General features: G+C 44.6%; 5 protein-coding genes across 5 annotated transcripts; all 5 read right to left on the reverse strand.

Moving 5' to 3' along the window:
* Positions 1-1398: 1398 nt before the first annotated feature.
* LOC147619608 (putative serine/threonine protein kinase IREH1) lies at positions 1399-120836 on the reverse strand. Its single transcript, XM_086773279.1, has 18 exons — positions 120318-120836; positions 118353-120221; positions 101469-101548; positions 101161-101352; positions 99631-101004; positions 74448-74620; positions 70062-70311; positions 69782-69874; positions 68938-69078; positions 68716-68808; positions 57402-57606; positions 57165-57250; positions 42583-42671; positions 13311-13362; positions 13164-13220; positions 12579-12740; positions 1999-2076; positions 1399-1874 (listed from the first exon to the last, which is right to left on the reverse strand). Exons 2-18 carry the CDS (start codon positions 119455-119457, stop codon positions 1797-1799), a joined length of 4308 nt encoding a protein of 1435 aa, XP_086629405.1. The 5' UTR covers positions 119458-120221; positions 120318-120836; the 3' UTR covers positions 1399-1796.
* Positions 60593-61917, reverse strand: LOC147619609 (uncharacterized). Its single transcript, XM_086773281.1, has 3 exons — positions 61511-61917; positions 61243-61404; positions 60593-61119 (listed from the first exon to the last, which is right to left on the reverse strand). The coding sequence occupies exons 1-3, from the start codon at positions 61811-61813 to the stop codon at positions 60673-60675; spliced, it is 912 nt and encodes a 303-aa protein (XP_086629407.1). The 5' UTR covers positions 61814-61917; the 3' UTR covers positions 60593-60672.
* On the reverse strand, positions 61926-62954 carry LOC147619610 (uncharacterized). The gene has a single exon (XM_086773280.1). The coding sequence runs from the start codon at positions 62928-62930 to the stop codon at positions 61941-61943; it is 990 nt and encodes a 329-aa protein (XP_086629406.1). The 5' UTR covers positions 62931-62954; the 3' UTR covers positions 61926-61940.
* LOC147619611 (uncharacterized) lies at positions 62933-63437 on the reverse strand. Its single transcript, XM_086773282.1, has one exon. The coding sequence runs from the start codon at positions 63435-63437 to the stop codon at positions 62964-62966; it is 474 nt and encodes a 157-aa protein (XP_086629408.1). The 3' UTR covers positions 62933-62963.
* On the reverse strand, positions 114700-115470 carry LOC147619612 (uncharacterized). Its single transcript, XM_086773399.1, has one exon. It carries the CDS (start codon positions 115453-115455, stop codon positions 114700-114702), a length of 756 nt encoding a protein of 251 aa, XP_086629525.1. The 5' UTR covers positions 115456-115470.
* Positions 120837-144179: the final 23343 nt, after the last annotated feature.

A 144179-nucleotide genomic window follows, 5' to 3' on the forward strand; every position in this document is an offset into this window, starting at 1 on the left:
GACACCTAGCACACTTTGACCATGAATAACTATAAAGGCTATTTAGATAGTATGCATCCTTTGTCTCAACAATTATAAACCGTGCATTTTTGTCTATAAAGATGCACATGGGTGTGGAGCTTACCACCACTTATTGTATAAAATGTCAATCATGCATCAATTTTCTCCATTCATATTATGTTGAATTTTTCTTTTGACATGTATGATGGTAAGATCTTACATTTTGCAAGTGTTATTTTGCACACATCATGCTCCATAGTATTACAAAAATTTCAAAGAAAATGAGTTTTACTGATAGGCATGGTCATAACAAGACATGCAAGGTCCAAGTTGAAATTTCAGCTCCACTCAATCCTAGCTTTTATAAGTGATAATGACAAAGGAAAGTCTAAATGCCAACACTGTGCATGAAATTATTGGAAGGTTGAGTAAAGCAATACCATTAACATTTGTCATTTTTTATAATGAGTCATACAAATTCACTTTTTAAGGAGTTGAATGTGCATGCACCTTGCAAGTTCCCATCCATGGCAAGCCCTTGAAACCTTCCAAGTAATGCTCTGTTTTACTCGTATACAATATATAGTTAGATAAAATACTCATAAAAAGAGAATCATATGTATAACATGGGAGCCAAAGAGAGAATTCCCCCATGGCACAAGGTCTTGAACAATTTCCTCTAGCAAGGTGTCCCAATGTAAGTTTCACACTAGATTAAGTTGATCTGGTACATGCTTTGAAACCTTCCAAGTAATGCTCTGTTTGACTCATGTACAGTATATAGTTAGATAAAATACTGATAAAAAGAGAATCATGTGTATAACATGGGAGCCAAAGACAGAATTCCTCCATGGCACTAGGTCTTGAACAATTTTCTCTAGCAAGGTGTCCCAATGTAAGTTTCACACTAGATTAAGTTGATCTGGTACATGCTTGGAGTGAAATTTGATTAAGCTTTGAGAGAACCAATCATGTTTTGTGTTATAAATTTCTTACAATCTACAGCCTGAAAAAGCAATATGAAAGAGATCTAGTCAAGGCTGGCCTTCAAAATTGGGAATTTGGATTACCCATAAAGCTTGTGCTTTTGGCCTTGAAAGGGCTGTTGAGGAGGGTTGTTTGCATTTCCTTCATTACTTTCCTACTCTATTTACGTCTCCATGTAACCCCTCCCCCTTACTTTGCATCTCCCTTGCTGACATGGTGTTTGTCCTTCAAACATGCCATTTTATCTTCTGTTTTTGTTTCCCATTTTGCATGACTATGACTAATAATCCACCCCTAATTTCTAACCAGAAATCCCAAAGTGAGCTGAACCACTAACACTCTATCTTATTAACACTGGATGTTACTAAGACTATGATGTCACATAAGAAACCACATTTTACAAGGCGAGGCTTTTAAGAGAATAAGAACACCTCGCACTTCCTCCCAAGGAAGAAGTCAAGCTCTTCATTATATTTCGAGATATATACACTCACTGAATATTATGTACATTCCAAAAAGGACTTGCCCTAGGTTTCCACTTGTGCTGTTCATTCCTGGACAATGTACATCCCAAATGTACATCCCAAGCACAAAGCCACCAACTCATGCCCACCATCATAAGGACATTGAAGTCAAAATTTGGTAATTAGAGCTAAGATACACCCTCATCGACAGCTTCACCGTCTTGCTTAAAACGGTATATTACTCAGAGCAAACTCGAGTGACATCTTTTCTTTTTTGGTAAATGCTACATAATTTACAGAAGTCCAAGTGTACATTGGAACGAATGTTTACGATGCTGATTGATGTCATGAATGCCCTTTCAAAGCATCCCTTCCGGTTTGTGAAAGGATATCATAATTCATGTAGGCAAGTTGTGATGCATTCTATGAAAATAAAGAGAGCGTTCAGTTAAAACTCCATAGACTCACAAGCAAGCATAGCTAGTATAGTACAGTCCTATGAGAAAATACTGTTCTTCAAAAAAACGCTCAGCCCAAGATCATGTACCTTGAAAGAAAAGTTGTTGAAAGTGCGTTCAACTGATGGGCTTCTTTGGAAGTCAGCAAGATCCCCACATTCATCCTCCTGTTAAATTAGCATAGCGCAAGACCTTTCTGCATTACTTTTTCTTTTCTGGGGTGGGAGACCATAAACAACATAAAAAAAAGTGAAGAACTCCTGCTGAAATGCAAATAAGTGCCTCGAAAGAAGCACCGAGCTCCCAAGATCTGCTGAAAACATAGTGCTCCTAACACACTGAAGTGCAATTATGCTAAAAAGTAATCTCATCTCCACCATGAGACTGGAACCACCTTTGCTCAGCATTTGTGAATTTTACTCCTCAAATCCTAGTACGTACACCAGCATGAGACAAACAAGTAGAACAAGAAACCCTACTGTCATACTCTGTCATGTTGTGTCCCCCACAAAACCGTGGACCCACCCAGTATTTGAGTTACTGATATAGACGAAGTAATATAGCTCTGCTTAGTTTGCTGGGAAGATTACAAGTCTAGCACGCCAGAGTTGCAAGAGCTTGTGACTAGGCTGCCTAGTAGTGGATGCCGTTCATTGCCATGTCAGCCATTACAGATTTGCAAACATATCAACAAAGAATAAATTGTCTTGGCTCAGAGAACGCCATTGATCTTGTTGAGGTCAATGCACACTTCTGTGTTTACTAGAAAATGTTAAGGACTTACGGTAGACGGATGGGAAGAGACCAGAGATGAAATGAAATTAGCATGTGCTTCAAAGCTTGATTACACAGCATGGATTAATTAACTTGGTCACCACTGTACTGACAATTACATGTTTACTTTAATTGGTTTTCTTTTAGTTTGTTTACTTTCTACACTCAGACCTGCTTATTGCTGAAGTGGAACGTTTTCTTTTTTGGGAAAAAGATCTTTCTATTAGTTAAAAACAGCAGCCATAGGCTAAGTGTACATGCTCAAAACGCTCATAAGAGGAAAAAGGTGGTTCTCTCCATGGCTGGCCGCCTCAGGAGGGAAACTACCTCATATAGGGTCAGGGCGGGGTGTGTGCGGGGAGGGGGGGTGGGGGGGGGGGGGGAAGAGTGCCCTCAATAGCCTCACTGCAATGAGCCTGCCATATATGCCATGCAGCTATGCTGCTGATGATCTCCTATCTCTGACTGGTCCCAGGAGACTAGGGCTGCAACGATATGTCAGGGGTGGGTATTGTATCAATCTGCAGTAAGAGAGTCGGAGAGCATGTCCTCTTGCTGCCACCTCATAGGAAAGCGCGGGGCTGACCCAGGTGATGGTACGCGGTGCAGACTGTACCGTCATGTAGAGGCAAAGGATCCTTAGCCAAACTAGTTGCACTTTGGGACAGTCCCAAAGGTAGTGCCGCCAACTCCGTGGGATGGCTGCAACACGCACACTGTGCCGGCCACCATCGTCCGATGGCCAAGCAAGTGCCGATAGCAAGGCTGCGGTGGGCTAGCTGCCAATGGAATAGTGTGATCTTCCTTGGCTCATAGCTGTCCCACAGGTGCTTCCAAAAATCTGAGGAAAAGATGCCCTGGGAGGTCCCATGCGCTGCCGCTGCCGGGATACCATTGATCTCATGCATCTAGATCCTGCGACCCATCCTCGCCCTGTAATGAAAAAGGGGGTGGTTGGGATCTCCGGGCTCAAAGGGTCCTGCCCACTCCCACTTGCCAAGCTCCCATTGGACACGCACAAAAGTTGCCTCTCCCAGAGCCAAAGTTGCCAAGATATGTCCTGGGCCACCTTGGCCGGAGGAGGGTCAATGTGCCACTGGTGAACATGGAAACCAATAATCCTCCCCTGCTAATAAAGCAATCTGCCGCTAAAGTCCTCAATGGGGGAGAGGGTCAGCGGGCCGCGAGAGCCTACTAAAAAAATTGAGTGCGAGGCCCCCGTCTGAACCGAGGACTACTAGGGGGATAACATGGTGATTGAAAGAGCTTAACCACTCTTTGGGGGAGAGGAGGGGGGGGGGGGGGTGTTGTAGTTTCCTCTGTCTCTACCTCTGTAGCATAATCTGCATACTCTGTCCTCTCTAGGGGTCTGTGCTGCTCTCCCTGCCCCAATCTGAGGAAACTCTGATCTGGCCAATAGTCACCCTCATAGCGTGAGACATGTGTACATCCATATAGCCTGGGCGTCTGACAAATCCATCCTTTGTGAATCTAAGGAAATGATCTCTGTAGTACTGCATCTTGGTGGGAAGGGGACCCAACCAAGTCTCCCTAGTGTGCATCTGGATCAAATCCTGTGTCAGAACTCTATTCCTCTCCTCTTGGGAGAGTGTAAAGTATGGGGAGTCATCTTCATACTGGAAGGGCGGTAATCCATCCATGTCGAGCCCATGTGCTGAGAACCACTCATCTACTGCAGCATACCATGATGGGTGAAGGCCCTCTGTGGCAGTACTCTGGATGAGGACTCCATGGCCAAGTGAGGTAGTCTCTCTGGACCCATGCCTCTGATGTGTCTGACGTAGGCTATGGTCTGAAATAGAGCCTCTACCATCATGGGGGGGCACCGCAAGCTCTGCTCTGACGATCTCATGTGGTATTGATGGTTCACTCTGCGAATCATCCTAGAGATCATGAGGATCTGCGGTCTCTCCATCCGATGCCAATCATATGTGGAGAGGTTAGGGGCCCATACTGGTGCTGCATACATCATAGCTGGGGTGACTAAGGTGTACCTCGGACTGAGCCTCTGCACTCCAGAATGCCCGACGCCCTCGACCCCCCCCCCCCCCACAATCACCTCATTAGGTCCAGATCCAGGACATGCTCCACCGCCATCGAGCTACCTTTCCACGTGACATAGCTGAGGGAGACCTCTCGGCCATACTCGTCAACCCCATGCTTGACATTTTGGAGAGTGGTATACCATCTACTTGGAGCTGATGTTGCTCCCATGTTTTTATGTTCTTAGTTTTCCATGACGAGTTTCCATGGACAGTTTTGTATCACCCCAATGAGATACCTATATTTATGTTTTCATTCTGTTTTATTTTCCATTCCATGATGAGATATGCCATGGATATTATTGTACCTCTCTGGTCTCATAGGCCAACTCCTCTCGGGCGAGATAGGTCCAGGGTAGCTCGTGGAGGGTCCACAAGATCCACTATGTCGGTTTCCTCCACCTTTTGGGTCCGGAGAAACTGGTGATGGTTGGCTGGGGCCTGTGTCTCAAGAAGGTGTCCCTGTGTCAGCGGAGCTCAAGTAGGAAGAGGCCCAAGCAACGCTGGTCCTGGAAATCAATGATCCTAGAGAGTGGACCGAATCCCTCACGAAATAGACAGTGAAACCTCCCGTGGATCTCATAGTATACTGGGCAGTGGCATATGTAATGCTCCTCCGTCTCAACCTCTGTGTGGCATAGATGGCAAATCCTCTCCTCTCTGGGTGTCCGTACGAGCTTCCCGGCTCTGAAGATGCGCTCAGCTCTACCTATCTCCACTCTGGAAATGTGCCTGGAAGCACTGCCGCTCAACTAAGCTCAAGGCTGCATATCCCCGCATCACTCTGGCATGTGCTGCGGGAAGCATGGTAAAGCGTGGGCCACTGAAAGTGACACCAAGGTAGACATAGGATGAGACAATCTCCACATGATCCCCTCTATATGTGAAGCTCAATCTGGATGTGACGGGGCAGGAGGTATTGAAGACCATTACCTTGGTTTTACCAAGGTTAACAGAGAGGTCCCGCTGAGTGCAAAAGTCATGTAAGGCATCCAACTGTCTCTGAAGCCCTTCGGCTGAGTCTGAGAGGAGGACGATGTCATCTGCATAAAGTAGTAGTATGGGGATCAATATGCCTGCCAGTGTGGGACCAGCCCCACCTAATCCATCAATTAAGCTCGAGATCTCGTCAATGTAGAGGCCGAAAAGAGTGGGTGATAGAGGGCAGCCCTGTTTCACCCCGATGGTGCTAGAAATCTCCTATGATGTACCTCCTGGGGCTCTCACTCGTCCGATGACGGACTCATAGAGGGCGATGATGCTCCAAACCATGCCAGATGGGACTCCGATCTCCTGTAGACGGTGTAAGAGGCGGGCTCGGGGTACAGTATGAAAAGCTTTACGGAAATCCACAAAGCAGTAGTAAACCCTCTGGTGTCGAGCTGTACCCTCCTCGATGATGGCACGGAGGGTGAAGATGTGGTCAAGGGTAGAGTAGCTCCTCTAAAAGCCAGCCTGTCCTGAGGCTCTACAGCCCTGGCTCTCTGCAAATGAATTGAGCTCCGCCTCTAGCACTGATCCATAGAGCTTGGCCAATGTGTGGCCAATCATGATCATCCTGTGGTTATTAGGATCAAGTGGATCTCCGGCTTTGAGGATGGGGGTGATGGTGTTGGTGGACCAAGAGGGTGGAAATCCTTCACAAAGGGCTCTATTGAACATGTAGGCTAGTAGGGGCGCTAGGGTATCATGGGCATCCGAGATGGACTCGGTAGTGAGTCCCTCATGATCTTGGGCTCGCCCATTGCGTAGTCTACGAATGGCCTTGAGGACCATGCCCTTTGTGAAGAAGGTGGAGGTGGTGGGGCAGGGGTCTGGTGGTGGGAATAGGGGTGGCTAATGGGGGATATGATGGGAGCATGCATAGGAGTGCCATGTGTCTGGGCAGGTGATAGGTGTGGGAGGGCGATGTTCTCAGAGTTTCCTCCATGCCTCTTTACAGTTCGGCCCTAAGAAAAGTCAGTATAACTCATCCTCTTTCCGAGCATAGAACTCCCGTTTCTTGAGTCGGGTGAGCCGTTGAGAAATCCGTTGCGCTTGGCGCTTCGTGATTTGCCCAATCCGTACCTCGTGCTTAAGACGGGAGCGTGTGGCCCGACATTCGTCATCATACCAACAGTTCTGGGGCATGGAACCGCAAGGTGGCTTGGCGGTAGACCGCCGCGTGCATATGAAAGAAGTTGTGGCGGATGTGTGGAGTATGGTGGTGAGTTGTGTTGTGGAAGTACAAGATGTAGTGGAAAGCATAAATTTGTTATAAACATAGGTCTTTTTATAGGACAGATCCCATTACATATTCTAAAGCATATGCTAGAAATGATGCCACCACATACGCCAAATATGATGCCTTTTAAGAGGCTGTTCCCACACAAGAGACTTGTACATACAAGCGGTTGTTCACACACATTGGAACCGCTTTATTTAAGGCCTACATTCAGTGCTAGTTTACTCAACCACCTAGCACTTGTTTATTCCCACATTAATCACTATTAATATTTAATATCCCCCCCATAATGATAATGTGGCTAGAAAGCCCAGTCATTCTGGACTAGGTTTACTTTTTCTTCTGGCTGCTGCTTCTTGTCGTCGAAGGTAGAAGAAGCGGAGTTTGTAGAGTCTTCATCAGCTTTCAGCTTTTTGCAAGCCTCTTTCAACACTCTTCGATGTAGTGCCCTGGCTTGTGCCAATAATGACACTTTGTCCTTGTCCTTGTCCTTGGAGAAGTAGGCTTGGTCTCCTCTGCTTGCATCACCCCTGGATCTATTCTTCCTTGGCTGCTCCTCATGGAGAAGTAATCCAACCAACTCCTCAAAGGATATAGGATTGCCTTCTCCTCTCATAGAGAGATTCAGAGAAGTATGGAAACTCTAATAGGACTCAGGTAAGGAGTTAAGAATGGTGGTGACCAATTTTCTGTTATCAACTACCTCATCTATTCGTTTAGGTCTGTCACCTTGGTAAGATGATCTGCAATGGAGTCATCTTCGTTCATCGTCAAGTTATCCAGCTCTCGCATCAGGTACATGACTCGTGCTTCATTACGGGACTAGAACATAGTCTCAAGGACCACCCAGGCAGCCCTTGCAAAAGGGTAGAATCACATGTGAGGTACAATTGATCGCTTTACTGAAAGAGCAATCATGGCCATTGCTTGAGCATCAGGGGCATCCCATCGTCTTTGATCTTGAGTGGGTCTAGGAAACTATGCTGAAATTCCTGACACAGCTTGTGCCATAGTTTCAATTGCCCTTGATGCCAAGGAGGTGCCAGGAGTTGGTGCTGCAGGATGAGGCTCTTGCCCTATGATAATCTCCCATAGCCCCTTGGCAATCAATAGACTTTTCACCATGAAGCTCCATAATGAGTAGTTGGGACCATCAAGCCGATTTTCAGTTGTCATGAATGCACCAAACCCAGAAAGTTAGTGGAAGCAACTCTTTGCGACAACCTCACAGTAGTACGGGATTTCCCAAAGCTGGAGAGAGAACTTAGGAACATGAAATCCCCCCCTTGATGTGCGCTCTTGGGAAAAAGAGAGTTACACGAGTGCGCACACAAGGCACTAGGTTATGACGGGATTGAAGGTGTGATCGCCGAAGTATACCAAAAACAAGGTGTATGCTTGAATGAGCTAACACAAGACTCCGGGAGTATTGCACAGGAGCAAGAGTGCCTATGGATGCTTCCACTTTTCCCTTATGAACAAGAATCCCCAAATATGCAACACTAAGGCTTTGAATTTTGACAAAAAATGTATGAGAAAGAAAGTCCCCAAAAAATGTGTGTTCCTTTGTGACCAAAATGCTGATGTGAGTTTAGCTTCTTCTTCCCTCTTCCCCTTATGATGCACAAGGCTGAGCTAGAGTTGGAGTTGAGTATAGGGCTGGAGGAGCAGTTGTAGGTGAGGCATTGGCAACGATCTTAGAGGACAAAGATGGTCTCAAGCCGGCTGAACAGAGGGGGAACTGGGCACAGGTGCCAAATAAGCGGAGGTGATGCCGCGCGCAAGACTGGCCGATAGCGGTGGCTCACTGGGCAGCAATGCCGCCTCTAAGGTTGGCGGATCCAAGGCTGACCACTGGCGGCGGTTGGCTGCACACTAGCGCCACCCCTATGGCCGGTGGCAGCAGGCTCTGGAGCACGGTGGACGGCTCTGAGACAGCAGCAGGCTCTGAAGCAGCGCCGAGATCTGTACGTGAAGCTCCACGGGCTGCAACAGCACAAGCTCTGATACCAAATGTTGGCTAGTGCCTAGAGTGCAACCACACACTAGTGAGGAGAAGAGAGAAATGGAATGAAATGAAATGCTATATTAACATCTTCAAAGGCCAAAGTGACCTATGAGACCAAAGTTACAACCATGTGACATCTGATACACTGTCTGGAAATGAAAAGAAAGAACTGAAGGTAAGTATCTAGCTCTACAATACATCAGTAGGGAGCATCCGGAAGCAGCAACTAGGGAGAGTGGGAAGCTAATGCTACTAGTCAAAATGGGGTACATGAGTACATGGATACATGAATACATGAATATGGGGGAGTACAAAAGTGACAGTGAGTACAACAGTATATGGCTAGAGTGGTAATCATCCTAGGAGCTCTAGCATGGGTCTCTGCAGGATGGCCTGGATATCTGCCATAGTGAGATGCCTGGTCGGACGAGCTCGATGCCTCGCAATTATGCTCTGAATCCTCCGGTGTAGGCACCGTCTCCGATGTGAGGATCCGCGAACCCTTGGGCATCTGGATCTACCCAACTGGATAGCTCTCTCAACTAGAGTCCCACGGGGTGCCTGTTGCTGGGCTGTCGGCTGTGTGTCCTCCCGGGTAGTCCCTCTAAAGAAGTCAGTAATCTGCCTCTGTGTGGACTCCCTGCCAGTTGGGCGTCTTCTCCTGATAATGGACTCTCTGAGCCTGCGGATCTCCAGGAGATAAAAACCCAAGCATCTCTAATCACAATAGTCCATGACTCTAGCCAGTGGTCTAAATCCCTCTCTGAAAAGGCAATGGTAGCACCCTCGAATCTCATAGTATGTTGTGCAGCGACAGATGTAGTGCTCCTGCGTCTTTGGCTCTGTCCGACAAATCTGACAAATCCTGTCCCCTGGAGGTATGCCTCTAAATCTGCCTGTCTCTATCTCTAAATGATGTGAAGAGGTGCGGATCTGCCCAATGGCGCACCTCAATCCATGAGACAGATGGGTATCCATGTAGCTCGGTCTAAGTGCAAAGCCATCCTCAGTGGTGCGGAGAAGATGGTCTCTATGGAAAGCCATTTTTGTTCCCAACTCCTGTGAGGGCTCTAGCCATGTCCTCCTAGTGTCCAACTGAATGAGGTTCTGTCTGATGACTCTACTAATCTCAGAATGTGTCAAGGTGAGAGAGGGTGCCTCCAAAGAGTACTGGAAGGGTGGAAGTCTATCTAAACTGAATCCATGGAGCTCAAACCAGGATGCTATCTGCGCAAACCAACATGAAGTGTCTCCCTCCATGGCTAGCTGATGAGAGGACTCTAAAGCAAGTCGTGCATGCCGATGTCAGGGAAGCTCCTAGGTGCTATGAATGAAGGACACTGATCTGGCAAGAGCCTTGACTACGATCGGTGGTGCTCCCATCTTGGCTTGCAATACTGTATTTATATACATCGATATGGAAATCTAGTCAGCAATGCCCATCACACGATGTACTTGATTCTCCCAAGATCAATATATATTATTTGAGGTAGGGACTTGCCGTTCCGGTCATTGTGCGTCTCTTGTCGATTCAGCAAATTACATTTTGTATTGTGCTTGTTGTCCATTAAATCTTAATGTATTTACGTGTATTGATTAGAATTATGTTCAACCAAACATTCTACACCAACCGGTGGAATTACATACGTACTCGCCAGTCTCTGATTTCTCCTACAAACCTTCTCCTTTAAGTAATTCAACATGATCTTCTATCCATGTTAAATTAAGCATAACAGACTTCTCCATATGTCTTCCAATCTACAAGGAAAATTATATAAAATCAAAATAGAAATATGAGGCAACAACTCATAGTAATTTAGTTAATGTGTAGACAAGAAGCAACTAGCCTTTCGTTCTGAAATTTTTAAACTTCCATCTCTTGTATCTTTTATACCCATGATGATCAAGTGCTCTCGAACATCAGCTAAGCTCCAACATATTTTTGCAAGTACAATTTCAATGGAGCCATCTCCTAAAAATTTTACCTTTAACTCTAAAGGAGTATCAACCTCTTCACTTGACTGAATGGGGATCCACTCTCCTTTCTTCTATGTGCGTGGCATGAGCATGTTTGCTCTCTTGGTCCAAGGTAGATCTTTAGTGGTGCATCCCCACAACTGTGTCTCACAATAACCCAAGCTCTCACTATAGTGATAACTACGTCATAAATAGCTAACTTGCTATAAAAGGCCATTAAGCTTGTTTTATCAATCCAAGAACCCTAGCCAAGTATCTGCCTGCTAATCCCTAATCCCAGGGTCCCCTAACCCCGCTAGCTAGATTAGATCCCTAATCAGTAGATTAGTGTCCAGTACATAACAAGGTGTCCCATTTGTCTGCAAATGAAGCACTGCCTTGGGAGACCTGAATACTCCACGCATTGCGAAATCGTCCCTTCCTGGAGGAGGTTGGCCAGCACGATGACATGTGGAAGAGCCTTCATAGAGGCAATGCATATTCTGATGGAGGGAATTCAAGTTGCCTTGGCCACCACTGAGGCCGCCGTCTGGGGGGATTCCAAGACCTGTCCAATCAATCGACCAATCAACTGCACGAGGGAGATATACTCCTTTATGAGGCCTAGGAAGCCAACTGTCATAGGGAAGCCAGACAATCCAAGAGTCAAACTCCACCTGCATGTAGCCATGCCCAAGAAAATGAATATCAGTGATTTTGCTGGGCTTGCCAGCGAGGGCTGCCTACAGCAAATCCACATCTGACCAATGTGTGAGCGGCTCCCCACGAGCTTGCAAACCAATGAAGAGGCCACGGGGGAGGAAATTGTTGATGCCAAGAGCTGAAGGTCCACTTCTGAAAATGGGCAAGGGATGACGGCCTCGGCCAGGGATGACGAAGCCGCTGCCATGGAGTCCTCCTGAAGGGGTGAAGACAAGAGGAAGCTAACATTCTCCGAAATAGCAGCAACCCAAGCGCAGGAACTAACGGGAGGGGCGAAAGAGGATAGGGCTTGTGAAAAAGGGGGGGGGGGGTGAAGGAAAAGGGGGCAGCGAGAGGACCAGCCTGGGCAGAAGGATTAAAAAAAAAAAAAAAGCTGGCAACAGAGGGCAGAAGGCAAAGGAAGGAATGTGGGCAGTGGTGTGAAGACGGACAGCAAAAAGAGAGAGGAAAGCATGCGGGGGCTTAAGAAGAGGTGGAAGGGACAGAGAAGGGCCAAATGGCGGGAGAGGGGGGCTGGCAGCAAGGGTAAAGGACAGAAGGGAGGACAGAACAGCGGGGGTCTCAGGAGAAGGCAGACTGGAGGCTGAAGGAAAGCAAGGCAGGGGCGGGAGGTAGGCGACAAGATGGCAAAGGGGGTCGACAGGGAGGAGCTCCAGCTTGCGTTTTTCGCACTTGCTGTAGTGGAAATTCCAGGCTGGGTAGTGTGTAAAAGCACATTTGAACAACGGAGCAGTATGCAGATGTATAAGCAGTCAAGACCTTAGCAACAATACTTGCAAAGATTTTACATAAAGCTTCCTGCCCAGGATTCCTAAGATCCCACTGTTTAACACTACCATCCCTAAGCATCGCATACTTAGGAAGAAAATATCAAGGTAGTTTCTTCAAAGCAGACTTAATATCAAGCTGCAGTTAACATACCCCTTCATTTAGTATTGCCTTCATAGAATTAGAGCTTGAACAACTGGTTGAGCAATCACTTGAATCTCCAAATTGTGGTGATGAGTTCGCATAACCTTCAAGGTGTCTAGATGTGAAATAACTCGTATCATCCACACTTTCAGGACTTGGAACAAAGGCAGCCTGCAAAAACAGGGAAAAAAAAGACTAGCCATTAACCACTTTATTATCAAAATGAGAACCGCATTTTTGATAGGGCTGAAATGAAGAAACACAACATCAGGGGGGAAAAGAGAGGGAGAAGAGAAACACAGAGAGATGTAAGAGCATGGGAGAGTAAATGTAGGTAGAGTGGGGGAAAGGAGATAGGTGAGAATAAAGAAGAAAGAAAAGCTAACATCAATCTCAAATTAGGGGGTTGAACGGCTGAAATGTGCGGTTTGGGATATGGAAACCCCTGAAACAAGATGTTTACTCAGAAGCCCTGCATTTCACCGTATCCTGTAACTATGGTACAAATTGATGCACTGCTCTCTCAAAAATCAGTTTAACAGGCTAAATTGGCAACCAAAAAACAAAAACAAAATACTAAAGCTTAATGCCCACCTTTTGTCTAGCTAGATTGTCCCAGCTTATGTCCTTAAAGAAAGGATGACCTTTTACCTACACACAAAAAACAGCAGCTTAAGTATAATCTGAAGTTTGAACTCTTATTACAACCGCCTTTCAATTTTTATCAAGCCAAGATAATACCTCTGGGGCACCTTTAGCTCCCAATCTCTGATTTGGATCTTCAGTAAGAAGTCTGCCACAAAAACAACATAATTATAGCCATTAATCCTGACAGGCATGCGTTTTTTTGCAGAAATTGTGGCAGTCAAACCTGGAGAGAGAAGACAACCTGGTTCACTTCTTTCAAGGAAAAACAAGGGAAGGATTTCTCCGTAAGGGATTATTTTGTTGACTAGAAAGAAAGAATGAAGTAACGAAATAAAGATAAGTTAACATCTACAAAAGACCCAAAGGGTCTATGAGACCCAAAAAGTGTTACAAAAAATCCATAAATTGACAAGGTCATAGACAAGAAACCAAATTGCTACTTATACAAAGAAATGATAATGTGACTAGAGAGTACAAGGTAGCCATGTGGCTGTAATACTAGAGAGAGAAAGTCTATCTACGAAAGACCCCAAGGGTCTATGAGACCAACAGTGATACAGTGATACTATGGATATACCAAGCCAAGGAAAAGTGAAAGAAGTAAAAAGAAAACCTCTAACACAAGTGTATGTGCATGTAATCAGCAGATGATTATGTGTCGACTGAGATATGCCATGATGAGCTAATGATGATACCCACCTTGGCTAGAACTGTTCTAACAGCGGAGGGAATAAAAAACCACTATGATGGAAGCATATCATGTAGAATCTCCTGGATCTGCCTTCGTCACATGGAGGGTCATGGTGCTCTAGATCGAGGGCGTCTCACTGCAGGATAGATTGGGCTTGCTCACTAAGAACAACTCTGGGGTGCGGAGCCAAAGTGCGGGTATGAGAGAGAGAGAGAGAGAGAGAGAGAGAGAGAGGGAGAGGGAGAGAGAGAGTTAAATTAACGTCTACAGAAAACGCCAAGGTTCTATGAGACCATAAGTAATACAATGGTACCATGGATATCCTAAGCCACAGAAGAACTGGAAAGGAAATGCAAAAATGGAAAAAAAACCAATGTGTGTATACTCCAAAGAAGAGATGATGATCCTATGATCCCTTCTCAACCAGTACCAGCCTCAAGGCAGAAAGAGGGTCAGGCCTCAGTGATGGGAGCAAGTCATGTCGGCAGAGAACCTCCCAGATCTCTATGTATGGTGGAGGGTCCTGATGCTCTAAGTCGGGGGCATCTTCCTAGAATGGATCAAGCTCTTGTGCTAAGAACTCCTCTAGCGCACGGATACGGATCATGGGTATGAGTCATAGTAACAGGGGACAGAAGGGACGGACTGTTGGAACGGAGGGACACCGAGTCCGGACGGTTCAGCAACGGGGACGGCAGGGGACAGTCGGACATCCCCCTGGAGGCGTCCCTCACAAGGGACGAGGAAGGGGATGGCAGCAGGAATGGGGACGGCTGTGGGAGATGGCAGGGAGCCACTGCGCACAGTCCGACTGGTTTTTTTTGCCCGTTTCTAGTCGTTTGCGGGGCCGTTTCTAGCCGTTTGGGGAGGCCTTGAGCCTTTGAGGCTTGGGCCTTGAGGCTTGGCCCTTGAGGCTTGGTCCTTGGGCCCTTGCCTCTCTTGCCTTGAGCCTTGGCCTTTAGGCTTGAGCCTTGGGGCCTTGGGCCTTGAGGCTTGGCCCTTGCCTCTCTCTGCTCATCTCTTTAATAGGGCACTAGTGGAGGGCCTACCAGCTGAATGGACTATGCACACCATCGTGCCTCTCCACAAAGCGGGAGACATGCTAGACCCTAGCAACTACAGGACTATCATAATTGGTCATACATTGGCCAAACTTTATGACGCAACGCTCGAGGCAAAGTTGAGCTCATATGCAAAGGAGGAGGGACTGCGAGCACCAGGGCAGGCTGGATTCCGACGAGCTTTCTCCACTATTGACCATATATTCACTCTTAGATGTTTCATTGATCAGGCTAGAGCGCGGGAGAGGAGATTATACTACTGCTTTGTGGATTTCCGCAAAGCATTTGACACGGTACCACGGGAGAGACTCTTCCAGTGCCTCCAGTCATTGGGGATCCCATCAGAGATGGTCTGGGGCATCTATGCTTTATATGAGCAGGTCATCGGGCGCATACGATGTCCCGGGGGGCTATCTGATGTTATTGCTAGCACCATAGGTGTGAAGCAAGGATGGCCACTCTCTCCTACACTATTTGGGCTATACATTGATGAGGTGGCTGACTTCATTGTTCACAGTGGTGGGGACGGGGTAGACATCTCAGGTACCACAGTCCACATTATGCTATATGCAGATGATATCATTTTGGTCTCTGAGTCGCAGATGGGACTACAACATCATCTCCATGCACTCGATGACTTCTACACACAGAGGGGACTTACAGTGACCCTTGGGAAAACCAAGGTCATGATTTCCACACCTCAGGGCCGGTTAGACGACAGGCCATCTTCAAACTAGTAGGAGGACAGGTAGAGGTGGTAGACTCATATGTGTACTTGGGGATTACATTCGCGACTCCGCCAGGAAGATTTACTATGGCACAGGCAGTCAGGGATAGACTCACACGAGGGTATGCAGCTCTGGCCATGTCACTAGGCACATTTCTAGGAGCCCCGCACGAAGGGGTGGTTGTTTGACGCACCAGTCAACCCTGCTTTGATGTATGCTACAACAGTATGGGCATCTGGGCTCGCCACCTCCACATGGTCTCAGATAGAGAGGCCTCAGATTCTCATGCTCTCATGGATGATCCGCAGCAAACCCTCCGTCCCACATGACATTTTCCGAGCGGAGTTTGTTGCACCTCCTATGCTAGTAGAGGCCCTCTTCTAGACGATTTGTTTCATACAAAGGATCAGAGATATGCCATCATATTGACTCTCACATAGAGCTTTTGAGGCGTCCAGGCAGCTCACAGAGAGTGGAGATAGAAGATCATGGTATTCACAGATGATACAGTGGCTCACTCAGCATGGTCTCCACATAGATCACCTGCCACCTTTCTAGTATGATATACATGCACCACACATCCAGCTCTCTCACAGTGAGAGGAACAAAGTCCTTCGGCAGGATTTATGGCAGCGATACACCCATGAGACTTGGATTACACCTAGTCAGCCTCTACCGCCAAAGATGCTATACTACAAAGATCAGTTTATGCGTATCTCAGCGGATGGATTCGTTCAGCGACCCGGATATATGGATGTGTACATGCCTCACAGTGCCCAAGTGGCGATTGGCCAACTCAGACTGTCATCACACCAGCTTGAGATTGAGGCAGGTAGGGCAGCACGGATCCCCAGAGCAGAGAGGATATGCAGACTATGCCAGGAGGAGGTTGAGAGTGAGGAGCATTATGTATGCAGATGCAGAGCATATAGTGTCATTAGAGAGAGATACACCACCATCATCAGTGGACATCCCTCACTCCACCAGTTCTTGCTAGAGAGCGCCACAGAGAGACACTGCTACAGACTCATACCACAAGGTGGTGTGGGCGATAGCTCCAGCTCACTGATTTCTTCCAGAGATCTATCCCAGTGCCTACCATGACACAAGAGGGGGTTACATTTCAGCGCGCTGCGGACCTCCGAGCCAGACGGAGGCCGAGAGCACCAGGCTACTAAACTCCCAAACTACATCAGAGGGAGATCACAGAGATACGGGCTCGACATCAGCGCACCATATCCAGGAGCACCTAGCTCACTTACACTCACACCCGGAGATCATGCTCCGAGGTATTTTTGCCTCGCCATCGCCTATGTATCACATATTACACCCCCATTATGGTATTGGTTGGAGCTAGACAGATCTGCATTGCATTCTTGTATACCCTACGCATATAGGTTGCATACTAAGCCTCTAGCAGTAGTGCTCCATCCATCACACCCCCCCACTAGCTCAGCACTTTCATAGTTTCTTTCATGTTCATTTTGTCCTTTTTTTTCTGGACATCCAGAGGACATTGATAGTTGTACATTGATTTGTCTCATAGGTCGAGTTCGGCCTCTAGTAGACGTTAATACAGCTTTCTTTCTTTCTGTCTTTCTCTCTTGCCCTTGCCTCTCTCTAGGCTACAAGCACACACACCCCTTCAAGTTTTCAAAGTTCAAGCAACTCTCTCTCTCAACTTTCAAGCCTCAAGCCTCAAGCTATACTCTATGAGTGTATCTACTCTCTCTAGTCTCTCTCCCTCAAGCTTCTTCTAACTTAATAACTTCCAAGCCTCTCACACAAGGCCCTGTTGGGGTAAAGGCGTTATGCCCACCCTTATAGTGTGTACAAGCCCATAAGTTATAGTACATAGTACACTTAGTACTTTTAATGTACTAAGTGCACTATGTGTACTAGTGCAATATACATGTGTGATAGGGGAGTCACACACTCATGCTTTTCATGAGTTGACTTATCCCCACAACTCACTCTCTCTCTCTCCCTTGCTTCTCTGTGTATGTCTCCCATGAATGAACTCTAAACCCTAATTCAGGTTTCTCCCCATCAACTGGTATCAGAGCCTGGCTACTGTGACCTTGATACAAGCTGCTCACACTAAAGGGCTTTGCTGCGAGTGTTGATGCCCTGCAGGCCTTGCTGCGAGTGTTGAACCAGTTGGCGAAGGCAGCAGCCCTAGGCGACCTGTAGCGTGGCTGAGGCAGCACACGTCCATACTCAGGCGCACAGCAACTGGCTGAGGACCAGAACCATAGCCACGCGTCATCGCTTGCAGCAAGTCGCCTAGCTGGCGCAGCCAATTAAACTCGTAGCGCGTAAGTGCGCTAGGCGAGCGAAGCGCTACCAGGCGGGCGTTGCATCACAACGCAGGTGACAAGCGCATTTGATCGGCTGGTCCACAAAGCGGGCGAAGGCAGTCGAGCGTGGAATGAACCACTGAAGGTAGCGAGCGAAGGCACGCAGGCGAAGGCTAGTAGCAACCGTCGATCGTGGAGGCAGCAGCCGTAGGCTGGGCGTCGAAGGCTACTAAGCGTATGAACGTGTGCGCTAGGCGAAGGAGACAGCGAAGGCGTAAATCAGGAGGCAACGTTTCTCCACTGCGCTCCAAGGATGGTGCGAACCTACACTTTTGCTGCCATGGTAGGGGTTGCTTACTTCGCCGTTTCCTTGCTACACCGTGTTTTCGAATGTATGTCTGATCGCAAGGAGAAGAAGTAGCGAAGCTGGTATCTCTTGAAGCCCTTCAGCAGAGGTGAAACCAGCCGTCCTCCCTACCTGCACAGCTGCAGGATACGATCAGCATGTGACATCTCTGCAGCAGCATCACCACCCTCTTTTCCTGCAACAGCCTGCAAATCGAACAGAAATCAGAAATCAGAGGTATTTTCTTCAATTTTTTTTTGGGATTTGCAATTGAGCAAGTACAATCAACAATTGAGCAGATACAGGTGCCCAATTGCTCAATTTTTGAGCAAAATTGGCAAAATTGGGTGACATTGGTCACAATCAGGCTAAATTCGCAGGAAATTGGTCAAATCAGGATCAATTTGCAGGAAATTGGATGTCGAAATTTGGGACTTTTGATGTAATTGTGCAATTAAGCACTCATACATGCTGTATGATGTAAAAAATCGCACATTTGGGCAAAATTGCAGCAAATTGCAGTGCAAATCAAGGGGCTTTTGTGCCGATTTGGTTGATTTGCATGCAGGCAATCGCATTTGATGCTGTGAATAATGTGCTGATGCCTTACAAGCACTCAATGTGCCTGTAAATCAAGGGGCTTTCATGTATTTGATGTATATGTGGCCAGGGGGAAGCATCGTGAACACTCTGGATGCCTTCATGTGCGCCAATGTACCATGCATGATCAGAAATTGATCTCAAATCAAGGGGCTTTTCAAGTTTGTATGCTTGTTGAGCTTGGCAAAGCAGCAGGCAAGACATTTATGCCTTGAATCCTCAAAAATCAGCTTGCAGTCAAGGGGCTTTTGCCCAATTTCTGTTCGGAACTGTTGTATGCAGTGTACAGGACTGTAAAAGTCTGATTTTCACTCATTTGGACAGCCAGGAGAGCATTTATTGCTATTGTACCTGCTGGTACAGATTTTGCACAGCTTTGTGCATGTTTTGGCATGGCTGTACACTGTTTTGAGTGATCAAAAGGTTCAAATTCAGCTGCTGAAATTGCCGATACAGGTTTGGTACATCATTGGTGAGCACTTGGTACTGCTGTACAGTACTTTGGAGAGGCAAAAGAGCACATTTAAGGTGCTGTCCAAAATCTGCAGCAACCAGATTTTGGTGTTTTCATCACAAAAAGTGGGAGAAAAGTTGCATTCTTGCTTCCGCAGTGGGAGATAAAGCTTGGGAGAACATTTGTGAGCACTTTGTGTGCTTTGGGTGCAGTGTTTGCACATTTTGGGTGCAGTGTTTGCACATTTGCAGGGAGTCAGGCATTAAAGGTTGCATTTTGCTATGGCAACCACAGGTGAGAGCTCTTCATTGCTTCACATCAAGAAGCTTGAAGGCTCGCATAATTATGATATTTGGCAAACCCAGTGCTACAATGTGTTGCTCCAGAAAAAGCAGCATAAGCCTATCAAAGAAAGGGGTGTGATGCCCGCTTCTCTTACAGCTGAAGAGTGGGAAGATATGGATGAGCTGGCAAGATCTACTATCATGTTGTCTGTGTCAGACTCATTACTTTTCAGCATTCGTGAAGAGAAGACAGCTTGGGGAATGTGGCAGAGATTGCAGGACTTGTATGCCCAACAAACTGCCTCAAGCAAAGTGTATTGGTTGAAGAAACTCATAGGTCTTCAGATGAAGGAAGGGGCATCTATGACAGCCCATTTAAATGAGTTTAATGGCATTGTCAGCCAGGTCATTAATCAAAAGTTGGCAATGGACGATGAGTTCAAAGCCACTTTTTTGTTATGCACTTTGCCAGAGAGTTGGGACACATTCAGGACAGCCACTAGCAATTCGAATGCTATGCTGTCATATGCAGATGTTGAGGGTGCTCTTCTTCAAGAAGAGATGAACAGGAAAAACAACTCTGTTGGAAAGTCAAATGCAATGAATGCACGTGGGAGATCCCAGCAAAGGGGTAAAAGCCAAGAAAGGGGAAGGAGCAAGTCTCGCTCCAAAAAGGATTTGGAATGCCATTATTGTGGCAAGAAGGGACACATCAAAAAGCAATGCTATAAATGGAAAAATGATCAAAAGGAAAAGGGAAAAGGCAAAGACAAAGAGAAGGATGAAGCCAAAGATGTAAAGCCAAAGGGCAAAAGTGGAGTCAAGATCGAAGAAATCAACGTGTCACATGCAGGTGGCAGTGAGGATGAGGTCCTCTTTACGTCTTCACTTGATGCCCATTCACTTCTTACAGGTGGTCATGGTATGCACTCATGGATCATTGATTCAGGTGCCTCCTTTCATGTCACAGGTTGCAGAGACTTGTTTGTCAGATACACTACTGGCAATGAAGGAGTGGTTTATTTGGGTGATAACCATGCATGCAAAATTCTTGGCAGAGGTGATGTGAGGCTTGTATTTTCAGATGGCTCACAGCTTATGCTCCATGATGTCAGGCATGTGCCTGAGATCAAGAAGAATCTGCTTTCTACTGGACAGCTTGATGATGCTGATTATGTTACCACATTTGGTAGTGGAAAGTGGAAAATTAGCAAGGGCTCACTGGTTGTTGCCAGAAACTCTAAGGTGGACACTCTTTATTTCATGCATGCAGGTGTTTGTCACCATGCTAATGTAAATGCAACCGAGCTGCCGGAAATTTCTATGTGGCATAGCCGGTTGGGACACATGAGTGTCAAGGGAATGGAGCAATTGTCTCGTTTGGGTTACTTGCCTTCTCTAAAGTTTTCAAGTTTTCAGTTTTGTGAGCATTGTATATATGGTAGGCAACTACAGTGCCCCCACAAGAAAGCTCTTGGACAGAAAGATGCTCAGTTAGAGCTTGTGCATACAGATGTATGTGAGATGCCTCAGCTTTCTTTGGGAGGGGCAAAATATTTTGTGTCTTTTATAGATGATGCCACACGCAAGGTGTGGGTCTATCCTCTTCGATTGAAGAGTGATACATTCTCAGTGTTTCAGAAGTTTGTTGCTCTTGTTGAGAATCAAACTGGCAAAACACTGAAGGCTTTGCGTTCCGACAATGGTGGAGAGTATACGTCCAAACAGTTTCAGGACTTTTGTGATGCTAAAGGCATCAAGAGGGAGCTCTCTACTCCTTATGATCCTCCACAAAACGGGACAGCAGAGAGGATGAACAGGACCATACAGGAGAAGGTCCGTTCTATGTTGTCACATGCTGCATTACCTCATGGTTTTTGGGCTGAAGCTGTTATGACAGCCGTTCACCTTATAAACAGGTCACCTAACACGAGGCTTGGTGGGAAAGTGCCAGAAGAAGTATGGACAGGGAAGCCTCCGTCATACAAGCACTTGAGAGTGTTTGGTTGCGTTGCGTACGTGCACATACGCAGGGAAATGCGCACCAAACTTGATCCCAAGTCTCACAAATGCATATTCCTAGGATATGGTGACAGAGGTGAAATGGGGTATAGACTTTGGGATCCCATGAATAGAAAGATCATACGCAGCAATGATGTCATTTTTGATGAAACATGCATGTATAAGGAGCCTGCAAGGCAACAGGAGCCTGGCAGAGTCATCTTTGATGATGATGGACATCATGGACAACAACAAAGGGCTGTAAATCAGCCATTACAGCAGGAAAACCAGCCCTTAAATGGTGCTGAAAATGGTCCAAATGGACAGCCAGAGATGGCAGAAGATATCCCTATGGATATACCACAGTTGGAGGAGATACCGGGCATGATTTTTCAGCCTTATGGCATGGAACAGGAGCCACCAATGGGTGATATGCAGGCTGGACAGCAACCTGCAAATGATGGTCATTGGGTACGGAGGTCCACAAGACCCTCCAGAGCCCCTGACAGGTTTGTTCCAGGGGTTGACTATCTGATGCTTACTGACTGTGGGGAGCCCTCATGTTATAAAGAGGCTTTACAGAGGGCAGACAAAGCTCTATGGGAGCGTGCCATGAAGTCAGAGATGGATTCTCTGCATAAAAATGGAACTTGGAAGTTGGTGCCTTTGCCTGCAGGCAAGAAGGTTTTGCCATGCAAGTGGGTTTACAGGCTCAAAGTTGCACCAGATGCAAAGCCAAGATACAAAGCCAGGTTAGTGGCTAAGGGCTTTAAGCAGGAATATGGTGTGGACTTTGATGAGATCTTCTCTCCAGTGGTCAAAATGACCACACTTAGAGCTGTGTTGGCTTTGGTTGCGCATGATGATCTGGACTTGATTCAGATGGATGTGAAGACTGCTTTTCTTCACGGTGATCTCCATGAGGAGATATATATGCAGCAGCCAGAGGGTTATGCAGTGAGTGGAAAGGAGAAGCTTGTATGCAAGCTGAAAAAGAGTCTTTATGGGCTCAAACAGGCACCAAGAGAATGGTATCATAAATTTGATACATTCATGAAATCACAGAAATTCAGGAGAACTGACATAGATCACTGCTTGTACACCAAGAAAGCTTTGGATGGCAGTCTCTTGATTCTCATTTTGTATGTTGATGATATGTTGATTGCCGGGAAATCTCGTAAAGAGATGGATGCATTGAAAAAGAGGCTGCATGAAACCTTTGATATGAAGGATTTGGGTGATGCAAATCACATCTTGGGTATGCGGATACTTCGGGACAGAAATCAGCATGTGTTGTATTTGTCTCAGAAGGAATACATTGGCAAAGTCTTGCAGAGGTTCAATATGGACGGGGGGAAGAAAGCTAGTACTCCTTTGCCTCCATATGTGAAACTCAGTGCTATGGACAGCCCACAGTCAGATACAGACAGGGCTGATATGGCCAAGATTCCGTATGCTTCAGCTTGTGGCAGTCTCATGTATGCCATGGTTGCTACTAGGCCGGACATTGCATTTGCAGTGGGAGTGGTTTCTAGATACATGGCCAACCCTGGCAAGAAGCATTGGGAAGCAGTGAAAGGTGTCATGAGATACCTGAAGGGCACACAGGATTTGTGCATTTGCTTTGGCAAACAGGATGCATTAGTGCATGGTTACACGGATTCGGATTATGCCGGTCATCCAGATAACCGGAAGTCTACTACCGGTTATGTATTTACATTCACAGGAGGTGCTGTGTCATGGATATCCAGGATGCAGAAGTGCACTGCCTTATCTACTACAGAGGCCGAGTATATTGCAGCCACAGAGGCTTGCAAGGAGGCATTATGGCTATCTCGGTTAGTGGTTGATTTGGGCTATACAGGGGATATTCCATTGTTGCATTGTGATAGTCAGAGTGCCATCCAGTTGGCAAAGAACCCTGTCTTTCATGCAAAGACGAAGCATGTGGATGTGAAGTATCACTTCATCAGAGAGGTGATAGAGAACAAGCAAATTCAGCTTGTTAAGATTCATACGGATGACAACCCGGCTAATCTGTTGACGAAGAGTTTGCCTCCGGAGCGGTTTGCTCATTGCAGACACTTGATGGGCATTGGATGAGGCCATTTTCAGCCTTGATATGGCCTTGTATATTATCATGTACATGCTGATTTTTTTTTTTCCTTTACTTAAGGGCACTTTGCCTTTAAGTGGGAGGTTGTTGGGGTAAAGGCGTTATGCCCACCCTTATAGTGTGTACAAGCCCATAAGTTATAGTACATAGTACACTTAGTACTTTTAATGTACTAAGTGCACTATGTGTACTAGTGCAATATACATGTGTGATAGGGGAGTCACACACTCATGCTTTTCATGAGTTGACTTATCCCCACAACTCACTCTCTCTCTCTCCCTTGCTTCTCTGTGTATGTCTCCCATGAATGAACTCTAAACCCTAATTCAGGTTTCTCCCCATCAGGCCCTACTCTCTACTATCTAGACTCTCTCTCTCTCTCTCTCTCTCTCTCTCTCTCTCTCTCAAGCATCTTGAGTCTTCCAACTTCCAAGCCTCTAGGCCTCTCTCTCTCTCTCTCTCTCTCTCTCTCTCTCCCTCTCCCTTTCTCATTGCTCAAGGCTCAAGCCATCTTCAACCATGGCATCCTCCTCACGTTCCGGGGCTTCCCGTAGAAGGACAACCATTTTAGTGTAAATTTGTGCTCATTTTGATGTACTTCCAAAGTAGAATAAGTGTAGTAGAAAAATGAAACCGGCCTTCAGAAATCTGACGGGCGGTGAAACAAACACTCGCACACAAAACACTTCAACACCCATGGGGACTTGGAAAAGGAAAACAAACAGGGGAGCTAGAATGCTCCTGCAAATAGTACAAGGACACCAATTGGCCCCAAAACGCAATGGCGCCCCTTGCGGTATTTCTTTACTTGATCAAATATGAGTAAAAAGTACAATTTGTTGAATCCTTTACCAATAGGATCCCTTTCAGCTTTTCACCCAAGACTTTTCCCAATAAAAACTCTCCTTACTACAGCAAGGCATTCCATAGGGAAGGCACACATGTACAACACCTCCCTGCTTGAAAAGGTCTTCTCCATCTCTACCATGGATCCCTCAAACCCTTTCCCAAACAGCAGCAGGGCTATACCAAACCATATGTCCTTGCTATAGTCACAGCCTGCGTGTAACCTTGAGAAAACGAGAACCTGTTCACATGAATCCAGAGACATGCTTTCCACACGAAACCAAAGACCTGTATCCGATAAACCATAGACCTGTATCTATAAACCACAGTCCTGTATCCTCGATACCAAAGTCCTATTTCTTCTCGAACGACCAATGTCATGTTTCCATGACAGATATATCATCCAAGCACGGTTGCCAAAACCTAGAGAAAGAAAGATAGAGGACGTGTCAAGCAATCCCTGAATACACATAGGTCCAAGACGAAGAGCAACACACATCTCTTCCAAGAATATCATCCTGTGCATCTTAACTTGATCCTCTCTATCCAAATCTCGTAAACAAGGCTTGCAATCCACGATGAGAGAGAGAGAGAGAGAGAGAGAGAGAGAGAAAGCCTATCTCTATTCTCCTGTATCAAAAAGGTTTGGGGAAAAAGGCCACCACCACCGGCCCCCCCCCCCATGGTTTGTAAACAACATCACCGTCGTATAACAGCAACAGGAACTTCAACAGCAGTCCTCTGTGACCGTACAGTCCATACACAGCCACAACAACTGAGAACAGCCTCATCTCTTCCAGCAACCCACACGCATGTGTGAGCGCCCACCGGCACACACACACACATGCGAGCGTGCGCCCATTTTCCGTAGCAGCCTCCTGCGACTCTATACGCCACTTGTGCGTTTCTCATCCTGCAGGTGTACGCGAATCTGCTCAGCCCACGTCCATCAAGTTGCGCCTGAATGTGACTCCTGCAGCCCAGCGCACACTGCCGAAGGTTGCACACCTGACACCCGCTGGCCACTTCCACAAACGCAGCCCGCCGCCTAGTTGCTTCCATACATGCAGCCCGCCTGGCGCCCATCCCCTGCACCAAACCTGTGAGCATCGCCCAGCCTGCATCAGCGCCACCATCTGTGGTCATTGCCCCATCCACCACCTGCAGCAACGCAGCCATAGCCAAAGGAAAACGACGATCCCTGTTCTCTCTCTGTCCAGTGCTGCCCGCAATGAGGTTCTTCGTGTAGTTTGTGCTCTATGGCGACCAACCATGCGCCCGCATACACCACACGACACCTTCTCCCCTGGACTCCGCCACCCTTCGCTTAAATAACTAGGATGTGATTCGCTTTCTCCAAAACGCCAAAAGTGATTAGCAAAAACGTATCATTCAAATAATAATTATTTTTAAGCCTTCCAAGGTTATTAAACCTTATAACTTTAAAATCCCTTTTGTCCCCTTTCACACTTGGGCTGGCCACCATATGAGTTTTCCTTTTCATATCCAAATTGATGCCGTTCCCACTGTCCATCCCGTGCCCGTGCCCACTTGCTTGTTGTCCAGAGGGAAAAACACAGGGTCGTAACAAAAAACTTTAAAAAAAAGTATTTTTTGAGTGCCGTTCCCTCCCCCTTCCCCGTTCCCTACTTATGGCCGTCCCCCGTCCCGTTCCGTCCCGTCCCCGTCCCCCGTCCCTTGTGATTATGGTATGAGTGGTGGGCTTCAATGTCGGAGCACAGGCATTGGTATGGGTGGTGGACTGTGATGTGGATGTGTGCACCACAAAGAAACCCGTGATGGCTCTCTAGGAGGTGTCCTGTCGAGGTTGGGCATGTCTTTGAGCATGTTGCCTCAAAGCTACATCCGCGTCGTATGAGCTCCATCAAGCATATGCCTTGGCATCTCTGATGCTCATACTGTATCACCCGTGGAGTGGCCAAAATCCCTCTCAAAAGAGGCAACGGAGTCTCCCAAGTATCCGCAGTAAGCCGGGTGGCTATAGATATAATGCGCATCATCCTCTACGGTTCCCATGGTGCATACTATGCATATCCTCTCCTCTTGTGGGATATCCTCGGCTTGCTAGTCTCTACTATGAGGCAGCGGGATGATACCCTGAGCTGGAGAATCACAATACGCATAGCATGTGACATGTGTATTCATATGTATCCCAGGATCTCAATGGATCCATCCTCCTAAGGTCTCAAGAAGTGATCTTTGTAGAACTCAAACTCCTTACCAATCTCTGACAGTGACGCCCATATCTGATGTATGTGTAGTCCAAGTAGATGAAACCGGATGATCCAGTTGATATGTGAGAGAGCTAGGGGGAAACTAGGTTGTACTAGGAAGACGATCAATCTGTATGCCATGTGCATGAAACCACTCAACTTCCTCTGGATACCATGCTTGTGTCCGTAATGGTGGTGGAAATGTCAACGAGGAGGGGGGTTTGCGTCTTCTTTCTTTCGTCTTCCTATAAAGAACTAATGATTCCCTCCAAGGTAGGATTAGGAATGTTCTTCAAGGTGTGTGTGTGCATTCCTGCAACCCTGTCTCCAAAAATGATAAATATAATACATAAGATAATTTTTTGTATATTTTATACAAAGAAAGATTAGATTTTATGTACCTCCCAACATGGTAATAGTAGATAAAATCCACTTAGTCTTTTCCAACCATTCTACTAGAATCTTTTTGTTTCACATGCTTTGGATTTGCAATTTGCAAGCCTTCGCAATTTCTCTCTTTCTAAACAAGCCTCACATCTAATGGTGTTGCATACAAAGTGAAAGAAGCTTGTTGTCATTTACATGATTTTTTTTCATACAAAGGTACAGGAAGCATGTTATCTGTGTAATCATTAAATGCCTTTTTTTATCTTTTAAAAATTTAGTTGTAGATCGAGCTTAGCCCCACCAAAAGGGCCCAACAAAGCATTGCTAGGCCCCCACTAAGGGAGCCTAAGCTCCATTTAGAAGCTTGCCCTATTTAGGGCGACATTACGTTTAGGAGGTTTCAGTTGAGTAGGTTTATGCATAGCCCAGGCTCCAAGGCTGTCAAGCAGGTTTTCTCCTACTTACAGTGCACTCAACACCTCAGATTGTTCTATCCTGGAGGAGTGATCCACAGCTTCAAGCCTTTACAGATTCGGATTGGGCTGGATGTTACAACACGCGAATGTCCACTAGTGGCTTTTGCTTTCGTCTTGTTGATTCATTTATATCTTGGCTCACCAAGAAGCCAACAGTGGCCACTTCCAACTGAGAAGCTAAGTACAGGGCAGCTTTTATAGCTACAGTTGAGTGTGTATGACTTAGAAGCCTTATGGCTTATTTGGGTGTTGGACAATCGTCCTCCACTTCCAGCTGTGAAGCTGAGTATAGGGCAGCTTTTATAGCTACAGTTGAGTGTGTCTAACTTAGATGCCTTATGGCTGATATGGGTGTTGGATAGTCATCCTCCACTACCATTTTCACTGATAGTCAAAGCACATTGGTAGTTGTGAAAAACCCAATGTTTCATGCTCGCCCTAAGCACACTGAGGTGCATTATTACTATGTCAAGACAAGACTCTCAACAGAAGAGATCAGCTTGGTATATGTGCCTACACACAATAACCCTTTTGAGGATTGATCTGCCTATCCCTATACATACTCAAATCATCACTCCAGGGGGGTTTGTTGGCATCTATGTCATACGCAGTGGTGTGTGAATACCGTAGGATAGCTAGGACACTTTTTACTCTCCTTAGGAGGGTTTTTTTTCCCATGCACAGGAAGCCATTAGTGAGTTGAAATGCAAGCAAAGTGATGAGCTATGGTGGATCAAATGCAAGGATCAACATCATTAGCATGTAATTAAGATGATGATTAAGACGAGATTAGTGAGCAATTAGGCTAATAGGATATTGTAGGCATGGATACTCAAAAACCAGTAATTTCTCATTAGGCCAATGCCTCAATTTATAGGTTGTACATCCACAAGATGCCACGCATCTAATCCCACTGATTTCTCCTTGATTTGTGCCACCTCCCCTATATCTGGGGACACCTTTTCCTAGAATCTTTCCACACCCCTATATTCACTCATGCTACCCTTGATTCTCTCATCAATAGATACCTCACCTTTTCACTACTACCCACTTAATTACAGGCTCCCTTTTACAGTCTCTTGCTAAGGGCTTGTTCCCGCAAACACCCATTCACTTGCATATTTCAACACCTCCCCTCAAGTGAATCACTCTAGCACACCTAGACCCTATACCAAGTTTCCCTCTTACTTGGTAGCCCGCGACCAGTGTCTCAAGTCCCTAACTCATAGTCCTTGACACTCTCTCTCTATGTGTCCAAGGCTACTACAAGTGTCCATGATCTTGACTAGAGTGCTCACACATACATCTACCACATGGCCTACATCATCGGTAGCTCAGAGGTGGTTTTACTCTATTGGGGCAGGTTACACTGGGTTGTGGGGTTTCTCTCTCTTTCTCTCTCGGAACAGATGTCCTGACTCCTCTTCCTTAGGAGTCTTCATGAAGTTTGCCGATGTCGATCCCTCTTCATTTGGTTTGCTGTAGCAGTCTCTAGCCAAGTGTCCTGGCTTTCCACAATAGTGGCAAGTGAAGGTCCTTCCTCCTCCCCTACCTCTTCCTCGTCCTCGTCCTCATGAGAGTCCTCCTCGAGTGTAGAATGCTTTCTCCTCTTTGTTCTTCCACTCATTCTCTCCATTCTCCACTGGACATTCATCTCTTTCCTCAACTAAATTCCACAGATCAAAAACCGTCTTCACCAGCTTGTAAAGCATGCTTGAACACCCCTGGGGCTGAGAGGAATTAGACCAATTTGAAGCGAGCTAGTCCTATGAAGCTGTTTCTCCAAATCTGTTGGCGCCTAATAAACACGCTGCTGCCACTGACTTGCGCTGAAAAACGCCGATTCCTTCCGGCTACGTGGAGAGCCTTGAGTCTAGTTTATGCCTCTAAAAGGGCTTGGACAATGGGTGTGTGTGAAGGGAGAGGGGATTCCTCCACTAGCTGGGGGTATAGCTTGGCTATGGAGAGGAGAAAAGATTACTGCTTATAATTATGATTATGGGCTAATGAGGTGAATAAAACACTTGATGATGGGCTAAGACATGTTGGGCATGGATCTGTGGCTCTGATACCAAGTTGAAATGCAAGCACAGTGATGAGCTATGGTGGATCAAATGCAAGGATCAACATCATTAGCATGTAATTAAGATGATGATTAAGACGAGATTAGTGAGCAATTAGGCTAATAGGATATTGTAGGCATGGATACTCAAAAACAAGCAATTTCTCATTAGACCAATGACTCAATTTATAGGTTGTACATCCACAAGATGCCAAGCATCTAATCCCACTGATTTCTCCTTGATTTGTGCCACCTCCTCTACATCTGGGGACACCTTTTCCTCGAATCTTTCCACACCCCTATATTCACTTATGCTACCCTTGATTCTCTCATCAGTAGATACCTCTCACCTTTTCTCTGCTACCCACTTAATTATAGGCTCCCTTTTACAGTCTCTTGCTAAGGGCTTGTTCCCGCACATACCCATTCACTTGCATATTTCAACATAGTGTGTTACCTTATCATTTCATTGTACTTTTCATTTTTGGTACTGTTAACCCTTGCTTGGCGTCGATGCCGGCTACCGTATTATTTCACTTCTTTTGGGCCACAAGCGTCGAAATGGCCAGAATTCATAGCAAAACCAAGTATTGTACATTTTACCTGTGTGCTTGCTGCGGTGCTAGCTTTAGAATAGGTGTTTACACTAGCTGGATAGGCCAAATGAGCTCAAGGACTAAACTTTTAACTTTGGCCGTCCAAGAGTGTGAACCCTAGAGATCACTTACAAAACCTAAAATGTAACTCTCATGACTCATTCCCTTATGCAACTAATAGAGTGCTCTTCTTCTCTACTCTCTTGCTCTCTTGTATCTTACTTGTCTAATTTAATTAGAGCTGTTATATGCTCCTTGTGCATGCGTGAGTGTATGTGTGTGAGAGAGAGAGAGATTGAATGAGAGGAGGGTCGAGCTTCCTTTGAAGTGCGACGGCGGTGGCAACAGAGTGGAGCTTTGGAGTGTGGCTGCGCAGCAACATCGTCTCCTACAAGAATTTGAGCACAAGAATTCACGAGGTGAGTGACACACCTTGCCCATGCAATTGTGAGCTAGGTCATGGCATATTGACTTCTCGATTGAGCTGTTTATAATCCCGAGTGTGGTTGGGCAAAACCCCACCACATTGGTTTGTTCCTACACTCTTCCTATGGTGCAAGGGCTTCCCGTAAGTGGCGTCATTGTCGAGGAGCAGTCCCACCGCATAGCCACAATATATTTTGAATGCGTGTGTGTGTATGATTGATTTCTGTTATATTTCTATTGTGTTTTTTGAAGAATGGTAGAAACGAAATTGGGATAAAGATTCAAGAGTATGACGCACTTTTGGATTTTCAAGTGATGTGTTTGTCGACCACCACAGATGTAATTCTTGGGAGAGATTATATTTTCATTGGGGGAAAACACTTTCAACAAGCTATTTGCATAATACACTAACATTTGAGCATAAAGAAAAATTTATTACATTGCAAATAAGAATTAGAATTGAAGATGTGCCAAAAATAGCATTTAGGACATCTTTTAGGCACTATGAGTTTTTAGTTATGTCTTTTGGTCTAACTAGACCATGATGAACACTATACATCATCCTTATTTAGGGAAGTTTGTGGTGGTTTTAATTGATGATATATTAGTCTTTAGTCAAAATGAACAAGAACATATTGAGCACCTTGGAAAAGTATTTCAATTATTGAGAAAAAACAAACTATTTGTGCAAAAAATCTAAATGTGATTTCTTCAAAAAAGAAGTACAATATCTTGGACACAGTGTGTCTAAGGAAGTGATTTATATAAATCCTAATAAAGTTCAAGCTATAGACCCTATCTAATAGACATGTGTTACAAACCTTTTTAGGACTTGCTGGGTTTTATCGAAAGTTTATAAGGCACTATGCTACGGTAACTATTCCAATGACAAGCCAGCTTAAAGGAAAAGAAAAACATTTTAGTTGGACTCATAATCAACAAACTAGTTTTGAAAAGTTAAAAGTAGCAATAGCTATTGCTCCTATTTTGCAAATAGTGAATCCAAATGAACCATTTGTATTGGAAACAGATGCTAGTAATTTTGTTGTAGGAGCAGTATTATTGCAGAAGGGAAGGCCAGGTGTATTTGAAAGTAAAAAGTTGGACAAAGCTCAAGGTAACTATTCAACTTATGAGAAAGAACTATTTGCAACTGTGTATGCTCTTAAAAAGTGGCGTCATTATTTGTATGGTGTCAATTTTGAAGTATTATCTGACCATAAAAGTCTTAAATGGTTAAGTACTCAAAAGGAGTTAAAAGGTAGGAAGGCTAAATGGACCAAAATCCTACAAGAGTTTGATTTTCAAATCAGATATAGAAAAGAAAAATTTAATGTCGTGGCAGATGCTCTAAGTCGAGCACCCATGATAAATGAGTTTAGTTTTACTTAACTACAAAGTGAGTTGCTGGCTCACTTAAAAGGAAAATACGTTGATGACCCTAGTTATCAAGTAGTTTGGAATTACTTGATTAAAAAAGATAACTCTCAAATAGAGAGTAAAGAAAATGCAGCTGCTATTGATAAAAGAGTGTTACTTAAAAAAGATAGTGGTTCAAAGGCATCACTTAAAGAAGGGTCATAAAGTGAAAAAGATCGTTGGAAAAATTTTGCCATTGATAATGGGTACTTGTTATATAAAGGTCGCATTTGTGTTCCCAAAGAAGAAAATATTTATGAGAATATTTTACTAGAAGGTCATGACAATCCGAGTGTGGGGCACTTGGGAATTTCTAAGACCTATGCACTTGTTAAAAGACACTTTTATTAGGCAGGTTTAAAGAAGGAAGTCCAAAATTGTGTTATAAAATGTCCTGAGTGCCAAGTCAATAAAGCTGAGCGTCTAAAAGTAGGTGGAATATTACGACTACTATAAATACTAGAGGGTAAGTAGAAAAGTATTTCTATGGATTTCATAGTAGGACTACCTCAAACAAGTAGAGTGTGCATGATTCAGTGTGGGTAGAGTAGTGGATTGGTTAACCAAGTTGGTACAATTTATCCCAACTAAAAAAGAAGTAAAAACACCAAAATTGACTAGAATGTTTATCCATCATCTATACAGATTGTATGGATTGCCAGCAAATATAGTAAGCGACCAAGATACAAAATTTACAAGCCATTTTTGGAAAGAAGTCAGACACCAAAATTAGTATAAGTACGTTTGAACATCCACAAAGTGATGGACAAACAGAAAGGGTTACTCAAGTCCTATAAGATATGCTTTGAGCATATGTTAATCATAAGCAAAACAATTGGGATGAATATCTTCCATTATTAGAATTTGCTTATAATAGTGCTAGACATTCTACTACCAGTTATGCTAATATATGGATTTCAACCTAAAGCACCCATAGTTGTTGCGTGAATTACAAAAAGAAAAATTACAGAGTGGAAAAGACTTTCTCAAACACATGCAAGACGTATTAAACGTTGCAAGAAGCAATGTTAAAAGAGCGCACGATCGTTATATTAGTTATGAGAAAGGTAAAAGAAGGACAATTAATTTTGAGGAAGGTGATTTAGTCTATGTAAAAGTTTTCGAAAAGTTAGAAAGTTTAAAAACTAGAAAAATTCCAAAGTTAAGTCCAAGGTATTGTGGTCCTTATACAATACTTAAAAAAATTGGAAGTGTAGCTTACAAGGTAGCTTTACCTGAAGGATAAAGAATGTTTAGTAAAGTGGAAAGATAGACCAGAAGAAGGCTCAACTTGGGAAAGAGTGGCTACACTGAAGAAAAGGTTTCCTAAGTTTGTTTTCGAGGACGAAAACTTTCCTTTCAAGGGGGAGGACATGTTATGAGACTGATAGGAAACAGTATAAAGCAAGACTAGAAAAGATTATTTATATGTAAAAGGTTTGCATATAAATAAGGTTCGAGGGATTTCAAATTGAAAATACTTAAAGCAATAGTTAATAGGCATTCAAGTTAAAGTAAAAGGAATGTAGATGGTGCACAAGGGAAGCCCAAAGGCCACAAAAGTAGGCGCCCCCTTCCAAGGGAAGTTGAGGAGGCATTGAAGAGTGAAAAGGCCATGCCTAGCCAATGAAAGGTCAAGGGACTAAAGTTGGAAGGTCATGCATCACTTATGCCTATATAACCATGTGTTTAGGATCCATTTGGGATATGGTCAGGTGGAGAATCAAAGTTCGAGTCTTACAAGTTCTCAAGCTTATAATGCAAGGAGCATTACAAGGATGCTACAAGATTTAAAGATCAAGGTTCTTAAACATCGGGTTAAACATATCTTCATTGTTATGGACTTTTGCAAACAACCCGAATCATATGAAATGATCTTAGGACGCCCATTCATGAGAGAGGCAAAGATGGTACATGACTCGTCTAAGAACCATGTACACCTCCAATTCGATGATTGTGACTGGCCACGTACATCCTATGGGTAGTTACTAGTGGAGGACTTTTTAAAAACCGTTCAGGCACCACCACTTATTCAGCCCCATTGCAATACTACTATACTTATAGAGAAGAGACTGATGCAGGAAAGAATCCAGCCCACAAGGATGCTGACAAGCAAGCTATTGAGCTCGAGGATGATCTAAATTGGATACATATGATGGCCACAATCGATAGTTGGGAAACTAGAGGATCTACATGGGTTACACCTAATGGTGAGGAGCTCCCTAAGGTTGTGCCCCTACGAACGATTCCCGCTCTACCTTCTCATGTCGAGGGGATTGGTTATAGTGAACTTGAGTCCACATGGGATGACTCAAGCTCAAGCACCAATAGTGGTGAGGAATCAGAAACAGAGACTGAAAGCGACCCAAGCTACCATTCGCAAAACAGAGCTAATAATATTAAAAGAAACAGCAAGGAGTGTTTGATATCATCCCCTACTTGCTGGCTTCCTATTTGGAATTTTGGTGTCCTATTTTAGCCTCTAGGACTGACCATGTTAGTCTGAGGGGCTGGTCACCCCTCACATGTATTTTACCCATATTTATTCCCCATTTATGGTCCTTGGTATTTTTCCCAGTCGTGGAGATATTTATCACCAATCGGCTGCCTTCATGTAGAGGTATATATAGCCAGCATGCCTCCCTCATATTTCATTGCTTGCCTAGCTTGTCTAGCTGCAGTCCCTCACTTATGAGGTTCTCCCCTCTTGCTCGGGTCATGTATTCCTTTTGGTGATGATATTGAGAGCAAGTTCTCACCTGTGTTTCCTCTCCATCTTTCTCTCCCACTCTCTCTCTCCTGTGTTTCCACTTTCCCTTCTTTCGCTCCACATTCTATAAAGGAGTAGCTTTGAATCTGATACTGATGAGTCCCAATCTGAAGAAAGGGACGAAGTTCGTCAAGACGCCAAGGAGCATCTCCGAAGATGACGGAGACATAAACACTATGCAGCCAATCATCATAGAAGACTGCAAGAGAGGACAACTAGCACATAATGGCTGCAATACATTCTATCAAGGAGCATCTCCGAAGATGACGGAGACATAAACACTATGCAGCCAATCATCATAGAAGACTCCAAGAGAGGACAACTAGCACATAACTCCACATTCTATCAAGGAGCATCTCCGAAGATGACGGAGACATAAACACTATGCAGCCAATCATCATAGAAGACTGCAAGAGAGGACAACTAGCACATAATGGCTGCAATACATTGGTGCATTCGATGCACATTGCAAGTTATTGCATAGTCACAAGGAATGGGCATTTTTAGACTCCGGAATGTTGGGGATGGCAGCATCTTCCCATTCCCATTCCCGTCCCATGTCACTCTATAGTCACAGGGAATAGGCATTCTCAATCTTTTCCATCCCCATTCCCCATCCCGCATCCCATGTGACTATGGCTTATTGACAATTGGGGAGAGGAATTACAAAAAGTTATGTACAACAAATCTCCTTTCACTCAATTGATAGCCAAAATCGATTTCGCAAATGAACCAAAACTTAATCGTTCCCCGAGGCGGAAGAAGAACAAACAATTGGCCCAAAAAGAGAGGGAAGCGGAAGCTGTAGCTAAGTCAGCTAAAGAAAATCAAGAACCAATACCTAACTTGTGCCCTGCACTTGAGCATTATAAATCATACACCATAGGGGAGCGCAAGTTAGTGTTTGTCAACCTATCACCCTAGATGTACTGCTCGTATCTGTGCAAGGACGGTCCCTTAGTCATAAACACTACATTGGGAGACCTTTGGTATTGCATTACCCATGCAAGCAGGCTCCTTTTCAGAGACAATTGGGAGATCCAACGGGAAGAGACACATCTCCATGTTCTCGTTCTTGAAGCATTGTGGACTCCTCTCACCCCCCCCCCCCTCCCCCAAAATCTTCCCTCACATTCAAGCTTGAAGCTCCATAACTTGTAAGTGCTATTAAAAAAAAACGTATTTTATCGTACAGTATCCCAAAATTTCATATCGTACTAGAAATTCTCATACGGTATTGTATTTTCGTACCGTGACAACTATGCTCTCCTCAAGGAGTATAGGGATTGCTTTGCATGGACATACCATGATATAAAGAGAGTTTCCGCAGAGCTGGTACAACACACCATCCCCATGATGCCCAATGCTAAACCAATCCAACAGCGACCCTAACCAATGAATCCCAAATATGCAAGCATTGTTAAGGAAGAGATCAATAAACTCATTGAGTGTGGATTCATCTATGAGATTGAACACTCAGAATGGGTCTCACCCATTGTGGTTGTGTCCAAGGAGACGGAAAACTTGGAGTGTGTTGATCTTAAGAAAGTGAATGCTACCACGAGCAGGGATCACTACCCCTTGCCATATTCAGAACATGTGCTCGAACGAGTTGCGGGGCAAGGAGGCTTATAGCTTTTTGGATGAATATTCAGGCTATAATCAAATTTCGATTGCACCTAAGGACCAAGCCAAAATGGATTTTGTCATTGAGCATGGTGTGTATGCTTACAGAATTATGCCATTCGGTCTAACCAACGCACCAACCACATTACAAAGACTTATGAATATTGCTTTTAAGGGCTTCTTAAGAAAGTTTCTCGAAGCTTTCTTGGATGATTTGTGCATTCATTCATCTTTGAAAGAGCACCTAGCATGCCTAAAAAGGGTGTTTGACAGATGTCGATTTTATCGCATATCCTTAAACCCTTACAAATGTCAATTTTGGGTGAAACATGGAGTTACTCTTGGGCATATAGTGTCCAAAAATGGGATTTCTGCTAATGAAAGAAAAATCAAAGTCGTATTGGAATTACCTCCACCAACCAACTACAAGGGAGTCCAGAGATTCATGGGCCATGTCAGCTACTAGAGTCAGTTTATTCTTTTCTATGCAGATATTTGTGTGTACTATAACATAAGCAAGGGTGTCGGGAAATAAACCTTTGTAACCTATAAAGGTACTTGTACTTCATTGAATCAATCAAGCAACAGTCACAATATTCAATCGTGTACTTTATTCTCTCTAAGAGCATTTTCCTCTCTCTTCTCTCTCTATCCTTCTGCACACACACCTATGACATGAAGATCTTCCAGCCACCATAGTTGAGCTACTATACTTGCAAACCCTAACCCAAGCTACTATCAACAATAAACTATAACATGAGTACTATACAATAGTGTGGTTTATGACAATTAACGCTAAGCTATAGAGATTAACGTTGATCACATACGCAATGATGACACAAAGAAGTAAAGAGAAGTAGAAGAGAGAGACTCTTTACGTAATCTACTCCCACTATATATTACCAAAATGAATATATACAATACTAAAAATTCAGTTCTGACACTATAACTGAAATCCCTGACATGCCCTAATGCTAACACCAACTGTACTTTCTTCTACTTGCTACTCCAAAGTTTTACATGACTGGAACTTGTTGTGTTGGGAGTGCTTATTGCCCATCCATGTTTGGGCTTGCCTTCTCATGCTTGAATGCTGAATTATGACCCTTGACCTCCCCTTATATAGGGATTTTGAAGATAGGTTGTATGCTCGTCGGCCAGCCCTTTCCATGTCCCAAAGTATCATAAAAAATGTCATTCAATGCCAATGAGGTGATAGCTCAAGTGGTAAAGGTGTTTGCCTAAGGCCAAGAGGTCCTGGGTTCAAAACCCCCCTTGGTGCTTCCTCGATGGCATCACCTACAGGCGGATAAATAAGTGCCTACGGGCAGTGAAAAATTGGTAACTATGGGAGGATCTTGGGCCAAAGACCAGTTGGGAAAAAAAAAAAGGTCATTAAACGGTGGAGCTACAAGCTCCCCCTGCGAACTTCTGTGGTGCCTATGCCTCGGGAGCATGTGCTTCTTGCGATCTGATAGAAGGAGCATCGGTCCTAACCTCTCTCGACTTGATAGAATCTATGTGGATGAGTGGGCTTGCGGTCACGGGGGCATGATTTGTATCTTGATGGGCACCACTTCCTCTGAACACGCTCCGGTTATTCTGTCCTAGGAGGACCCTTGGAGGCAGGATAGGCATGGGAGCACTAGGATTCCGAAGAGCCTCATTTATGACCCTGAGATTTGCAACAAGATAGCAGATATGGGAGGGACTGGATTTTATCTCAGGTTCTACAGCGCGCACCTTGGATGCGGGCCTCGACGAGATCCGTAGCTTTTTGCAGGAGGCAGCACAGAGCACATTGGAGGGATTTCGTGAGCAAAAGAGGAGCATTCGGAGGGGTCTTGCTTCTCTCCAACGTCTTCAAGAGAGTTCCCCTAATAGTCCGTGGATTGAGAGTCAGCTTGCTGCCACCCATAGCGAGATCAAATCCATCAAGAAGAGGAGGGTGGAGTACAGATACCATGCCAGAGCTTCCTTCTGGACCAAGGCCGAAGATAGAGTCACTAGGGACTTCTTTGAGATTGCAAGCCCTCACAAGCGAAGAGATGGGACTTCTTTGAGATTGCAAGCCCTCACAGGCGAAGAGTTGGGTGGCCAGGATGTAGCTTTCTTTTGACCCCCCATGTGAGAGCCATTGCCACGGGTTTTTTCAAACGGGTGCCCCATTATCCTCATAGGTGGTGGACACATGAGAAAGGATCTGGCGGCACATGAGAGAGGTGGTCCCCCCGCTCTTCAGACCTTCTTATCAACTCCCTTCACAGCAGAGAAGCTAGCGGAGGCCTTAATGGCTCTTCCTAGGGACAAATGCTCGAGGGCACATGGGCTTCCAGTTTCCTTCTTTCTTCACCATTGGGATCTCATGGAAGGCGTCCCTCGAGCAGCCTTCAATGAGATTATGACTACAGGTGCCATGCCAGACAGGCTCTCTGAGGGGTTGATTCACTTGATTCCTAAGGAGGGTGGTGACAGATAGGAGATCTAGCAATAGAGACCCATCAACCTCCTTGAGACCCCCTACAAGATTTTGGCCAAGGCCATCAGCCGGAGACTTGAGCCTTTCCTCAACTTGATCCATGACACTCAAAGAGGTTTTGTTCAAGATTGGAGCATTCTCTACAACATCTACACTTTCTAGGAGGTGACAGCTTTGGCCAAGATGCGACAGCACGACCTCATCGTGCTCCTTCTAGATTTTGAGAAAGCTTATGATAGAGTTGACTAGAGCTTTCTGGAGGGCACAATGTACCGGATAGGGTTCCCAATGGAGTGGATCTGCGGTGTTTCATGCCTCTGTACTCAACCTCTCATAGTCACGTTCTCATTCAAAGAGCCCGAGGTGACAAATTTCCCCTTTCTCGCTCGGTCTGGCAGGGCTATCCTCTAGCACAATACCCTTTCCTATTTGTCGCCGAGGCCATGTCTCAGCTCAGGAGACGCGGCTCCAGGGATTGCGTCTCCCCATCCGTACTCAGGAGGAGGAGCTGGATTCAGAGTTTGTAGATGACACAGTAGCATACTTATCCGGAGATGTGGGAAATCTGGACAGATTCACAGAGGCGATTGAGATCTTTTGACGTGCATTAGGAGTGCAGATCAACTGGCACAAGTCGTGTGGTTTTTGGGTAGGCTCTACACTCGCCTCGACATGGCGTCCAGTAAATCCCGAGGGCACTCCAGTCCGCTATCTTGGATGCCAAGTGGGCATCAATACCTCCTCAAAGCAACAACTCGCCCCTCTTCTTCTGAGCATATGGAAGAAGCTCTTGTCCTGGAGTTCTGCGAGGCTTTCCCTAGCCGGCCGAGTGGCAGTGGTGAACTAGGTCCTTCTTGCCACCATGTGGTACATTACTTCTTGTTGGGCTTCTCCCGAGCCTGCATTGGTCAGGTACACCAATCTGGAACTTCTTGTGGGCCAACAGTGACAGGAGGCCTGCCCGGGCCAAGGTGGCCCGGAGAGTGATCATTCAATCACGACGCAGAGGGGGCCTAGGCATCATTGACCCCGCCATTCAGAGTCGCGCCCTGTTGGGAAAGTTGATTGTTACAGGACTTCTTTCGGGTGGTGAGCCTTGGAAGGACTTCCTCTTGGCCTAGATTTCAGCCCATACTCTGAGCCTGGGGGGCCCTGGCTCTGCAGAGCACTCTGGCTGCAAATCTGTCCTCAAAAGCTAGGTTAAAGCCGCGGGCCCACATGTTTGTGGAGATCCATCTGGTGCTCTGCGGCCCGAGCCCCCCCCCCCAAAAAAAAAAGCCTGAGGTGATCCCAAGCTCAGAGCATGATGGTTGCAAATTTGTCCTCAAAAGCTAGGGTAAAGCCGCGGGCCCGCATCTTTGTGGAGATCCATCTCCTACTCCGAGCTTCGGATCACCTCAAACCAGCCCTCTAGCAATTATCCCTGATAGCCTTGAAGGAGCATCTTCGACAGCCCCTAATTTGGAACCTCCTGATCCACTTACCCAGTGGCCACATGTTGGGGGCTCGACTTCATGTTCGGGAGCGTTGAGGCATAGGACCTGCCAGGTCGCTTGGAGATTGGCTTGCATTAGACAGCTTCCCCCGGACACTCGGGGGAGAGGCCTGGCTGGGATCCACGGTAGAGACAGACTTAGCCCCGCCGACATCAACTCTGCTACTCCCCAGGAGTGGCTAACCACCCCCCCCCCCCCTAGTGGCTAGGCGTGTTTACTAGGCATGATATTCTCTTGGCAATTCATGGCACGGATGAGAGCTGTGTTTGCTAGCTTTTTTTATTGGACCCCATGACGGATCAGAGAGATCAAAGCCCCCTCTGGATGACTTCAATGGCTGCACCTTATAGAGGCTAAGGGTGATTGGATTTCAAGCAAATGAGTGGCACATTAACCCCCCACCAGCCAAGGTGGCCACGGAGAGATTCTGGCAGTTATGGATTTGGGACAGCCGGCCCCTCACGCGCCTCTAGTGGGACCCGGGAGAGTGGACTTGGAGTGATCTTGTTGACCAAGAGGAGACACTGGATACCCCTTTCTTCGCATACATCGCGCGGCTAGGCCACAAGATTTAGATGCCCAAGGTTGAGGGCACCCCGGCAGCACCAACACATTGGCAGTCACAAGGGCTTTCACAATGTTTTCTCTCTCATTTTTGAGAGAGGCTCTGGGACAGTTTTCAGCCTCGAAAGATCACCCTCTTTCTTTACACGGGAGTTTGGCAATCGGCACGTGGTTGGCCATTGGCGGTCCACTAGCAACTGCTTATCCGAGGTGCGGCCACCCTCAGGAGTCTCAGCGACATTGTCTTTGGGATTGTCCAAAGGCTCAACAGGTTAGACAAGGTTTTCTTCGCATTTTCACAATGGACAGGACCTCAACCCGTATCATTTCATGGGGCACTAACGCTTGGGCCACTTAGGTTGAGCTTGCCATGGCCTACGAAGAGGAAAGTGGGGGGCTAGCCTTTCGGGTCTCTCACCTTTGCATTTCGGCACTATCAGTCCCAGCCCCATCTACTGATCATTGGACTCCGGGTTCGTGCCAAAGATGGGAGATCTTTAGTGGCATTGGAGCTTGGCACATCTAGCAAGCTAGATGCAATGAAGCCATCGAAGGCACCCACACTCCACCTGCGGAGTCCATCACGAGCATTTGCTTGATATCATTCATACCCTCCACGGTTAGTGGGGGAAGTTGCAGGGTGGCTCTGATCGCATGCGGAACCGGAAGGAACCCTTCTTAAGGCTCTAGCGGCTTGGCCCTTTTCTCACAAATAGAGGTGGTGAGCCCACTTGGCACTACAGACCACTTGTGTGGTTATTCCCTCCCCCTCCCCTGTATGAGATAGTCTTCTCCTCATAAAGCGGCCAGCCAGAGGAGAAGAGCATCTTTCTACACCCCTTGTTTTCTTGATCCTCACCCCGCACATGGAGGTGAGTTTGTATCTAGCCCTTCGTGGTTGTATTTAACCCTCGAGGCTGTTTTCTGTCCACTAATAGAAGGATCTTTTTCCCATAAAAAAAATGTCATTGAACATGTTCATATTATGCCCAACATATGTCCCAACCATTGGTACATGTCCTAGGCACTTCACCTATTGTGCCACCAAAACCACTTGCTCATATGTAAGCTCACAGTCTCACGCAGGAAGCTTTTCTCAATTAGCCGTCTCCACCTGATGATGTTCAATCGTACTTATAAGTATGCTAGTATCCAATCTCTCAAAGACAACCCTCCAAGAGCGACTGATATTCTAATTAATAACAATACCCACTGTTAGCTCATAATAATTGAGCATGCTGCAGTTCTCATTGGAATTGAATGAGTTATTTTTGTCAACAAGGAAGAGTCAGTGAATAATAAAGTGATTACGTTTTAATTTTCCAATTATAAGCACTACATGAACAAATCAATCTCAAATTAAAGTTGAATAATCTAAATGTGGAAGTAAAGTAACAGCTTACTTGTCAATCAAGTCTTTCGCATCATAAGACATGTCCTCTGGAATGTGAGGCCATGGTATTTTTCGATTCAATATATTGTCGAAAATTATCTGTCATTTATGTGTCAAAAGGTTACTGGATGCTAAAACAGAGGACAGAATAAACTTGGGTTTTTCTTTTAGTAAAACAGGAACATTTGTAGTTGTAAAATGTAAGCAACACAATCTACGAAGCTTCAACAAGGAGAGAGGAGAGATGATCTAGCCTTAGTTCTGACTGGCTTTAACATTAGGGTTCGGTTCTCGTCAGGCTCCTTTGGCCCTTGTCCTGGGGCTCAAAGAGAGGACGAGGACTATGCATTGTATGCAACTCCAAATTGCACAAGGTTGCAGACAAAGAGAATGAATGGCTGGCTGGCAAGAGTGCCTTACAAGATAAAAGTATGCAGTCTGTCCTTAAAAGTACGGAGCAGACTAGCAGGCAAGATGCCATCCTCAAGGGCAAAGCCTAAAGGCCTCGAGAAAGGTAAAGGCCCGAATCTCAAAACTGTGGGCGCACCAAAGCCCCATCATACTTCAAAGTTTGCAATTGCCAAAGAACCCTTGAATTGAATCTCGAGGGAGGCACAAATGAGAAGAGAGGTCAAAGAGCTCCGAAGAGATAATCTTATAATCTAATAAGTTTGCAGCCCTTACGGAAATCTCCCAAGATCAATTCACACAAAGGCTGTCGGCCATGGTAGAGCAAAGAGGGGGCTATGGAGGAGAGAGGAGTATGTCCCTCTCTGCAAGTCAGATGAACAATTTGTGTACGGCACCAATGGGATGCTGATCGGAAAAAAAGAAAGCGATCAGTCAATAAATGAAGTTAGTCTTTTTGAATATCAGACGACTCTCCAACCCGACCAAATCATGGGGAGTTAGAAATTAGATTTACGACCAACACAGTCCACTTGATGTTTTGTGTTTGTAGGAAGTTAAGGTTGCTGATTGGTGCCTATCAGCCAATGAATGGGTGCTAAGCAAGGAGCACACTTGGCTCGGCAGAGGCGGGGCCGATGGAAAAGGAGGTGTGATTGTGGCCGCTGGGCAGTCTTGGAAAGATGACCGAGGTGGGTGATTCTGGGTGCATGTAAGAAAAGAGCAAGAAGAGTGGCGCATCTTGGAGACACGGCTGAGTTTGTTAGGCGAGGTTCGCCATCATCCACGAGAAGGACCAAATGAGTAGTTTTGGAACAACCCTTTGAAAAATGGGGTTTAGATTTTATTGCGTCCCATTAGCCTTGCTGCTAAGGGAACCCAAGAATGTTTTATCATCGTCGCCACATACTACTTCACAAAATGGGCCAAGGCCAAAGTAGACCAAAAAGCTGACGCGAGAGCTATCACCAAGTTCCTCTTTGAGAATGTGATTACCCGTTTCGATTGCCCACTAGAAATAGTGAGCAATCGTGGTACACATTTTATCAATGAAGTGTTGGAGCTCTTGCTAAAGGAATTCCTTGTGGTGCTTCGAAAGTCGACACCTTACTACCCACAAGCAAACGGCCAAGCCGAAAGCACAAACAAGACTTTGTGCACTATTCTCACCAAGACGGTAGAAGCATCGCGGAGCAATTGGGAGCACAAGCTACAGTCGGCTCTATGGGCCTACCGCACAGCATACAAGGTGGCTATCAACAACACACCTTTTTAGATTGCATTCAGGCTTTACACAGTCATGCCAATGGAACACTTGGTTCCAAGCCTCCGAATCGCGGCCAGGCATAACCATAAGGGAAACCCTGTCACGGAGAGGTTAGTTGCCTTTTCAATTACGAGGTCATGCCAATGGAACACTTGGTTCCAAGCCTCCAAATCGCGGTCAGACATAACCTTAAGGGAAACCCTCTCATGGAGAGGTTAGTTGCCTTAAAGCAACTTTCCAAGCAAAGATTGTGATCCCCTTATGGATTGATGTTTGAAAAATGAAGGCGCAACCACTGGTTTGACAGCCAACTCAATAATAAGTGTATGGAGGTAGGAGACATGGTGCTAATGTACAGTAAGAATACCAAAGGGAAACTAAAGTACAGAGGCCATCCCTACCGCAGTAGGTAAACCCTAACACTACACCTCATTCTTGCCTTGCCGAGTCGGCTACCTCCAAAGCCTCGCCGACGAAGACGAAGATAAAGACTACCTCCCAAACCTCAGCCTCAACAACCCTTGAAGGAGGTCACCGAGAAAGCATTTGTACCCAAGAGAACCCTAGCTAGCCAAGGAAAGTACAACACCCATGCAAGGACCTAGCAGCCACCATTTGGCCCAAAGCCCGACTGTGAGCGAAGATCTACCAAGCTAGCGCGCCAAGCAATAAAGTTTTACACAAACCCAAAGCCCCGTTGAATCCCCGTCAAGCTATTAGAAGCCCAAGGCTTCTATAAAGGGAACCGTTCTCCAAAAACCTTGCCGTCTGCACGACCCAGGGAGCCAAAAAAATCCAAGTGACAGCCTCAATACCCAGTACTGCCCTAGAAGTCTACGCTTCATTGGATCCCGACAAAATTACCAAATGCACAAGGATTCTACGAAGGAAACCTGCACATCTAGGTGGCAAGATCAAAGAAAACCGTACCCTAGACTCCCTCAAACGCACCCTCAACCGTCACCTCCAAGTGGGTGTGAAGACGCAAGGTCCTACGTCCGACACCACCCCGAAGTCTCAGCAGGAATAGAGAACAATGGCAGCACCCTTGATGTGCATGCCAGACCCACCAATGAATTTGGTGGAAGAACCCTTGGTCATGCCACCAAGCCCGTGTGTTGCGGTTGCATCAAGATAGTTCCGAGTCCTAGTGAGGCACCCGAGGTACTATGTGCAGCTGTCCAGTAGCATTAAATGCTATAAATGCCTTAAAAATGGTTTTAAAATACCTAAATAATATCTGCTAAATATGCCAATGGAGGGTCTCATAAAATGACCAGTACAAGCATGAAAAGGTGATGTAGACCATCTAGAGATGATATATTCCAACACCTCCTCTTCAGCGCCAGAGGGGTGGTCCAATACCAGCACACTGAAGTAACACATCCAAAGTAGCTCTCAGAAGTGGTTTGGTGAAGAGATCAGCCACATTGTCCTTGGTAGAGCAGTAGGCCAACCAAAGAAGTCCCAACTCGATCCAATCACGTACAAAATGATAATGCACCTCAATATGCTTGGATCGTCCCCGTATCACAAGATTCTGAGCTAGAGCAATAGCACTCTGAGAATCTAAGAAGATGGTAACTGGGGAAGTGTCGGCACAACACAAATGCTCTAGAATCTGATGAATCCAAAGCGCCTCAGTGGAGGAGAGAAGGTCGGATTTGTACTAAGCCCCGGTGGAAGAAGCAGAAACAGTCCTCTGCTTTTGAGACTTCCAACTGCTTTTGAGACTTCCAAGAAACCAATCCAGTACCAAGCATGAAGCAATATCCAGATGTAGACCTCCGAGTATCAATTCACCCTGTCCAATCAGAATCTGTGAAACCAACCAAATCACCACTACTAGAATAGGTGATGCCATAATCTGAAGTACCTCGAAGATAACGAAGAACTCTCAAGGCGGCCTACCAAAGAGACCTTCGAGCAGCTAATGAGAACTGGCTGAGAACACTCATAGCATAGGAGATATTTGGACGGGTGTTGGCTAGGTAAAGCAATGAGCCCACAATCTGGCGGTTCTTTGTGGAATCCACCAAGGGTGTATCATCCTCCTTGAATAACTTGGCATTGGGATCCATGGCACAAGAGAGAGGTGTACACTCTGACAACCCATAAAGTGAGAGCAGCTTCTTCACATACTTCTGCCGTGAAATGAAGATACAGTCATCTTTCTGCCAAACCTCCAGCCCAAGAAAATAATAAAGAAGGCCAAGATCAATCATCTAAAATGTCGCTGAAAGCTTGGACTGAACTTGTGTGGCCAACTCAGTATCTGAGCCAGAAAGGATGAGGTCATCAACATACAAAACAATGACACAAATATCCCCATCAGAAAGAAGCACATAGAGATTGTTGTCAGGATATGCCCTCTCAAAGCCAAGAGATAACAAGAAGGCATCAATCTTCTCATACCAGGCACGGGGTGCCTGTTTGAGACCATAAAGAGCCTTCTGCAAAAGATACACATGGGTGTCTTGTCCCTGAATCTGCTCAACATAAACTTCCTCCTCTAAATCTCCATTCAAAAAAGCGGATTTGACATCCATCTGGAAAACGGGCCATCTCAAGTGTGCAGCCAGAGCCAAAACAATCCTGATGGTGGTATACATGGCTGTAGGAGCAAATGTCTCATCAAAGTCTTCACCTGCCTTCTGAGCATATCCTCAAGAAACAAGGCGGGCTTTGTACTTATCCAAAGTACCATCTGCATGAAACTTGAATTTGAAAATCCATTTCACACCAATCACACGATGATGTAAAGGCCATGGCACCAAAGACCAAGTGTGATTCCTCTCACTAGAGGACATTTCACACCAATCACACGATTGGTGTGAAATCACTAGAGGACATTTCACACCAATCCATTTCACACCAATCACACGATGATGTAAAGGCCATGGCACCAAAGACCAAGTGTGATTCCTCTCACTAGAGGACATCTCTGCTTCCATGGCTTGCCGCCACTGTGATTGTGAAAGAGCCTCCCCTGGACTCTTAGGCTCATCGATTTCCTCGACAGAACTCATGAGAGAATAATTCACTGTGTGATGAGATGTGGAAGCCCGAGATGAACGGCGAGCTCCAAGGGTGGTGGTAGAGATCTGGTTATGGAGTTGTGCATCAGTGAGACCAGAATCTCTAAAGAGTTGCTGAACCCACTGAGATAGGCTAGCCTTCCTCTCAAAGCCTTAAGAAGAAGAAGATCCAGCTACAATAGAGGACTCATCCGATGCTACTGGGAGAGGTGATGAAGTAAGCACTGGTGGGGGTAATCTCGGAGTCAAAGCAGAACTCGTAGAGGGACTAGGAGTTGCATAAGCTGGTGCAACACGAACTGCTGGCTGTAAAGTAGCACCGGGCACCGGAGTCGTAGCAAGATAAGGAGGAGGAGGAGGTCGATGTGAAAGAGGTATAAGATCACTAACATCCGCCAAGAATGGATCATCCAGAAAATCTGTAGATGCATCAAGTGGAGAGGAGTCAATGCCAAACAAGCTCTCATCAAGCCGAGCATCCCGGGAAATGATGATGTCATCAACCTTCGGATCCTAGAAGCAGAAGCCTTTGCATCTCAGACTGTAGCCTGTGAAGATCATCCTCTTTGACTGTGGTGCGAGTGTAGTCCTCTTCTGATCTAGGACATGCACATAAGCAACAAAACCGAAAACACAGATTAGAAACAGAAGGCTTGTGTCCTGTAAAAGCCTCCTCCGCAGTCATCCCCACAACTACTTTTGTGAGGAAGCGGTTAATGAGATAAACTTGAGGTAGCCACAGCTTCACCCGAAAAAACAAGAGGGAGACATGCATGATGCAACAAAGAATGAGCCATCTCTTTTACGGTCCGATTCTTCTATTCCACAACTTCATTCTGCTGAGGAGTGTAAGGATCAGAGGTCTGTCGGTGAATGCCCTTTGACGCAAGGAAGTTATCAAACGGTATAAACTCACCACCATTATCAGTCCAGAGAAAAGAAATTGTACCGTCAGACTGATTTTCCACCATCGCGATCCAAGTTCGGAAACTGGCAAAAGCATCTAACTTGCGAGCCAAAAAACATACCCAGACTTTGCGAGTGAAATCATCCACAAGAAGAAGAAAATATCGAGCCCCGCCAAGAGACAACCTTCATGGGTCCAACAAGATCTGCATGTATAAGCTCCAGTCTTCGGGTTGCTCGATTAGTGGCCTCCTCTAGAAATGCATCTCAATGATGCTTGCCCATCATGCAGGATGAGCAAATGTGTGAAAGAGACCTGAGCTGAGAAAGTCCGCTGACAACCCCTGCTGAGAATGAAACTTATGTAAGGCAGCAATGGGTACATGACTAAAGCGAGAATGCCAGAGAGAAGTATCTGCCTTAGAAACCAAAGCCATCAAGGGAGAGAAAAGCTGATGAATATGTGAGTCAGTGCAAGAGATCTAGGAAGAAAATTTGGTGATCGTGTAGAGACCCCCTTCATGGACTCCATTGGCAACAACCGAGAGAGTCTTCCTATTGATCACTTCAATGACCTTATCATCAAAGTACACACCAAGTCCCTTCTGAGTAGCTTTGTATACAGAAAATAGATTTTTGGAAATCCGTGGAACATGTAAAACATCATGTAAGGTGGTAGAGGAACCCAAAGAAACATTACCAACACCGGTGACAAGAAGCGAAGAGTTGTCGCCGATACGAACTGAAAAAGAGAGTCTGGTAGTCCTCCAAGATATGGGCTTGATTGGTCATGTGGGAGAAGCACCACTATCACCAACCCATTCCACCGCTTCAGGTGTGCCACTGACCTCTTCTAGAGAAGTCATCGTTGTGATCACGAGGAGTGAATCCTGTGAAGAAGTAGATGAATCTATGACTGCCATGTATGCAACTTTGGCAAATCCCTCCTCTGAAACTTTGTCCTTGCCCTTGTATTTCGTGTTGTCCTTGTCAGATGCTTTGGAAGCATCCTGGGCTTTATACTTGGCTTTGGCTTCTCAAGAGTCATCACAACGAGCAAAGCAGCGAGCCTCAATATGACCTCTCTTGCTACAGTAATCACATTCATTGCTTTTGTCCTTGGACTCCTTTAAATCCTGTTTACCCTTGCCTTTGCCTTTGTTTTTGTTGTTGTTGTTGTTGTTGTTGGAGGTCCCTTTTCCGCCTTTGCCTTTGCCCTTGTCAGAGGTAACAAAAGCAAACTCCAACTTGCCTTTTCCGCGAAGCATGCACTTGTCGTGGAGATAGCTCGTGACTTCTTCAAAGGGGGGGAGAGGATCACGGAAATAAATATTATCCTTAAAAGAATCAAAGGAAGCAAGCAATTTACCAACTTTATGGATGGGATTGTTGATGGTGCTCCCGTACTCCTCAAGCTACAGCTTCATACCGGTGAAATCTCCAATCTTCTCAATCAAATTATCTGACTCATTGATTGTAAGCTTCTCCAGATTTGACTCCAATTTGGCAATCTTCACAGTCAAAACTCTCCCATACCTCCTTTGGATCTCTGTCCACATTTGACGGGCATTACTCTGGGTAGGGACAAATTGTGCCTGTATAGATGAAGTCATGCAATGGATGATGATAAGACGAGCCCGAGCATCCAATATGCTTTCTCAAAGCAGGGTCCACCAAGTGAGGTGTGGAGATAGCCATCCACACACCGGCTCCTTCCAGCAATAACTGAGTTGTAGAAAGACATGTATGATAATTGGTTGCTGAAAGCTTCATGGAGTCACTAACTTGGGGAGGATTGTAGGATGGGATATGGGCAAGGCTAGGAGCAAGACCTGGATGAGAGAAACTCAAAGAAGAAAGATTGGGAAGAGGAACCACCTGTAGAGCAGAAGCAAGGGATCCAGGCAATGAAGGAGCTAGAGTAGCAACGGCGGGAGAAGTAGTAGCACTAGAGAAATCTTCTGAAGCCATGTCCTCTGACAAGAAACCTTCTCAAAAGAAAGAGGCTGTAAAAAAAACAGCAAATAGCCTCCTCTGAAGCTGTGCACAACAAGAGGAGAGAAAGAAGAGGGAGGGAGGGTGGGAAAAGACAAATAGAGAAAGCAAATGTCTCAAGAACCCTGTCCTCAGCACCTAGAAGAGAGCTTCAGCCTCCGACAGCAAAAAAAACGCAGCAGTCCAACAGTACAGATGCAGAAAAAAAGCAGCAATGATGAAGCCTCTGCTCCAATTAGAAAAACGCAGCAAGTCCTTACTTGTAGATCAGCGTTTGGCTCTGATACCATGAAAAAAACAACATCACACGTTGTAGGCCCAAAGCACAAACTGTAGAAGGCTGGAAAGAGTTGATTATTGCTGAAAATCAGCACGAAGGAAGCCCGTAGGTGCTTACACGCATAAGAGACTGTTGCTACAGCCAATGACCTCCAGCAGATATGCAAGAATGAGATGAAAAAGTGAGGGGAAGGGTGAGCACCCTTATATATCCCGCCAGAGAGCTCTGTAGCAGGCTGATAGCTGTCCAATAGCATAAAATGCCTTTAAAAAGAAGAGAGGGTGGGTGGGAAATCCAGGCACTAGAGAAGAAACTGTAGAAGGAGCAGCAGGAGAGAAATCTCCTGAAGCCATGTCCTCTGACAAGAAACCTTCTCTTAAGAAAAGGGTTGAATTTTAAAAAAAAATCAGCAAATCCTCCTCTTAAGCTATGCACAGCAAGAAGAAAGGAAGGGAGGGTGGGAAACTGAAAGGAGAGGAAGAAGGAAGATCTCTCCAAGCTGTAGATCCCTGTCCTCAGCACCTAGAAGAGGGCTTCAGCAATCCAATCAGCAGAAAAATCAGCAATCTTTGCTGAAAATTCAGAAATACAACAGTCCCAAGCGTTAGATGAAGAAAACGCAGCAATCTTAAGGAAGCCTATGCTCCCGGAAGAAAACACAGCATCTTGCACACTGAAATCTGCAAAAAACACAGCAAATTGTCAAAGCCTCTGCTCCAAAACAGAAAACGCAGCTCTCTTCTATTCACAGGTCAGCGTTTTGCTCTGATACTATGAAAGAAAGTGAAGCAAATAGAAAACACAGGTGTAGGCCCAGGTACGAGACCTGTAAATGCTGGAAACTGATGTTTATTGCTGAAAACTCAGCACGAGGGAAGCCCGTAGGTGCTGTACAATGATAAGAAGCAGGTCAGCATTTTGCTCTGATACCATGAAAGAAAGTGAAGCAAATAGAAAACACAGGTGTAGGCCCAGGTACAAGACCTGTAAATGCTGGAAACTGATGTTTATTGCTGAAAACTCAGCACGAGGGAAGCCCGTAGGTGCTATGCAATGATAAGAAGTAGCAGCAGCTGCTAATGACCTCAAGTGGATGCAAAATAATGAGATGGAATGAGGGGAAGGGGGGACAACCCTTATATACTCCTCATGAGAGTTGGTCGGCCAGCTGTAGGAAGCCGACAGCACCATAATAGCATAAAAATGCTATAAAAGGCATAAAAAGCTGGGAAAAATACCTAAATAAATATGCATATGCAGGGCCTCATAAATGGCCAGTACAAGCATGAAAAATGATGCAGTAGATCCTCTGGATATGATATATAATCCAACATGTGCTGCACTAAAGGGGAAGGAAAAGATCATCGCTCCACTCTCTGGGGTGGACAGCCTGGAGTGATATAACACAGTATAGATGCGGATGGGCGCCGTGGTCTCCTCAAACATGCCAGCTCCATCAACGGGGAAGCGCTGGAAAAAACTATAGTCAACTGGGTGTCCCAACACCCTCCCCAGTCTAGGCTCTCTCTCCAGAGTCGCCAGGTGGCCCCGCTGGGCAGCGATGGTAATCGTTACCAGGTCCAAAAAATGATGAATCAATCGGTGGACGGAACTAGCCGGCTGCTATCAACGGGGAAGCACGGGAAAAAACTATAGTCGATTGGGTGTCCCAACACCCTCCCCGGTCTAGGCTCTCTCTCCAGAGTCGCCAGGTGGCCCCGCCAAGCAGCAATGGTAATTGTTACCGGTTCCAAAAAATGATGAATCAATCGGTGGACGGAACTAGCCGACTGTCACCGCTCCAAATCCAGTGTAGCCGAAGGGCAGCGGGAGTGCTCTAGAGAAGCTAAGGAAGGGGGGGAGGAGAAAGGGGGGGGGGGGGGGGGGGGCGGCGGGGGGGGTCGCTTGTGGCAAGGGGGGAGGAAAAGGCCGGGTTCACTACAAGCAGGGAAAAGGTCAACGATCTCCATTGGCTAAAAACCTCGAGGGGGCTCTCGACGAGGTAACACTCTCCAGAAGAGAGGGGGCCGGAGGCACGTTCCTCGAGGGAATCGCCGGGGGCCCATCACCGTCAGGGGACTAGTGACATAAATGCTGAAAACGGTTTTCTGACAGAACCGTTTCCTCTTGTATCCTGCTAGCCTAGCGCGCCTGCCAACGCCGCTCGGCTCTCGACGTCGGCCGGCAATCCCACCTCGGGCCAGCAGTCTGCCACTTTCCTACAACAGTCTCAGCTCGGGCCTGAGTCCCGCCCATCCCCTGAGGAGAGTCTAGAACGTGGCCGGAAAGGGAGGACAACTGGAGGCGGCCTCGTGGACTGACAGCAAGGGCAGGCTCACACGAGATGTCGCATCTGGCGACAAATGAAACATTGGCTTGGGAGGGCAAAGTACTCCACTCTCCGCAAAATCCGGTCCCCCCACAGACTAGGAAGCGAAATGATGTGAGGCACTAAGTCTGGGAAGGCGATGCAGATACGAAGGGATGGAATCCCAGCCGTCCGCGCAAGAACCAACGCAGCCGCCAAGCCGGGGGGGGTGTTGGGGGGGGGGGGTTCCATCACCCTCCCAATACCACCACCTATCACCAGGAGGAGAGGAAGGTATTCCTTCCTAAGGCTTGGGAAGCAAACTGTCACAGGAAAGCTTGAAACACCAGTCAGAGGATCAGACGCTAGGTCGAAGCCGTGCTACCACCTCACAAAGAAGGCTTGGGCCATACGCAATGCGACAAGGCTCCGCTACATGACTCTGTCCAAAGCTGTAGGCGAGTCAAACTCGGTCTGGTAGTAGCCACACCCCAGCGGATGAATGTCAATGATCTTGCCGAGTGCGCCGAGGAGGCTTGCCTGTAATAGATCTCTAAACTGTCCGCACATTTTTCTGGTACTCTTTCTTGGTTAGAAATGAACTTCAACCTCAATTGGCATACAATGATCCCAGTGGCAGATTGATTGTTGTGCAATGTATGATTGCTAGTGAGCTGTATAAATTTGCGAGTGTCTATGCCTCCCAAACTTTAGCAAGGAGGATAGCAATGTGGCAATCTTTTCAAACATATCGATGGCTATCAAATACTTTTACTATAGGGGATTTTAACAATTCACCTGCTTATATTGACAATTCATCTCATCATTCTCATATGATGCGCATTGAGAAACAAGTGTGGGATCAAACCCTGACTCTTTTGGATGCATGCGATTTGTGGACACATCTCATGCCTCAACAGTTGGGCTTTACTTTCCATCATAATGTACTTACAGACTACTGGGCACGTTTGGACAGATGGTATCTTCTCCATGCTGCCCAATATGATGCATATACCTGCAAAATGTGGATTGATTATACATTGAGGCTTTCGGATCATGCACCTGTAAGGCTTGGGTTATATTCATAGTTACCACGGAACGTCGTTCCGCCTTCCTAGAACGCCGGAACGCCGTTCCGGGCGAAGGCACGTTCCCGGAACGTCCCGAAACGTTCCGAAAAATATATATATCTATATATATATTTTTTAAAGTTTTGCTTGCAGAAATGTATTTTCATGTCTTGGGGGAGCAAATATTATGAAGCATATTTGGCCATCCGTATACAAAAAGTTACATTTTTTTGTGTCATATGCTGACATGTCATATGACGTGGCGTTCCGCGACGTTCCCGATCCGCTCCCGTTCCCGTTCCCGCTCCCGTTCTAGCATCCGACGTTCCCGGAACGTTCCCGTTCCGCGGTAACTATGGTTATATTTTGGTATGTCAATCCATGACCATGCTTTGCATGACAGAAGGTTGCTGATGGTAAATAATAGTTATCTATCACATGCTCACTTCATACAAATGGTACGTGCTAATTTGGATGTTGCTTGTTATGGTTTTGTGATGTGCATGCAGGCTGTCATTCAGGATTATAATAGATGGTATATCGGGAAAACTAGGATGTGGGTGGCTCATGCAAAATCAGCCCTGCAAGAATACACTAAAATTTGCCAATTGTGACCTTTGATAGCTGATGAGCACTAGAATATGGCCAAAGGCCAAACATTGTGTTGACCAAAATGATGCTCACAAGTTGAACAAGTGGCAAACTCGAGCTCGACAAAAGCCGCTTCTTGACAAAGGTTGTTCTTCCAAATCCTTTTTTAAAAATTTGCACACATCCAAACAAAAGCACTCTATTGCAAGAGTGAAACTATATGATGGAACTTAGATATGTAACAAAGCACAACTTGCTAATGTTTGTCATCACTATTTTGCAGACATGTTTGCTACTCCACAACCCCCTTCTAAGGAAGTATTCCATGCACATCATGAACTCTTGCAGTATGCTCAGCCTATAGTTACACCGCATTAGGTAGTTAGTATGGATGCATCTTTTACTAAGGAAGAACTGGATGATACTCTCAAAAATCTGGGTAAATGGAAATCCCCAGGATGGAATGGACTTACGGTGGAGTTCTTTCACGCATTTTGGGATGTTCTAAAACAGCCCATCCTCTTAATGGTCAATTACTGTTGGTCTATTGGACAGTTGCCATATTCTTGGAAAGAAGGCTTACTTAAATTGCTGCCCAAAAAAAAGCTTTGTGAAGGTTTAGCCGATTGGCATCCCATCTCTCTGGTGCTTGTGGTGTACAAGCTTGTGAATAAGATCAAAGGTATACTGCATGCTAGCCTTCATCCCAATCAGTATGGCTTCGTTCCAAGAAGGAAAATTATGGACAATTAAGCCAATGCTTGTATAGGCATTGAATATACCAAATACACGCACCAAGATGTCCTCATTCTGCAGGTGGACATAGCTAAAGCCTTTGATATTGTCCAGTGGGATTTTATAGCACACGTAATGAATAGAATGGGATTTGGGTGCAAATGAAAAATGTTGTTTTCTAGCTATATCAAGAAGGTACAGCGAAATGCATTTTGGAAGGAGAACTTTCAGCTCCCTGGAAGTTAGGCAAATCTGTCAAACAGGGTAGTCCTCTCAGTGCCTTGCTATATGCCATTGCTACGCATCGGATGCTCCTTAACATGGATAAGCTGTCACATGATGGCCTCCTACATGAAATTTCCATGGGGGATGGAACAGTTTGTGGCTCAAGCCTATGCCAATGATTCTTTCTTTTTTCCTCCGAACACAGAGCCTGATGTGAGGGTTCTCATGCAAGCTTTGTCACTTTATGGGTTGGCTGTTGGGCTGAATGTCAACTTCGTAAAATTAAAGCTATTGCCGCTAAAAAATTATGACTGGCATAGATTACTCTAGCCAGAACAAATTGTGCCACTTGATCATATAGTCAGACTTCTTGGATATCCCATTGGATGGGAGATCTCCCTCAAAGAAGAGACTGAATGGGTGATGCAGAAGCTACATCACAAAATTGAATATTGGAAGCTATCTACATGGCCATTGCATGTACGTCTGCGAATAGTTTAGTCTATAATCATGGCATACGTGCAATTTTATCTCCCTTTGCTGCCTTGGTCTCCCAGACAGATTGACCTTTTTATGTCTAAAGCCCTGGGATGCCTATGGGAAAACAAAAGTGAACAGAAAAGCCCTTTATCTAATGAAGCAAGAATTGGTTTGCTCGCTTAAGATGCATGGTGGACTTAATATTCTCAATATCCATTATCATGTCCTCGCGAGGAAGGCGATGCTTCTACCAAATTTTGTGGCACAAACAAAGCCATGGGCTCTCAGGTTGGGAAGTATGTGTGTCTCGATGCGTACAGAAGCATATGGACATTGGGTATATAGTTTTTGGACATTTTAATGGCAAAATCACGGGTTCTCCCTATGCTCCTGCTCTCATTCAAGACTGGAAAGCTTTGTTACACCACCTACATTGGTCGGGCCAGCCCCAAAACCAAGGAAACTCTTTGAATATGGAGAGCATTCATTGGAGTAGGGTGTTTGAAGTGCCTCTTGCATTATCCCAACCAAGGAAGGCCTGTGACCTTTTCGTGCTTGGAATTCACCACATACAAGATCTTCTTGATGATGAGCATGGTATTGTGGCTTTGTCATTTCCTCAAGCAGTTAGACATTGTCAGTTAGGATTGCATCATAGATCAATTTGGAGGGTCATTATGGAGATGATGCAACCATTGCAGCCAGTGCCTGAGCTTCAAGATGAAGGCCGACTCAAAGACTAGCTTTTTGACAGGCAACTCCCTAGATATACACCTCTTCCTTTCCATCAGCTCTCAATTTCAAGGGCGTACAAGCTCCTTTTGCCCCCCCTTGGATTCATGAGCATGCAAATCATCCATGGAGGATGTCTAAATCCTTGCCTTGGTGCAAAGCCGCATCGCCTCGTGTAGGCGATGCTCTCACCCACATGAGACAGTGCCCCATCCTTTGTGGTACTACTCCCACTCTCGAGCCCTCCTAGACATATTGTCATGGTCTAAGCAATGTCCCCCCAACTGTCTCCTTAGCAAAGATAATCAAAACCGTATCTCAAACAACTCATAGACACAATTTCTTCATTGCATGAGGTGGCCCCATGGCAGCTATGCATGAAATGGTAAGGCACACATATATATATATGCAGTTTTGATCGCCATTGCTGGGGAGACATAGCTTCGACCACTTTGTAGACACGTAGATGAGATAGTTTGAAGAAAGTACAGCACTAATTAAGCTGCCATATTATCTTGATAATATTTCTATGCTTCAATTTTCAGAAGTCGTTACACCTGGGGATGCTCTGCATTGAAAGGTGGTAAACCCGTAACACATTCAAAAAGGATCACACCAACTGACCACCAATCTGCAGTGTAACCTGTCACAATCGCAAACACAACTGAAAGTAAGCTATGTGAAATACGTCCAACTAAAAGAACTGAGTAATGTGCTACTAAAATTCCAAGTATTGCAATTAAACAAAGAACTTGTTTCTATGGAACTAAATGGGAAATATTCCTACACCATACCATGCTCAGTCCCTAGAAGAATTTCTGGTGCCAAATAGTCGGGTGTCCCTACAGCAGACCGCTCTTTGGGACGTTCTCTCTGCATGACATGTTCTCCACAGTTCTTGAAGATGTTTTCGTCCATCAACACAGCACCGTCTGCGGGACTAGACAAGTCATCTGTACTGTTGATGAGACCCACTTTTGAAAGTCCAAAATCTGTCAACTGTAGAAAACCCAATCCATTCTGTTACAAGGTCTAAAATAAGCCAGCCAACACCTTAAAAAGCTACAAATACAAAACAAGTCCTCTTAGATGTAAAAATCAAGACCAGTCAACTCCCCCATATTTACGAGCATGACCGTAGACACACATGCATACAATAAAAAGCTTTCTTTTTCAATGGGTGTCAACGCTTGAACTCACGACCTCCTGGATAGGGTGGATCATGAGCTACTAAGGCAAAAGTCAGCCAACAAACAAACAGGATGTGTATTTCCAATGGGTGTGTAGCCTGATGGTGTGGGTTTGTGACCGGAAAGGGGGAGGTCCCCAGTTCAAATCCCAGCAGGCACCCCGGTGGCATTGTAGACCAAGCACTCAAGTTGCTACTACAGAAGGATCCAATCAAGGGGGGAAAAAGTTAAATACTTCTCTCTTGTACAGTTGAGAGCATAGCATCAGCACTTGCATGTCTAAAAATATTTTTATGTCCTGACTTGAAGGTCAGCCTCCGGAAAGCAATGGTCGAATTTCAATATGGAATGTGGCATGGTTGATTGGAACATGGTGAGGTTGTCAACCTTCTTGGAAGTTGTATGGGGAAGCTTTTTCCCTCAGCATGTCTTCTTCTCAGTGCAGGAGAGGAGCTTGCGCAGCAACCTTTCCTCCCTTCAACGTCTCCAGAAGTAGAGCACGGGAGTAGGGGCAAGACCATAGAAGATGACAAATTGTCTCACGTGAATGTGAACCCTACAAGATGCAGGAGCAATACATCTTTTGGCCAAAAAATTGTCCACCGGTAAAGCACCAATGAGGCATCTCCAAAAGAAGACTTTCTGTTTGAGGGGTTATTTACTCTTCCAGATCTTCGAAAGAGACACCCTCCACCAGCCAAAAGGCTTGTTAATGTGTGCCATAGTGAATTTTCATGAGCTTGTATCCAAGATGGAGGTAGAAGCAATTTGTATGCACTGGCTGCAGTCACATTGTGAAAGGGCACTGCATAGCACCCTGCATTTTGACCCACCAATATCCAATCTTTCAGGCTATGACTCATTTCTAAAGGAGATAAAGGCTGAAAATCATGCAATAAAGAAGCTATGGTTCACCATATTAGTCTGTGATGTAGATCTAGATTGTAAAGTGTCATAGCTTGTGGAAAAGAAAGTACAAAGCCCCTACCATTCACCACATCGTCAACATATCTAACTGCTTTGGTAGAAAGGAAATAAGCCTTTCTCGGCTGTAAAAGAGTAAGAGGCTGCTAAAATGCATGACTACAATGAATGCTCTCTCTGCGAACGGGGTTGCCTTGATCAAGCGGCGGTCAACCAAACCATTTAATTTGAGCCATCAGAATCTACCAATCTTGAATCAATTTTGTGGAAAACGAGCATTCAGGAATGTGCCCCTCTAAGCATCCAAATATAACCTCAACATGAATAATCACCCAATGCCCAAAGGTTGGAGTTTTCATTGCTACAACAAGACTTGATAACATTAAAGTTTAGGGTTGTTTTCGCTCCAAGAAACTTAAAAGAAGAGAAGCTTTCCTGGCAATAACATGAAAGTGTAAATTAAGTATATTTAGACCACCATGCATTCTTGGAGTACAAACCAAATGCTGTTTTAGTAGCATGATCAGTTTTTTGTCCACCTTAGTACGTCACAAGCCAAGTGAAACTGAATATGAGCCATTAAAATGGATTGCACTATTCTCAATCTAACATGCAACGGCTAGATAGATAATTTCCAATATTGAAGTTTGAAATTCAGCTTGTCCAACACCCTCTGTCGTTCTCGCTTCAGAGAGATTCCAACCCAAAGGATATCCAAGATCTCTAACCATCTATTATGGTGAGATTATCTACCCCGGCCAAAGAATAGAGTGCCAATCACAATGCTTAAGTGGTAGAAGCTTGGACTTAGCAAAATTAATTTTCAAGCCTGCCGCAAGACCATTCAGATCTAGAGCATCCATAGTTATTTTAAGATCATCTTGTTAGAAGTCATCTCCTGTCTAGTTTTATACACCAGGGCCTTTGTTGTGGGTGTGCCCGCCCTTATCAGGTGTTTTATCATTTTTTCTCACTCCCCGTATTTTTTCCCATTTTTCCGTAGTGTGGATGGATGCCAGATGGTTGGCAGGAGCGCATGGGGCTGGCCGACTGCACCCCATGGCTGGCTGACCTGTTTTACACAGTCGTGTAGGTGCTGGTGGCTGGCCGACTTGGTTTTTCAGTCGTGGAGGCTACTACTGCTGGCCGACTGCCTTGTGTAGTCGTGGAGGGCCTCTAGCACAGGCCGACTGCATCTATGGGGCATATAAATATGCCCCATGCTCCCCACTACGCTTTGTATCATTTCTCGGGATCTTCTTGTGTATATAGAGCAGAGTTACACGCCTACATCTCTCTCTCTCTTGTGCTGTTTTTCTGCTTGCGTTTTTGCTCTTGTGTTCCCAAATCTGGTCATCATCTCCGCTGCGTATTCTGACATGGTATCAGAGCCCTAGGCTCTAGATAGGTCTTGGGATTTGTGTGAGCAAGAGGGGGACTGTTTTGTGGCTGATTGGTGGACTGTTCTGGGCTGATCGGGAAGAGAAGGTGCAAGAGGAACAAGGTGGTTCCAAACGTTATGTACTGTACGGATCCGTACGTACTGTACGTTGTTTGGTACAGAAAACAATTTTAAGGTACGTAAAAATACGTACCATTGGTAAAAATACATAAAAATACATAAAATCTCAGAAATTTCAGCCACCTACATTAAATTTCAGTCCATGTCCACATTGACATATAAAACTTTCGAAATAGAGACACAACAAGGTCAAAAACCTACTAATTCAAAAGTGAGAAATTAGAATCACAAAGTCGTCAATCATACTTAATAAGTTAATCGTACTTAATACTTAATACTTATTACTTAAGACAAGTAACATTGTCACAAGTGAGTCGTGACAACTCACAATTCACATCAAGAAATGATGAAATTTGAAAATGAGTCTATGAATAATGACAAAATGTGCCATGTCCATACAACACCAAATCAAAACTAAGGTAATCCAAATCAAAACTCATCATCCGATGAGGATGATGACCCTGGAGAATCAAGCATATAACCCTCCGTGATGACATTGCCCTCGTCATCATACTCAGGCCCTGTCATCATGGGCACATGTGGGTGGGCTGCCTCAGATGTCCCTGTCCCTGTCTCTGCATCATCCTGCTGGGTAGTGTGAATGAGGCGAACGGCCTCATTCGCACGTGCTCGAGGAGTCTGAATAGGCAGCTTCCCTCTCCGGGCGCCTCTCTGGCCAGAACTCTCTGCATCTGCAGGTCCCTCATGTAGCTGAATTTTATAAGCTCGGGCTCTTGATCTCGTCACCCACCTGTCTACACTCTCCAGCTCTCTATGCAGGAGGCAAAGAATCTCGTCCTGCTCATCTCTCAACCGTTGCTCTGCCTCATCAATGGTGGTAGGATCTGGGACTAGCTTGACACGTGTTGGATCCACCTATTCAACGTAAAACAAAAGAGAACGCGGAGTGTCAACGACTCAACTTTTTGTATACTATAGTATAAAAGCTATGTAAATGGGAGGCCAATCCCCATAAGAGAATGAATAGGATAAACTCACCTGTTTTGGGGTGCCCAAAGCATGATAAGCTCGTACGAGCTTCATGTTGGCCCTACAATAGACCAGTCTCTCTAGTTGAGAGGTGCTCAAACGATTGCGTATCTTTGTATGTATGAGCGAGTAAGCGCTCCAGTTGCGCTCACAAGCACCTGCTGAACAATCCTGCACTCCAATTCAAAAAAAGTGCTTCATTCATGTGAGCTCAGCAATTCCCAATAAGCTTCACAAGACTAGTTCATAGTCCATAGTACATACATGATATACATACCTGAGATAGCACTCGCAGAGCTATATCTGTAAGCTGTGGAAGACCCTGTCTTCCATAGTTTTGCCACCAAGTAAGAGGAAGCTTGGTGGCCTCTGGTCTAAGAGCAACAACTCTAGCAAATGAGGGTCCCAAGTTGTTGACCCAGCTACAGAGCTCCGCATCAATCTCCAATTGCTGCTCCACATCATACATACTATTAATGTACCTATCTCGCAAGGTGAGCAGCTCCCTATCATGAAAGAGAAGTGGCGTCTCGTAGAAAGGATGGAGGAATGCAGCCATCCCATGAATGGGGCGACTCATATACCCCCATCGATAATCCACAATAGCCAATATATCATCTCGGCTGCAAGAGTAAAATAAACAGAGAAGTAGAGCAATTAGTAAGTCAAGACTCAAGAATCAAGATTCTATAATCGGCCATCAAGAATCAAGATTTTACTTTCCAATTCTGTGTCAGGGACGTACAGGCTGCAATATGACTCTTCATCTGCATGAAGAGGTGGTACACTAAGCCCAAAGTGGAGCCCTCCATGTCTGTGACTCGCAGAAGTACAAATACTGGCTGCAAAGCCACTAAGAGAGTTTGCACATCCGTCCAGAGGGTCTCATCCAGTATCCGTCTCTGTATGTATTTGGTGGGCTCTGTTTGTGAATGATACATATCTCTCCACTTTGGATCCACAACTGTCTGTAATAGTGGATCTCTCAATTTGAAAAGCCTGTGTAGCACCAAATACATATAGGCAAATCTTGTCTTGGATGGCCGCACCATATCTAGGTTGCTGTGGCTCCTAAAGATAGCCAATGCCTGCTGCTTCTTTCTGAAGAATGTAGTGATCTTCGTGGCATCAGAAACTGTGGGTTGCACCCAACTCAGCTTGCCTATGTCCTCCATAAGCAAATCAAGGCAATGGGCTGCACAGGGAGTCCACACAATGCGAGGAAACTCCGCCTCCACCATGTCTCCCATTGCCTTGCAATTAGCAGCATTGTCTGTTACAACCTGCACCACATTCTCTGGACCAACTTCAACAATTGCCTGGCGAATATGCTCATAGATACTCTCAGCAATGATGCGTTCGCCTGCCTTCCCAGCATCCACAGCGCGTAAGACATACGTACCAAGACATGAAGAGACAAGAATATTGATGATGTGTCGTCGCCGTGTGTCACTCCAGCCATCTGAAATGATAGTGCAACCAAATTGTTGCCAACCTGCTTTCACTGGCACCAATGCCTTGTCTATCAAGGCCTTTTGCTCATCAAGCATCGTGGTGCGCATCTTTTTGTACTCAAGCCCTGACCATGACTCCGTGTGTCCAACCTGGGCTATAGCTCTGACCATCCTCTTCCATTGGTCAGTCCTCAAAACATTGAAGGAGATATTGCACTCTATGAGAGTGCGAGCAATCTCCATCTCAGCCACCTTTTGTCTTTCTTTGACCCAAGACTATGCATGCACACGAGAAGGCAAGGTGGTTTGCCTTTCCGTATATGTATCACCCTCATTCTCATCTTGCATGACAGAAGGCCTCTTTCTGGCACACGATGCCTGCTCAGAAGAGGCAGGCTGAGATTCATCAACCTGCGTGGATGGACCAGCCAAGTCCCCAAGAAGAGCATCATGAAGCGCATCCTGTGTCTCTTGTGTGCCTCTTCCTCTTCCAGCTGCCCCCATTGCAAGGAAATTTTCAGCAATCAACTGGTCTCTCAATGCTTGTGGCACTCTCTTGCACCCTGCACAATTGTTGGTGGTGCCAATGCCTGTGAGGTGCTTGATGACACCAGTAATTGTACTCGTGAGAGTAAAATTGCAGTACTTGCACTGCCATTGTCGAGTGCCACTACCTGCCTGCCCTGGAGTAGTCACAATGCGAATGACGTTTGTGTGCTCCTTCCAGTATGGGTTCTCTCGCTTCGGCATGATTGCTCTGACAAATTCAATGCACAATGCCAGCAGCCATACAATTTCAATCAGGATTCAGCAATCATGCAATGCATAATATTTAGTGTGCAGCTCAGGTGAGAGTGAGTGTGGGAGAGAGAGAGAGAGAGAGAGAGAGAGAGAGTTATGTTGCTGCCTTGGGGGCCTGAGCAAGGGTGGGTGGGGAAAGGGACGCGGGATGCTTACCAGTATCGTCGGCGACCACAGAAGGGAGGGCGACAGAGTCCAGGCGGCGACCACCACACGCTGTACGGACGGGGAGGCGAACCCAAGGAGGCGAAGAGGCGAACAGCTTACAATATCGTCGGCGACCACAGAAGGGAGGGCGACGGAGTCCAGGCGGCGGCGAACACACAGACGGAGTCCAGGCAGTATCGGCGAACCCAAAAAAAAAAGATAACGAGACGCTATCGCTGGCAAAACCCGAAACGACCACCCAAAAAAAAAAACGTACGGATCGATCCGTACGTACAGATCCCCGTACTGTACGGATGTACGGTACGGAATGCATCCGTACGTACGTTTTGATCCAACCTTGAAGAGGAAGGCGGGCTGATTTGCTGGACAGCCACTTGCAGGTTTTAGTTCTTCTTTGTTCCCACCCACCCACCCTTTTCAGAGTACATCCCTGCTATGGCAGATCTGTTTGAGATGGCCGAGAGACATGTGAAGATCCCGACACTCCCCACGTTCCCGGTGGACCGTCAGTTGGACGGGAGCAACTACGGCATATGGAAGGTGATGATGGAATCTGTTCTGGAGTCGTACGACCTCGCCGATTTCGTCGTTGTTGGTGTTCCACGGCCGGAAGTAGAGGAAGGGGAGTTACCGTCAACCCGAAAGGACCGGGAGGCTCAGACACAGATGTGGGATCGTGTCAACGCCAGGGTCCGTTCGTTTATCTTTCTCAACTGCACACCACAGGTAATTATTCATGTAAAGCACATGACGCTGGCTAGAGGTATATGGCAGCATTTGGCCTCACTTTACAACAGGGTATCGCCCATGAAGAGGATTTCCTTGGAAGTACAGATGCGGGTCATGAACCCTGCAAAGTCGTCGACGATGCGGGAGCATATTAACAAGCTGCAGGCTCTTCAGCAGGAGGTTCTTCAGGCTGGGAAGGAGATATCGTCAGAGGACATGGCCATAACGTTGTTGTCACATTTGCCCTCTTCGTACTCAGCATTCTACTCGTCGTTGATTACCAGTGGCAGGCTCAGCACCATCACGTGGGAGGAGCTTGTGCCCATGGTCCTGGACCAAGAGGAACGATTCACGAACCCTCCTCAGGGTGGAGGTTCGGAGGCCTTAACTGGCCAACGGTAGAAAGGCCGTAACTCGGGCAAAGATAAGGCTTCATCGGAGAAGTCTTCTGAGAAGAAGTCCGACGCTGACCGCAAGAAACTGAAGGCAGAGAGAGCCTGTAATGATTGTGGCGAGAAAGGCCACAATCATTACAAAGAGAACCTGTAATGATTGTGGCGAGAAAGGCCACTATTGGAGGCAGTGTCCCAAGCGGAAGACCGAGAAGGGTGAAGACTCCTCAGCAACAATCATGAAGACTCCGGCTTTTGTGCACCTAGAGGTGATGGACACCGATGTTTCATTTTCTTCAGGCAAGGAGGAGATTGGAGGACTCTCCGCAACGGATACTCGGGAGTGGATTCTCGATAGTGGTGTTTCCAGGCACATGACTCCTTCCTGTTCCGGTTTACAGGATCTCTGCAGGCTTTCTGGTCATATTCTTACTGGGGATACGTCCACTATCCCAGTTCACAGTGAGGGCAGGATGGAGATAGTTCCCAATGGCAGAGGGGGGAAGCATTCCTCCCAGGTGTTGTATGTTCCGGCACTTGGTTTTCATCTGTTGTCAGTGCATCAGGTTTGCAAGACTGGCGTACGGGTGGAGTTTGATGAGCATTTTGTTGCTCTCCGGGACAAAACAACAGGCCAAGTGGTTTGGGAAGGCGGAGTGGAGAATGGCGTTTACAAGCTTTCAGCACTCTCTCTCCCAGGTCCTCAGGTTTGTGATGAGTGGCAGTCTGGTAATGGCCACTTAAGTGTGGATACGCTGCAGGTGTGGGCTTTCCGAGACCAGGTGGTGGATAGATGGCAGCAGTTGGCAGGAACTTTCCAGTACTGATGTTGGTAGTTCTTGTGTTCGTGAGTCAGAGGAAGCTGAACAGGTCACTTATGCTCTGATGTCTCGTAATGTTCGGGACATAGAACTTCCAGTAGTTGAGGATGTTCTTTCCACGGGGACCTTTCGGAAAGCCAGGCAGGTGGCAGGTGCTTACTTGCAGAAGGAGGTGGTTTCTCCAGGCTTTGTGGTTCCGGATTCAGAGGGGGTGGTTGACAGGTTTCATCAGGTTTCCAGGACTTGTTTGTGCACCGTAACAGGTGTTGATCCTTGTGAGCAGTGTGATGTCTCTGTGATTCAGAAGCTGTATGGTTCATTGATCTGGTTGATGGACACCAGATTGGACGGGAGCTTCCTGATGAGGCGGTTGAGCTCATGGTTGCAGATGTCTCTTTGGGAGGCAGGGTTGCGTTTCCTGTGGTTTCTGCGGCATGCGAAGGATCATGGACTCTTGTACACAGGAGGGGGATTGTTGGATGGAGTTCGACTCCACAGTTGGAGTGACTCGGTTTGGGGAGGAGATCCGGACACGAGGAGATCTACTTATGGCCCAGGAGCAGTTTTAGGGTGCAGCAGGAGGTTACATTGCAGGTTTGGGCTTCCACTGGAGGAACCCATGGTCATCCAGAGGCACTTTGTTCGTGAACAGATCGTTGCTGATGACATCTTGCTAGAGTTCTGTTCGACGGAGGACAGTACGGTGGACCTCTTCACGAAGTCGCTCTCTCAGGATTTGCTCAAGCGGCACCCCAGCTCCCAGTGGTTGGTTACACAGCCAGGAGCTGAGAGGGGGTGTTAGAAGTCATCTCCTGTCTAGTTTTATACACCAGGGCCTTTGTTGTGGGTGTGCCCGCCGCCATTATCAGGTGTTTTATCATTTTTTCTCACTCCCCGTATTTTTCCCCTATTTTTTCCCATTTTTCCGTAGTGTGGATGGATGCCAGATGGTTGGCAGGAGCCCATGGGGCTGGCCAACTGCACCCTATGGCTGGCCGACCTGTTTTACACAGTCGTGTAGGTGCTAGTGGCTGGCCGACTTGGTTCTTCAGTCGTGGAGGCTACTACTGCTGGCCGACTGCCTTGTGCAGTCGTGGAGGGCCTCTAGCACAGGCCGACTGCATCTATGGGGCATATAAATATGCCCCATGCTCCCCACTACTCTTTGTATCATTTCTCGGGATCTTCTTGTGTAGATAGAGCAGAGTTACACGCCTACATCTCTCTCTCTCTTGTGCTGTTTTTCTGCCTGCGTTTTTGCTCTTGTGTTCCCAGATCTGGTCATCATCTCCGCTGCGTATTCTGACACATCTTGAGTATTCCTTGGAAAGAAAAATGAGTCATTCGCATAAGCTTGGCTAACAAAGTGGTTTACATCCGAAATCTGTATGCCATGTAGCTTATTCTCTGCACGCAATTTGTCCATTAATAAGAGCATGGGATGAGTGGCTATTGCATAGAGCAATGCACTAAGAGGGCAACCTTGTCGCACTGATTTGCCTAGAGACCAAATATCTGAAAGACCCTTGTGTAATATACATCGAGGAGTGCCTCCTTCATAAAGCCAATAAAGACACACAGTACACACACACATATGAGACTCTGAATACCACATCTCACTCTCTTCTATTGTGGCTAGGGCTGGAAAGGAAGAAGTGTGGGCCTTTCATAGATGGAGGTAGTTTGCTCTAATATCATTGTCAAGACTAACAATTAGGCATGTCTAAGACTTCATAACAAGTGTAGGGTTGAAAGTATTTTGTTTGTTGTGCGTAAGGCTCTATTAAATAGAAAGGAAAAGGCTACAATCGAGGGGTCATGCCTATTGGAAGAGGTGTAAATCTTCACTTTTAATGGTGAAGAGTTATATCCCATCAATTGAGGTACAACTCTTCATAAAGAAATGTCTCTCTCTCAATAGTCACATGTCCCTTCATGGAAGATCATGAGCTTTTGTCGTATCTCTTCATGAAAAGGTGTGTTTCTGCATCAAAGGGTTTGACTTTTGGTGAAAAGGCTCCGCTGTTCATGAAAGTATGTGGCCTTCAGGAGGTCACGTCTCTTGGATGATGTCTTTTTAAGTGTATAAAGTTTAATGGTTAACAAATTTGATTAATTCACAAATCATGACACTTACCTCAATGGATGATCATGGAGCTGCTACAGAAGATGCAGTCATAAGGTGTCATCATGAGTATTCTGGAGCTTCCTTGCCAACTAAGGGGTAGAAGAACCTATTTCCATGCTCAGCTTTTTACAGCAAATGACCTCTTCAGAGGCAAGGTAGGGCACTATGCTAAGTCACATCACCCATAGAGTGTTGCAGTCTACAGAAGCTGCATACATAATCTTATTTCTTCAAGGAAATAAAATAACAGAAGAAGAAACAAAATGTAGTCCCTTTATCATTTGCTTCTATCATTAAAGTGAATATCCTACACAGAAAGGACATCGGCAGGTTTCAGGGGTGGGAGGGTTATGTTAAAATCTTTGGGAATTTAAGGTGCCCTGTGCATGCACTTCTCATTCTGATCTTGGAGCAGCCTGAGCCTGTTGAACACTAAAGTTTGAACAAGGCCAATTGAGACCTGATGGCGCTTGAAACTTTCAAGGGTCTAATACATTCACAGACAGGCTAGAGACACATATTGACCAATGCGTTCATGCTTGGACATTGCCAACAGGCTAGAGACACATATTGACCAATGTGCCATGCTTGGGCATGTCCATGCTTCTCTAAACACCCTGCCACCAATTCAAGAACCCAAGCAAGGGCCTAAAAGGTTAAAGCTTCCCCAATTTTCTGTTGTATGACTACTATTATTAGTTGTATATGACACTGTAGACTGATTTAGCCCGTCAACTATCGATGAGGCCTAAACGAGGGGTTACTCTTGACCCCATTTTATACACACTTGTCTCTCCTCTTTCATCTTGATACAGTTGGTTGTCCTCTTTCACACCCTTGTCTATTAAACTCATTGAAATGAAAAAACAGACACCTCCCGTTACCTAACTGGCAAATTTTTATAGATCCTTTCTCCTTTTTGTAGTTTTTTTTTCATCGGAGGAGGGAGCAAGTAAATTTTAGAGGGATCAAAAGCTTTAAAAATGTACCTTTATATGCCCATCATGGGCGATGAGAATGTTATCTGGCTTAAGGTCTCGATGTACAACCCCCAAAGAATGCAAATACTCCAGAGCTAAAACCTGAAGGGACATTAGGACCATGCCTGAGTGAAGAAAAAATATATATGCTGAAACCAAAATGCTTATAGACTTCTCAAAAGCAAAGGTATAAAGCACAGCATGCACGACAGTTGAAAGTAGCACCCTTACTAGTTCTGCTATATACACTCGAGCCATGTCCTCATCAAGACAGCCCATGTGTCTCAGCAATGAGTAAAGATCACCTCCATTCAGATACTCCATGACCAGATAAAGATTATCTCTACAAGTGAACGAGTAGAAAAACCTAACCTACATAAACCACAAGTAAGAAAAAGGATCAGTTAATATAACAGGAATAATAAATACAATAATTTTCCATTTAAGTTTCGATTGTTCTTTTGAAAGCTTTCTATAAACATAAAACCCATTGACCTTGAATTTTAGCAGTGACCTTGTGGAAAGCACAGTTAAGGAAAACGGGAACCAGAGACGGGAACAGAAATGGAGCAGAAATGGAAACAGAAACACCACTGTTGTGGGGCTGCAATCTGAAACTTATGTCAGCAAGGGTAAGTACAAGCTGAGGAGAAGTGGAGACATTAGTGCGCATGCACACAGGGGAGGGGATTTGGCAGGAAATGTAAGAGATAACGGAGAGGAGAAGAAAAAAGGGGGTGTAAGAAAAGGGATTGTTCTATTCAAGAATGTAAGTCATTTGATCAGCACCTGACCCCAAAAGGAGGGTGCAGGAGGGAAACGCCAGCTGTTGTCTGGGAAATGGCCAAAATGGCAGAGGCAAACCAGCTGAAGCATGCCGTTTCAGAAATGGGAAATAGCTGAAACACGTGTCCGAAAAGGACACCCCCCGCCCTCCCAAAAAAAAAAAACAGGTGGTTTCAACCTGGAGACAGTGCGTTTCCACATTTCCCATATCTATGGTGCAAACTGCAAGCAACAATTAAAGACAAAGCCACACACAAGGTGTGCTGAAAGAAAATCATTCTGAACTAACCACAAAAGGATTGCACACTGTAATTAGAATGTCCCGCTCAGCTAAGATGTTTTCCACTGCATTCTTCCGTATCATATCGATCTTCCTCAGGACCTGCAGTAGCATACACAATCACAAAAAAGATGGGACTCTTTTTTTGAGAGTTATATATTGTATTTAGGTGTCTGGGTTCAAACACACAACCCTTCCTGAGCAGCGTCCTGCAATAGGGCACTCAGGCAAGGGCTTGGCCCACACTTTTTTCTTTAATATTTATAGCCATTTAGAGCAATTTACTCACTTTGATTGCAAAAAGATCTCCAGTCGCCCGCTTCTTTGCCAAAAATACTCGGCCAAAAGCACCCCGACTGATCAGCTTCAAGATATCAAAGTCTTCAATTGTGATCCGATCATTGTAAGAAGAATGAGTTGGTGTCGACTTAGAGCTTTGCCCTCCGTCATCTGTTGACATGCCATCATCCTCAAAGGAGCCACTTAACAAGTCAAACTTCCGCAAGTCTCCAGCCCCACTAAAGAGGTAAATCTTTTCCCTACAGTACAACAGCGAATTTCAAAAATTCAACAAATTGCTTACACCCAAAAATTACGTCATTATAGCCTTGCCAGTTGCCACAGGCCATGATCCTTAGACATCCCATTTCGTACGCAGTGTTGTGCATCTTGCACATGACAAGATCAAACACATCTCTACCAATGTCGCCATAAGTCCACTGACTCGTTGACTCCACAAGCTTGGCTCAAGGGCACCTCCCATAGAGCTATGGCTAGGTGGTGAGATTATCAACTCTCCTTCTAAGGTCCTTTGGACTCACTTGAATTAAATTTGTACGCATAGCTCACTGAGAGATCGTTATACTGCAATCTATGTATGGAACTGCAACCCTGATCATGAAGGAAGCGGTGTAACGCGCACAAGCTTTTTAATTTATGCCCAAAAACTCCTAATTGCCAATGTGCCAAAAATGTCTTAAGCCCTGTAGCCTGTTTTTTAGCTTAATGCCACACATGGTAACGCAATGAAAATGGGCTCTAATGGGCAGCCAAAAGTGGGAACAGGAAAAAGAGCCAACTATGATGCAACTAAGTTTAGTGTTCATGAAATAACGGGCTGCAAGTAAAGGAAACAACGAGTGCTTGTTATATTGCACAAGGAGAAGTGGTACCTTATCTGGTTTACGCAAAGAGAGTAAAGACAGATCACTAGTGGCTTCATATTACTACAAATGGGAAAGGCATCCTGGTGACCACCTAAAAGTGCCCAACTGCCATTTATGGCACTCATGGACAGCAAGAGAGCTATCTGCTGTATGCACACCTGTAACAAGTCCCTTTCACTGCATCATCCTCACATCCCATTTCCACCAGCCATCGTGAATTGCTGCTGCCACCTCTCCCCCTTCATCTACTATGTTGCGCTTAGTCTTGTATGTGCAAGAAAGTAAGTGTACTTTTCTTACAACAAGGGCCAAAGCAGCAACGAACGAAAGGAGATTCCTACAAATAAAGCCAGCACGTCCTATATACTTCCTCTAGTAAGTTGCTTTCCTACAGGATGAGCAAAGAGATCTATGACTTGTTCTAATGTGTAGTCATAGTCGCATAAACTTTACTGTCCTAATGGCACAAAAATCAGACTCTTAAAATTTGAGAGCAGGGAGGCTGCTTTGCCAACAGCACCTTGAAAGAGTCCACAGAGCGGAAGCAAAGTGGCACTAGAATGTGCTGAACAGAGAGTGCAAGAGAGAGAGAGGTATGGAGAAAACTATGCTGAATATACTGAAGCAAAATAGTCCCAAGCAAGAGACACTACAAGTCTCATAAGTGAGGGAGCAAAATATGTACAAGACTGAAAGAATGATAAGAGGCCAGCCCCAACTATTTATAGGTGAGGACGGCTGGCCGACTGGAGTAGAGGAGCTGACCGACAAGTAAAATACCAAAAGGGCTCGGAAAAATCCCAGAAAAATATGGAAAAAAGGGGGTGACCAGCCCACAATCAAGGGCCATACAAATGGAACCAAAAGGACACCAAAAACGGGCAAAAACTGGGGATGAATGTGCTAACACCCCCTCTTAGCACCAGATGCTAAACATAACTCCGAGAAGCCAAAGAAGTCGTCCTCTGTCAAAGACAAAAGAAAGCAGCAACAACAGGTACCAGGAAAGCTCCACAAGCAATCTCCACAGCACCTCAACTACAAAAGTAACTAAACAAGCTGCCAGGTACACTGTTCTTCTAGAAGAAATCAACCATGAAGATTGCATCGTGCTGCTCCAAATATCGGTGCCAAACCCAAATATAAACACAGTGTCACAGGAATCCCTAGAAGCCTGTAGCTCTAAGAAGATAATACCCTCAAAAGAAATAGAGTCCATTTGCTCCAACTCTATACCAAGAGTAGCCAAATGCTGTATAATAGCACCCTCCTCGAAGGTCGGCATCGCCAGATGTAAGAACTTAACTGCCTCCTCTGAAAACTGATGTCGGGACTCCACAAGCCCAACCAAATCCAAATCCCAATCCTTCAATCCCTGGAAGTACCACTATGCCCTAGGCACAGTCACGGACACACCTGACCACAATCCAGAATCCTCACACAGAGTAAGGGAAATAGGAACATTCATAGTAGTGGTAACTGAAGTAGTAGTAGCCTCCTCAATAGCATCACACAGCGTAGAAGCAGGCTCCTCCATAGAAGGCAAAGGGACCAGCAACACATCCTGGTCACTGGTTGTCGAAGAAAGAATCGGAGGCGAAGCAATAGGAGAAAAATCCCCCTCAGAAGCTGTGAGCAAAGATAGCCCACGGTCATCCTCAAAAACATTACCAGAGATATCATCCTAGCAAGGAGAAGTATGCACAGAAACTGAAGGCAAGGGAACAGGAGAAACAAGCTCCTCAGATGCAGTGAGCAAAATTGGCCCACTATCCTTCACTGCAGGAACATCTCCAAAAGGAGTAAAGATCACTAGCTGCAGAGCACCGAGAAGCAGAAAGCATCTGCCGATCACTCGCATCACCATACAGGTCACAAAGCAACTACCACACATAGAAAGTAGAAGCATCATCAGGAGCATAGATGAAGTGTCGAAGAACCGAATCCTGACAATTCAGGAGGAGAAAGCCATAGATCAAGCCATAGATCTGTCCGCCAGTCTTCCTCCACCGACACACATCCTCCGCAAAGGCAAGGTCCGGCAAGCACCGATTCTTGTACGAGAGAAACTCCATCAAACCATACTCCCTGACAATAGAAATAACCTGCAACTTCCATGACTGAAAATTACCACCATCCAACTTGTCTGCCTCATCAAGGAAATAACAAGAGAGTGGTACGGGAGCTAAATCTGAAGTTGTCATCATTGATCCAATCAAGAGAACCAACCCTCATAAGATAAAACTGTCCAAATCAAAAAACGCTGATATAGGACCCTTCCTCCCACCAAAACGCAACCCTAAGAGGCTGGACAGCACTCGAGAATATGCTGTAAGAGGGTGCAAGAGGGAAAGGCAACAACAAGGACAGTAGCTTGGGCTCTCCTCAAGAAAAACGCACTATCTCTAAAGAAGAAGTGTCCTCCACAGGTACCAAAAGTGCCACCAAAGCCTGCAACACCACAGACCTCCTCCGCAAAGGGGAAAGCCCACTGGAGAGGAAAACGCAGCACAGAAGGCTGCTGTCCTAAAGAAAAACAGGCAGCCTATGTCCAATCTCCACGTGGAAAGAAAACGCTGATCAGAAAATACCTGATGGCTGCAATTGGTGAAGCCAATCTAAAAGAGAAGTGACCAGCAGGTGCAGTCCCGAAAACGCAGCAGCAAAGGGCTGCAAATCTGAGAGAAAACGCAGAGGAGAGGGTGCTGAAAACAGGGCTGAATCTGGGGCAGCAAAGAGGTTGCTAAACCAGGAGCTCTGATACCATGAAAGTGTGCCCAGAGCAGAAGCAGAGTGGCACTAGAATGTGCTGAACAGAGAGTGCAAGAGAGAGAGAGATATGGAGAAAACTATGCTGAATATACTGAAGCAAAACAGTCCCAAGCAAGAGACACTACAAGTCTCATAAGTGAGGGTGCAAAATATGTACAAGACTAAATGAATGATAAGAGGCCAGCCCCACCTATTTATAGGTGAGGAGGGCTGGCTGACTGGAGCTCAATAAGCTAGCCGACTGGTAAAATACCAAAAGGGCTGGGAAAAATCCCAGAAAAATATGGAAAAAAGGGGTAGCCAGCCCACAATCAAGGGCCATACAAATGGGACCAAAAGGACACCAGAAATGGGCAGAAACTGGGGATGAATGTGCTAACACACCTTACCCTAATATCTCAATGAAGATTCAACTGTTCTTCATCCAACCTGAGTACACATCAAGAGTCAAGACCTGCACCCAGTCAGGCCAACAATCCACATACTCTGATTGATGGTTGGTCTATACTCCAGAACAAGTTCAAAACTACCACTATGACATGAAAGAAAATGCAAACAGATACGTACGGCCACGTCACCTTGTCATGTCATTAAGTACGCTATAGATAATGGCAACTCGGCATACACAGCCATTCCATATCATTCAATGGCATGAAAGGGTAGTCAGCAGCCATTAAATTCACAAAGTGCACATAGCCATTCCATAAATTCATTTCAAAACGTGAGAGAATGTTCACCTTAGAAGTTTATGTATCCGCCTTCCAAATGTGTCTACAGTAAGAGCAGCAATTTTGTTCCGTGTAAAAATCTCATGCAGCTCCTCGAAACATGATCCCAGAGCGTCCAATACCCCCTCCTCCATGTTGCTCTTATTGGCAATGTCTTTGGCAATACCTGCAAGTTCATAGATCTGCCAAAACACTATAATATCTGTCAGTCTCATCACAGAATTATTTTCAACAAACAAAGCTCAAATAGCAAGTAGATCTTAATTACACATCTAGATTAGTACCTTTTCTTCAAACAAAGGAAATATCTATTAAGTATTTAAAAATCTTACATCCCAGTTCCTTTTATAGAGGAAGAGCACTTCGACATAAGGATAACTAGTCACCAAGCCAATCAGGAATGCGATGATTTCACAAAATACCATATCCTCTATAAGGCCGGGTCTATGAGACCACATAGCCATATGGAACTACAACGGCACTATGTGGTCTAACCTAGGAGCGATGAGCGAGAACCTCATAGGTAGGGATATCTTCTACATGGAGACACACCACAGCCCTGAGAGGGGACTACCATACATAGCAGGTTACGAGTGGAAGTCAGCCTTCCAAGGTGAGACCCGCATGTCAGGAGGGGTACAAGGCTCAAGAGGCATTGCCGTCCTCTCTCAGGCAGATTCTTCGCATTGTCTGTAAGGATGAGGAGGCACGGTACCTATGGATGTGTCTACAGCTGACTGGAGAGAGAGCTATCTGTCACTGGCCTTTGTATTTTGACATCCAAGGAACCACGAACACAAGAGAATGCTCACGGTTTATATTCCACTACAAGGAATTGAGTAATCTAGAACTCAACGATTGTTGTCCAAGTTGTATCCAAAAGGAGCAATTCTGAGATTGAACAATACTAAATCTTTTGTACAAGAGCCACGGACTAGCCATCTCATGGAGGCACTGATTTATAGTCAGACACTCACATGGGTAGTTGGACTACGATACGAACTGGTATAAAAACCAAGAATGTGGTGTCAAAACCAAGGAACTGTTTGTGCATTCATTTGTTCATTTGATTTATGCTTGTGAGCATATCTGTGTATGTGGGCCAAGGGTCAGGGACGCCTAGTTAAACGCAACGACGAGCATGTGTACATGTGTGTGTGTCTTCTGGCATGTAACGGGTGCATGTTGATCTCGACAGGAAGAGAATCATGCTGGGAAACTCCTACATGAGAGCGACTCTAGAGGTGCAAGGGGTGGGAGTATCTCCCAAAGAGGTCAAACCCAAGGTCACTGTCTGTGAAGAGTGAAAACCGTGAGGGCAAGATGCTCCCCAAAGCCAAGCACAATAGAAGAGGAGGACATTCCGCATGAAGAACCATGTCTCAAGAGCCACAGAGAGAAGAGCTAAGCCCACAGCAAGAAAAAGCAGAGAAAAGCAAGACCTATCAATTGAGGACAACCGTTTAATAAGTTGGAGGGATGTCACTAAAGCATCAAAACACGTTGCTGCTATGCAAAAACGCAACGCGTCATACCCTATATTATATATATATATATATATATATATATATATATATATATATAGAGAGAGAGAGAGAGAGAGAGAGAGAGAGAGAGAGAGAGTTTGACGCTAACATGTGGCAAGATAGCAACGCAAGACTAGCTTACAAGCTTGGAATGATGCGACTACCATTTGGAAAGCAAAAGATTAAAAGCTTTAGAAATATTAAAAAGAGAAGAGCTTTTATTATTAAAAAGATGCTTTTTGGACTATAAGTGAGTTTTAAAGCACTTTTCTCAAGAGCTTTTGGACAAGAACTATAAATTCAGCTATTCTCTCATTGTTGAGACATGTAAAAAGACAAGAGAGCACTCTAGCTCTAAGAACTTGTACTCACGACTCCTCCAAGGGGTTTTATGGGGGGGTCGACCCAAGGCTATTCTGACCCCCAATGTGGTGTCTTCTCTCTATACTATCTCTTTTGTTTATTTTCAAATTTTCTTAAGGTTTTACGTGTAAAGTTGTTGTTTTTCTAAAGATAAGCTAAGTACCCATGCCACAACCCTTACGAAGGCCTGTTACAGTAAGAAGATCGAGCAAATGAAGAAAGGGGATAAGCAACCAACAAAGGAGGATGCAGCTAAAAATCAAAAGTCTTCGTCAAAGAGATCACCCAGTCCTCCACCTTTCGTGGAAGGAACAGGAGCCATGGTCATTCCAAATCAGCCCACTCTCATCATAGAAAAAGAGGACATGGTCAAAAAAGGTCCAAGAGCCCATCTTCTTCATCAAGTCTTTCATCTACCTCCTCTTCTTAAATAGTTGCTCAAAAATTCTCATCAAGTCTGGATCTTGGAGAATAGTGTCCAAATTGGTCATAGTTCCTTTGACCATGTGGGTTCTAGGGTCTTCTTGGGTTTGCTTCCCACTTTTGGTGGCTTCGTCCTCTTCTTGGTGGTGAGTGCTCCCCATTGCTTGAAGAAAAAGCAAAAAATACCGCATGTAAAGATCGTTATCCCTCGTAGGAGAGAGATATAGCCTTTGCTCTAATACCACTGTAACAGACCGTCATAAGGGTTGTGGCATGGGTACTTAGCTTATCTTCAAGAAGACAACTTCACGCGTGAAACCTTGAGAAAATCTGAAAATAAACAAAAGAGAGAGAGTAGAGAGAGAAAAGATGTAGGCATATGCTCACTTATGGTAGTGCTATGTGTGAACAGGGCTTAACCAAGGGCACTTTTTCCCATGTGGTTTTTCCCCTTGGATATCAAGTGTGAAAGGACACTCTACATATAATATTTTGTACTTCTATATTATATGGATGTGACACACATGCAAGGGTTGACTTGCATTTTGTGGCTACCACACTTTTGGCTCTCTCTCTCTTTTTCTCCCTCTCTCTCTCTCTCTCTCTCTCTCTCTCTCTCTCTCTTGCCTTAGCACTCCATCCACATCCCCACCCCCCCTTATATTGTTTGTATATGGGCTCCACTGATCCATGATGATTCACAGTTGTATCCAGACACATGCACACTTTTTCTTTTCTTTCTTTTCTTCCGATGACCGGAAGAACACAATTGTATTATTTTTTGTCTCATAGGCCGACTTTGGCCTCTCGTAGACGTTAATCTCTCTCTCTCTCTCTCTCTCTCTCTCTCTCTCTCTCTCTCTCTCTCTCATTTCTGTGTGAGCTTCTCCATCCTGCACCTAACCCTAATGTGCAAGTTTGTGTGTGTGTGTGTGTGAGTGTGAGTGTGTGAGTCCCACACCAACAATTGGTATGAGAGCTGGGGCAGCTGCATCTGGATTTCCGTCAACAGCAAACAGTCTGTTCGTCGCCTGTAAAATTCCGTCAACGTAGCCAGTCCGTCCGTTGCCTTCGAAATTCCGTCGACGGAGCCAGTCCGTGCGTCGCTCGTTCCGTCCGCTTCTTCCACCCAGCCCCAGCCCGCGGCACTAGTGCAGGGAGGACCGCCGCCGCCCCTCAGCACCTCCCCGGCCGACGTCGGCGGCCACGCTACTTCCGGCATTCAGTGCCGGCATCGCTAGTGCGCACAGAAACGCCGCCGCCCGTTTGCGCCTCCCACTCCGGCGGCTTTACTGCGGCCAGCTCTGCCTTTGCGCCGTCTTCGTTCCCGGCAAGCACCCGCCGTCGAGACCAAACCCGACGGGCTCAGATTCCCGCATTGTCTGACACGCCTGCTCCAGTTCTCGCCCTGCACCTCCTTCGCCTGGTTGCGGGTAGTCACGCACCAGCCTGTACCTGTGCCAGCCAGCTTTGCCACCGTACCTGCACCCCGCCGGCTCCTTTGCTAACTGGTACCTGTGCCGGCCAGCTTTGCCACCTCAGCTGCATGATTGTACCTGCTGCCTGTACTTGCCACATGGGCCAGCTTCAAAGTCCCAACACCTCCTCTCATCTCAGGTACCTTTAATGGGGATTTTTAATTTTTAAAAATAAAAATTTGAGCCATTTCAGGGCACGTTAGTTTCAGAAATTTCTAGGGGTTTGCCAAAAAATCCCCTTTGCCAGAAAAATGGCAGGTGTGCTGCCATTCATGCTGTTTGGGTTGGAATTTGGGGGTTTTCCAAATTGAGATCAAAATCAACAAGAGCCTTTTTTAGTTGCAAAAATTTGGGAGTTTTGTGAAAATTGGCCAATTAACTGCACATTGAAGCGATTGGAGTGCATAAAAATTGGGGCTTTTCATATTAGAGCATGTAATTGGGCATTGCAGCTGTGATTTGTCGCATATGTATACACATTGTGTAATTGGACAATTTGGTGCAGGTTTACAGCTGCTTCAGTTTGCAGGCAAACATTTGCATAGGACATTTGGTTGCCTGGCAGTGCACATTGGTGCTTGGTTTGCTTGCAGGTATATTTTGTTGACATAGCTCAAAATGCTACAGATGTATTTGGTGTGCTCACCCAAGAGGACAAGTTGGATGGATCTAACTACTTCCTCTGGAGTTTCATGATCCGTAATTTGCTGGTAGCCAAAGGGCTTTGGGGCATCGTGTGTGGTGATGACACACGCCCACTTACCATACAGCCAGCCACGCCTCAGAGGGGAGGTGCTCAAAGAGCTCCTAAAGTAGAACCTGCTTCCACACGAGTAGAAGAGATGGGACTCTAGGGATGCATAGGCCATGTCATTGATAGCCCTTTCAGTGAAAAGGACTATTATTCCGCACATTCGTTCTTGCAAGACATCGAAGCTTGCATGGGACACATTGGAAGCAATGTATCAGGTACGCAACGAGGCAAGAGTTGCCTACTTAAAGAGGCAATTGGATCTTTTTTCTATGGATGAGGGTGACTCCATGGCAGATCATCTCACCAAAGTGAAAGATTTACAAGAACAATTGCTCAACATTGATGAGGTTATCCCAGATAGACAGTTGGTCACCAACACTCTTCATTCTTTACCACCTTCCTACTTGGGCTTTCACACCTCTCTCAACCTCTCTATGAAAGGAGGTGGTGATCCCATCACTTTTGAAGAGCTGGTGGGTTTACTCTTGCAGGAAGAGCAAACAAGAGCAAACTTATCGAGCAACCGTGGTGGAGACAAGGCATTTACAGCCAAGGATAAGGGTAAAGCAAAGAGCTTTAAGCATGGGGGACAACAGTCTAGCAAGGCTGGTCATGGACAGCCCTCTTCTGGTGGTGAAAAGTCTGACAAAGGGGATGCAAACAAGCCCAAAAAGAAGGGCAAATGTCACTACTGCCATAAGCCTGGACACTATATCAGTAAAATGTAGAAAGCGGATTGCAAAAGAGAAAAGGAAAGAAGCAGGCAATGCCGTAGCAGACTCTTCTGATGACAAAGCACAACAATCAGCTAATGTAATTAAGGAAGAGTACACTTTTTTGGTCACATGCACTAGTGACACACCAAGTGCTTCAGACAATGATCTGACAGGCACGATGTATCATGGTATTTTGATAGTGGTGCTTCGGGTAACATCACTTCATGCAAAGATGTATTTCAGCACTTGGTTTATGCTTCAAATGGCCGCACTGTATCATGTGCAGATCATACCACATACCCAGTAAAGGGAATTGGCAATGTCATACTTATTGCAGCCAATGGTGCCAATATACCCAGTAAAGGGAATTGGCAATGTCATACTTATTGCAACCAATGGTGCCAATATATGTATGAAAAATGTATTGTATGTTCCAGGGATAAAGAAAAATCTGCTCTCCGTCTCAGCCATAAACGACCAAGGTTTAATGGTTGAATTTGAAGATGGGAAGTGTTTGGTAAAAGACCCATCAAAGGGTTATGAAATAGTCACTTCTAGAACACGATACAAAAGCTTGTATAAGCTGGACAGCTATGACAAGCGTACTTCTGTTGCAAATACAATGGCTACCCACACTCCTGCTATGCATGATGCAGAGCTATGGCATGCTTGTTTTGGGCATGTAAATTTTCAGAGTTTGATGCTTGATGGGGAGAAAACAGTTAGGGTTTCACTTGTGTGGGAGACATACACAGAGAAGAACAAGGGAGAGAGAGAGAGAGAGAGTTGTGGGGATAAGTCAACTCATGAGGCATGAGTGTGTGACTCCCCTATCACACATGTATATTGCACTAGTACACATAGTGCACTTAGTACATTAAAAGTACTAAGTGTACTATGTACTATAACTTATGGGCTTGTACACACTATAAGGGTGGGCATAATGCCTTTACCCCAACAACCTCCCACTTAAAGACAAAGTGCCCTTAAGTAAAGGAAAAAAAAAAATCAGCATGTACATGATAATACATAAGGCCATATCAAGGCTGAAACTGGCCTCATCCAATGCCCATCAAGTGTCTGCAATGAGCAAACCGCTCCGGAGGCAAACTCTTTGTCAACAGATCAGCCGGGTTGTCATCCGTGTGAATCTTAACAAGCTGAATTTGCTTGTTCTCTATCACCTCTCTGATGAAGTGATACTTCACATCCACATGCTTCGTCTTTGCATGAAAGACAGGGTTCTTTGCCAACTGGATGGCACTCTGACTGTCACAATGCAACAATGGAATATCCCCTGTATAGCCCAAATCAACCACTAACCGAGATAGCCATAATGCCTCCTTGCAAGCCTCTGTGGCTGCAATATACTCGGCCTCTGTAGTAGATAAGGCAGTGCACTTCTGCATCCTGGATATCCATGACACAGCACCTCCTGTGAATGTAAATACATAACCGGTAGTAGACTTCCGGTTATCTGGATGACCGGCATAATCCGAATCCGTGTAACCATGCACTAATGCATCCTGTTTGCCAAAGCAAATGCACAAATCCTGTGTGCCCTTCAGGTATCTCATGACACCTTTCACTGCTTCCCAATGCTTCTTGCCAGGGTTGGCCATGTATCTAGAAACCACTCCCACTGCAAATGCAATGTCCGGCCTAGTAGCAACCATGGCATACATGAGACTGCCACAAGCTGAAGCATACGGAATCTTGGCCATATCAGCCCTGTCTCTATCTGACTGTGGGCTGTCCATAGCACTGAGTTTCACATATGGAGGCAAAGGAGTACTAGCCTTCTTCCCCCCGTCCATATTGAACCTCTGCAAGACTTTGCCAATGTATTCCTTCTGAGACAAATACAACACATGCTGATTTCTGTCCCGAAGTATCCGCATACCCAAGATGTGATTTGCATCACCCAAATCCTTCATATCAAAGGTTTCATGCAGCTTCTTCTTCAAAGCATCCATCTCTTTACGAGATTTCCCGGCAATCAACATATCATCAACATACAAAATGAGAATCAATAGACTGCCATCCAAAGCTTTCTTGGTGTACAAGCAGTGATCTATGTCACTTCTCCTGAAATTCTGAGATTTCATGAATGTATCAAATTTATGATACCATTCTCTTGGTGCCTGTTTGAGCCCATAAAGACTCTTTTTCAGCTTGCATACAAGCTTCTCCTTTCCACTCACTGCATAACCCTCTGGCTGCTGCATATATATCTCCTCATGGAGATCACCATGAAGAAAAGCAGTCTTCACATCCATCTGAATCAAGTCCAGATCATCATGCGCAACCAAAGCCAACACAGCTCTAAGTGTGGTCATTTTGACCACTGGAGAGAAGATCTCCTCAAAGTCCACACCATATTCCTGCTTGAAGCCCTTAGCCACTAACCTGGCTTTGTATCTTGGCTTTGCATCAGGTGCAACTTTGAGCCTGTATACCCACTTGCAAGGCAAAACCTTCTTGCCTGCAGGCAAATGCACCAACTTCCATGTTTCATTTTTATGCAGAGAATCCATCTCTGACTTCATGGCACGCTCCCATAGAGCTTTGTCTGCCCTCTGTAAAGCCTCCTTGTAACATGAGGGCTCCCCACAGTCAGTGAGCATCAGATAGTCAACCCCTGGAACAAACCTGTCAGGGGCTCTGGAGGGTCTAGTGGACCTCCGTACCCAATGACCATCATTTGCAGGTTGCTGTCCAGCCTGCATATCACCCATTGGTGGCTCCTGTTCCATGCCATAAGGCTGAAAAATCATGCCTGGTATCTCCTCTAACTGTGGTATATCCATAGGGATATCTTCTGCCATCTCTGGCTGTCCATTTGGACCATTTTCAGCACCATTTAAGGGCTGGTTTTCCTGCTGTAATGGCTGATTTACAGCCCTTTGTTGTTGTCCATGATGTCCATCATCATCAAAGATGACTCTGCCAGGCTCCTGTTGCCTTGCAGGCTCCTTATACATGCATGTTTCATCAAAAATGACATCATTGCTGCGTATGATCTTTCTATTTACGGGATCCCAAAGTCTATACCCCATTTCACCTCTGTCACCATATCCTAGGAATATGCATTTGTGAGACTTAGGATCAAGTTTGGTGCACATTTCCCTGCGTATGTGCAGGTACGCAACGCAACCAAACACTCTCAAGTGCTTGTATGACGGAGGCTTCCCTGTCCATACTTCTTCTGGCACTTTCCCACCAAGCCTCGTGTTAGGTGACCTGTTTATAAGGTGAACGGCTGTCATAACAGCTTCAGCCCAAAAACCATGAGGTAATGCAGCATGTGACAACATAGAACGGACCTTCTCCTGTATGGTCCTGTTCATCCTCTTTGCTGTCCCGTTTTGTGGAGGACCATAAGGAGTAGAGAGCTCCCTCTTGATGCCTTTAGCATCACAAAAGTCCTGAAACTGTTTGGACATGTACTCTCCACCATTGTCGGAACGCAAAGCTTTCAGTGTTTTGCCAGTTTGATTCTCAACAAGAGCAACAAACTTCTGAAACACTGAGAATGTATCACTCTTCAAACGAAGAGGATAAACCCACACCTTGCGTGTGGCATCATCAATAAAAGACACAAAATATTTTGCCCCTCCCAAAGAAAGCTGAGGCATCTCACATACATCTGTATGCACAAGCTCTAACTGAGCATCTTTCTGTCCAAGAGCTTTCTTGTGCGGGCACTGTAGTTGCCTACCATATATACAATGCTCACAAAACTGAAAACTTGAAAACTTTAGAGAAGGCAAGTAACCCAAACGAGACAATTGCTCCATTCCCTTGACACTCATGTGTCCCAACCGGCTATGCCACATAGAAATTTCCGGCAGCTCGGTTGCATTTACATTAGCATGGTGACAAACACCTGCATGCATAAAGTAAAGAGTGTCCACCTTAGAGCCTCTGGCAACAACCAGTGAGCCCTTACTAATTTTCCACTTTCCACTACCAAATGTGGTAATATAATCAGCATCATCAAGCTGTCCAGTAGAAAGCAGATTCTTCTTGATCTCAGGCACATGCCTGACATCATGGAGCATAAGCTGTGAGCCATCTGAAAACACAAGCCTCACATCACCTCTGCCAAGAATATTGCATGCATGGTTATCACCCAAATAAACCACTCCTTCATTGCCAGCAGTATACCTGACAAACAAGTCTCTGCAACCTGTGACATGAAAGGAGGCACCTGAATCAATGATCCATGAGTGCATACCATGACCACCTGTAAGAAGTGAATGGGCATCAAGTGAAGACGTAAAGAGGACCTCATCCTCACTGCCACCTGCATGTGACACATTGATTTCTTCAATCTTGACTCCACTTTTGCCCTTCGGCTTTACATCTTTGGCTTCATCCTTGTCTTTGTCTTTGCCTTTTCCCTTTTCTTTTTGATCATTTTTCCATTTGTAGCATTGCTTTTTAATGTGTCCCTTCTTGCCACAATAATGGCATTCCAAATCCTTTTTGGAGCGAGACTTGCTCCTTCCCCTTTCTTGGCTTTTCCCCCTTTGCTGGGATCTCCCACGTGCATTCATTGCATTGGACTTTCCAACAGAGTTGTTTTTCCTGTTCATCTCTTCTTGAAGAAGAGCACCCTCAACATCTGCATATGACAGCATAGCATGCGAATTGCTAGTGGCTGTCCTGAATGTGTCCCAACTCTCTGGCAAAGTGCATAACAAAAAAGTGGCTTTGAACTCATCGTCCATTGCCAACTTTTGATTGATGACCTGGCTGACAATACCATTAAACTCATTTAGATGGGCTGTCATAGAAGCCCCTTCCTTCATCTGAAGGCCTATGAGTTTCTTCAACCAATACACTTTGCTTGAGGCACTTTGTTGGGCATACAAGTCCTGCAATCTCTGCCACATTCCCCAAGCTGTCTTCTCTTCACGAATGCTGAAAAGTAATGAATCTGACACAGACAACATGATAGTAGATCTTGCCAGCTCATCCATATCTTCCCACTCTTCAGCAGTAAGAGAAGCGGGCATTACACCCCTTTCTTTGATAGGCTTGTGCTGCTTTTTCTGAAGCAACACATTGTAGCACTGGGTTTGCCAAATATCATAATTTTGCGAGCCTTCAAGCTTCTTGATGTGAAGCAATGAAGAGCTCTCACCTGTGGTTGCCATAGCAAAATGCAACCTGTCAATGCCTGACTCCCTGCAAAATGTGCAAACACTGCACCAAAAGCACACAAAGTGCTCACGGTTATTCTCCCAAGCTTTATCTCCCACTGCGGAAGCAAGAATGCAACTTTTCTCCCACTTTTTGTGATGAAAACACCAAAATCTGGTTGCTGCAGATTTTGGACAGCACCTCAAATGTGCTCTTTTGCCCTTCCAAAGTACTGTACAGCAGTACCAAGTGCTCACCAATGATGTACCAAACCTGTCCCGGCAAGTTCAGCAGCTGAAATTGAACCTTTTGGTCACTCAAAACAGTGTACAGCCATGCCAAAACATGCACAAAGCTGTGCCAAATCTGTACCAGCAGGTACAATAGCAATAAATGCTCTCCTGGCTGTCCAAATGAGTGAAAATCAGACTTTTACAGTCCCGAACACTGCATACAACAGTCCCGAACAGAAATTGGGCAAAAGCCCCTTGACTGCAAGCTGATTTCTGAGGATTCAAGGCATAAATGTCTTGCCTGCTGCTTTGCCAAGCTCAACAAGCATACAAACTTGAAAAGCCCCTTGATTTGAGATCAATTTCTAATCATGCATGGTACATTGACGCACATGAAGGCATCCAGAGTGTTCACGATGCTTCCCCCTGGCCACATATACATCAAATACATGAAAGCCCCTTGATTTACAGGCACATTGAGTGCTTGTAAGGCATCAGCACATTATCCACAGCATCAAATGCGATTGCCTGCGTGCAAATCAACCAAATCGGCACAAAAGCCCCTTGATTTGCACTGCAATTTTGCCCAAATGTGCGATTTTTCACATCATACAGCATGTATGAGTGCTTAATTGCACAATTACATCAAAAGCCCCAAATTTCGACATCCAATTTCCTGCAAATTGATCCTAATTTGACCAATTTCCTGCAAATTTATCCTGATTGTGACTAATGTCACCCAATTTTGCCAATTTTGCTCAAAAATTGAGCAATTGGGCACCTGTACCTGCTCAATTGTTGATTGTACTTGCTCAATTGCAAGTCCCAAAAAAAAAAAATTGAAGCAAAATACCTTGTAATTTTCTGATTTTTCTCTGATTTGCAGGCGAATTTGATGCTGATGCTTGATGCTGATGCTGATGCTGATGCTCCTGCAGCTGTGCAGGTAGGGACGGCTGGGTGACAAACTCCTGGTTTACCCTCTGCTGAAGAGCTTCAAGAGATTCCAAAAAACCCCAGCTTCGCTACTGTTAAAAGCGAGCAAAAGAGGCAAAGGAGTAAGGAGATGAACGAAAACCCACTCGTGCTGTTGACGTCCGCCAGCTACGCTCCTGGTTTCGCCTAGCGCCAGCCGACGCCCAGCGCTACACGCCTGGCTGCTGACGTCTTCGCTTAGCGCCAGTCTTGGTTGATGTAGGCGAGTAGGCGCCTGGCTACGCCTGAGTATGGACAAAGCCTGGCTACGCCTGGCTACACGTAGCTAGCAACTTCTTCGCTTAACGCTTTCGCTCCACGCTGTTCGCCAACGCCTGGTAGCGCTTGCAGCTCGATTGTGTATCCGCTCGACTGCTCACACTCGACCTCCGCCTAGTTCGCACAGCCGGCGCCTTGTTCGCCTGAGGTCGACGCTTAGCGCTGGCGCCTTCGCCTGCGTGTGATGCAACGCCCGCCACCTAATGGATAGCACTACACGTATTCGCCAAGCCTGCCGTTGACGCCTACTGTTGACGCCTACTGTTCGGCTGCTGTATTACGCCTTGTAGCGCTTCATGCCGACTGGACATCCTGAAAGCACAGCTTCTTTGCAGCAGCGTGGCAAGCTGCCATGAACACGCTAAGGCTCTCACCAAGGCTATTCGTACTGCAGGAAACCTACTCCGCCTGCGTGTACACTCCCAAGCCAGTCACTTGCTGCTAGCTCTGATACCAGTTGATGGGGAGAAAACAGTTAGGGTTTCACTTGTGTGGGAGACATACACAGAGAAGAACAAGGGAGAGAGAGAGAGAGAGAGTTGTGGGGATAAGTCAACTCATGAGGCATAAGTGTGTGACTCCCCTATCACACATGTATATTGCACTAGTACACATAGTGCACTTAGTACATTAAAAGTACTAAGTGTACTATGTACTATAACTTATGGGCTTGTACACACTATAAGGGTGGGCATAACGCCTTTACCCCAACAATGCTTTTGCAAAAGCATCATATGGTTGATAATATGCCGCCTCGTAAGTCTCCACCAAGACATGTATGTGAGGGGTGTATTTTGGGAAAGATGCAACGAAAACCATTCCCCAAAGATGGAGCTGTTAGAGCTGAAAGTAAATTACAGCTCATACATAGTGATGTATGTGGTCCAATGCGGACACCATCCATAGGGGGGCATCTTTACTTCGTCACATTCATTGATGACTAGTCTAGGTTTTCTTGGGTTTACCCTTTGAAAGCGAAAGTAGAGGTGTTTACATGCTTTTGACACTTTGTAGCAACGGCTGAAAATATGTGTGGATGTAAAGTCCAAACACTCCGCTCAGATAGAGGTGGAGAATACATGTCAAATGCATTCAAGGATTATATGCTTCAAAAGGGCATCAAACACCAATGTACTGTGCCTTATACACCGCAGCAGAATGGTGTAGCTGAGAGAAAAAATAGATCTCTCATGGAGATGGCAAGATGCATGGTGAAAGCACAAAAGTTGCCTCACAATTTTTGGATGGAAGCTATAATGTGTGCAACACACGTGTTGAACAGGTGTCCAACAAAAGCTTTGAAAACCATAACACCATTTGAGGCTTGGTATAGCCGAAAGCCAACAGTGGATTAGCGTACATTTGGGTGTTTGGCATATGCACATGTGCAAGAACAACTCCGAACAAAGTTAGATGACAAAGCAATGAAATGCATTTTTGTGGGCTAAAGCAATGAGAGCAAAGGATACCGTCTTTATAATCCAACAACATGAAGGCTTTTTGTCAGTAGAGATGTGGTATTTGCTGAAAATTCAAAACAATCCATGTACAGCTTGTATAAAAGTAATGATACAAGCATACACGACATGTTTGATGGACTATTACCCATCGCAATTAGGGGGGGTTCAGATCAGCCAGACCCTACACAAGAAAATCCTCATGTAGAACATGTGGAACAACCAGCCATTCAGTCCCCCTTCTATGGAAGAAGTGGAAGATCTTGTGAGGGAAGAGCAAAAAGCCATAGACACAGCCAAGTCAGTGCCAAGATGGTTGCTGAAAACTTTCAAAGAAAGCAAACTTGCAACTCCACTCATAGGTAGAACAAGGACTAGTTCCAGCCATGCATTGAATATACATCGTGGGGAGTTTGCATTAGCCATAGGCGGTCTCTTTGATTCAAAAGAGCCTTGTTCTTATGAAAAAGCACATGAGAATGAGCATTGGGTGCAAGCTATGTAAGCTGAAATCTCTTCTATCATGAAGAACAATACTTGGGATCTTGTGGAATTGCCTAAAGGCAAGCATGTCATTGGAACAAAGTGGGTGTACAAAGTCAAAAGGAAGTCTGATGGTACTATTGACAGGTACAAAGCAAGACTTGTGGCTAAAGGCTACTCCCAGAAAAAGGGAATAGATTATGAGTAGACTTTTGCTCCTACTTCGAGAATGACCACAATAAGATCAGTGATTGCATTGGCTGTACATAAAGGATGGAAAGTGCATCAATTGGACATCAAAACTGCATTCTTAAATGGGGATTTACAGGAGGAAGTATATGTAAATCAACCCATTGGTTTTGTAGTTCCTGGTGAGGAACATAAAGTATGCAAGTTACACAAAGCATTGTATGGGTTAAAGCAAGCTCCAAGAGCTTGGTATGATAAAATACATGCTCATCTAACCAACCAAGGTTATGTGAATAGTCCAGCTGAAAGCACATTGTATGTGAAGAAAACCGGTGCCGATATTCTCATAGTCATCTTGTATGTAGATGACATGCTCATTACAGGTAGTAGCAAAGCACAAATTTCAGATTTCAAAGCTGATTTGAAAGCTGAATTTAATATGTCAGATTTGGGGCCTTTACACTACTATCTTGGCATACAGTTTATGCATACAGATGATGGCATTGTTATGCAGCAAACTAAGTACATAAAAAGTTTGCTAAAAAGGTTTCACATGGATGAATGTAAGCCCATTTCTACTCCAGTAGAACCAGGTGTACGGCTTACTATGCATGATATTGGAGAGCCTTTTGAGGCCCATTTACAGCCAGGCAGTGGGATGTCTCATTTACTTGTGTAACACGAGGCCAGACATATCTTTTGGGGTCTCTTTGTTGAGCAAATTCATGCACAGCCCAGGCACAAAGCATTGGCAAGCGGTCAGACGCATTTTTCGTTATCTTCAGGGTACCCTGGATCTTGGTTTGTTCTATCCCGAGGGGGCAGCTTGCATCTTTATGCATACAGTGATTCAGATTGGGCTGGTGATTATGATACCAGGCAATCCACTAGTGGGAATTGTTTTTTTCTTGGCAGTTCATGCATATCTTGGTTGAGTAAAAAGCAACCCACTGTTGCCACATCTACTTGTGAGGCTGAGTACAGGGCAGTCTTCACAGCTACAGTAGATTGTGTATGGCTGAGGAGATTATTGGTTGATCTTCGTGAGTATCAGCAAACACCCACCACCATTCTCACTAATAGCCAGAGTGCTATGGCCGTGGCACGAAATCCAGTATTTCATGCACGTACCAAGCACATTGAGATTCATTATCACTATGTCAGAGAGAGGTTACATGCAAGGGAGATCAGTTTATCTTACTGCCCTACACACGATAATGTTGCAGATCTATTCACAAAGACTTTACCTCAAGAAAAGTTTGAAGCTTTCCGCAAAGCTTTGGGCTTACTCTCATACAGAGAGTGCTCTGCTACCTTGTACAGGTTCACACTTCCACTACAGGGGGGATTTGTAGGCATATGCTCACTTATGGTAGTGCTACGTGTGAACAGGGCTTAACCAAGGGCACTTTTTCCCATGTGGTTTTTCCCCTTGGATATCAAGTCTGAAAGGACACTCGACATATAATATTTTGTACTTCTATATTATATGGATGTGACACACATGCAAGGGTTGACTTGCATTTTGTGGCTACCACACTTTTGGCTCTCTCTCTCTCTCTCTCTCTCTCTCTCTCTCTCTCTCTCTCTCCCCCCCCCCCCGCTGCACCCCGCCCTATATGGACAACAATGAGAAAATAGCAGTGATGAAGCAAACAAGGTCTCTCTAAGGAACAAAGGTATGGATAGCTGATGAACTCACCCCGCTACAACTCAAGAACAGATCGGCAGAGCTGAATAAAGTTAAAGAAGCAAGAAAGAATGGCAAATGGACAATATACAGAGGAGGACAAGCAATCATTAAAGAATTCCGTACCCCACCCCCCTCAAGAGCAAATCCATCCATGGATGAAATATAGCTATTTTTATTTTGGACCTCAATTTCGAACTAGATGCAATAGAACCCATTGTAATTTAAACTCTTAAGAGTCTTAAGAGTTCATTTTGAGTTATTTTTTTCAGTTTTATGCCTTTTTGGCATCGATACCCAGAGTGGAATGTAAATGGATGTACCTGATCTATCCCATAGGTCGGATTCGGCCTCCCGTGGACGTTAATATAACTTTCTTTCTTTCTTTCTTTCTCTCTCTCTCTCTCTCATTTCTGTGTGAGCTTCTCCATCTTGCACCTAACCCTAATGTGCAGGTTTGTGTGTGTGTGAGTGTGTGAGTCCAACACCAACAAAAGACACCACACTAGGGGTCAAAATAGCCTTGGGCCGACCCCCCCCTCCCCCGGGAGTTATATTAGATAAAACTCCTTGGAGGAGTCTTGAGTACAAGTTCTTAGAGCTAGAGAGCTCTCTTGTCTTTTTACATGTCTCAATGAGAGAATAGCTGAATTTATAGTTCTTGCCCAAAAGCAATAGAGAAAAGCGCTTTAAAACTCCTTATAGCCCAAAAAGCATCTTTTTAATAATAAAAGCTCTTCCCTTTTTAGTATTTATAAAGCTTTTAACCTTTTGCTTTCCATAAGCTAGTCGCATCATAAGCCTGTAAGGTGGCCTTGTGCTGCTATCCTGCCACGTGTTAGTGCCACATCACCATCGCCACATCATCAGTGCCACATCACCTTTTTCAAAAACTCTTTTTTTTTGGGGGTGTGCGTTGCGTTCTTGCATATCAGCAAACTGTATTTTGATGCTTCGGTGACATATCCATATTGCAGTATGCTATTTCCCACCAAACCATTCCCATTATGCTGAGCAGCATGGCCACTCACCTTTCCTACCACTCTATTTCATGGAGTTCTCTATCTTGGGTAAAGTCCTCCTACTGGGAGACTTCAATGCCATGATCGGAGCCACCAGGTTCCTCTACTTGATTTGGATGACCCCATCAAACTGCAAGAGCTGGACATCCATGGAATAGGCCTCATGAGATCACCACAAGACAGGACGGTGACAGCATCTCGGAGATACATGAAGGAGGCGGTGGCAGATGTGTGAGGGATTGTGGTGAGCTAGGATGGGGTGGCAAGGGGGGCAGAAGGGTCCGCATCCTAGAGGTGGTGATAAATGCGGTTTGAGTAAACACCATCAAGCTCGTGATCAAAATGGATTTGTGTGTAGTGAGTGGTGGGGGGTGGGTAGTTTGCACACGAGGGTGAAGTGGAGATAGGTATGGTCGGCGTCGACGGGGGGTGGCGGGGTGGAGAAGTCAAGGATGAGACATGCCAATGGCAGAGACCTTTGTAGGTAATCCATGATATTGGAGTCACCTCGGTGTGGAAAGCAAGTGAAGGCACCAAAGGAGGGCCAGCAAGGCATCCCATTATAAATAATGAGACCGTGTGCAGCTACGAGCTTTAGGAGGTCTCTCCCAAATGCTGTCACCTTCATGTCCTATGATAATCTCATGAGACCGTGTGCAGCTCACACCCCGCTCCACTGCCAAGTCAACTTGTGGCACCATGCCCCAGAACGGTTGGTCTGCCAACGAATGCCAAGCCACCCGCTCCCGCCTCGAGCATGAGGTATGCATTGGGGAAATCTCAAGGCGCTTAGCGCAACTTATTTCCCAACACATTACCAAACACAAGAAATGAGAGTTCTACACTCGGAAAGAGGATGAATTATAGCAACTCTCCCTAGGGCCTAACTGCAAGGACGCTTGGAGAGAACTCCCTGAGCGCCGCCCCCCCACGCCCATCACATGCCCAGACACTTGGTACTCATGCACTCTCTCTATCTCACATCCCCGACCAACCCCCCAACCCCACCCGTGCCCCATGACCTCCACTTTCTTCACACCGGGCATGGTACTCACGGCCATTCGTAGACTACGTAATGGGCAAGCACCGGATCATGGGGGGCTCACCGCCAAGTACATCTCCCATGCCGATGACACACTTGCGCCCTTACTAGCCCACGCGTTCAATAGAGCCATGTGTGGGGGATTCCCACCTTCCTTGTCCACTAACACCATCACCCCCATCCTCAAAGCCGTAGATCCACTTGACCCCAATAACTACAGGACGATCATGATTGGCCAAGCTATATAGATCAATGCTAGAGAGAGAGCTCAATTCCTTTGCACAGAGAGAGACCTCGATGATGGCTTGAAGGGTGAAGATGTTGTCAAGGGTAGAGTAGCTCCTTTGGAAGCTTTCGTGTCTTGGGACACTACATCCCAAGGCAGAGCACGCCTTCAAAGGATTTGTGGACTTCCGCAAAGCTTTTGATACTGTTCCCCGGGCCCAACTACTCCAGCACCTACAAGAGATCAGGGCTTCATCCAACATGATTTGAAGCATTATCGCTCTTTATGAGTCAGTCACAAGACGGGTGAGAGCCCCAAGAGGGATGTCACAAGAGATGATAGGAGATCTCTAGTACTATTGGGGTGAAACAAGGGTGCCCTTTATCACCCACTCTCTTTGGCATTTACATTGATGAGATCTCGAGTTTCATTGACAGATTAGGAGGGCCAGGTACTCCAAATGCAGGCATACTCATTCCCCTCCTCTATGCAAATGACATTGTGCTCATATCAGATTTAGCCGAGGCGCTTTAGAGACACCTGGATGCTCTACAGGTTTTTTGTACACAGCGAGATCTCACTATTAACCTTGGTTAAAACCAAGGTCATGGTTTTCAACACCTCCCGTCCCTACACATCCAGATTGAGCTTCAAGTATAGGGGAGCCCCAATGGAGATTGTCCTATCATGTGTGTACCTCCGAGCTACTTTTAGTGACTCCTGCTTTACCATGACCACAGCAGCACGCACTAGAGTGACACGGGGATATGCGCTTTGGCCTTGAGCGACAGTGCTTCCAGGCCCATTTCAGGATGAAGGGTTGGCTCTTCGACACCCTCATCACACTAGCCTTGATGTATGGAGCACTTTTCTGGGGACCAGATCTATCAGACCAGGATTGGCAGCGTGTGGAGAGGCCCCAGGTCATGATGTTCTTTTGCATGATTTGCAGCAAACCATCGGTCCCACATGCGATCATTCAAGCAGAGTTCGCTGCAGCCCCGATGGTGGTAGACGCACTTTTTCAGACAGCCACCTAGCTCTACTGTATTAGCACGATGAGCCCCCACAGATACCCGAGGCTTGCCCTGGAGTCCTTACGACAGCTCGCACTTGAGGGTGACAATGGAGCTTGGTATGCCTGGTTCTCAGGACACAAGCTCCAAACAGACCGCCTCCCACCTGTTCAGTACAGCCTGGACTCCCCTTTTTTTCAGCTCTCCCATGAGGACATCAATCGGACTATCCAGCTCCACCTCCTTAGCCTCCACATACGGTTGCACTTTCGCAGCTCACACCGAAGATGCACTTCTACAGAGATCATTTCCTCAGGCTCACAGAGGATGGCTTCTTCCAGGAGCCAGGCTACCTAGGTATTCACATGTCACATGCCTTGCAGATCGCGATTGGCCAGCTATGGGTATCCTCCCACCGTCTACGGGTGGAGGCAAGGCGGGCGGAGTGCATATTCAGAGATGGAGAGCTCATACAGAGACCTCAAGGGGAGAGGATCTTCAGATTATGCCACACGGTTCGAGACAGTGCAGCACTATACCTGTCACTGCACAGTGTACTGTGAGATCCGCGGCAAGTAACACAGTCTCTTCCATGAGGGTTTTGGCCCATTATCCAGAATCATGGACTTCACACACTAGCGCTGCCTGGGACTCTTCCTACGGAAGCTTTGCAGACACAAAGATACACTCCTAAGAGAGTGTCGACCACAGCCACCAGCCCTCCTTCCTTGCCAGCCAAGCATCACCAGGTTCTTCCCAGCCCAAGAAGAGGATATCAGCATAGTGGACCCCATGGGTGGTCCATCACGGGATATCTCTGCTCCGCCCTGTCCCCAAGGAGTCACTTTGGAACGGGCTTGCATGCTTCGACGCACCTGGCGTCCCCAGCCCACAAGACAACAACCACAATCCTCCCATCAGCTCCAGATCCAGCATGCTCCTATTCGAGGATTATGTGCCCCACATGCTTCATATTCTCTTGTACTCCGGGATAAGAGTCTCATGTACTAGTGCTTATACCCCATGATGATCATTGTATCAGCCTCTACTTTCAGAGAGCTGTGTTATTTGTACTTGTTTTGTTTTTCTTTTCCATGATGAGACATACCATGGATAGCATTGTATCACTTTGGTCTCATAAACCGATTAGGTCATTAGTAGACATTTAATATCACTTTCTTTCTTTATGTCATGTGCAAGTTTGCCCATGGACATGTCCAGAAGCTAATCCAGAAGGGGCAGCCAGAAAAGATGACTAGAAACCAGATTTAGGAGCATGCTGTGCAGTTTTGGCTAGTGTTGGACGTGGAGCAGGACAATGGAAGACATTGAAGGACAGTCGGCTGCACACACGGACTGTTGGCTGCACACAAGGACAGTCGGCTGCAGGCGCATCAAGCTTTATGAGATCTTGTCCAGTCGGTTGGCCGACTGCTGGTTGGCCAAGTTCTCCTTTTGTCCAAGGGCCTATAAATAGGCATAGTGCTCATTGAGTTGTTCATTCACTCCCTTATGGAGTGGGTCCTTAGTGTAGGACTGTTTTGGTGTATTCCACCTTTTCAAGAAGGCAGCCTATGGCTGTAGATCTAGGTTACCTTTTTGTACCATATGAATATACTGAATTTCCAGCTCTCTCTCTCTCTCTCTCTCTCCTCTCCCTTCTCTCTACATTTTTGCATCAGCATGTTCTAAGTGGTGTTTAGGGCTGAAAGAAGACTCTCAGAGCTTCCGCGTGTTACATTGGTATCAGAGCATCAGCTTAGCAAGGCTAAACACTGTTTCCGTCCCATATGATGGTGTACAGGTCCAAGGTACAGGAAAGTGCACGGATACAAAGCCCAAGGCAAGGAACACAAGATCGGGAAGAGCTCCCAGGAGGTTTGTTGGTGGTGTTCCACAAAGCCAGAGGGGATAGCAGTCCTGTGAGCTAGATAGGTCCTCGGACAACGGTCCCAAGGGAGGATTATCCTCCAAGGGGTGGAGTGAGAGTGCCAGACTCATTTCTCAGGATTGAAGACCAAGACAGTGTTCAGAGTCAGGGCAGGAACGGATTGGGGACTGGATGGAACAGATGCATAGATATTATTCAGAGTTAGAGTGGTTTTGGAGACCGGGCCGGGTTTTCAATGAAAAGGGTTGCCAGAGATGGATGGATGATAGAGGGGTTCAGGGAACAGAATGGGATGATGACAGTCATCCAAGAATAGGTTGGAATCCCGTCATCAAGTTTAGCAGAGGGGGATGTCATGTGCAAGTTTGCCCATGGACATGTCCAGAAGCTAATCCAGAAGGGGCAGCCAAAAAAGATGACTGCTATGCAGTTTTGGCCAGTGTTGGACGTGGAGCAGGACAATGGAAGACATTGAAGGACTGTCGGCTGCACACAGGGACTGTCGGCTGCAGGCGCATCAAGCTTTATGAGATCTTGTCCAATCGGTTGGCCGACTGCTGGTAGCCTGGTCGGCCAGTTCTCCTTTTGTCCAAGGGCCTATAAATAGGCATAGTGCTCATTGAGTTGTTCATGCACTCCCTTATGGAGTGGGTCCTTAGTGTAGGACTGTTTTGGTGTATTCCACCTTTTCAAGAAGGCAGCCTATGGCTGTAGATCTAGGGTACCTTTTTGTACCATATGAATATACTGAATTTCCAGCTCTCTCTCTCTCTCTACTCTCCCTCTGTCTGCGTTTTTGCATCAGCATGTTCTAAGTGGTGTTTAGGGCTGAAAGAAGACTCTCAGAGCTTCCGCGTGTTACACTTTATTTCTCCAAATGTGTTGTCTATACTCGGCAGACCTGGGAGGTCCCTAATCCTATTTCAAATGGATGCAAGAGAATGTCCAGTATTTGACCAAATGATTGACAGAATGCCCAAACAACCTCTTTACAATGAGATCTCCAAACCTACCATGCACTCCTGTTATAATCCCAAAGGTCATAACCTGCCTGGCATGTCTTTTGAGGCATGACGAGCCTTTCACAGCCACCTACCGGATGGCCCCCTTGCCTCCTCACCGTCCCCCTCCCCACCTCTTCAGTCCCCATGGATGGCCCCTCAGACCAGGTCCCCACACCCCCAACCTCTTCGCAGTTTCACCCCCTTCCCCCGCCACCACCTCCAACCTCTCCACAGCTTCATCCACCCCCCCCCCACCCCCCGCGGGCGGCACCGAAAAAAACAAAAAAAAAGACCACAGCCTGCTGCCCTCCCATGTCTCCAAACCCACAGGAAACCCAATATCATTCTTATAAGTGGTTCTCCGACCCAGTGGAGATCCTCATTTTCTCCTCCGCACACTCGTCTATCCCCCTAAGTCTGAGGGCACACATTCTCACCTCATGGGTCACCCAATGGATTACTCCTTTTTGCATTGCCTCCCCTTCAACTCCAGCCTCTCAAGGAGGAGGTAGCACCTCTCCAGGTTTGTGTGGTGCTCCACCACTCCTGCCCCACATCCACACATGTTGGAGCTGCAGTGTTCTCCCGCCGCTGTGCTTAGCCCCAAAGACCGAGTGGGATGGTCCCACAGTGGACAACACCTTGCAAAACCAAGCAATTGGCTTCTCTCATCTTTTGCATGACCTCAAGATAACTGATGCAATGGACCAACTCTGGTCCACGGCATGCATCGAACTGGTGACCCCCAGGAGAGCCTAGGAGGTTCGCATCTTCATCTCCTTTAACATCATCTTCGTGGCTGAGAGGGTGCTTCACGTACCTTCACAGTGAGGATCTTCACCCTAGAGAGGCTAGGACCCGTGCCTCATTTGAGTGGGACTTTCTGGCAGCAGGCCAAATCCACGTCCACCTAGAGCGCTTGCACCCACGGGTAGACAACCATCACTCACCCTCTAAACCGCCTTCAAAAGCCTCACGAGCCAAGGAGAGCCCCTCCACGGCCAGCAGCCTCTTCACCTAGTCATGCGGATAGCTTCATGGAACATCCAAGGACCTTGACACCCAAGGGTCCATAAACAAGACACCAAAAGGTCTGACTGCAAACAGGGAGAATCTTGCTGCACCGTCTAGTCTTACCTGTGGTGAGATTATGTTCTTGAACCGCAAGATTTCTCCCTACTGGAGCCCTGTGAAGCTCCTCGCACACCACCTTTCACCTCTTGTAAAAGGCATCACCCAATGGTGTATGCATCTCCATTGGTAGCCACTTATCTCCATAGATGACGGACTCAGGCACCATTGTTTCTGACAGAGCAATGTGGGTGCTTCTATCATTGGGGAAAAACTATGTCAGCCTCCTCAAATTTACGCCCCCAATGGGACGAGAGCACACAGAATTTTAGATCCAAGTGTGCCAGACTTTATGGCTAGCAGACTTCTGGTGCATGGAGTGGGATTTTAACATGATAGAGACCCCAGGAGGATCACAACAACGAAGGCACTAACACCACTCTGATGGGCACGGAAGGGGCAGTATGGGAGGAGCTTCTCTTTGCTCTACCCGGACAGGAAGCCTGGCACCTCCTCGAGTTCGTGTGACCCTCTCAATGCCTTAGCCTCTCTAGGTCGGACCGGCACTATCAAGGGCTGAACCTGGCCCACTTGGACCACTTCTATGTGGATAAGTGGGCATGCGACAGGGAAGGCACGGTGGGCATTCTTGCATGCACCACTCTGTCTTCACCTCAGTGATCTTTGGCGGCAAGACCGCCAACAGTGAGAATTCCACATTCTATTGTCCACGCCCCAGAGGTATACACCTACATTGAGGAGATCTTGTGTTAAATCCCCATACCTAGTGTGGGTCTGTGCTAGGGTTGTTACAGTCGAGCTTGTTGCACTTTCAGACCAGATGTCCTATTGCGATTCAGCTCTTGGATGAGAATTGCATTGACAGTAAGCAATTGGATCTTTGTAGCACAGTCTAGAAGAGGAGTCTTACACTCACCTAAGTAAGAGGCAATAGACTTGAGCAGATACTATGGATGGATGTCCAGATCCGGGGATTCGCTTACATAGGTTTGTCTCCCTATGCATTCACAAGGACGCAAATTGAACACAAGGGAGGTATGTTTTGTCCCGACAGGCCCAGGATTGGGGCTAGGGACGTGGACTAACCCAGGTTAGGGTTAGGGCTTAGCTGGGGCATGGGGCCTTGGAGGGTTCACACATGGACTAACGACGCTAGCAAGATGAGGTCTAGATTGGTTAAGAGCTTATAATTAATAGCCTGGGGTTAATAATGGTTGAAAGCTTATAAATAAAACACAAAAGCTTATAAATAAAGCCAGGGCCAATAATAGCCAGATTATTGCTATATAAGTTACCTTGGGGGCACTTATAAGTTATTGAGGTATGCACATAGCCATCGCCATTAGGACCCACCTCCCCCAAAAAGTAGTTGGAGCTCGTCTGGGCTTTAGCTGGATGGATTTCTTATACTACAAAGGGAGCCTCTTAAATAGGCTACCTTTGTAGCTGGATGGATTTCTTATACTACAAAGGGAGCCTCTTAAATAGGCTACCCTTACCAAATCTCATCTAGCCTTGATTACAAAAGGGGAAACTTCTTTTTGAGGAAATAGCTTAATTTGAGTTAACTTTTGAATGCACATTTCATTCTCACATAGCACAAGATATTAAACTTAGCCTCTCCTTTTCGAGTACCTTTACCCCACCATGGGGTAATCCCCTAACCTTAGCAGAGCCTGGGATGTAACAGCTAGGGGGGCTGCTGTGGGCTTACATAAAGCAACCCCATCCTGTTTTTCAGCATTCAGCCCTGAGCAAGCCAGCAATCAGCAGCAGGCTCTCCAGCAGGCAACTTGGGCACACAGTTTAGCCAGCATTTGTCCTCCTTCAGAAGAAGATCAAGGGTTTTTCTCATTTCAGTCTGCACAGTAGGCAGGCAACTAAGCAGCTGCTGCTACAAAACTGGCTGCAAATCATAAGGGAAACGATGATTGGGGCATGGATTGCAAAGCGACACTAGAACAATAACAAAACAATGGTGGATTCATCCCACTAGAATAAGTTAGGAGGACGGCTAGTCAATTGAACTTTTTTGGCCCATCTGACCAGCCTTGAGCTCTACACACACACACACAAAAGATCAACCTCTATCATTTCAATTGGTGAACTTGCTCATGAAAGATTTACTTCTGTTATGAACAGTTTCTAATGCAAAAGATTTACTATAGGAATTTCAAAAGACCTGTGAAGTATCTTCTAGTTCTGCAAAGCTGTTTCGTTCTGCCCATAACAAATCAAGCTGGCTCGTTCTAGGAGTCGTTAGAGACGAACAAGGAGTCCCGCTTCCTGCAGAGGATGATGCCACACCTTGATCTGTTTTGCCTCCAAGAAGACGCTTGAAATTTATCAAGCTAAGTCCTCGCGGATCCTCCACGCTCACGGCATCATTGATGCACATGTCATCCAATCTGTCCATGGCTCTTCCCTGAAGGTCATTGGATTGTGGTGAAGCATTGTCAGATCCATCATGTGAATTGAATTTGAGTGGTCTAAATCCATTCAGACTTTCATCCGCTACCATTTGATTACTTTTCGGTGTGTTCAATTCTGCTATTTTCTCCAAGTTGTCTGCCAGCATTCTAAGCCGTTCGTCTAGGTTGACTCCTTGAACATCACAAGCATCTGCCAGGGTACACCGTAGAGAATGAGGCTCGAGGTGTGAAGTGCGAACCTCTTCCTCACAAATCCTACAGATAACCAACTCTGGCTCTTCCTTTTCTGAATCTTTCCAATTCAACCAAGGTGCCTTTTGTGCCTGTTTGGAGGGTGTGGACACCAGGTGCAAATCCATATCAGCTAGTTTACCCTCTGTTTGATCCCATGTGCCTTGTACTTGGGTCACTGCGCTCTCCTCAAATGCTTTCATAGCTGACCCTTTTGCAGAGAGATTAGGGTCACTAACCTCAAAGCTTTCAGAAGTAACAGCACATGATTTCTTAAGATTCACTAGGCGATTAGCATCAGATTTACCAATTTTTGGTGAGATAGGCCGCTGGTTCTTTAATTTCCCTTTTTCTAGAGCAAATCTATGCTTTCTTGTGTGCTTAGAGATTTTCAGCTTAGGCAATCCTGCATCCATTCTAGCAGACTGTTCTAGAACCTCAGGGAGAAGCTTTTTGGTGCCCTTTCCCCTTTTACTTGGGCTGGATGACAAGGTTCCCTCGACCGATGGAACTCCCTTCAAACACTGCTGAATTTTGTGTAACCCTTCCTCTTCCGGGCTTGTCTCCTTTTGAATCTGAAGCAACCTGGTGCATCGTGTAAGTATGAAAAGCATTCGAGTGTGAAGCTGCTTCAACAAGCCCATGGGCAGCTCCTGCCGTCGCTCATCAAGCTCATGAACAATGCTTTCACACTCTCGACGGAAGTCCAAAGGTGAAAGCTTGGTACATCTCTGAGCTAAAACTAGGAGATCCTCAACATTCTCCTTCCATTCTGGGAATGAATCAGTATTGCGGTCAAGAATCTCAATCAGGTCTGCTGCAAAAAACTTGAGCTCTGCATCCACTTCTTCTTTGGCAGTATTGAATCGTGCCCGCAAAGCAGCCAAAAGCTCCTGTGGATACACCACTGGTGATAAATTAGAATCTACGAATATCTTGTTCTTGATGTGCAAATTATTGATGTGTTGTCATGTGGCAAAGAGACAATATATTCTTACGCTTTTTTCAAGAGACAGATGTGAGATCAACCCCTTGAAGAAATCACTTACCTCCAAATCATTGTCACTATGTGGCCGGTGAACATCATGTGGACGCCCACCTCTAGGACCCAACTCATGTGAGAAGCTTTTTATATCCTTGGGCCACTTTTTGAAGATGCGATTCTGCGTGACCTGCGGTGTAGGCTGTTGGAATGTGGGAGATTCTACTTCTTTTATCACATCCAACTGTTTCCCAGCACCCTGAGGACCAGAAACAATGACATTATGGGTTCAATCAAACAGAGAAAATACATAAATGGCAACGCTGCTGATTTAAGTATCGTCATAGCTGCAACTCAAAGCAGCAAAAAGCATACCTCCACGTCAAAGCTTTCATCAAACTCATTGTTAAGATATGATAGAAGGGAAGATGGAACCTTTTTCTCCGTAATGTCATCTGGAGAATAAAATTTTCAAAGAACTTAGTTTTTATGAAGACAATGCAACTAGGAAACACAAGGTTGCAACAAAGCATGTCTTGACGGCACGTGCATTTTATTTTTTTTTGGGTCATTACATATATGTGACATGCGGGTGGAAGCTGAATCGTGATTAACGCTAAGCACATGAGATATTAACGCTCATATACCTTGCAAGACACAATAGAGGAGCACAAAGAGACCTTAATTACTATATATTGCCAAAACATGAATATATACAATGATGTTCACATATCTACACTACATCTGAATCGTGCATGATGTGCAAACCTAGCTACATGCATACCAAAGGTTCTTGGATGTCCTCCACTTGTGCATGCTCTAACGCACAAGAGAACTGCCTATCATGCTAATCCACAGCTTCTCTCTGCTCCAGATGCCTTGGTTGCCGCTGCCCCTGGACATGGCTCTGAAATCTATATCTTTGAATCCCCAAGAATGACCCTTGACCTCCCTTTGAATAGGGATCTGATGGCAGGTCGGATGCAGGTGTTAGCATTATTCATCTCCTGGTAGTGTGCCCAAGTTGTGTATCAAGGGTGCCCAGATTTATCCCGGGCAGCACCTTATTTTTTTCCTCATGTTTAGGCCCTTGTTTGTAGGGTTGGCCACCCATTATCACATGTTTATTTCTGTCCAGTCGTGAGACTTTTTCTGGAGCAAGTCGGCCAGCTTATCTTGGGGCCATATAAGGCTTGCCTCCTTCTCATTTGACTCACCTTGACAGGGGCTTCCAGGCCCGGGTCCTCCCTCAGGGGAGTAGTCCATCATGCCCACACATACGGGGACCACCCCTTGCACAGGGCTGATTGTATCATTGCTTCTTCATCATTATGCAGATTTGTTTTCTCTCTCTGTGCCTATGTCTCACGCTTTCCGTTGCGCACTTTTGACAACAAGTTGGCCATCCATTTTCAGGTCATAAAGCATCATAAAAAATGTCACCAAACATGTTCATATTGTGCTCAATAAATGTACCAACCGATGGTGCATGTCCTCAGCAACTCTAGATGTCCATATAGGGCTGTCAAAACTTCCCAACTGGTCCACACTCACCCTCCGATCTTTGCCAAAAAGGTGGCTGCAAGTGTGAAGGATGCCCACATAACACCGGATTAAGGTGTGCACGTGACATCCCCTCTTGGCATATGATACACCTTTGCTCCGCTTCTATTCTTTGTAGGCTCTGCTCCAACCTTGTTAGCTTTGTCTCACTCCCTCTCCAAACACATTGACTCTACCCTTGATAGAACCTCAACTAAAGATACTGCCTCCAGAAATATTGCACCATTATTAGTCTCCTCATCCTTCTCATCGGACTTGGAGAAACTCACCGAAGCAAGCTCTCGCACCTACACCTCGAAAACTAGCTTGGGCTCTAGCATCTACATTTCAGGCAACTGTGCTTCTGCAGGATCTTCACCCTTGGTGACAGCGTCCTCCAAGAGCTCCAGTTGTCTCGAAAGCTCTCCTGCACTCAAGGCAACATTCTTAGTCCTAAGCTATCCTTCAACCCTTGGTAAATCCACTTTGGTACTTACATATCGTGCTATGCTAGTTGCCATCTTGCCAAATTGGCTCATGATGTCCTTGAGGTCCATGCTCACATGTTTCCATTCTCCTTTTCTAGTTAGAGACATGCTTGACATGCTTCTTCCTCCCGTCATCGTTCCTCATGTTCTCACTTGCATCAAGCTTGGCATGCTTCTTCTTCTCATTTGAATCGGATGTCATGTTCTTCTTGTTGCTCACATCGAAGTCATCTACGAGGAGTTCACCCCTCAGACGATACAAAGTGTCCCACTCATCGCATTCCATTTGTCGGTAGTGCTGTTGCCGGATCTCATATTCCGACCATTACTCCTTTATCTTGTTCCCCATCTAGACACACTAGACGCTAGGTATGTTGAGACATATGCTGAATGAATGAGACTTGCCTGCTTAAGGTTTGGCCTAATCTGCATTCAAACAATTGCTACATGCAAGACCTATGCAGGGAACCCTAATGCACATGAACAAAGCTGGCTGCAATCGCAAAAACTAAAACCTAATTTGGCTGCAAATGCAAGAATGCAGACCCTAATTTGTTACATACAAGAACCCGTGTTGTCAGAGCATAATGAAACCCATTGGCAGGGAGCATTGCTATGTCCGGGAGTCTGGCTTGAAATCCTGGGACATTGTCTTGCAAAGTAAGTGTTTTTCATCGCAATTAGACTGGAACATAGGGCATGTACTTGTGCTAGGATATTCTCTTTTTGGCTGTTGGGAAGTGTCTCACAATGGCACTACTTGATTTTGGTTGTGGCTGGATTTTTAGAGCACCAAAGGTGATGCTACAGATGGGTTTGGTCAGACAAACAGCTTTCAGGGTATGGCTACTTTTTGGTTGCTAAGACATATCTCCTCTGGTATGGTCTGCCGCTTTGTGTCCTAAGATGTTGACCAACTTTCTATGCCTAAAGAGGATTCTTTAGATAATGGTTGCTCAGATCGTGGATTATGCTACTTAAGGGCATGAGCTCTTAAGGATCAGCTTATGAGGAATGCTACAAAGAGTAAAACATGTTAAAGGCTACAAAAGAAGGAAGAGATGAGCAAAGGGGAGACAGAGGACTTAAGGTCAATATTTGTATATTTTTTAAATTCTTAAATATTATGTTCAGGTTATGGATAAAAAAGTTTGGTAAGATGCAACCTTTGATACCGACAACGTTCATGTCACCTTTGTTTTCTGGTATTTTTTGGTTGCCGCCTCTCTTGTGTATGGTTTGGGGGTGTGTGCAACCATACTACAACGAGGAGATTGGACAGTCCAGTCCGCATCTTGCTCATAGAGGTTATACAATGAGCTATCTACTACCACACTTGACACAGAAGGAAGAGGTGGACAAGGCGATATGTGACAAAGTTCTTGTGTTGCACTTTGGAAGGGCGTCTGATGCTATGTGCATGATGCAGATGGATGACATTGTAACATGGATACATGGGTGGAGTAGCGCAATGTAGAGTTATTGTGGCTCAACAATGGGCAAGTATACTCCGAAAGCGAACCAAGAGCTACTAGGTTGGATTATTCCTTGTTTTTGCAGGTTTTTATCTCTCTTTTTTTTTGTTGGAGATGTACTACTCCAAGAGTGGGTAAAATCTCCTTGCTTGCACACACAATGGTTCCGTGAGAGTGGATTGGTCATGTTTGACTCATAGTGCATAGGTCTCTAATTCTTGTTTTTTGAATTTTAAAATTTTACATTCTTTTTTAAGTTTTCCATTGGAAGTGCCTATTTGGTTGGGTTGTGGTGACTTAGTTAAGGCCACCAATGAGAGGGGTTCTCTCAGCAAGTACTTTGAACTAGCCCAACTCACATGGGATTGTGAGTGTTTATTTGATAAGAATATAGAGACCTCCAGTATCAAAATTAAAGATTGTGATTGACCAACACATAGTGTTGCAACAAGATGTATTAGTCCGATTTTGTTTCATTGGACGACTCTAGGTTTTACAAGAAAGAAAAGTAATTAGTTTCATTTCTTGAAGATCCTCTTTCATGTTCTTTCTAAGGTTTGGATAATCTTAGAATAAGGTCCGTAGGGATCAATTGATTCTAAGATTCGTAGTAATCTTAGAGTGAGGTCCATAGTGATCTCTGAGTTTAGAATTTACCGAACATAGAGGAACCTAGGTGTTGATGATGTTATGTTCAACGTGACTTCTTGTAAAGATAGAGTACGGTGCTACTCTACCTATGTCATCACCCTGTGTTTTTCTCTGGACAGTGTGCAGGTGTGCACGGGGACATGGTGGACAGTGTGAATGGCATCAGGTTGGAGTCAAAAAGGGAGCCCATGTGTGGACAACCCCAAGTGTGAAGGGGGCCAAGTGATTAAAGTCTTCTCTCATAACCCATGGGGACAAAGGGTTTTGGAGGGGACAAAGGTTTAAAAGCCTTTAAAAATAAAAGAACCCTCCCCCCTTTTTAGGGGATAATCGTGGCCTTTATGTTTTTCTTAGAGGGAGTCGAGCTGCAGCAGGAGTGGCATGTGCTTTTTGGGGAGAAAACAAGGCTGGCGAGCTTTGCTTCCAGGTGTGCTTCAGGGCTGCGCTTCAGGCTGATCGTGGGGAGAAAGTTGGCACATAGGCGGCTATAGCAAAGAGGTGCGCTTTTCTCTTCAAGAGGGGCTGGCGGCTGGACTGGAGTTACACGCAGGTGCTGGGGATTGTGGGAAAGCAGGCGGGCTAGTTGAGCAGCAACACTGGCTGGTTTTTCTCTCTCTAAGCACACAGTCGGGCAGCAAGGCTTGCTTGGTCTTTACTTGTGCACAGGCCGCTGCAGCAGAAACGCACAGTGGATAGAGAGCAAGGCTGGACTGTACGTTGGTTAGGTGGGCGGTGCACAGGGGCTGCACAGCAGGTGTTCTTCCTCCTTGCAACAGGCTGGCGCACAGGGGCTACATCTGCACGCTTTCCTTCTCTCTCTAGGCGGCTGGCTGGGCTGCAGAAAAGTACAGTTTTGGATTTCACGTGGTCAGGACTGCTTGCCGACAGGATTGTTCACTCTCTTGTGGAGGGTGGCAAGTTGCAGGAGAAACAGTAGAGGGAGGGCTGAAGCTGCGGTACATGCTCTTTTCTCTCTCTCTCTCTCGCTTGGTGCACAGGAGGGCTGGACTGCAGGCGCTCAGGGTTGCGTGCTCTTCTCCTAGGAGGTCAGGGGCTGGTTTTTCATGAACATAGACATCATGATGATGGTGTTCAACTGATGGAACTTTCAGCTTCTCTATGCTTTGGTTCGGGACTGTTTATGGACTGTTTTTGTTTGGCTGCAAATTCAGCTATGTGCTTGGGTTTTTGGCTGCAAGTACAGGTCATTTGGTTATGTTTCTTGGCACGGGAGTGATGCAAGCTCGCATGGCTGCGTGCTCATGGAGCAGATTGTTTTCTTCCTGCTAAAAAGGAACAGAGGGACCTACAGCTATGGGCATCTCTACGTTGCCAGATGTTTCATGAGGGAACAGGTAACTTGATGTATGCTGTTGTTGGCACTATTGTTGAATGGTGCCATGAATGTTTCTGTATGGAAACAGGACAGAAGTTTCAAAGGGAAACAGGCCTAAGGGTTTCATGTGGAAACAGGTCGTAGGTTTCTCGAGGAAACATGTATTTGGGTTTCTCCAGGAGATAGGTCACATGCAGGCAGAGGGTACAGGAATGGACACATGTTTGGTACAGCCTTGCTACTGATTGGGCAGGGGACAGGGAATCCATGACAGAGATGGATAGTACCCTTGGAAGGTAGAGAGGGTTGGTACAGTGTGTCGACTGTATGGTATGCTGTGCTGTGATACTCTTTTGAGAGACAGTTTGGGAGTCTGTGTTGTGATGCAGGAGCACTGGATGTGTCAGGGTGTGATGCTGTTCATAGTGTGAGAGGCTATGGATGGTTGTGGCAGCCTTGATCATAGGAGAAAGCTTCTGTATGCAGATTCATTGTGAGAGAGTCTTTCGATGTGAACAATGGCTGGATTTGTTTGTGGATGCCGAGTGGACAAGAAGCCATGATGCAGGTTCTTTGCAGGCTTCAGGAGTTCTACTGTGACGGCTGAGTTCCCAGCCTTATTGTAATCAAAGCTCTAATAATCAATTAAAGAAATACCGCAAGGGGCGCCACTGCGTTTTGGGGCCAATCGGTGTCCGTGTACTGTTTGCAGGAGCACTCTAGCTCCCCCTGTTTGTTTTCCTTTTCTAGGTCCTCAATGGTGTTGAAGTGTTTTATGTGCGAGTGTTTGTTTCACTGCCCTTCATGCCGGTTTCAAGGTTCCGTTGCCGGGACACATCGTCGACTTTCTCAAGGAGGCAAGCCCGTGGTTGTCACATCAAAAGCTTCAACATGAGGAAAGTGAAAAGGAAGTGCAGAAGACAATGCAAGGTTGTGTGTCTTTGCCTATATGAGGTGAAGAGCAAGAGCTGAAGATGAAGCTCAGGAGAAAAGACACCAAGGATAAGAAGTAGTCAGCCAGGAGAACAAGAAGCAGTTGAAGTGTTATGGTGCAAAACATTCGATAGTTTGTCACCGGTCGTATCTTCACGGAGGCTTCATGGGTTCGGAAGACAGTTTCTTTCCATGTTTAGCAGTGGTGATCTACTATGCTTCATCGAGGACTTGTGCTTACCACTTGGGTGGAGTGCAAGCAGGTTTTGGGTGCCTGAGGATGTATCAGATGAGGCTCAGATGGAAGTGGAGGAACTTGACGAGGTTCTTATTCCTGAGCATATACTGGCACATAAGGAAAGAAAGGTCCAGGGTAAGGTTTCCCGTCGCTATCCTGTGAAGTTCAAGAGCTGTTCACTGATGGATACGAAGTGGATGGAGGAGGTTCACTGATGGATGCGAAGTGGATGGAGGAGGGTGACTTAGCAGATTCACCTCAGGAGTTGCAGCTTTATCTTGATGCCTATGAGTTGGAGTCGACTCTTGTTACGGCTCATTCAAGTTCAGCAGAGCATAGGTCTGGAGCATTGCCTGATGCTCAAGAGGGGGGTAGCACCTCCGCTCCCTTATTACAGACAAGCTCAGTTGTCATCTAGGAGTCGCTTGGTGACATCTTCGTATTCACCCGAAGGTACTGAGGCTGACAGTACATCTGCTTATATGACTTCTATGATATTGTGTACTAGTCACATGAGATGGTAAAGTTGGATATGGTTCATAGTCGGCCGCACCTTGAACTATAACTGCAACTATGGATAACTCTATGGAGGGCATAAGTCTTGCGGGCAGTCCTAGAGTTGGTTTGGTTCATGGCTATATGGATCGAACTCTATTTGTGCATGTATGCATACACTTTTTGAGGTAGAGGTAATTTTGTATTCTGGTGCCATTGGATCCTGGTACCATTGAGAATACATTGGGAAATACTCGGCATTGTGTTGAGTGCTGCATGTATGTTGGTATGATACATCAAGTGCTTTATTATGTTCATGGATGCACCACTGGGTGTGACTCCTGCGGGATGGCCATGAAACATATGTGGGAAAGTACTTAGTGGATGTGTTTGGATGCATTGAGTGCTTGCATATGCTCATGTTGTACCATCAGTCGTGGGTCCTGCGGGATGCCCATGGGCGTAAGGCTTGCGAGCAGCCCTTAGACTGTTACTTTGGAGTAGGTAGAGCATCTTGAGGAGCATATTGTTTGCGAATGCAAATATGTGTCATGCATATGTTTGTCATATCTAGAATGATGCATGGTTTTGTTTTTGGCTAACACAGTTAACGTGTTTCCATTTGATTTTAGACTTTTGCTGCAGGTTCTGAAGGAACAAGCAAGAGGTGTTTGTCACTTTGGCGTGACAATATGGCTTATTGTGCAGGATGATTGTATTATCACCCAAATGCATTGGAGGGCCATTATTTTTGTCATCTGGGGATTCTTTACTCATAAGATGCCTTACTGTGCCATTGAGTGCAATCGAGGACGCTTGCTATTTTTCAAGAGGGGGGTATGTCATGACCCTGTGTCTTTCTCTGGACAGTATGCAAGTGTGCACGGGGACATGGTGGACAGTGTGAATGGCACCAGGTTGGAGTCAAAAAGGGAGCCCATGTGTGGACAACCCCAAGTGTGAAGGGGGCCAAGTGATTAAAGTCTTCTCTCATAACCCATGGGGACAAAGGGTTTTGGAGGGGACAAAGGTTTAAAAGCCTTTAAAAATAAAAGAACCCTCCCCCCTTTTTAGGGGATAATCGTGGCCTTTATGGTTTTCTTAGAGGGAGTCGAGCTGCAGCAGGAGTGGCATGTGCTTTTTGGGGAGAAAACAGGGCTATCGAGCTTTGCTTCCAGGTGTGCTTCAGGGCTGCGCTTCAGGCTAATCGTGGGGAGAAAGTTGGCACACAAGCGGCTATAGCAAAGAGGTGCGCTTTTCTCTTCAAGAGGGGCTGGCGGCTGGACTGGAGTTACACGCAGGTGCTGGGGATTGTGGGAAAGCAGGCGGGCTAGTTGAGCAGCAACACTGGCTGGTTTTTCTCTCTCTAAGCACACAGTCGGGCAGCAAGGCTTGCTTGGTCTTTACTTGTGCACAGGCCGCTGCAGCAGAAACGCACAGTGGATAGAGAGCAAGGCTGGACTGTACGTTGGTTAGGTGGGCGGTGCACAAGGGCTGCACAGCAGGTGTTCTTCCTCCTTGCAACAGGCTGGCGCACAGGGGCTACATCTGCACGCTTTCCTTCTCTCTCTAGGCGGCTGGCTGGGCTGCAGAAAAGTACAGTTTTGGATTTCACGTGGTCAGGACTGCTGGCCGACAGGATTGTTCACTCTCTTGTGGAGGGTGGCAAGTTGCAGGAGAAACAGTAGAGGGAGGGCTGAAGCTGCGGCACATGCTCTTTTCTCTCTCTCTCTCGCTTGGTGCACAGGAGGGCTGGACTGCAGGCGCTCAGGGTTGCGTGGTCTTCTCCTAGGAGGACAGGGACTGGTTTTTCATGAACATAGACATCATGATGATGGTGAAATTTAGAGTATTATTAATTTTATGGAAAATATGGGTAGAATTGATTTTTGTAAATCCCATGAATATTGAATATATTTCACTTGAGAAATTTGAGAAAGAATATGAAAATATCCATCAAGAAAAAGTACCTTTAACTAGGCCAAGCAATTGTTGGTAGAAACTTAGAAAAGTCCCATCTGTATCGAAAGTAGAAAACGGTATTAAATGTGGATGAGATGTGATGTGATATAAATGGATGTGGATGTGGATGTGATGAGATGCAGATGAGATGCGATGTGATATAAATGGATGTGGATGTGAAGGTGATGAGATGTGAATAAGATGCGATGTGATGTAAATGGATGTGGATGTGAAGGTGATGAGATGTGAATAAGATGTGATGAGAAGGTGATGAGATGTGAATAAGATGCGATGTGATGTAAATGGATGTGGATGTGAAGGTGATGAGATGTGAATAAGATGCGATGTGATGTAAATGGATGTGGATGTGAAGGTGATGAGATGTGAAAGGATGTGATGTGATGTAAATGGATGAGAATGTGATGTGATGTGATAGATATGCATGTGAATGAATGTGGGATGTGAATGGGTGTGATGGATTTGAATGGATGTGACGAGATATGAGTGGATATGGTGAGATGTGAATGTGATGTGGATGAGATGTGATGTGATGAAAATGGATGTGGATGTGGATGTGTATGTGATTAGATGTGGATGAGATGTGGTGTGATGTAAATGGATGTGGATGTGAATAAGATGTGATGAGATGTGAAAGGATGTGATGTGATGTAAATGGATGAGAATGAGATGTGATGTGATAGATATGCATGTGAATGAATGTGGGATGTGAATGGGTGTGATGGATAAGAATGGATGTGATGAGATGTGATTGGATGTGGTGAGATGTGGTGAGATGTGAATGTGATGTAATGAGATGTGAATGGATGTGATGAGATGTGGATCTGGTTAGATATGAATGGATGAGATATGATGTGGATAGATGAGATGTGATGTGGACTTGGGTAGATGTGAATGGATGTGAAGTAATATAAATAGATGTGAACATGATGTGATGATATGTGGATGTGATGTGGATCTGAATGAATGTAGATGTGATGTGAATGTGATATGAATGGATGAGATGTGATGTGGATATGTTGTGATGTGATGTGATGAGGATAGATCTGATGAGATGTAATATGATGTGATTGGATGAGAATGGATGAAGGACGATGGGAATACATATGACTGGATGTGGAATAAGCAATGTGAATTGATGTAGAAGAATGTGGAATAACGAGAAATGATGTGGAACAATGTGGAAAGATGAGAGTTTGTTAGAAACAGTATCTATGAAACCTATTTTTAAATGACTGTTTTATGTCAAGAATGCTGGGGAAGCATTTTGACCATCTTGTGAATGAGGTCATGGAGACCTAAGTGATAAAGTTGCAACAGCTGACGGCGGAGAGTCAACGGAGGACGTCTCGCGTAGCAAGGTCACTTGACCAACCTCGCTTCGATTTAAATGGTGAGCTTTCGGTACGGTGGATGAGGGACCAAGGAAGCGGCCTATGAGTAAAGCGCTAGGTGACCTGGCCCAGGAGCTTAGAGGGTGCTGACCATACGGTGCTCGGGCTCTGGATCGCCGAAGATACCCACGCGTGTGTCGAGGAAGAAAATGGATAAAGGTATTAGAGTTGTTTTCTAAAATCGGGCATGGATTTGGTTGATTGGCCTTGCTGGTCCTCAAAATGGATAAGTCCATGGCTCTTTTATATGGATCTGCTGGTTGATCTTGCTGATCTTCAATGGAGAGTCCATCTGGATTTTCTTATGTGATTATATTCCCGGGTACTATGAGCTAGGAACTATTGAAAAGGCCCCTGAGTGAACAGGTGGTGAGCATTATGGTTGCCGTGGTGGTTTTATTATAAAGTTCAAATCCAACCATAACTCTTGGGATATTCTAAGTAAGATATGTTGGGAGTTCCAGCTCTCTTGCAAGGTCTCTTCCTCCTGTAGGAGAAATTTCACGATGCGCAAGAGTGTTCAAGGTGACTATTTGCATGGATTCTTTTAATTAAATACCACGAGTCACGTGCCGAAGTTCCACCAAGGATGACATCATATTCAAGGGAATTTGGGGTTGCATGGAATTCAAACTCCATAATTTTATTGATTGTTTTAGTAGCAAAACTGAAGCAGCTTCCTCTTTTTCAACATTGAAGCTTGGTTTTATTCAAGGGAATTTGGGGTTGCATGGAATTCAAACTCCATAATTTTATTGATTGTTTTAGTAGCAAAACTGAAGCAGCTTCCTCTTTTTCAACATTGAAGCTTGGTTTTTTTATTTGTGGATTTTGCCTCATTAAAGTATTGGTGAGTATTGGAGAATGCTCAATGTAAAGAAAGGTTGCTGATTTATGGGATGAGTGAATCCCATGGCTCTTGCAAGTTGGCAAAGAGCATGTGTTGAGGTGAAAGGCTTGTCCAAGCAAGGGGCAAGCATTGTGGGCAAGGAAAGGAGGCCATGAATGTGCACATCAAATGGAGGGATGTGCTGATTTGCTCATGAAAGATGAGCAATGTTTGGTGGAAGCAAGAGGAAGCTTTCACAAGGTATATCACCTATGGTTTCTTCCGTCTGTGTTGAAGTACCCTTGGAAATGGATGCATGCAAAGAAGGGCATGCATATTGGAGCTCAATGGTGAGCTCATGTGGCCATGTTGATGGCTAAGGAGTTACCTTTACTTGGAGGTTCAAGGAGGCAAAGATCAAAAGCATGCAGTCTGAAAGATCCCTGCCCCCTCCGCGCAACGAATTCTGGGGTGCTAGCAGCGGAAGTAGCACTTCTTGTGCAAGGCAGAGCCTCTCACTCGGGTCCTCACCCCCACGGATATCCGGACAAGGGACTTATCCCTCGGTTCTTCCAAAATCGAACCCAGAAAAACTTCCCTCGCCCAAAAAACACGGGTGATTCTTCTAGAATCTTTTATTCTAACGTAGTCAAGGTCTTCACTAACCAAAATGATCCAACCAAACCCATAAATCTCATGGTCAGATCAAGGAAGAGACTTACAATTGGATAGAGACCAACGCTTTTTTCCTCTCAAGAGACATAGCCGTTGATTCTTTTCCATAGAATAAGGACTATCCGAGATTTACTTCATCTATCGTAACATAACAGAAATGAGTCTCACTTTAGGGATCCATCAGTAGCCAACCACCCAACAACTGTAGTGATAGGATCCATTTAGAAATTTCGTTATGTTTTGCCCCAGGTACCAGGAAAAAGAGTTCCCAGGCCCCCTAGCCGGCGCTTCAAGCAAACTTCAAGATAGTCACACCACTTACACACCCGATATGAAAGTGTCTGTTTCACAGATTCAGCTGTCTTTAAAACAATCTTTTAATGAAAACATAGTATCACTGATTCAGCTGTCTTTAAAACAATTGCCTGTTTCACAGATTCAATTGTCTTTAAAACAATCTTTTAATGAAAACGATGGAACTTTCAGCTTCTCTATGCTTTGGTTCGGGACTGTTTTGGGACTGTTTATGGACTGTTTTTGTTTGGCTGCAAATTCAGCTATGTGCTTGGGTTTTTGGCTGCAAGTACAGGTCATTTGGTTATGTTTCTTGGCACGGGAGTGATGCAAGCTCGCATGGCTGCGTGCTCATGGAGTAGATTGTTTTCTTCCTACTACAAAGGAACAGAGGGACCTACAGCTATGGGCATCTCTATGTTGCCAGATGTTTCATGAGGGAACAGGTAACTTGATGTATGCTGTTGTTGGCACTATTGTTGAATGGTGCCATGAATGTTTCTGTATGGAAACAAGACAGAAGTTTCAAAGGGAAACAGGCCTAAGGGTTTCATGTGGAAACAGGTCGTAGGTTTCTCGAGGAAACATGTATTTGGGTTTCTCCAGGAGATAGGTTACATGCAGGCAGAGGGTACAGGAATGGACACATGTTTGGTACAGCCTTGCTACTGATTGGGCAAGGGACAGGGAATCCATGACAGAGATGGATAGTACCCTTGGAAGGTAGAGAGGGTTGGTACATGTGTGTCAACTGTATGGTATGCTGTGCTGTGATACTCTTTTGAGAGACAGTTTGGGAGTCTCTGTTCATAGTGTGAGAGGCTATGGATGGTTGTGGCAGCCTTGATCATAGGAGAAAGCTTCTGTATGCAGATTCATTGTGAGAGAGTCTTTCGATGTGAACAATGGCTGGATTTGTTTGTGGATGCCGAGTGGACAAGAAGCCATGATGCAGGTTCTTTGCAAGCTTCAGGAGTTCTACTGTAACGGCTGAGTTCCCAGCCTTATTGTAATCAAAGCTCTAATAATCAATTAAAGAAATACCGCAAGAGGCGCCACTGCGTTTTGGGGCCAATCGGTGTCCGTGTACTGTTTGCAGGAGCACTCTAGCTCCCCCTGTTTGTTTTCCTTTTCTAGGTCCTCAATGGTGTTGAAGTGTTTTATGTGCGAGTGTTTGTTTCACCGCCCTTCAGGCCGGTTTCAACCTACCTTTGGAGTATGTCGTTGCTCCTTTTGTCCGATAGGATGGAAGTGCCTTGGAGAGTTCTTGTTCGCCCTAAGCCTCATCAAAGCTTCCCTCATCCTGAGCATGATCAATGGGCTCCTCATCCTCATCCACAGACGGCTCCTCCTCCTCATCATCATCATCAAACTCATAAGCCTCGGTAGCAACTGAGCATGATGTCCCAACATGACTAGAGGATGGCTGGCCATCTGTAGAGGGTGGAGCAATCGAAAGAGGCTCCAAAGCTTCATCTGCCTCTGCAATAGCCTCTTGCAAATCTTGCAAGGCAATCAAGCGCTCCCCATCTTTTTCTTTGTTAAGCATTTCCAATGTGATCTCCATTCTCTCATAGCCTCTTTCTTTGATCTTGGAGATGAGCCTCAAGTTTGTGTGTATGAAAACCAGCTTCTCCATATGAGAAGGGAGAAGCTTGCTTCTTCTCGTAGTATGAATGAGAGAAAATCTGCTCCAATTTCTTTCACATGGGGAGACACATGTGCCTTGAGAAACCACCCTAAGTGTAAGAGCTTGTAATTTGGGTGTGCAAGCCCCAAATGTCTCCAACCATTTCACACCTTCTTGCATTCTTTTCTCATCATTTGCAATGGGACGAGCAAATGTGCCACTTTCTCGCTTATACTTGTCCAGCTCATCAATGAGATCTCCTTGCAAGGCCAAATCACCCTTAGTGTACTCCTCCAACAATGTCATCCATCCATCATGCACCTCTGAGTCACTATCTTGCTCTTTTCCTTTCCATACACAATGCAAGATATAGCCCACAGCATGCAACGGTGTGTGCATCATTTCCTATCTACCAATGCATAGGTCTTCGATCTCTTTCATCTTATTGGCCTCAATGCCTTGCATGTTTTGCACTTGCTCTACCATACGATCTGTAAGCTCATACATGAGGCCCATGGTGGCTCCTTCCCTATCAGTCAAGTGAAGAATCTTCAAAATGGGAGTGCATATCTTGATAATGGTTCTTGCCTCTTGCCAAAAAGATGCAGAGAACACAATGTCTGACACCTCAATTGCCTAAGGGGTCTTTGATGCCTTCATTTTTACAAATTTATCATCAATCATCAGCTTGCGCACACCCTACATACATCTCTTATCCAAGAGAATAACTAGCATAATAAAAAAGTATGCAAACCGAGTTGCAGAAGGCTTCACCAAGTCCTTGCTGAGTTTTCTAAACAATGCCAACACTGTGGACTTTCTTGTGACAAATGTGACAACTTGAGTTGCTTGGTTTAGATAAAAGAATCTACGCACTCCAATGCCCTTCCCCCTGAGCCCTCTTCATACTTCAAGACTCGTCACTCAAGTTTTGTTCAATTTTGTACATTCCATGCATTTTGGCAAATGCATGGAATGTACAAAATTGAACAAAACTTGAGTGACAAGTCTTGAAGTATGAAGAGGGCTCAGGGGGAAGGCACACACTTGACAAAGTTCAAACCGCGCACACAGTGGCCAAGGCCCACTGGCAAGTGCGCGCACACACACACACACACACACGTGACACAAGGTTGAAACTTTCAACTTCAAGACTCACGAGAAGGGGAAAGGGGGGACGCAAGCAGAAAAAAGGAGGGTAAAATGTGCATTGTGCACTGTGCAACAGCCAAGCTAGAAGCTACAGTCGTGGGCTTCAAACTTAAAAGTTCAGCAGCCAGCTTTTAAATTTTCTTACCTTAAGGCTTAGCCTACCGCTTAAGTGCTTGGCAGCTCGCTTTGATGTTTGCTTTGCTTGGGGGGCATCAACACGGTCGCGTACAGTAGCCGCACTGTGCAACAGCACGCACGTCAAATCGGAAGCCAAAAGTTTCGAAAAAGCCCCAAATTTTAGGGCACCATACGGAATAACATTTCGGACATTGGTGGACGCGGACATGGGCGGACGTATAGAATTCCAAGCAAACGCGTACGAAAAAAACTATGCTTTGATTTATGTCCGTAGCCAACAGTCTACTATTCAGTCAACAAACCCTTTGAAGCAAAAACTAGATGGTCTCCCAGCATAGTTTCCAGACATCATCATGTAAAGGGACGATCTCCCGCCACAACTCCCACCCAGTCGTCCTAAGGATCATCGCATTGAGTTGGTACCCAGGTCAGAACTGACTAGTAAGTTCCCCTATCGCCTTTCTAAGGCATTGGAGGGCGAACTGGAGTAGCAACTTTACTCCGAGTTGGATCTATCCAACCCTCATCCTTGCCCTTTGCTACACCTATCTTGTTTATGCCGAGGATTACCTTTTTAGGAATATTGTCGTATGCCGTGGCCCCATTGTGAGCCCCAGTCCAAGACATGTCAAGCACGAGCTTGAGCTACGTAGAACAGTCTCCGTAGCCATAGAGAGTATACATGTGTCAGTCCTCTTACCCACTTGGAGAATTAATCCGATAGGTTCATGTAGAAGTCAATCTTAGCTTAAGACAGTGCATTAGCAAGCATGTAGAAGTTTAATCATGTAGATGCATGTTAAGCATGCCTATGGGCCAGCCAAAGGCCAACCCATCCCATGGGGCACAATAGGTAACATGACCAATCCATAAAAGGGGCTAAGGTCCAGTCTGCCAGCGTTAAATGCCCACAGGCATTAGTCGGCCAGCATCCGGAGCCTCCATACTTCAGTCAGCCAGCATAAGATGCCTATCGCATGAGTCGGCCAGCATAAACATTGGACAGCAGTAAGGTGCTTGCAGTCAGCCAGCAGTAAAAAGCACACAAGATGTTCTGTGCAGCATTAAATGCTGTAAAATAGCATTTTATGTCCCATAAAAACAGGCCAACCAGCAGCATAAGTCCATATAAAAGCAAGGGCTCAGTCCAACCCATAAATCACCATTCATAAATCAGTCTACTATAGTTCAAGAATAGTTATGTGTGCCTAGAGCCTCCAACATCTTGAGCATACATTCAGCATTCAGCACTTTACTATGCTATAGCCCCAAGGCCTCCATGAAGAGCATTTTTCAGCGTTCAGCACTTTACTATGCTACAGCCCCAAGGCCTCCATGAAGAGCATTTTTCAGCATTCAGCCAGTATATGTGCATCCCCCAGTTCTGGGTTTACATAGTGGCCATCGAAGAGCTATTCAAAGGAGCTTCGACAGCATGTGGTTCAGCCTGCGTTCGGTCTACTTCGTCCTTGTGTTTGGCAGACCTAAATCATCTTTCATACTCATTATACAAAGTTCTCCAAAGAAATATAAGCAAATACTCCTGCTTGCTTGCAGGGGGGGCCCAAAGGATAATTGGGACCCAATACTGTGTCAACTCTATCTTCTCTCTCTCTTCTCTTCTCTTCTCTCTCAACTAAAGTGGAATTGCATAAACTCACGGGATTAAAGAAGACTTTGTTGTGCGTTACGATGATCAACCTTTTGCATGCTACAAGTAGTGTGTCCTTTGGTGTGAACACCCCCTTAGGGTGTGAACAACCCTTATTAAGGTCTAGGTCAAAAGATGAGGCTTGATGCCTATAAAAGCAATATACATGGTGGAAGTATTATCATAATTCATTCATCATTGTGTTGTGCAATCTCTCTCCATTGTGCTCCCTCTCTCTCTCTCTCTCTCTCTCTCTCTCTCACACACACACACACACACACAAGCACCATGTAATCTCAACAAAAAAAATATTCAAGCAGCTACTATATTTCTATTCAAAAAACAAAGCATACCTCACCTGATTTAGGAGGGACTTTTGAAAGGTCTTGTGCAAATAAACGTTCGCTTTCCACCTTCTCATTCCCAGTAGAAGCAACAAAATTGCTAGAATTAAAAACCTGTCCAACCAATGGGATTGCAGTCTGATCTGGAGGCCTCCTTCCAGAATGGCCCCTCTGAAGCCTTTGTGACTCAGCTTTAGACTTGCATCTCATGTTTCCTTGTGAGATTTTGGAAGTCAGGTCTGCATCACAATAGCTTGCAATGGTATTTGTTTTGCAATGATCACCGTCCCAGTTACCTGACATAGCCTGAAACTTGCTTCTGTGTACATCACCAGACTCTTCATGAACCAGACTTTCTAGTTGAGAGCTCTGATAGAGGGCCTTATCACTTCTCTCCACACTAGGCATTGCCTTGTCACCTTTCAAAGACCTACTTTCTAAAGCAATTGCTTCATTTTGACCCTCTGTACCATCCTTGTACAAAGGCCCTGACCGCGTCTTAATGCGATTAAGCCCAAGAGAAAGAGACAAGGATGAGCTATCAAGGTCAGAACTCTCATGAACCACAGCTTCAGTCTTATGCACCATTGCAGAAACCTTGATTTTGCTTTCACCCTCTTCTTCCAACCTTCCTTCAACTTTCTTTCCAGGGCTTGAGATACAAGCAAATGCCTCAAATGATTTCTGTATGTCCAGGTTGTACTTGCTGGCTTTCCCACTTCTCTGTATTTTGGCATCTCCAGCTCCTACTTGTTCAGATTTGACAAAAGCAGTCTCATTCCTTACAGCAGTGCTGTCATCCTGTGGCTTTCTTGTACCCTTCTCCATTGTTTCGCAGGGCCCCTTAGGCAAGCAGAGATCTGTACGATCGGATGTTTGCACGATTCCAGCAACCCCTTTCTGCTCAGCCTTATCATCAAGTTTTCTGGTTTCCAAAATCTGAGGACAATGTACAGGTCTGCTGTAATCTTTTGCCTTGCTTTCACACCCTTCTTGCTTAAAATCGCTCAGAGCCAAATCATGCGAATCTGATCTAGAGTCGGAACCATGTTTGCCATTCTTAGATGCCTCCTTTTGCTGACCTTTGAGCTTACTGGTAAGTTTCCCAAAGGGCCCCATCCGGGATGGAACACTGGTGGGGTATGTGCTTCAGATTACAGGGTGCCTGGGTAGCAGCTAGCCACGCTTGCCATCATCAGCTGCTTGCATAATCCAAAGGGCTGCCGGAAAGAGATGTTAACTCTGAAGAGAATATGACTGTTTCTTCTTGCAAGTTGCATGCGGCCAGGAATACAACCCCCTCTTATGGACAGTCCCAAATCTGTTCCTGGCAAGAGCCCTCAAACACCTCCTTTGGCACACCTATGGCTCCCACTTGTAGAAGGGACATCCCTAAACTCTTTGACAGTAATAGAGGTAATCAAAATTCTTCAAAGACAAGTCCTGAAGTCAATTATTAGTGGTAGTTAAGATCCTCTGGAGCTCAAAAGTATTTCCACTGTTAGGCCATCCTAATTGCAAAAAATTAGGAGAGATGAGTCCACAAACTGTCATACTGTGTAGCCCATTTTAAACTGATGAGATCGCCCAATGACATGGATCTCGCCCTGCTGGAGAAGAACTCTTGGGGCTCCTGGTTAGTTATGACGGATCTGTAGACGGCTGCCAATATAACGGCTCCACTGAAAGGGGGTATTTCTTGTTAGCTAGAGAGCATCCAAGATTCCGTGTTCAGCGAAGAAACCACTTCGGCCTTGCTTGAGATTATCTCGGGGTGAAAAACCCACTTCGAGTTTGCTTAAGATTTGTGTCCACAGCGAAGAACCCATGTCGAGTCTGCTAAGCGGAGCAGAACTTACTTTTGGTTTGCTTGAAATCCATGTCTGCAGTGAGAAACCCACTTGCGGTTTCAGGTCTCTGATTCTCAACAAGGGAAGAAACAGCGAGTGAAATTGAGCGCTGAGAAGGGCATGGCGTACCTGAGTTCAGACGCATGCACGTGGGTTATGGCTTAGATGAACAGCTGCGCGCGGTAACTCCACGAGAAAACCAAAACCTTTGCTGTCTTCTTCTTCTGCAGACCAGTGTGCGCCTAACGATTCTACAATATCCAGCCCAGATTTCGCACCGACATTGCTGCCACTCTCCCGCGCCCAAAGCCCAGCGCTCCCCTTATCCAGTTGTCAATCCACCATTCCTTCCCCACTTGCCGGACCAGCACTCGGTTCTCGCTTTCCCCAACCTTCTGCTCTTCCATCACACCTCTTTCTGCCCCTTAATCTTCTCCATAACCCAACAGCTAATGCTCTACTTACCCCTTAATCTTCCGGCTAACCTAACGGTTACCCCTAATGACCCAACTAAAACCCGCGCTTTCTATGAGCTTTCAAAGAGAAGTCCTCTGCAAACAGTGAATGGCGTCTCCCAGTTGTGGAACAAGATCTTACAGAAGGATCATCTCCCGCACAAGCTGCTACCCAATTGCTGTGTGACCCACCAGAGACATCGTTTGAGACAGGAATGCCAACTTGGTGACGTACAGGGGTGACCTCACCTTGGTCGGCGACTACCTACTGGGGCCTTTTGGCTGAAGTACATACGCCACCTGGCTCCTGAGCTGTGTGGCAACAAGATCAAATATAGGGCACGTTGGTCTCTTTCTTCCCAGGTTCTTCTTGCCTTCCACACTTCATCGCCTAAACAATGGGATCCTCGCCATCACCATCGACCACTTGATCAGAGACCAACCCTTACATGTTCCTCAGACTTTGGGGGCGCCTTTCACATGCGCACACACTCACGAGTTGTTAAGCTTTGGGTTTCCCATCTCCTTAGGGAGCTTGCACATGGGCCATGGGCTCTTCGTGGCCAATGTGAAAAAAATCGACACTATTAAGTCAATCAAGCCATTCATGGGAAATGGGGTACTAGGATTGAACAAATCGACCGGGGGATGAGCACATTAGTGCTAGGGGCAGTCCGATGCACTGCGGTGGTGGTTCAATCCAAGAAGAGGCGTGGGGTGGGGACGGAGGCTGGAAAGAGGTCCCAGGTAAGGGCTGCAAGCGATTAAGGGGAGAGAGAGAGAGAGAGAGAGAGAGAGAGAGAGAGAGAGAGAGCAAACCACTTTACCTAGACCACAGGGCTTATGGTGGTCAAGTGTGATGCCTCCCTTACATGTATGGGGCATTGCCCATTGTTGCCCTGAAGAGAATGACATGGACAAATATTGTGTAGTTCATTTGCATCACATGCACTGACCCTCTTTTTTTTTGGGAGGGGGAGGGTGTGGGTGTGGGTGTGTTTTGTATTTTGGTTTGCTCTTTGTGAAATGATCATTAGAGGCAACATAATCTCCTATCATCATGGGAGCACCATCTAAGTTCAACGACTCTTTCATTTTAGTACTCTCCTTTCGAAGAAGGATGAGAGTTTTACAAGAGATGCTTGATGAGAGTTTTACAAGGGATGCTTTCTAAAATCATTTCCTTCTATGAGTTACACACAATGCATCTTATAAGAAAAGTGTGATCATGAGCTTTTCTTGTGGGATGAAACCTTTGAATAGTAAAGCTACTTGTTGGCCTTGTCTTGACTTTTAGCTTTCTTGTGTTTTAAACTATAATCCTTCTTATCTTTCAATTTCACAAAGTTGCATATTCTTGTGCATGTGTGTGTGCATGTGCTTTGAAGCTCATTATAATGCAAATTCATAATTTCTTAATGTGACGAAAAAATCAAGTTCATTCTAAAATGGCCTATGAGGTAAAGAATATCAATCAAGTTCTAAAAGAAATTGCATGTGATGTATATAAAACTAATGGAAAGCTAACAAGTTGGAAATAGCCTTATCATATGCAAGAAAGAGTTCTTCTCAAGTGAAGTAATGTCTTATACACATCTTTTCAAATGTAACGGCTAAGAAACAATAATTTATATTCATGAAGTTGATGGCAAATTTCAAAGCTCTAAAAATATTTAAGATTATGTAAAGGAGCTATTTTCAATACGTTTCGCTTGTCTCGATCAAAGAGTTTTCTAAACACACAACATGACTTTTTGATTTCAGGCCCATGAAGCAATAAGTGTGCTTTGAATTGAAAAATATCAAACGTTATGTTTAAGCTGACCTAGTTTACTTTAAGCCCTTGTGTCATTTGTGCTCTATCCTTGTTGTATCTTCTTGTCTAGGTGTAAATCCTAGCTATTAATGATCTTGAGGAAAATTTAAGATAGCTTTGTAAATTGGCTTTAAGTGTGCCCCTGCCCCAATGAACGACTTTACACTTCACAATTTCTTCCTTAGCACATAAGAGATGAAAATGTCAAATTCTCAAACTTTAATCCGTTTGAACCAAGAGTCAACTCGCTATCGTGTCTAGATGTTTTTCCAATCAAAACCAAATGTGTACTATTTCCTGCCATCTTTGTAACAATCAAAATATGCTTTGAGGTTGTGTGTGCTATATTGTTTCCTCATTCAAACCCTACTCTATTGATCATCATCTAACAATGCCATTATCACTTTATTGACCATGTGAGGTTTCCCTTGGAGTAGTCTCCCATTCATATCTTTATTCATCAAAGATAATTCACTCTCTTAAGGTAATTGAAATCTTTACGTAGAATCTAAAATCTTTTCTTCAAACCTAGAATAATCCAATAAACATATAGTATAGTATTTTCATGTGTTTATAATGTTGTTACATGATATTTGCAATCCAAACATATGCAAAACCATTGTCACATTATATTTTTATACATTTCCAAAAGATTCGAGTAGCTCATCCTTGTCATATCATAGATTTTTCTTCTAATTGAAATTGATTATTTATGTTGATTAGCTCATCCTTGACACATCATACATTATTTCTTCTAATCTAGATTGATTATTTATATGTTTCTAAATTCCTAAGAAGCTAGCATGCACATGTGGTGAATTGTATGCATGTTGATAAGCTCATCCTCGTCATATCATAGATTATTTCTTCTAATCCAAATCGATTAGTTGTGTGCTTCTAAAGTCCTAAGAAGTTAGCATGCACGTTTACTTGCTATTCATGTGGTGAAATATTTTGTAATGATTAACAAAAAGATGAAAATACATATCAAAAGGTTTGTGTAGAGAGTTGCATGAGGCATTCCTAATCATATGAGTAGCAATAAGCAAGCTTAATAAACATGTCTTAAAACTCATACGTCTTGCCTTTTTGGTTCCTTTTGCTCTTTTTAACTTTTTAAAAATACTTACAATTATAAACATTTCTATGATTAAGAAATACTCAAATTATATCTATGTTCTTTTGATTCTTGGAGTAGGTAGATATTAAGTAAAACTTTTTTGCAGCCTTGATACTTTCTTCATTTTAACTATGTAGAAGTTGTTAAACATGGAAGTTACCAATAGAAATTTGTATCAAAAATGTCTTATTGAATGTCTTTGTGGGCACTTTGTAAACCTTAAACTTATCTTATTATCTTCACTAAAGTTTTGTAGTTTATGTTCAAAAAATGATTGTATGCAGAATATGGCATGGAAAGTGTATCAATACATTTAAGATATATGTGCGCACAATCTTGTAAATTTGATACATCATGCAAAAAAATCATTAACTTGATTGCAAGAGAAAAAGTTCTTACATTATTAGACATGTATTAAAACCTTCATTTATTAGGTCTCTCTCTCTCTCTCTCTCTCTCTCTCTCTCTCTCTCTCTCTCTCTCTCTCTCTCTCTCATTTGATTAAAGGTGTTTTTAGTCTATGAACTCAAATTAACTATATATAATGAAACAAGGCATGTGAGATCATAATTAAATTTGAAGCATACGATCTAGACCGATTTTTTAAAATGTGGTTTCTTTCTTATAGAAACCTTGGGATTAAGATTAGTCTTGTAAAAAAATGCTTTTTGGCTTTTAAGAGATATTTCAAGTGTCTTTAAATATAAAGTTTCAAAGAAACTCCTCCTCTAGGAAAACATTGTTAACATAGGATAGTAGTACTACACAAGATAGTAGTTGAATATATATATATATATATATATATATATATATATATATATATATATATAGTACCAACAAAATTTTGAAAACATATTTTCCCATGGTAATCATTTAGACATTTTTGCAAAATGTTCAAGTTTGTGAGTTTTTGAATATTTTTCAAATAATCTTAAAACAAAACTTGAATAAAGTGCCGATAAGAATTATACATCTACCCATTGAGTTAAACTTTCCCCCAAGGCTAGATGTTCAAGAAATATGTTAATACCTAAATCTTGTCAAAGCCTATGGTATAAGGACTCTTTTTAGTTATTTCCAAAATTGCACATTTAATATGTACATGGTTTTTTTAAAAACTTTTACCATGTGTAGATGTATTCTAAGCATTTACCATGTGTAAATGTATGATAAGCAAGTGTACTCAAGTAATTTCATGGATTATTTACCTTTTTTCCTTGGAAAATTACAATTCAAACTTTCTTTTACCTTTTTTCCTTGAACTTTGCAAATTAAGCTTAAGTTTATTTATTAAAACAAACTTGAGATGTTTTTTGGTTAAAGCCACTTTTATGGCTCTGACATTAAAGCCTTATAACTCTTTTCCAACAAGTGGGAGATAGGATATATACAAATTTAGAAAAAGAAAATGGATAGGACAAGAGTAGTCATGTAAAAGATGAAGGCCCATGAAGGCATTTATTTCTTGCTCCAAAAAGGTACGAGGTTATAAGTTGGAAACTGGTGAATGTAAGTTGGTGAGGAAGGTGGAAAGAGGTAGAGTTTATTTATTTTGGTCTCTAGGTAGTGGACGAAGCTTCTAACCCCTAGTGCATAGGTGTCCAAAGCAAGGCCATGCGCTTTCATTCAAGGGGATGGAAATAAAGCATGGAAAGGGATGGGACAATAGGTCTAAAGTTTAGGTCTTCTTTTATACTCCTCTAGACCTAGAGACCCAATCTTGATAACCAAGTTTATATGTTGGTGCATAGTAACTTAGTTAGGCTATTTTCTATATTATAAATCTAGTTGAGATTCGGATGTGTCCAATTTTGTAAAATTAATTCGACTTGTTGTTGCTAAGGGGTTGGTTGCGAAGGTAGAGACTAGTTGAGAATATCCTCAATTTGGTCTTTGACTAGTCCAAACTCTGAGGGAGCCCACTCAACTGGCACAAGGCCCAACCCTAACAATCCAATAACATGAACATACATGATGCTCTAGCCCATGCAAGGGGGGGAGGAACCAAGCCAAGCTAGCTCTCTCTCTCTCTCTCTCTCTCTCTCTCTCTCTCTCTCTCTCTCTCATTTTGCCAGCCCCGTAAATGCCCTTCCTATGTGCCCTCTCAACATCGTCATGGGAGTTGCTGCTATCATCATCACTGTGCAATAGAGGAAACCATTGTGCAAGCATCTTCATCGTCACCATCACCCCATTAGCTCTCAAAGACTCTTGACTTAGTGCTAGAGAATGGCACCTCTAAAGAAAAAGCTTCCCTCTCGGACTCAAAATACATAGAGTTCCATCCTCCAACTTTAGACGCTTGACTTAGTGTCGGAGAATGGTGCCTCCAAAGAAAAAGCTTCCCTCTCAGACTCAAAATACATAGGCTATGTAGGTAGCTCACAGATTAACCAAATTAACCAAAAGAGGAGCTTATAGAGTTAAGATAAAGCTTTCCTCTCGGAAATTAACCAAAAGAGGAGCTTATAGAGTCAAGGTAAAGACTTATGTGGCATAATGTATGGACTAGGTTAGAGGATATGTTATCTTTGATGAGATAAACACAAACCAGGGCAAGAGCAGCTTTAAAAACCATTCACCAAAATGTATGCTATTCTTGCAAGGTCCAGTAGAGAGGAAGTTGAAAGTTGTTGATCTAAAAGAATTTGCAAATATGCCATGTCTCACCACCAATGCTTAATTGTGTGTGAAATTTCTTTAAAAGCTATTCCATGTGCACAAATTGTGGCAAAGCCTCTGAGTCATATAGGACCAAAGTGTAGGTAAAAGAATGTTGCCAAGGTAGCACTATAGTTGCCCCAAGACATGCAAGGTGACAAAAAGGAAGATTTTCCACTTCTAGATATGATTCACACCATTGTTCACATCAATAACAATAATGGAACCAAATATAATAATGTAAAGGATGAGGCAGATCAAAAGGAGGAAGATAGAGCCATGTCACTCCTCATGTAGGTCAAGCCCATAAATATGTATAATAGAAGAACCAAGTTTAAAAGCTACCAAAGGATGATCCTGTTAAGAATGATTGAGGGAGTTAAACATTATTTAACACCCAAATATGAAGCCCTTTTGACAAGTATCTTCAAGAGCACTAAATGTATGATTAAATTCACAAAGATTGGATGGCCAACCTCAATATATTAACTATGCATATCCTAGACCACTATCAAAAATGTTAACCCTCATCGGACACCTCTCCAGCGTCATTATATATTTTTCGTGTGCGATCGTTGCTTGTCTATGAAAGGCACACCACACAAGATCAATATTGGAGACTGTATTCTTAGATTAGGGTTAAATTGCATAAGCCTAAGCGTTCGTGGATAGCCATGGACCTATTTTTTAAGTATGGCCACCCAAGGTGTGAAGGCTATGGACCAAGATAAGGGTCATTGTATATAGTGACCATTCATTCTTTTATGCTAATTCAAGAGAGTGCTATTCTTCTCTATACTCTTATCCTATTGCTTTCTTGCTTGCATATTGCATGTTTGAGCTATTGTGTGCTTGCTTGCATGTGTGTGATAGAGTGAGTGTGTGATTGAGTGAGAGGAGGCTCGAGCTTCCACCATTGGAGGAGTGCGGCGAGTGGTGTTGGAGAGGAGCTTGGAGTGTGGCTATATGGCAACAAGCTCTCCTACGAGAATCCGAGCACAAGCAATCAATGAGGTGAGTGACACATCTCGTTTGTGCAATTGTAGGCTAGGTTATGGTAGATTAACCTCTTGGTTTGAGTTGTTTATGCTCTTGAGTGCGGTGAGGCAAGGCCCCATGACATTGGCTAGTTCTTGCACTCTTTCTATGGTGCAAGGGCATCCCATAAATGGTGCCAATGTCCGGGATTAGCCCTACCGCATAGCCACAAATGCATTTTGAATGCATGTGTATGTATCTTTGAATTCTATTTTAATTCTGTTTTCTGTTTTTGCATGAAGGGTAGAAATGAATAAATGGAAATGTTCCCATTTTGTGGCAATGTTTGCATACTAGTTGATTTTTGCATTTTTTGCAAGTTCTACATTTTCTACAATTTCTGCACTTTGTTCAAATTCCTACATATTGTCCAATTTCTACTTGTTTTTCATTTTCTGTGAGTGTTGCAATAAGTTCATTTAGATTAATTCCTCTTTCACATTTCAATTGCAAGTTCAATTTTTGAATTTTGCATTTTCTGGTTTTGCATGTTTTTTCAAATTTGAAATTAAAAACAATCAAATTAAGCATCAAATGGAAAGAATTGGGTAAAACAGACCATAAAATTGGTTTCCTAACATAGGGATTATCCCAATTTTCACTCCTTATGGAGAGAAATTGGGATAATAACAGAAATTAGGGAAGGATTTGGCACACAAAAAAACTTCTGTTTTTTTGTATTTTTTAACAATTTTGCATTAGTGTAATTAACACAGGTTAATTACACTTAATCCTATCCCTAATTCAAGGCATCTTGATTGGTTGGCCGTATTTAATGCATGCAGGCTTTTAGGCCACTAGCCACAAATTTCCAAAAACCTATTTTGTGTGGCTGGATGCATTTTAATGCGTGCAACCACCACAAGTCAAAGATTCTAGGAAAACCTTCTTTTTGGTGAAACCGAAAAGTGAAACTATAAATTGTAAATAGTAAATAGTAAATAGTAAAAATGAAATGTCAAAAATAAAAAAGTAAAAGGTTTAAAACAGTGAAGAGTGAAAAGGGAAAATGTGAAGGGGGAAAGGTAAAAGGTCGCGCGGGGGGGGGGGGGGGGTATAGAATTTTTTCGAAAAGTGCTTGCACAAACTTGTCTATTATATGTTTCAGGCTGTTGTGATCACATTGACGCAACTTGTGCGATACCCAATAAAATTACAATTTTACATAGCTAAGGAGCTTAATTATGGGAGCCAATCTTGCAGCGCTTGACCCACCCGAAAAAAGTATACTATTTTTGGTGCCAGATGGGTTAAGAAACACAAAACACATGTTTTGGAAGAACTTTGGCCAATTCATAAAATTTTTGAAAAAAACCTAAAATTTCAAAAATTTCCAAACTTGTCCAGGACATCTGTAGGACCTTACACCCTATAATCACATGTACCTATGATATGGGCGTATATTAGAGGTCAAAATAGATGATAGTGCATCTATTGAACTAGGTATGTACCAGCGTCGTACATTGGGTCAGGACCTTCGGTCGAAACCCAGTTTAGCGTTGTACAAGGACCTCTACTAGGGATTAGTGAGATATCTTCTTATTTTGAGACAATGGAAGGATCCCTGGCCCCAAGAAGTGAGAACCCTAACTAGGTCTGTTATGGCTCACCTAAACCCCTCTTGAAACACATCCAACAAGAGATTACCTAGTGAACTGCAACTGTCGTGAGGATCTTTCCAATGGTCGAGCTCATAACCCTTAAGGTCTCCAAGCTCTACAACTCCTTGAGAAGCAATTCTATTGTGCCTCCCGTGAGCGTTGTCATACACCACCATGTTGCACTACGTGTACTCATCCCTCCTCTCACCTCACTTTACTCACACACACTCACTAGCATGGATTAGTGAGAGATTAGCAAGAGCAAGACTCTATTGCACAATGGGAGAGTTTTTTGTATTATGAGAGATATTCACTTATATACATGGCCATAAGTGTCCACACTCACTTAAATCGTGGCCAGCTGGCCACTTTAGGCTTATAAGAGGCCTAATGCTATTATAATGACTACTCTTATAATATATCCATGAAGTATATCACTTGGAACTTCATCCTAACTTACTACTTGTTGTGCCCAACAGCTTAGTGGTGGCAATAGAGTGCTTAGTTTGACCACCTTCCATGTCACGAGCACACTACCTCAGTACTGCACGTGTGAAGATGGAGGGCTGTAACCACCAGAGTAACCATTGCCAAGATCGTGAAGACTAAGCTTAAAAGGATGGTGCAAGGCGAGCAGCGAGGGTGCTAGTTGAAGGTTGCAGAAGTGCATGATGCTGTCGTTGTCTCATAGCAGCTAGTGATGTGAAACTTACTATGGTCATAGTTCCTAGGAGGTCCTAGCCTTGTGTTGAGCAATTGCTTTGTAGTGAACTTGTACTACTGATTCTGGAAATAATACATGTAACAAAGAGCAATGTTGCTATTAACTTTATCACTGTGTACTCTTTGCAATGTGTTGAATCAGAATGTTATGTCTCTGTTTTAAGAAACATGTTGTGTACCTACGAGAGAGAGAGAGAGAGAGAGAGAGACTTAGCGGTGTGAGAGCATAGTGCGAGTGTGTGAAGTTCCAAAGCTGAGTTTAGTTATGAGTGTCGCGGGCGGCTAACGTCTCTCACGTCATTGCCTAACTGGTTTGATATCCCAGATTGCTGTCTTGCCATTCCACTGAGAGGAAAATCACTGAGAAACACCTGGCAATCCTATTGGGGAACTCTACTGCAACTCTGCTGGAAAACTCCCTGCTGAGGGAAACCTATACCACAACTAGGCTGGGAATCTCTTCATTTTGGAAAATTACGGCAAAGTGGAAAATCTCCACTAAGTAGAATTATGTACCTTCAAGTAAAGGAAATCCTGAAAAAGAAAGTTCTAGTTCCGTACAAACTAACCTTGCTAGAAATAAATCCCTGAAACAAGTATGTGGGAAGCCATAACTTGGAGGGGATTTTTCGGGAAAGCCAGTGCGGAGAACCTTTCACCATAAAACCCAATGAGTAAAAATGGATTCAAGCATGCCTTCCGCATGATTGTGAACCTAATAATGAAGAAAAGTAATGCCTTCCAAGAAACCCTCTAGGAAGCTCGCAGCTTGGAGTGTCAGGCACCATTCCAACTAGGGAAGATAGTGCAGAAACTTCGACAACACCACACGAGCAAGAGGGAGTGTCAAGTTTTAAGCATAATTTGGACCAAGAAAAGGAGTGCCAAGAGCTAGAATCTATGCACAGTCCAGGTCAAGGAAGCCCAAGAAGGGTGGAGCAACAAAATCCAGAAGAACAACCACAACAACAAAACCCCCGAAAAAAGGTTTAAGGGAGCCATGGCATCATTAGCCAAAAATTTCCTAGTGTTAACACTTAGGAGAGAAAGGGAAAGATGCATATCTACATGTAAGGAGGTTTGAGAAATACTGAAAAGTGGCCAGACCTTCGAATGTGAAAGAGCCAGAATTGAGTGAAATCTACAGAGATGCTTTCATGAACACCTTCAAAGATAGAGCCACGGAGTGGGTATCAAGATACCAAGACAACCATTTCCAGAATTATGAAGAGTTCATGACTGCTTTTATGGGGAGATTCCACAAGATAAAGTCTACAACTCAACTCTCTGATCAAATGAGAGAACTCCGACAAGAAGAGATGGATGTGCAAGCCTATGCAACAAAATTGCTAAGCTTGAGGCAGAGAGTGGTGGAACAAACCCGACCCCCCTCAATGTAAATAGCTGCAGATTGGTTTGTCCAAGGGCTTGAATCGGACATCCATGCAGCGGTCAACACAAAGCAGGCCGAAACTGAAGAGGAGTTTGAGGAATTTGTCGAGTTGGCCAAAATGTTAGGAAAAAGAAGCCAAGAAAGAAGACAAAAGAGGAAGCCCAGGAAAAGTGTCACAACGGAGGAGGATGATTCAAGCGATAGCTCATAGGACACTCCAGTGGCACTGAAGAAAAGGAAAGACAAAAAGAAGAAAACCGCAAAGGCAAAAATGAGCCCTGGAGAACTTGTGCTCAGGTGAAGTAATTGATGCAAGAGATGAAAAAGAGAAAAAGCTCAGAATTTTGCAAAAATGTCTTTTGCTCTCAATGCAAATAAGAAGGCCACCTTAAGGAGGAATGCACGGTGCCACCAACGTGTACCATTTGTAACATGTACAATCATAGTACATGGAATTGTAGGCACATCATGAAAAATAGAGCTCCCATGGTGAACAATATGGAAGGAGCGGAAAGAAGACCCCCAGGAATGGGAAGGTATGGGAGAAGAGGCCGCGAAAATCTCTCAGTAAGAAGAAGCCAAGGATATGCTGGTGGATCTACCACCTTCACATGGTACTATTGCTAGCTTGGGCACACCAAGGCGGAACGTGCCATGAAGAAAAAGCATGATGAAGAAAGACAAATAGAATTGATGCAACTCAAAGAAAATCTGGTAAGTGCTAACATGATGCAGTGGGATGACATACAGATAGAGGTTCAAGACATCTTAGTAGTCACAAGGGCTAAAGCTAATGAATGTGGTGTAGTAATAACTCCGGTAGATAATCCAGACTCACCCAAAGCCCGCAAGAAGGCAGCTATGGACTGAGACCAGCAAGACAAGTTGAGGATTCAAACCACTAAGGAACTAGAAAGAAGGCAAGGCAAGCAGAAGGAGGATAGCTCATGTGAAGTCATCCCAGATATTTCGGAAGCAAGCAAAAATCTACACAAAATGCGCATAGAGCACAATAATGAAATATGCTTGGAAGAAAGCAAGAAGGATGTTGATTGGTTATTACAAACTAATGTAGTATCAATGTTATTGGATAGACAGGTTCTATTGAGACAAGTGCTGGATTTACACCCAAGATTCATGGCTAAAATCTTGATGGCATGTATTGAAGGATTGAGCAAAGAAGAACCGAACAATGTGCTCATCAACGATGCATTATTGGATGGTGAATCCGGAGTAAACGTCATTACGGAGGCTTATAACATATTGAATGTTTCCACATGGATTAGCCTTTGAGCAGGTGTTACTGATCCCCTTACTTTGAAAGGTCAACATGGACTTTCCGCTTCCCCTTTCTTCTGATGGAGATTCTCTTTCTGCCCTAGTCTTACTTCACTTTGCCGTGTCTCGACCAGGGCCTTCCCAATAACTCATGAAAGCTTTTGTGGATGACTTCAATGTATTTGGAGACACATCTATTATTTGAGGCTATGTCTATAGAGATGCAGAGATATAAGGCTTAAACTAAATCCAGCCGTGTGCATTTGCAGTAAGATCAAGAACACTGTTAGGACACATAGTGTCAGCCCAAGGATTGGCCATAGATCCTACTAAAGCGGAGGCCATATCTAGAATGTTGTTAAATTTGCAGCAATGTGATGAGCTATGGTGGATCAAATGCTAGAATCAACATCATTAGAAAAGAGATTAGACGATAATTAAGACATGATTAGTGATAGCTTAATGTTGGCATGGATAATCAAAAACTAGCAAATTCTCATTAGGCCAATGCCTCAATTTATAGAGTTTACATCCAAGCATCTAGTCCCACTAATCTCTCCCTGATTCACTCCACCTCTTTTGCTTGATTCTTTCCACCTCTTCCCATAATATCTCCACACCTCCTAAATCTCCTCATGCTACCCTTTATTCTCTCCTAGTAGATACTTCTCACCTTTTCACAGGTTTTCTCACATTTACAGATTCTCTTTTACAACCTCTTGCTAAGGGCTTGTTTCCGCACACACCCTATTCACTTGTATATTTCAACACCTCCCCTCAAGTGAATACTCCTAGCACACCTGGACCCTATACCAAGTTTCCCTCTTACTTGATAGTCCGCGCGATCAGTGCCTAGCACACCTCCCCTCAAGTGAATAATCCTAGCACACATGGACCCTATACCAAGTTTCCTTCTTACTTGATAGTCCACGACCAGTGCCTCAAGTCCCTAAACTCATAGTCCTTGACACACTCTCTCTCTCTCTCTGTGTCCAAGGCTACTACAAGTGCCCGTGACCTTGACTAAAGTGCTCACACATACATCTACCACATGGCCTACATCATCGGTGGCTCAGAGGTGGTTTTACTTTGTTGGGGCAGGTTACATTGGGTTGTGGGGTTTCTCTCTTTCTCTCTCTCTCTCTCTCTCTCTCTCTCTCTCTCTCTCTGAGATTTTCACATGGCTCCTCACTTCTTGGAGCCTCACATCCTCTTGTCTTCAGTCTTCTTGTCATGGGCAGCTTCTCTTCACGCGTCCATGTCTTCCTCTTCTTTTAGTCTTCTTGTTGTGGTGGCAGCTTCTCTTCATGCGTCCATGTCTTCCTTCAATGCTTTCTGTAGATCTTCTTCTCAGTGTTGATCCTCCTCTTGGAAAGAGATCTTCTTCTTCTTTCATGGTTGGGGCCACGAGCTTGTCCGTCAATTCTTGCTCCATGTGAGCAACATGTTTTAATGTATTGTTGACAGTTCTTTTGGGCTTTTGATGTTTATCTTGTGTCATTATGCAATGCAAACCCAAATCTATGCGGGAGGTCTTGCCTCTTGCTTATTCTGGACAAGGGTAGTGTTTGATCCCATTTTTACAATGATGTAATGTGCCCAATACATAATGCATATAGCATTCATTCTTATGCACATTCCCAAATGCAACTCTGGCTGTGAATAACTTGAATTTGTGTGTGGGTTAAATGCAAGATGATGATTACCACAAATTTATCAGCATAATTTTACCAAAAATTACATTAAACCAAGGGTAACAAATCTGTACGGAATGGTTGGAGTGTCAAACCATCTCCGAATTGCAATATGAAGTTATAGGGATCTGTATCAGATACCTAATGGTTAATTTGAACCCTCAATTGCACCAAAAAATAGTGATTAGTATTGATTAATCACTGATTAGCAAATTAATCTTCTGTTTTGTGTGCATAAAATAGAGTATGCAGGGAGTCCAGATCTGAGGCATTAGAGTTCAAATGAGCCCATATCCTTTCAAGGCCATCAATAACAATTAGCCTAGTAGAGGATTAAGCCAAGAAACACAAGATTTGACCAAACATTGAATGCTTAATCTCTGTTTTACCAAAGTCACCTACAGATTTGATGAAGAGCTTGGATCTCAATGTAGACTTGATCAAATCAAAATCTGTCTTCACTAGCTTGTAGAGCACCCTTGAAAACCCCTAGGGCCAAGAGGAATTAGAGCAATTTGATATGGAGAAGAAGACATTTTATTTTTCCCTCAGAAAAATGGTGCATGCTAAATTGTGATTTTTGTGAGCTTCGCTTGGTAGTTTGACGTGCCGATTTGATGGGCTGGACTGTGGGGAGACTGTGGGGAGGCTGGCTATGCTTGCCTAAAAGCACTTGCCCTAATGTTGCTCCTGGAGGGAGATCAAGCCCCTCCACTAGCTGGGGGTGTAGAGAGCTAGTTGAAAAGAGGTAAAAATCTTAATTATCTACTAATCCTAATTAGCCAGGTGATTAGTAAGATAATGGGCTCACAAATTGATGGATTCTAGGATAGGCTCTGATACCATGTTAAATTTGCAGCAATGTGATGAGCTACGATGGATCAAATGCTAGAATCAACATCATTAGAAAGAGATTAAATGATAATTAAGATGATTAGTGAGCAATTAACTGATAGGCTCTGATACCATGTTAAATTTGCAGCAATGTGATGAGCTACGGTGGATCAAATGCTAGAATCAACATCATTAGAAAGAGATTAAATGATAATTAAGATGTGATTAGTGAGTAATTAACTGATAGCTTAATTAAGACATGATTAGTGATTAGTGAGCAATAGCTTAATTAAGATATGATTAGTGAGTAATTAAGACATGATTAGTGAGCAATTAAGATATGATTAGTGAGCAATTAACTGATAGCTTAATGTAGGCATGGATAATAAAAAACCAGCAAATTCTCATTAGGCCAATGCCTCAATTTATAGAGTTTACATCCAAGCATCTAATCCCACTAATCTCTCCCTGATTCACTCCACTTCTTTTGCTTGATTCTCTCCACCTCTTCCCAGAATATCTCCACACCTCCTAAATCTCCTCATGCTACCCTTTATTCTCTTCCAGTAGATACTTCTCACATTTTTCAGGTTCTCTCACATTTACAGATTCTCTTTTACAGCCTCTTGCTAAGGGCTTGTTCCCGCACACACCCTATTTACTTGTATATTTCAACAAATGTCTACTCCAGAGAACATCAAGTAACTAGAGAGGTTCCTTGGTAAGGTGAAGTGGCATGCTAGATTTTTAAAATATTTAGCACATCTAGATTTTGATAGATTGCCCATCTTGCCCATACTGCCACTGTTTCAATTCATGAAGTGGGGATTGGATTTTGTTGGACCAATCAAGCTGCCCATGAAAGGCAACAGGTGTGAATACATCATTGTGGCAACAACTGACTATTTCATCAAATGGTCGGAAGCTAAAGCTGTGAAGAGTAATTATGCAAAACAGGTGGTGAAGTTTCTCTTCAAGGATATTATTACTAGGCATGGATTGTCGGTGGAAATGGTCAGTAATGACCAGGGCACACATTTCATGAACAAGGTAATGAAAGGGTTAATGGAAAGGTACCTCATCAATCACAAGAAGTCCTCAACCTATTACCCACAGTGCAATGGCCAGGTAGAATCTACCAACAAGGTTCAGACAAATTTTTTAAAGAAGATCATAAATGCGAACAAAAATGATTGGGACCAAAAGCTAAAGATCAGCAAGACTCTTACGGCCAGATAAAAAGCTGACGATGGTCCTTGACAACATGAATAAGAAGGAACACTAGGAGTGGGCGAGGATGTGTGGCTTCGAAAAGCTGCTGAATCGCTAGTGGAAGGACCTATAGGACCTCGAGGATGGGGGCAAGCTGATCAATCAGTTTCTTGAGACAAACACTGTGCATGTGGAGGGGAAGGAGCCCATAAAAATCTTGGAGCTCACAGTGCATCACGCACTAGGGTTATCGAAGGACGTTGCACTCGGCACAAACATGAAGTCGAGGGTGGAAGAAGAGATCCCAAAGATAGGCAACATGCACCAGGTTAAGGATGTGGCAGATGAGACCAAGAGAGAACAATTTATCTTCTTCTTATAGAATGTGATGTTCATGGGAAAGCCAGAGGACATGTCAAACAAAAATTATAGGTTGCTCAGAGTAGCAGAAGCAGGAGAGAATATAAATTGGGCTGCCATCTATAAGGAAAATTTGGAAAAAAGCACAAAATTTGAAATGGACATAATCAGTGAGCTGAACGCCCTTGAATTATAAATGCAACATTGTTTGGAAAATTAAGACCAACTCAAAAGAGAAAGGCCCGAAGACTGGGAAGAATACAAGATAACCCTTCAGAGGTAGATAGAGGAGGCACGACCAAAGGTGGAAAAGGTGCAACAGACCCAAAAAACAAGATTGCAGTGGAAACAAGAGCTACGTGAAGTGAAAGAAGAGGTCACCAAGCTACAAGCAAAAATTGCCAAGGTGAAGGGGCTGATACGAAACTAGTCTCATAAAGCATGAAGATGTTGCTGGTGGTTGGTGTGCCAAGAAAAGAGCGTGGAGAGGTACTAGTTGAGGTCCAGAAGTTGTAGGACGCACCAAGCCCTGAATAAAGAAAATGAGTGCCTGAAAGAAAGATTAGCCAACAGCTCGACTGCTCCATGGGCCAGCACGGATAACCCATTCTTTGAATCCTCTCATGTGATGTTCTTAGAGCTATTGAAGGCTAACAAGGAGCTACCACAATACTTTAAAAATACAGATAGAATAAGGTCCATATTGACTAGGAAACCCCTCCCTCCAGAACATCCATGTTCTCAATTCTTGTTCTCTTAGACTTCGGAGAGAAGGAAGTTGCTCCCACTGAGGATGCAATCATCAAGCAACATCGATGTCTTGAAGTGGGACATTGGAGACCTAGATGTAGAAAAGACACAAAGCCCACTTCTAGAACATCCGAGAGAGTAGTACGAAGAAGCCGCGCAGGTTGAGTGGAAGCCAATACAAATGGCAGAAAAGAAAATCCTAGGAAAAACCCCACGCCGACCAATGGTAAGAGTGTTCGACTTGCAGACTTCGAAGACCGATTAACAGGGGTCTTGGGTGTTCAAAAGAGTAGGCAAAAAAACTAAAGGATGCAGAAGCACACAATGTACTTTGATAATGTGTGCATTCTAGACTACAATCCTCCAGAGATGTTTATGAAGTTTAAGAAAAATTTACCAAGGGAAGGGATTCCGGAGTAGAAGCTTCAGCATCGGGTGTGCCAAGTGTTGCGCCCAGTAGCTTGGTGGTGGCAAAGCGCTCAGTCTGACCACCTTCGATGTCGTTAGCACCACCGCAGTACTATACATGTGAAGATGGTGGGCTGTAACCACTAGAGTAGCCGTTGCCAAGATTAAGAAGACTGAGCTTAAAAGGATGGTGCAAGGCGAGTAGCAGGGGGGCTAGCTGAAGGTTGCAGAAGTGCATGATGTCGTCTCATAGTAGCTAGTGGATAGCCAGTGATGTGAAACTTACTATAGTCATTAGACTACTATCTTGCCATTCTGGTGAGAGAGGAAAATCAGTGAGAAACACTACCACACGCTCTTGAAGTGGGAATTGTCATAAGTATTTCATCGGACCATTATGAGCGCCCATCCAAGTTGTAGATTTGGACACCATTGCTTCATATCTTGAATGTATGACCTTTTGGTGTATTTACCTTGACTCCTTGATGTAAGATAATGGCATTAGCTCTTGTTAACCCTAGAATGGGTTAACATTATCTCCCTTCCTGATGCCGATCACATCCTCATGATCGCACTGAAGACCTTTGTGTGGGAGTAATTAACAAGCTTTGTTGATGGCTTTTGAGATTGAGGGATGTTCAATGGTCTTTGTTCCTCTGGAAGTAATAAGAAGGGCTAGTTATAGTAGTAAATGAAAAGGTTAGAGATTAGTGGGAAATCTTAATGGGGTGGGGCTGGTGGGGGTTTTGCGAGTGATTGCATTTTTATATTTTTGTGAGCATGTTTTTATGTGGGTTATATTTTTGTTAATGCTTTTATGTATATTTAAGTGCTCTATGAAGTAGATATACATGAAGTACAAGAATTGAGTCATATAGACTCTTATTGAACTGTTGCTTGTTGAAGTAGCCACTTGTTGGTGAGGCTTGAAATAATTACGTCCACTTGCAAGGTTAATATAGAAATCTTTACAAATGATTAGAGTTTAATGTTGTGAAGACTTGTGTTTGGAGAGGTTGGCAATATGAAGGAAAATTCTAGGCGATGGGTTGTACCATTGACCAGGCTATCGCCCACCATGCCCCCCCATCCAGAAATGTACCTAGAAAGTTGTTGGATGATGAGGTTTTGGTGCAAATGTCCTCCAGTGCATGAGTATGGATATGTACTCATGGAACAGCTGCCACTTTAACTTAGCTAAAAGAATAGTTAGCTATAAGCTTAACAAAAATGTATTGGCTCGAACTTTAGGTGAAGCTGCTGGGGTTGAAGGTGTTGGTGAAGCGTTCCTTCATTTATTTGATCTTGGCAACCATATGATGGGATTTCCATCATAATACCCTTGTTCTTGAAGCACGTGCAAAGGCACCCATCTTTGATGATTATTAGGAGGTAATGGTTGATGCCTTTGAGGCTTCTTTCTTTATACAGGCTCGGGTGACGTCTTCATGTGCTTGGGAATCCAAGCTTTGGTATTACCTTGGTAGTACCCTTGAGCTTGCAGTAATCTTTTTGGTACCCACACTTATTGAATTGCTGGAGTTCTTTGAGGAACTCGCATAGGCTTTTGTGGACGATGTTGTGGAGTACTTTTATTCTTCCTTGGCCTCTTATTTTTGCATTGAGAAAGAGGCTTTGATGATCGAGGCACCCAAATTGGATTGGCGCCTTTGTAGTAGCCTTGAGCTACAAGTAGTTGCTTTTCCACCCACATTTTGATACCATTAAGATACCTTAATTTTGGCTGTCGTGGTGGAGTTTTCTCTTTGGTGGAAATGGAAGGTTGGGGGCCCTCCTTCATAATGGTTGGTGCTAAGGTTACGGTTTTGAGACTCATGGACGTTGTTGTCAATAAGGCTTGAGTCTCATTTAGAGTGGCTTCCGATATTGAGACTTTTGAGCATGTCACCCTCTCCTTTGGTGAGGTTGGTCGATGAAGAGGCGTTGGCTTCGAGGCTTTTCCCTTGGGTTTCTCTTTAAAGATAGATGGTTGTGCGTGGGGAACTTCTTTAGAAATAGCTATTGATTGTGAGGTTTTGGCATTGGAATTTGTTAGTGAGGATGGATTTGAAGGGTTAGATGCTTTATCGGAGTCGATCATTAATGCAAATGGTAGGTCATGTAGAGGGGCTTCCGAGGAAGAGGCTTGTAGCTTTTTACATTTAGCATCATAGAAATCCATTAGGGTTGGATCCTCTTCCGTGTAGTATGGTATTGTCAACTTTGTGTCGTTGATCATCATGGGCAGCAATAGTCCATTTATGCCCCAAGATCATATCTACTTCCAATACATACTCAACCACAAAAAACTTGCAAGTAAGGGGGTTAGTTTCAATATACATTGTATGTTCAAAGTACCCTAAACATGGCATGTTCAAGTCTTGTGTGAATAGAATTCTTTCAGGATGAGTCGTGAGTGTTTGACCTAACAAATCCCATAACTCGAGGGTCATGATTGTGCTCTCGTTGTGGATAAAGCTATGCTTGGATTGTGGTGATTTTATTGGAAAGTTCCAATCCAACCATAATTCTTGGGATATTTTGAGTAAGATATGTTGGAGGTTCCAGCTCCTCCAAGGTCTCTTGCTCCTGTCAACAATTTCACAATGCTTGTAGGAGTGCTCAAGGTGACTGTTTGTATGGATTCATCAATTGAATACAATGAGTCACGTATCCAAGTTCCACCAAGGATGACATTATACTCAAGGTAATCTGGGGTAACATGAAATCTAAATTCCACATTTCCACCGATTATGTGAGTAGTGTAGCTAAAGCATCCTAGAACTTCAATGTTTTGTCCATTGCACCTCTTGCAAGACCATTGTCTTTAGGGACGATTTTTGGTTGTCCCAATGACACCCAAGTGTTTATTTTCATGATGTTATGTCTATCTTGAGTGCTAATCGATGCGCATTTGCACTTAACATTATTGCCCACCATAGGGAAATCTAACCATACCATGGTAGAATGTTCAAGTGGAACCATGGATGTTTTAGTTTTTGTTTCAGCTTTAGATCCTATTTTGGTTTCATATTCCTATTTACTTTCATCCTCTTTTTGGCTCTCAACTTTTTCAAGAGTGTCGAGTGTGTACAATGGCACACTTGGTCCTTTGACAACTTTAACTGAGGTCTGTTTAAAAACTTGCGAATTGTCGCAGTCCTATGTAGCTCATGATATCGTGCTATAGCTCATGTTTAGCCTTTAAAGATGTAAAGTGCTGATGCTATGTTGGCTTCACCCCACTAGAGAAGAGCACTCCTCCAAATGAGGATTTGAGAGACTGCTTTAATTTTGTAAGGGATTCATCGAATTTCTCACGTGTTTTTTCAACTGCATCATTCATGCAATCTGCCTCTAATGACTCTTCTATAGAGAGTACGTCTTCCTCTGGAAAGGGGAAGCGATACTCCTCTGGTTTTTGTATTTTGGTTGATTTTTTAAGTTTGATATTATGATGTTCAATCATAGCCAGTGATCCTATATGACACTCAACAATGCTAAGCATGCTCTCCTGAGCTTGCTTTTTATGTTCATGTTATCATGATTTTTAGTTTGGGGTGGTTGGGCAGGTTGTAGTTTTTGTTAACCCATTCCTAGGGTTAACAAGAGCTGTGCCATTATCTTACATCAAGGAGTCAAGTTAGATACACAAAAAGGTCATACATTCAAGATATGAAGCAATAGTGTCCAAATCTAGAACTTGGATGGGTGCCCGTAATGGTCCGACGAAATAATTATGGCGATTCCCGTTTCAAGAGCGTGTGGTAGTAAGTTAGGAGGATGAAGTCTCAAGTGATGTACTTCATGGATATATTATGAGAGTAGTCATTGCAATAGCATTAGGCCTCTTATGAGCCTAAAGTGCCCAGCCGGCCACAATTTATGTCAGTGTGAACACTTATGACCATGTATATAAGTGAATATCTCTCATATTACAGATGACTCTCCCATTGTGCAATAGAGTCTTTCTCTTGCTAATCCTTGTGCTAATCTCTCTCTCTCTCTCTAATGCATGCTAGAGTGAGAGTGCATGAGAGGAGAGATGACTATACATAGTGCAATGCTAGAGTGAGAGTGCATGAGAGGAGACACTAAAGGGCCAAGGAAGAATAAAAGTACTCCACAACACCATCCACAAAAGCGTATGCGAGTTCTTAAAAGAACTCCGGCAACTCAACAAGTGTGGGTACCAAAAAGATTACTGCAAGCACAAGGGTACTACCAAGGTAATAATAAAGCTTGGATTCCCAAGCGCATCAAAAAGTCCCCCAAACCTGCTTAAAGAAAGAAGCCTCAAAGGCATCAAACATGACCTCCTAATGTTCAACAAAGATGAGTGCATGTGAACGTGCTTCAGCAACAAAGGTATTATGATGGTCCAAAAGTGAACAAAGTGAAGAAAGCTTCACCAAACTTCAACCCCAATAGCTTCACCTAAAGTTCGATAGAATGGAGACCCAAGCAACACCAAACAAGCCACTCAACCTCTCTCGTGCATATAACACATACCCAAGAGCTTGTGTGTTTAATCAACCCCAATGGTAACCAACCAGAATCTGTACCTACTGCCTCGATAACACTTGAACCAGAAATTTAAGAATCAATTCCAACGTTGGCAATGGAGACTTATGAGCGCATCAAGGATAAACTCACAATGCTCTTTTCACCACTTTGGATGAGAAGCATGAGTGCAGAAGCTATGCGGCAGACATAAGAACCTATTCTCTCAGAAAAGAGAGTAGATATGAGAACTTGTTGCTCGCAAGGTGGTAACCAAAAAAAAAAACCACTTCACGGGTTAAGTCTTTCACAGCTTAAGCCCTTCATCATGGGTTAAGCCTTTTATGGCTTAAGCCCCTCATGCCTTAACACTTCACAAACTAACCCTTCACACCTTGCTACTTCATAGATTAGGACTAATTCTCGAAAAACACTAACTCACACACATCCCTTCTTGGTTCATTGATCACCACACTAATACTCTTCCCACCCAACACCCATGTAAATCACTAAAAAAAAACAAAAAACAAAAGAAAATGGAGTCACAATATTGCCTACCTCAAATGGTAAAATATCACAAGAAACTCTCTTCACTAGCCAATACATTTTTGTTAATTTTATAGCTCACTTTTTTTTTTTTTGGCTAAGTTGATGTAGCAACTGCTCTATGAGTACATATCCATACTCATGCACTGGAGGACATATGCACCAGAGCCTTGAATTTTCTTTCACATTGCAAACCTCTCTACGTAAAGTTAAATCTTCACAACATAATGATATCTAATCCTTCGTGAAGATATCTATCTAAGCCTCACAAGTCAACATAATTCTTTCAAGCCTCGCCAAACAAGTGGCTACTTCAACAAGAGTAGCTCTCGATGAGAGCCTATGTGACTCAATTCTCGTACTTCATGTATATCTGCTTCATAAGAGCACATAAATATACTTAAAAGCATAAAAAGCACATGGGGGAAGAAACATGCAGGAATAGGTCCTACTCAACAATATTTGACAAGAATCTTGCCACAAAAAGAGACATCATCGAAGGCCAATTTCTTCAAATGATGAATGTCTCTTCAATGAATCAGATGAGGAACTCAGAAACACAATCTCGTTGTGATGATTTTGTGTACAGTTCTTTGTATCCTTCCTTCTCTTCTCCCCCATCATTAACATATCTTATTTTCCCAAACTAACACAAATCACATATAACTTTGCTTATGATTGCCAAAAACAATGTGAGCAAAAAATATTTTAAAAAAACATGCTCACAAAAATAAAAATGCAATCACTCGCAAAAACCCCCACCCCATTAGGAATTTTGCTAATTTTCAACCTTTTTATTTAATTACTAGTCTTTCATATTCTTTCTGGAGGAATAATGACCATTGAAAGCCATCAACAGAGCTTGTCAATTCTCCCCACACAAAGGTCTTCAACACGATCATACGAGGACGTGATTGGCATCAGGAAGGGGAGAATAATATCCCATTCCTAGGGTTAACAAGAGCTACCACCATTATCTTATATCAAGGAGTCAAGGTAGATACACCAAAAGGTCATACATTCAAGATATGAAGCAATGGTGTCCAAATCTACAACTTGAATCAGCGCCCGTAATGGTCTGACGAAATACTTATGGTGATTCCTACTTCAAGAGTATATGGTAGTAAGTTAGGATAAAGTCCCAAGTGATGCACTTCATGGATTATTATGAGAGTAGTCATTGTAATAGCACTACGCCTCTTATGATCCTAAAGTGTCTGGCCTGCCATAATTTAATTAAGTGTGAATACTTATGGCCATGTATATAAGTGAATATCTCTCATAATACAAAGGACTCTCCCATTGTGCAATAGAGTCTTACTCTTGCTAATCCTCGTGCTAATATTTCTCTCTAATACATGTTAGGTGAGTGTGTGTGAGGGAAGTGAAGTGAGAGGAGGGACGAGTACACGTAGTGCAATGTGGTGGTGTGACAACGCTTGTGGGAGCCGCGATGGAATTTCTTCTCAAAGAGTTGTGGAGCTTGGAGACCTCAAGGGTTACGAGCTCGGCCATTGGAAAGATCCTCACACGAGAGTTGCGGTTAACTAGGTATCTTTTGTTGGATGAAGGATACGAAGAAACGTACACAAATCACAT

This window comes from Cibotium barometz, chromosome 33 (genome assembly GCF_041138505.1).
Source record: "Cibotium barometz isolate CiBa-2024 chromosome 33, ASM4113850v1, whole genome shotgun sequence".
Classification (NCBI taxonomy): Eukaryota; Viridiplantae; Streptophyta; class Polypodiopsida; order Cyatheales; family Cibotiaceae; genus Cibotium; species Cibotium barometz.

Excerpts from the sequence above, each read along its gene's own strand:
- LOC147619609 (XM_086773281.1), bottom strand. The coding sequence starts at position 61,813 with ATGAGTCGCCCCATTCATGGGATGGCTGCATTCCTCCATCCTTTCTAC. Across the intron at positions 61,405-61,510 it reads CTCTGCGAGTGCTATCTCAG|GATTGTTCAGCAGGTGCTTG; the intron begins GTATGTATATCA and ends ATTGGAGTGCAG. Across the intron at positions 61,120-61,242 it reads CTTTGGGCACCCCAAAACAG|GTGGATCCAACACGTGTCAA; the intron begins GTGAGTTTATCC and ends TACGTTGAATAG.
- LOC147619610 (XM_086773280.1), bottom strand. The coding sequence starts at position 62,930 with ATGGAGATTGCTCGCACTCTCATAGAGTGCAATATCTCCTTCAATGTT.
- LOC147619611 (XM_086773282.1), bottom strand. The coding sequence starts at position 63,437 with ATGCCGAAGCGAGAGAACCCATACTGGAAGGAGCACACAAACGTCATT.
- LOC147619612 (XM_086773399.1), bottom strand. The coding sequence starts at position 115,455 with ATGATGCACACACCGTTGCATGCTGTGGGCTATATCTTGCATTGTGTA.
- LOC147619608 (XM_086773279.1), bottom strand. The coding sequence starts at position 119,457 with ATGGGGCCCTTTGGGAAACTTACCAGTAAGCTCAAAGGTCAGCAAAAG. Across the intron at positions 101,549-118,352 it reads AAAAGTCCCTCCTAAATCAG|ATGACATTACGGAGAAAAAG; the intron begins GTGAGGTATGCT and ends TTTATTCTCCAG. Across the intron at positions 42,672-57,164 it reads TCAATGCAGAGCATCCCCAG|ATAATTTTCGACAATATATT; the intron begins GTGTAACGACTT and ends CATAAATGACAG.